Here is a 144,179-nt window from a genome sequence, read left to right as displayed (position 1 = left end):
GACTCCTAAGTTTGGGGGTCTCAGAAACTGGGGAGACAAGACACTGTTCATTGAGGTGAAGTGGGAGAAGAAAGCAATGGGCTGCAAAGCCCGTGAGGTGGAGCTACGCTTTCTGTCTGAAGGAGCCAGTAGGACTGACCACCAGGAAGCTGGGTGCTTGGGACCAAACATTTGCCCAGTAAGATAGATGGTTTGCACAGCGTTGCCCACTGTCTGCCCAGTGATGTCTCTGGAAGTGGCCAAATAGCCTCCTGGTTACAAAAATAGAATGAGATTCACACATGCACTGACAAAGGACATTCTCACTCCTTTAATTAACCTCACCCTCACGGAGTCAGCTAACAGACTACTCTGTCCGAAACAGTAAATCAGCCACAATTTAAATCAAGTGGTCTTGTGCTCCTGCTAAAAATCTTCTCCTGGGATCCCATGCCTTCAAAGGGGGAAAAAATGATCTCTACCTGGGTGTGTAGCTATTGACATGGCCCATCTCCAAATCTCAGTGGCCAAACCCAATAGAAGTTTACTTCTTGCATATATGCTTTGGACTGAATGTTTGTGTGCCCCCCAAAGTCATATGTTGAAGCTATAATCACCAGTGCAATGTTGGAAGGTAATTAGGATGAGGTCATGAGGATGGAACCCTCATTATGGGATAGGTTACTTCTAAGAAAAAGAGACTAGAGCTCTCTCTCTGCCACAAGAGGATCCAGCAAGAAGGCGGCTGTCTGCAAGACAGCTAGCACTTGACCTTGGACTTCCCAGCCTCCAGGACACTGAGAAATAAAAGTCTTTGTTACAAAGCCACACAGAAAGGTCTTCATTGTAGCATCCCAGACAGCCTAAGATAGCACCTGAAGTCCTAACGAGGATCCTGAGAAATGGGCAGCTGACACCCAAATAGTGATTCAAAGGTTCAGGCTCCTGCCAACTATGGCTCCACCTTCTCTAACTTCTAAGGTCACCATGCTGGAGAAAGAGCAGCAAGCCCTGGGCCACTGGAGGTGCCATTGGCTAGAACTCAGTCACATGACCACATCTGACTGCAAGGAAGGCTGGGAAATGTAGTCTAGCTGTGTGGCCAGGAAGGTGAGGAGGACCATGCCTACTGGGCTCTGGCCTCCATGCTTACAGAGTCCCTCACAGTCTGGACCTGCCTACATCTCCAACCTCATCTCCCACAGTTTTTCCCTCACCTGCCATGCCCAGCCTCTTTCTGTTTTATGAACACCAAAACCCACACCTTCCAATCTTTTTCCGGCCTCAGAACCTTTGCACTGCTGTTTGTTAGCCTCTCGCTGGCTGATTCTTCCCATCATCACCCTCACTCAGAGATCCCCTCCTCTGCCCCACAAGAGCCCAGCCTCCCCCTATAGTTCTTTGACTTTGATTTTCTTTATTTCATTTTGCAATATTCAAAACTATGTAATGTATTTGCTTATTTATTGTCTCTTTCTGATTAAAATGAAAACATCAAAGGTACAGGAATTTTGCTTTGTTCTCTATTGTATTCTCTGCCAGAACACAGAGTAGCAGCTCAGTAAATATGTGTTGAACAAAAGGATGACTACCACCAGGATTGCACCTGCCTCCGGTCCCCTCGGCAGTTTCAAGGCAGCCTGGAGCAGAGCTTAGCAACCACGCAGCCTGGATTCAACTCACATTGCCACATGATCTGGGATGATAAATTCACAAGCCTCTAAAGTCTTAGTTCCCTTAGCTCTAAATCATGATACTGACCTTGGTTGTGAAGATTAGAAGTAATGTCTATAAGATGCCCAAGACTTTGTAGGTGCTCAAATAAGTGATGACTGCCTGCAATGGCAAGTGTTGAAAGATATGAATTGCTATTTCAGTTAACTTTTATAGAGGTCCCACTCCATGCCAGCCACTGGGCTGGTGAATGCCATGAGTAATCATGGTGATCATATCACGATTATGAGAAAGGGGTTGCTGTTATTTCCTCTGTACAAATGAATAGGCTTGCCAAATTTAACACATAAAAACACAGGATACTTGGTTAAACTTGGGTTTCAGACAAATGAACGATTGTTCAGCATGAGTGTCCCGTGCAATATATACCTATTTATACACCTAATGAAACACAATAGTATAACTGTGTTTTACACTGAAATATGTATCACATATCTAATAGGTGCCAGGCATGGCCTAGGAAACAAAGATAATAAAACAGAACCCTGGTCCTAGAAGAATACTGTTGCCTCAGCTAAGACCATATGGGTCAGTCTTTTGAGTGGAAATTTTGCAACGAATATCAAAGGTCTTAAAAATATTCTTATTCCTTGACCTAGAAATCCCGCTGTATATGAATTTATGAAGTATCAGCTGATTTTCTATGTCCTTAGTATATTTCATAATTTTTTGGCACAGCAGGTTATAATTGTAACACATCACTAGTTTCATCAAGAAAAATAAAAAAGAAATGATTTGAAAACAAACAGGATTGCTGGAGTGGAGGTGGGGGCAAGGGATAGCTGGGTGATGGGCGTTAGGGAGGGCAGGAGATTGAATGAGCACCAGGTGTTATATGCAACTGATGAATCACTAAATCCTGCCTCTGAAACCAGCAAACAGACAAGTAAATAAACTTTTAAAAAAATTATCTGGACTAATGTCCTTATGGTGGTGATTGAGAACTGTTATGGATTGAAATAGTCTTTACAGAGGCAATCAAGGTAAAATGAGATCATCAGGGTGGACTCAATATAACTGAAGTCCTTATAAAAAGGGAGGTCCAGAGATGGACACAGGAAAGGGATGATGATAGGAAGAGACACAGGGAGAAGGTGGCCATCCACAAGCCAGGGAGAGTCTGGGGTTGGTCCTTCCCTCATGGCCCTCTGAAGGGCCAGCCCTGCTGACACCTTGATTTTGGATGTATGGCCTCCAGGACAGGGAGACAGCCAACGTCATTGTCTAAGCCATTCTCTGGGTGTTATCTTGTTAGGGCAGCCCTGGCAATCTAACACCAGGACATCTGAGCTCATTTTCAAATTTTGCAATGAAACAGATTGTGAGCTTCTTTTCCCTCCATTTTGTTTAATTTGGCAAAAGTTGAAACCTGTCTACCCCTTGGGTTAAATGAACTGCAGCACAGTAGAAAACTTTGTAGCCATAGCTATGAACAAAATATGAATATGGCAAGATATTCCCATCTCTTGTTAAATGAAAATATTCTGGGGTCAAGCTGGCAAGATTCAAATGCTGGCTCCATCCCTTATGGGCCACCTTATTAACTTTTCTGTGACTCAGTCTCCCCATCCCTAAATTGGGGATGATCATATTCATACCTCCCTCATAGATTTGAGGATTGAGCAAGCTCGAACATACAAAGACATTAGAATAATGCCTGCATGTGGAAGGTCCTCTGTAAATATTAGCGATTATAATTAGTAGTACAGCTTGATTCCATATTTGGAATCAAAGATCACTTGTATAAATTATATATAGGATGTCAGGGAGAATATATATATATATACTGGATAACAGCTACTCATTCGGGATGGTGGGCTTACAGGTGCTTTCTATTTTCTTCTTTTGCTTTATATTTATGGACTGTTCTACAAGAAGCACGTGTTACTTGTATAATTCATTTGGGAGAATATTTTTATTATTTTAGAAATATCGTGTCTTTCGACATTCCTAAAATTATATTGCAACACAGTGATATACAAGGAGTTGATCAACAGCCAGTTAACGAAAGAACATTTCCATCCCAGTGACCTGAGCTTGGGGTTTGGTGCAGGGAGAGAGACCTGCAAGTTTGCCATCAGCAGAGCTTAACTCTTCTTCCCATTCTCGGGCTGGAGGGAGGCCGCAGAGGGAGGCTGCAAGTTCAAAGCAGAAGGGCTCCTGGACCACAGCCCACAAATAGAAGGACACGCTAAGTATCCTCTGCCAGTAGGTGACCTGACTGTTGCTGATTGCTTCCCTTGTGTGTGGTGTGTGTGTCTACACTAGCAAGGCTTCAAGTGTTAACTCACTTATGTTTATTCTACATATGCATTAGAAATATTTATGAAATATTTATGAAGGACCTACACACCAGGTCCTGTGTTAAAGAGACCCAAGATGATTCAGATGTAGCCCCTGCCCTCAAAAACCTCACAGCAAAGCCAGGTGACAGAGGCTACACCACGGGTGGTGACAATATGTGCTGAGAGCATAAGCGATGACCCCGTGGGGATGCCAATGAGGCCACCGAAGCTGGGACCCTGCAGAGCCCATTTGGTTGATTCTGAATGGTTATGCCCCGTATCAGACGCTCTGTACCCCTAACCCGGGGGAAAGGTCCAACATTGCCCTTGACATTCTGTTTGTTGATGTTTCTACAACCAGCGGAAGAGATGAACCCAAACCTCTGAGAATGAAAAGCATTCCAGTCCCACAGAACGCAAATGTTCCATCTCCTGATGCAGGTAAACCCCTGCCAGGTTAGTAATAGCCAATAAAAAACATTTGTAAGGCTCTTTGCAAATTCGATAAAAGGCATTGTCAATGACCCTGGCCAATGTGGAAAGATACGTAAATGTTCAATAACAAGTAGTAATAACTGGAGAGCATTCTACAAATTCACTCCGGAGTCTCAGGCCTCAGGCCAAGCAAATGCCACTGCTTCACGTCATCATCTCCCAGGCCCTGCCTTCCTTCCAAGGGCTGAGCAGAAGGAGGCACCCTATGGGCCGGCACTCCCTGTTATCCTCAAGATGCCTGCAAGATCCAGGGAGAGGTTCTGAAGCTGAGATGGGTCAGAAAGGAAAAAAAAAACCTCTGAGCCTGGGAAGGAAGGAGGCGGTTAATGAGCCCTCTTCACCACCACCAATGTCACTGCCATTTTCAGCAGCAGCATCCTCTTCTGTAGATTTGATTGAGCACCGATGCTGTGCTCAGCACCACAAGAGCTGCAGCTTGAGTGGCACAGAGGAGCATTCTGCCCTAGTGGAACTCCCATGCTCATGAAAGAGGCCATAACGAGCTTTTAGAAAATTCCAGATGATGATAAACCCTAGAGAAGAGATAAAACAAGGTGATGTGCTAGAGAAGAGCTTGGTTGAGCTTGGTTATCTATTGCAGGGCTGGTGTCAGGACACCTATGAGTCCGCCTCAATGAGGAGAAGAGAGGATGTACCCTTGGAGGTAATAAGGGGCCATGGGGCCAAAAATCCATTAGGAGAGTTCCCAATGCAGAGGGAACAGCATATGCAAAGGCCCTGAGGTAGGAAGGGGCTTGGCATGTTCAAAGAGCCAAAAGAAGATTGGTGTGCTTGCAGAATGTGCAATAAACTGTTAGGAAAGGGGAAAAGATGGGATGGTGGACATACTAAGGGCCAGATTGTGTAGGAACACAATTTAATTGTGTAGGAACACAATTAAATCATTAAATTTAATAATGGATTCTAACGGATTCTCTTTGACAAAGACCTGAGCAGCCTGAGCATGGCTTGTAGACCATGACTGGATATTGGATTTTGCTCATAGCTTCATTGACCACCTATTGTGTTCTAGGCCTTTTACAGACAGCGTCTCTTTAAATCCTCATGCTAACCACCCAAAGTTGATGCACTGACTGCCACCACACTCGAGAGGACAACAATATGACCTAAGACATCACAGGGTGTGTTTTTTCTCCCACAGTAAATGGTAGAGCTAGAATTTAAATGCACGTGTTGGACTCCAAAGCCCATGTAGCTCACCACGACATCGTGCTTGGTCCAAGGACAGGATCTTAGTGGTGCCAGTGACCTGTGGGTTCCCCCTTGTCCCCTCTCCTCACCTCCCCAAGGGTCTGTCTCTCCTCATTTCCCTGTTCTTCCCTCACACATCCATGGTACATGAACAATCAGAGGGCCAGAGCAAGGCAGCCTCCCTAGAGCCTACTGACTCCCAGAACCCGGGACCCTGCACCAACAAGCAGCCCCAATGTATCCTTCCATTTCTGCAGGATTCCCCTAGGAACACTGTCAGCCTCCCTGGACCCCTGTCACTCCTCCCTTCAGGGCAGAAGGGGTGACAACATGCTTGGAGAGGTTGAAAGGCAGCCCCTTTCCCTTGCCTTCCCTCCTACTTCTTAGGGTCACATTGCTCAGATGCAACCTCTGTTCCATTCTCCTACCTCGTGGCAGGCTCTGACCTCACAGTGTGCGTGGCCCTGAGCTACCTAGGGCTAGTGGGTAAATTACCTATTGCAGGGCTGGTGTCAGGACACCTATGAGTCCACCATCTGACCCACAGCTAGCTCACCTCGTGCTGCTTTCTGAGGAACAAATAGCAAAGGGGCACAATTAATCTTGCAGAGTGTGATGCCATCACGAGGCAGCCACTGTTGCCACCGTCATCCGTGGACCTCTACTCAGGTCCCCGGTGCAGTGGCTGCCACAACAGTAACAGTCAGTAATCTTAGCTCTGCTTCCCTCCCTAAGCTACTGTGAAAACCTGGGGAAACACGGTAGTGAAGGGTAAGGTGGTCCATAGGCCAAGAAGCCCTATTAATAAGGGTAGGGGGAGAAGAATATGATTTGTACAAAGATACAGACATCCTAGAAATAAAAGGACCTCTAAGTCAGGAGTAGTCAAAGAGTGTGATGAGCAGAGAATACAAGGTGGCATGCCTCAGTTACATGTAGCAGAGGGGCGGGCACTTTGGGGTTCAAGATCTGGGTCAGAGGCTGGTGGCATTACTTACCAGCTGTAACTTAAGCAAGTGATTTAACCTGTTGGTCTAAACCTCAGTTTCCTCCTCTGTGAAATGAGTGAGGCATCTGTTCTGCCTCCCAGCATTTGTGCCCCTCTTCTAGAAAGAAGCTCCTGATTTTCCTCGCAAAACCACTCGCCCCCACTCTCAGGCTGTGTGCTAGAGCTGATCTCACCCTCAGGCCCAAGGTGGGCCTTTGACAGAGACCTGAATAGTCTGAGCATGAAATGGCGCTCATAGCCAAGGTGGGTTGCTCAGAAGCAGACACATGAATGTATTCTCATTCTGAGACTTTCATTAAAACTCTTAAGAAGTGGGAACATCTTCTGATTTTGAAGTGGGTGGATTATAAAACCAGAGCTGCTGGAAGACAGTTTGTCACAACAGGCAGCCTGATTGAGAAGCAGATCCAAGGGATGGAGAAAATAAGACCAGGACTTCATATAACATTTTCTGAACTCCTGGATCTAGCCATAATTGAAGCACAAGATTTTCCAATGCAAATAAATAAGTTATATTTATTTTGATGATGCCAGTTTAAGATGTCACCTCTTACTGAAGGTTTCAATTAATAAATCATTTAATTTAATAATGGATTCTAAGTGCTTGAAACCATGCCTGGCACACAGTAGCTACTCAGTATCTGAAAGCTCATAGGAATCCCACCTTGGTGACAAGGCCTGAACTGAAGGTCCTAAGGAGGCTTAAGTTAAGTCTGTGTCATAGAAAGCAAAGGGAGCACAGGTCCCTCTCTACAGCTCCTTGTCGCATAGAGCCTGTGAAGCATCTCTGATCCTGGAGCCTCTGGCTGCCGACCAAACACTATCTGCCACACTAAGGTCTGCCATCCTCGGGGCATTGAAGGAAAGGTCTCACCCCTTCCCAGGCCCCAGAGTAGATCCAATGACTTCTTTCCTTAGTCACATCTAAGTCAGGATTTCTTAACTTTGGCACAATTAACATTTGGGGCCAGATGATTCTTTATTATAGAGGCTTCCTGTGCATTGGATGTTTAGCATATCCCTGGCCTCCACCTCCTGGATATCAGAAGCTCCCCTAGAACGGTGACAACCAAAATGTCTCCAGACCTTGAAAAATGTCCCCTGGGGCAGAAACCATCCCTGTTGAAAATCACTGATCTAGACCAAAGCCATGAATGTTCATTCCACTTAGAGTAACCTTGGCAGTGAAATGTGTAACCCAAACACCCCGCAATTTTCAAAGACACAAATGGTGTGAGGTTTGGAAAGTTTAATGGACAGCTTAGAAATGCAAATTACATGATAGTGATGAGAACAGCAACACGGGTAAAAAAAATACAACAAAGCTTCTAAAGCATCGTCATTGTCCAACTAAGTAGGAACCAACCAAGCACATAGTGAGAAACAACTATCACAGGAAAGAAGACACATCTTAAGTATCAGCACAGAGATGTGGAAGCAAATAATAGGAATACTTGACACAGGGCCCCTGGGGGCTCAGTCAGTTAAGCATCTGCCTTCCACTCAGGTCACAATCTCAAGTCCTGGGATGGAGGCCTGCATTGGGCCCCCTCGTCAGTGGAGAGTCTGCTTCTTCCTCTGTCCCCCCGCCATTGCTCTCTCTCGCAAAGAAATAAATAAAATTTTTTTAAAAATTAATTAATGAGTTAATCTTTATTGAAAAAAAGGAATGCTAGATGCAATGTGTTAGATTGAACACTAAATAAGACTAAAAATGTCAATTGGGAATGTGCTCAGGGGCCAGACTTTATCCAGAGAGCCAGTAGTTCCCAAACTATTTTGCCTGCACACACTGTCAGTAACAAACTTTTATGCATGCCTCCACCCCATACATATACATATATATAGACACACACATTTGCGTATAAATTAAATTATGCTAACAGCTACTCTTCTAATATGCTATACTCTATAGGAAACAAACACAGAAAGAGAACTGTGTGGAAGATAAAAATGAAATAAGTGATATTTTCTCCCAATGGAATTATCTTTCATTAATTAATATCTATTAAATTAATGAGTACTGTGGGCCAGTTACTGATCAATAACTTATGTAACTTCCATAATCAATGAATGAGTATACTATGCTTCTATTGACAAAAACACGAAAAAAAATTTTAAAAAACGGATTGTCATTGTCACCATCACTATCATCATCATCACCATCATATATCATCATCAACATCAGTGTGTATTGGATGTTCCCAGGCACTTTTCACTTATTATCTTTTATAATCCTCACAACAGCCTTGTAAGAGGGAAAAAATATTAGACACAAATCACAGATGGTTAAACAGAGGTATAGAGAAGTCAAGTAACCTGGCAGAGGTCACACAGCCAGCGAGGGGCAAAGGATATGTCTGGGATTCAAACATAGGTAGTCTGACTTCACAGCCCAAACTTTTAACAATGATTCCATGCTTAGATTTTGTTTGAGATTTCATCAACGAAGTGCTGAATTTATTTGATAATAGTCATAGGTGACATCTAAGAAATTCCTGAGACATAAGCATAGATAGATAGATAGATAGATAGATAGATAGATAGATAGAATGAGAAATATGGAGCCAGAAAAGTGTTAGATGTCATTAAGGTCTGGGTGCCCCATATCTGGTGTCCTGGTATGCCAATAGCTTACCAGATGCTGAATAGAAGCCCTGTTTGGCTATCAGGGTCATCACAAGAATTTCTAAAAATGTGATTTAATTATATAATATTTATATAAATATAAGTATTTCTAAATCTGAATCATAGATAGCTGGAAAGAAAATTGATAACTACTTAACAAAGAGCCCAGAAGACAGTATCTTTCAAAACATGGGAGGGAAAGGAATCAGGAAAAAAAGAGCTCTGGCCCTAAAAAGTGTGAGACCTGCCTGCTCCAGTCTGATCTTGTTGCTTCTCATGAAGGTGGGAAATTATGTGAGTCAACTTGGATAAAACCATAAAATGAAAAATTCAATTGTCCTAAATGCATAGTCCTGAGAACACAGTCAGAGGAAGATGTGCGCATACGAATGTACTTCTTTTTTCTAATTGCATGTGGATTGAACTTTCCAATGAACTTCTTACTATGGCCAACCAGTTGGCCAACCTCTCTAGCAATGGAAACGTTCCCGTAGAACCTCATTAGATGATCACGTGACCAGCAGGTGGCTCTGGAAAAGGCAAAAGAGCAGAAACACAGCCTCCTACATCCTGACCAGACTCTGGCAAGGGTAGGAAGAAAGGCTGGATGTCCATTTCACCCAGACCATCCACAGGACATGATGTGCACATCTGTAGACAGGAACTATAAATCCTGACTGTTGGGGATCCCTGGGTGACTCAGTGGTTTAGTGCCTGCCTTTGGCCCAGGGTGTGATCCTGGAGTCCCGGGATCGAGTCCCATGTCAGGCTCCCTGCGTGGAGCCTGCTTCTCCCTCTGCCTGTGTCTCTGCCTCTCTCTCTCTCTCTCATGAATAAATAAATAAAATATTTTTTTAAAAAAAATCCTGACTGTTTTGCCTATTTACTGATCTCCCCTCTATGGGAAGACTATAACCTCCTTTTTATCTCCAGTGCCCAGCACATTTCTTGCCATGCAGTAAGCATTCCATAAACATTGGCTGAATTAATTCATTTGCATAGAAAAGTATATCACATTAGTCAACAATGATTAACATGGACGGAAAGGCCCAGGGTTCAAATCCTGACTCTTACTGGAAAACTTTGTGACCCTATCTAGGACTTGTTGCCTTATCTGTAAAATGAGTAAATCTGTAAAGGAAAACTCTATGGTGTGTTGGTGAAAAGGTAAAGGATTACGAACACTTCAGGGAGCAACCCACCAGTCCTCAGTGAAATGGAATGTGTGCAAGTCCCGCTGCAAACATATATCCCAGAGAAATTCTGGTTTATGGTAATGGGTGACACCAGGGGGAAAAAGCAAAATTAAATGTAATGAATACAATCTGTGGGAAGCAATGGTGCAAAAAGAAGCAAGAAACTAGACATCCCCAGAGCAATGTGAAGAGATTTCACCACAGTATTAACATGCAAAACAGGCAAGCAGCCAGAAATGCATGGGAAGACCCTATACAAATAAATAGAACGGAAGCAAATTACTTTTCCAACAACAGGAAACCAGTGGAAGAAACTTTCGTGCTTTGTCCCAGTGGAGCACCAGGCAACTGTAAAAAGAATGAAGAAGATCTCTATATACCAATTTGAAGTAACTCCAGGATATATCGTTAAGTGAAAGAAAAACAAGCCTAGAATGCTGTTTACACGTGCACTACATTTCATATAATAAATGAAATAAGAATATGCATACATATATATGTAGATGTGTCGCTTTTTGCCAAAAATGGTCACCACAAAGAAAACCAGAAATCAATATTAATAACAGTTACTCTTAATGGCTATGGGAGCCAGAAAATAGGATTGAGGGGGAGGGATGGAAGGAAGATATCTCCGGGTGGACTTTGTAATTTACTTTTGTCTTTTCAGTGATGTGTTTTACATAGTCAAGGAATGAACCAAAAAGGTGGAGGACACATACCTCGAAATTGAAAGCAAGTTTCTAAACACAATGTCCTGTTTATCCTGGGTGGGCTTTATTCTAAGAACCACAACAACAATCCAAAACAATTTTGCAAAGAAATCTTCAACTTCACTCAGCAGCTTTATTATTAGTAATAACATTTGTGTTTTTAAAAGCCATAGCATTGGGTGAGAAAATAAGGGAAGAATAAGATTTGTAGCATAATGCCGTTTGTGAAAATTAGGAACACATACGCCGGTACTATTGTACAAGGACACACCCCTATTTGAGGATGGAGTTAGAGGGAGTGCAGTGGTAGGAAGAGAGGAGGTCGTGGGTGTTAGGAAAAGCAGGGGAAACAAAGCAAGACAGTCTTTGCAGGCACTACCTGGGACAATATGCTGTGAGCCTAGAGGAATGACTTACAAGAGTCTCTGAGCTTGAATGGAAGGTAGGATGGACATGAAATCAAGTGAAATGAAGGCTGACTTGAGTAACTGGGTAGGGTAATTTTTCCTCATTCTTATCTAAATTTTAAATAAAGAAAAACTGAGAAGTCGTGAGCTTCATGATGTCATTCTTGTACTTCCAGAACCCAGCACAATGTTTGGCTTATAGGACAGAGCAGATGCACACCAGCAATGAAGTACAGGGACAGGCACACAGAAGATGTCTGGAGGTAGGCAGTCCAGGACAAGGATGGTGGATCCCTGGTCATGAGGAACACAGACATTTGTCTTTCTGCTCCACTGACCCCATCCTATGGCTTTTGTCCTCAAGGTTACTTCATGGTCTAATATGAATGTCAGAGTGCCAGTCATTTCATCGACCTTACGGACGAGATGAAGGAGGAAATGTGAAAGACCAGAAAGAAAGAGGTTTGTCCCCTCTGTTTTAAGGAAGCTGTGCAGAAACAGTAAACAATATTTGCCATTACATTTCATCTGCTATAACTTAATCACTTGGCCATCCCTAAGATATACGGGCCCAGTAAGGGAAGTTGTTCTGGATGATGTGCCCCACTGGAGATTGGAGTTTGTTACTGAGGAAGGACAGTGATAGTAAGAGAAGTTGGGTAGGCAGCCAATAGTCTCTGCCTCTGGAGAAGGAACCAAGACCTTTTGGGCGCTATGGGCTAGATGTTTAATAGAATTCGTACACCTATCACATGGCCATATTGCAGGAACACTTATACTAAAAAATTGTTGTTTATCTGAAATTCAGATTGAATTGGACATGCTGTATTTGGTTAGCAAAATCTGGCAATCCTATATCCTTAGGATGCAGTAAAGGTTAGCAGTCGATTGGGAGGCGTATGACTTAGCCATTAAAGCAAGCAAACCCCAGAGTCTGACTGCCGGGGTTCAAATCTGAACTTGAGTAATAATATGAACTTGAGTAATTTCTTAGCCTTTTCCTATGCTTCGGCTTCTTTCAATGTAAAACGAAGATAATGATAGTCTCTAACTCTTAGGGTGTGGTTGTTAGGATTGGATGAGCAACATGAGCAAAAGACCCAGGAGAGATGGATAGGAAGTGGGTCAACAGACCCCATTGGGACCACAGGTCCCATCCACCATCTTGTAGTCCCACTGCTCGGACACCCTACAGGCTGTGGTCTGGGTAACACCTGTTATCATTGACCCTCTACATTTCACAGTCATTCCTCTTGTAAAATCATGGTAATAATAGTCTCTATCTCTTAGGATGTGGTTGTTAGGTTTTTGGTTCTTTCTGATGTTGGCATGCTCAGAGCTACAGGGATATAGGGCAGAAGGAGAGAACTGTACTAAGGTTGCTAGATGGTGCCCAGAGCTCGGGACACACCAGGGGGAATCCCACACCCCTCGAACGCTGGGATATTGTGCTGTTGGGCCAGGCACAATCCTGGCTGAGTGGGATTCTCAGGACTCCATCTCACTTCCCTTGCAAGGCCAGGTGGAGAAGGACAGCGAGCGGGGGTGGAGGGCTGATATCCGGTGAGGTGGGCAGGACAGAGGAGGGTGAGCTCTCCCCATGGCGGTCTCACGAGGAGAGCCTCAGACATCCCTTGTAGGCATGTGAGGTGGACAGAGGGCAGGCCGCACCACAGGAAATAGCAACTTAAGGGCAGCGACCCAGAGCAGACGTTAGAAAGCATACCTCACCAAATCAAGTTCTGTCATGCCCGGGACCCCATTCCCTCCATCTCCCCACAGTCCCCTGAGCCGAGGACTAAACGGTGTCCACCTGATCCATCTTTCCTCAGAAGGGATCTGAACCGTGATGCTCACCCAGCTGAAGTCACAGCAGGGACATCCCGGGTGATGTGCTCAAGGCTCAGGTGGGCTGGGTTCGAGTAGCTTTACCTCTCTGGGGGGACTCAGTTTCCTCACCTGTTAAATGAAGAAAAGAAAAGCCCCCTGTTAGGTCATTAGGTGGATCTAACAAGATGACACGGGATGATTTATCACTCGTTGTGGGTCATCTTTTGGCTTCCCAGCATCTGAACCTTCGAAGCCTACGACCCGAGCCAGAGCAAGCAGCCACATCTGCCCAGGATTTCAGGTCCCCGAGTAAAGGGCCACGGAAGCAGGGAAGAGGAAGAGGTCGCTCTGGCACCTCTGACCCGACCGACTCCTGGCCCGGGGCGGCAGCGCTGTGTGGCCGAGGTCAGCCGCGGCTGCGGGAGCAGAGCAGCCCTGAACGTGGCAGTGCTGTCTCCCCAGCAGGCTGGCTCCAGGGTCTGATTTGGGCTGAGGGCTGGCCACTTGCTTCCTTCATATTCCCAAGCCTTCAGCTTGCCAAGCTTTGCTTCTCAGGCTTTCTGGACGTTCTGGGGGGTTGTCTCATATGCCTTCCTAAATTCCTTGCCAGCTGAGATCAGCCGGAGCTCCTTTCCTTTGCTTTCGGGGTCCAGGTTGGCCGAACAGTGGGAAGGACTGGCCACAGCGCCCCGGAGGCAGCAGGTGCGCTGGGCGTGCTCGGAGCCGGTGCCCGGTCTGTATGCTTTGCTAGGGCTGCCAAAGCACAGGGCCGCAAGGCTCGGGACTTAACACAACACCCATCCGCTCTCTCCCAGCTCTGCAGGTCGGAGGTCTGTCTTGACGGGACTGACCTCTGTGCTCAGGGGCTCATACGGCAATAAGCAAGGTGCTGACAGAGCTACATTCATTTCTGGAAGCTCTAGGGAAAACCCCACTTCCGAGCTCATTCGCAGTGTTGACAGAATGCAGTTCCTTGCAGCCATAGGCTTGGGATTCCCATGTCCTTGACCTGTGACTCCCTTCCTCCTCAAGCCAGCCATGCGGACCGCTGGATCCAGCTCAAACTTCCCATGTCTGAGGCTTGCCCTTCACCTTCCTCGGCTGCTATGAAGGGTTCATGTGACTGCACTGGACCCTCCTGGGTGGTCCGGGATCATCTGCGTATCCTAGGGTCAACTGATTCTCACCTAAAGTACGTGTGCCAGGTGCTTTCTGCCATCAGGGCTGGAATCTCATGGGGGCCCCTAGTGTGCCCACCATACCCTCTTCCCCAAAGCCACTCTGCAAGTGTCAAATTTCTCTCCCTGCTAAGACTGTTGATGTCACCTAGAAAATGTCTTATTTATTTTTTTAATGATAAACTTATTTTTTATTGGTGTTCAATTTGCCATACAGAATAACACCCAGTGCTCATGTTTTAAAGTGAGATCTGATCTGTGTTTTTGAAAGACAGCTCCTGAGGGAGCGTGCAGGAGACAGTGGAGAAGGGGCACAGCCGCTGGGGAAATCAGCTCCCTTGGAAGAAGATGAGGGTGAAAATGAAGGTGGAGCAGGCCAGGGGGAAGCAGAGGCAGCTAGAGACAGAGAGGGGAGGGGAGGGGACGAGAGGGGTGGCAGGAGCAAGGCTGGCTTCCCAGGTTTCTTTCCTGCACATCTGGTGCCATTTAAGCAACAAGGACGAGGAGCAGGTTTCCTGAGTGGGAAGAATTGATTTTGATTTGAATGCCCGGAATTGGAGAGGCCTGAAGTATATCAACGTGAACACGCCTCCCCTCACCCTGGGATGCTGCAGGTGAAACTTGCCAACACCAAAGTGAATGCAAAAGAAAAAAGAGAGTGGAAGCAAAGGAGGGACTGGGGAGGAAGCAAGAGAAACCGCAGTCGAGGCAAAAAGGAAGACAAGCGTCTCAAACATATGATGGGGCAGCTGGGGAGGCAGATGCTGCTCCATCTGCCGCCTATGGGTGCACGCAGGCCTCTTCCCCAGCACTGGAGCACTGGGCTCACGTGCTCCCCAGGAAGCTGCCCCTGCCTCAGCCTGCTCTCCGGATTCTGCAGGAATAACTGCTGCTCCAGAACTTGGTGGAACTCCAGGTGGCGCTCCGGGACTCCCACCCACCTGTCTGTTGCTTCCCGGGCCCAGGAGGGTCATCACTGCCCGGATTCCTATGACTCCTGTCCGTTCCCGACTACCTTCTCCAAACATCCTGCATCACAGCCACTTCGTCTCGCTCCCCTTCCCCCTTCCTCTCCCTCTTCACACCCCTGTCCTGGAGGAAAGGTCCTGGGCCTATCTTGATTAAGTCCCCATAGTTCATTTTTACTTTTATAGATGTATCTTGCAAGAAGTTGCCATGGCCAAGTTCAAAAAGGGTGTTGCCTATGTTCTTCTCCAGGATTTTGATGGAATCTTGTCTCACATTTAGATCTTACATCCATTTTGAGTTTATCTTTGTGTCTGGTGTAAGAGAGTGGTCTAGTTTCATTCTTCTGCACGTGGCTGTCCAATTTTCCCAGCACCATTTATTGAAGAAATTGTCCTTTTTCCAGGGGATATTCTTTCCTGCTTTGTCGAATATTAGTTGACCACAGCAAAAGAAACAGTCAACAAAACTAAAAGACAACTGACAGAATGGGAGAAGATATTTGCAAATGACCTATGAGATAAAGGGCTAGTTTCCAAGATCTATAAAGAACTTATTAAACTCAACAGCAAAGAAACAAACAATCCAATCATGAAATGGGCAAAAGACATGAACAGAAATCTCACAGAAGAAGATATAGACATGGCCAACAAGCACATGAGAAAATGCTCTGCATTACTGGCCATCAGGGAAATACAAATCAAAACCACAATGAAAAAAAAAAAACCACAATGAGATACCACCTCACACCAGTGAGAATGGTGAAAATAACAAAATAGGAAACAACAAATGCTGGAGAGGATGTGGAGAAAGGGGAACCCTCTGCACTGTTGGTGGGAATGTGAACTGGTACAGCCACTCTGGAAAACTGTGTGGAGGATCCTCAAAGAGCTAAAAATTGAGCTACCTTACAACTCAGCAATTGCACTGCTGGGGATTTAACCCAAAGATACAGATGCAGTGAAAGACTGAGACACCTGCACCCCAATGTTTATAGCAGCAATGTCCACAATAGCCAAACTGTGGAAGGAGCTTCGATGTCCATTGAAAGATGAATGGATAAAGATGTGGTCTATATATACAATGGGATATTACTCAGCCATTAGAAACAGCAAATACCCACCATTTGCTTCAATGTGGATAGAACTGGAGGGTATTATGCTGAGTGAAGTAAGTCAACCGGAGAAGGAAAATGATTATATGGTTTCACTCATATGGGGAATATAAAAAATAGCGAAAGGGATTATAGGGGAAAGGAGAGAAAATGAGTGGGAAAAATAAGAGAGGGTGACAAAACATGAGAGACTCCTAACTCTGGGAAACGAACAAGGGGTGGTGGAAAAGGAGGTGGGCGGGGGGATGGGGTGAAGGGTGAAGGGCACTGAGGGGGGAACTTGACTGGATGAGCACTGGGTGTTATAATATATGTTGGCAAATTGAACTCCAATAAAAAAATATACATTAAAAAAAAAAAGGAAAGGTCTTGGGCTGTGAGATCTCATGGACCAAGGTTAGTACCTGACTTACTGCTGTGTGGCTTTGAGCAAGTGACTTCACCTCTCTGAGGCTGAGATTCTTCAAACATAGAATGGAATCAGTAATACCTGCCTCAACAGGTCTGTTGCAATGCCAGTAATTGCCTAGGACTCTGGACACAGAGCAGAAACGCATCAATGTTAGGCCCCATCCTCCAGCCTGGCACACAGGCCTGCAGGTCTCTTGGCAGAGACAAGAAGGTGCAGCCAGAAGTCCCAGGGCCAGAATGACTGCTGAGTGCAAGCTTTATAGCAAGGGGATGCCATCTGTCTTTGCCACTTCTTACGGATGTAATCTTGGGCTTGTCATCTATCCAAACTCCATGAGCCTTGGTTTCCTGGCCTAGAAAACAGAAGCAATAATAGCATGTGCCTCTGCTGGGTTATTTCCCCTTTACACTCCACCCCCACCCCTGCCAAGATATACTCTCCACCTTGCTCCACCTGCACTGGGCTCACCTGTTCTAAGGTGACCCGCGGCCATGACGCCAACAGATATACCTGCCTTCTGGCTCCAGCTGAAGTTGAAGCGAGAGGCACACTGGCCGATCAGAGGAAGGGAGACAAGTGGACCAAGGTGGTCATTTTCAGGTATCCTCCCTGCAGGGTCGCTGTGGAGCAGGAGTCTGTGCACCAGCTCCAATCCCAGCAGGGACTTGAAACATTCCTACCCTCTGCATCTTGGTATGGAAGTTGCAAGAACACAACTGGCCAAGTGTCGGATGGAACAAGGCTATAAGTTTACAGAGAAGAGCCAGAGCAGGGTCAACTTCAATGGTGGGTGTGGATCCCTCAAGGCTAGTAGGTCTCTCCTCTATCAGTGACTGATAGAGGGAAACTGGCCTCCATGTACCCCTCTGTGCCACAGCAGAAAATTGTCCCCTTCCTGTGAAGGACAGATAATAATGGTGGGGTTGACCAAGTGCCACAGGATACACATGCCTTGGACAAAAGAATACATCCAACGTGCCTGAAACGGGAAGATACTCCCACACAAGGTGATAATCTGGCACAGGCTACAGAGGCTCCTTATCTCTCAGGAAGGAAGCATTACAGGCCCAAGAAGTCCCGTTTGTACATGGCATAGCAGGACTTGAAACACTACATAGGACACACCGCCTTTTCCCACAGTCACCTCTGGCCAGCCACTTTGCCTAATGACAGGTCCTGTCAAGGAGGCCTTCCTGACACAGCTGCGTCTCCTTCTGGAGCCCGGGACCTGCCCCATCCTCACACCTTCTTCACTATCCCTGAAGCTCCCCAGCATCTGCCCTACTCCTGCCCATACTTTTGGAAACTGTCCTTTTATTAAAATCTCCCCAAGTTATTCCATTTCATGCCATAACCCTGCCAGTGAGGAATGAATGAATAGATGCCAAGGGCTTAGAACATTTGCTGGCACAAATACTAAATAAGAGTTAGCTCTTACTATGTTATTTCATCAGGTTTTCATGAAAATTCAATGAGATCACTTTTATAAAGTGCTTAGTAGTGTGTCTTACACAGAGGAAGACCCCAATTAATGATGGTACCAGGAGAGCACTTACTGCTCCTGTTTTGACAAAGGGGAGAGAATGCCCTTCCTACTCAACAGAAGAGAATATTGGCAAGAGGGGCACATCTTGTCCTTCTCTTTTCTCCTCTCTCCTCTGGTGCACAGTGATTATCTGGCTGGTAAGACCAGAAAAGGGGTGTAGGGCAAGCTTGCCTGGAGCCATTTGGGGTGACTCTTTGGCTCACCATCTACCCACAGGAATTCCAGTTTCTTCCCTTGGTCCCAAATGAGACACCCTGCATGATGGAGGCTGTGTTTATCCAGATTTTCTGCCTCTCACTGCTTCACTTAAAGAGAAAAAGAGCAACAAGCCCTATATGGCCTGGGGTCCAAGCCAGGGTCTAAGTTTGCTTTCTCAGGAATAAAGCTAATAATAAAGCCGAAACATGGGTTGGTTTCTCAACAGACTCAGAGCCTCAAGTGGAAAAACTGAGATTATTCATTACTTTATCAGTCTTAAATGGAAGTTGATTTTTGCCTCATGTTTATTATTATGATCCTACTAAAAGATAATTTGCAAGCAAGAAAGAATGGGCATTGGTCATTGGCTTCATGGGGAAATTGGCCACATGGGCCTACTTTGCAAAGTTTGTCCAACCTGAGTCTTCCATGGCGCATACTTCATGGTTTTTGTAGTTGGGGCCAAAGATGGTGTGTGCTCAAACTTAACCTTCCCTAATATGGCCAATACTGTGGGTATTTGTCATCCTAGCTGGCTACCTAACATTTTTAAGGCATGTCCTATGTCCAAAGAAGTCCCCATTCTATGAGGTGTAATGTAAGGTAGAGGTTACTATAGAAACCAGATGGTCACCTCTCTTGCCACCAGAGCAAGGCATGCAACCCAGACCCCACCAATCAGACAAATCCATGCTTACCTTTGACCCAGAGGCCAACCCTGCAGGGGTTCTATTCTAGGAAGGGTGGTGGTGGCTCCCTCTAATTTTCAGAGGCAGCCAACGTGACAAATATTCTTATTAGTGACCTGTCCCCAACATCACCCTATAAGATGTTGGCAGTGCAGGGAGCCATGTCTGTGACCCTTGGGACTGGCTGGGGATGGGCGGGGGAGGGTCTCCACCTGACAAGTTCTACAGCAGAGTTTTGTTGCTGCACCTGTAGTCTCAAAGTCTGGCCCTCCTAAAATGTCTGTGCTTACTGGATCACCATCAATAATTTCCATTTCTGCAAAAGAGAACCAGAACTTGTACCTGAAGTGTCTGAAGCTGAAAACTCTGACTGATAAAGCCACTGCAATGACAGCCCCTTGGACTGTGAACAACCAGGGCAAAGGGCAACTTATCTTCATCACCGCCGTACTACTACAAGTTCCTTTTGGCTTTTTATTTCATGTTATGCTCAGAAACTGTATCAGTCAAGAATCCTTTGGCTTCAAGTGACAGAAACCCAAATCAAACTAATTAATCCAAAAAAACAACAACAAAAACCAAGGACTAAGTCTCAAAGTTGTAAAGTCTTGGGTTAGTGTTTGCTTTAGGGACAGTTGGACCCAGAAGTTCAAATGAAGCTATAACACACATTTAATTTATTTTCTTATAATTCTGTTTTGTTCTTTCTTGGGCTTCAGTCTCAGGCCTGCTGATAAAACCGCCCACCATTAGTATCTCTGGGTTTACTTCATTCTCATGGCAATTCCAGAAAGAAAAGACAGAAGGAAAAAACCTAATCCCCTCTCCCCCGACATCCACATCTAATCACCCAAATGACACCAATTGGCCATGTTCAGGTTTTGGAGTGAGCCAAGGACCAGTTGTTGAGGCCAGGAGAAAAAGAAATCCAACTAGTTAGGGTGGGTGAAGAGCTCATTCCTACAGGGTAAAAGGTTGTTACAGCAGGTGATGGCCTGCTAGAGCCACCCTGCACGGGGAGGTGTAGGCCCCCAAAAGAAGTGGTGTAGAACCAACAAAGCAGATTTCTACTACCAAACTCAAAGTGCCAGCGTGATTCTAGAAAAGCTGCTAGAATGGAAACTGTAAGGGTTCTCCTTCTAAGATTAATACCTTTCTCTTTCTCCTCTCTCTCTGTTTCTCTCTGTCTTTTCCTCTCTCTGTCTCTGTCTCTGTCTCATTTGCCCCATCTTACACATGCAGACAAGGAAGAGGTTTCTTTCTTTTTCTTTTTTAAAGAAATTTAAGCGATTTTTAAAAAAGATTTATTTATTTATTCATGAGAGAGAGAGAGAGAGGCAGAGACATAGGCAGAGAGAGAAGCAAGCTCCTCACAGGGACCCTGATGTGGGACTCGATCCCCAGACCCGGGATCATGCCATGAGCCAAAGGCAGACACTCAACCACTGAGCCACCCAGGGGTCCCAAGGAAGAGGTTTCAAGCAGTCCCTGTGGCACCCACAGGGAAATGCCATGAGGAGCAGTTCCAGTGTTACTCAGGGGATACAGCTGAAGTCTCTGGTTACGTCAAGAGGAAAAGAAAAATACTGAAGTAAAGTATTAGAAGGACCATGATCAGAGGGCAGAGAAAACCTCCTCATTCTCCAACAGGCAATCATCTTCAGGAAGCCTTCAGTAAAAAAAAACAAAAACAAAAACAAACAAACAAACAAAAAAAACGCCACTTTGACATGAACAAAGCGAGAAGAGGTGGGCTGTTCTGCCCCAGGAAAGGCTGACAGAGAGAAAAACAAAGCTTGTTTCTGGGGTCCCTTCATATCCTCCTCTGATCCAGACACTGAACTCAAGGCCCCACAATGAGCCAAGTATCAGATTCTTGAAAAATCTGCCAGACATTCCTGCCATTGCAGCTTTATTGAATTACTATGGAGTGCAGGCTTAGAAATATAAATCACAGGGAAGCAGGAAGCGCATTTATTTCATTAGCCCATGTAGCCTCCATCTGAAGCCTGCCCGTGCCTCTTCTAGAAACAGCCTTGCAACCTCGCCCTGCACATACTTCGTGTCTTGTTCTCCAGCAGCAGCAAGCCTGGGGCTAGGCTATCACTTTGTTCCTGCCTCTCCTCTAAAGTGCTTTCTGACCAATTGAGTTGCTCAGATGGAGTACAGAGCCTTAAGATGAGAATATCTTTGTGTCCTTTTGTTTGTCATCTCTTGGTCTCCCAGGCAGTCATTGGCCAGACCTGCTTTTCACTTCTATTCCAATAAACCAGCCACAAAGGGGAAGAACTCGTCCCCAAGATGAGCCACCAACATCTGGAGGACATGCAAGAACCCAGACAACCTTTGGCACAAAACGTTGTGCTCTGTAGAGGGGCTGCACAAGCAAAATGCTTCATGGATGGCAGGGGTAAGAAAGGCAGAGACAGGTCTGGTCAAAGGGAGCAACTGTGCATGCTGGGATGACAGCGTGACATTCGGATGGGAAGCCCCGAAGTCAGATGGATTGAGTTCAGATTCGGGCCACGCACTTAGCAGCTGCATGACTTGAGCTCATGATTCTCTCCTCCAAGCTCCCATTTCCTCAGTGGTATTAAGGTTTACTTCCAGGGACTATTGAGAGGTAACTGCAAGAACACAGAGAGTGTGAGGGACCTGTAACCTACAAAAGATCTCTCTCCTTTGTCACTATTATGACATCCAGACAGAAAAGGGTGAGAGTCAGATACCGAAGTGACTCAGCTTGAGGCAAAATTTCCATCTAGCCTTGCCACCTTTCTTGTGAGAATGCCGGTGCCTTCACCTCCTGTCCTGTTTCCTGAAGGGCCTGTGTTGTTCTCCATTCCTGCTCCCAGTGAGCACTTAATAAATAAATCTCTCCTGAAACGTTAACGGCTGCCTAAGGTTTAGCTGACAATGACTTCATGTGTGATTCCTCCCAAGTTTGCTGGCATTTATTCTGATAGGACAAAAGGCCTAACTTCTCTCTTAACCACTCAGAAGCTCCCCCGGAGTCCAGGGAGACATCCCTAAAATGTCACCATCTGGGCCCTTCTCACATGATCGTCACATTGACGGTTTGGGAAAGCGAGCAAGGAGAGGGAAAGGATAGCAAAAGAAAGTCTTCAGGAGTTCCTTCTGTCCTCCCAATGTGAACAGATGCCTAATGCCTGGAACACATTAGGTGTTCCATAAATAAGTTTGAATGGATGGATAAATGACAGAATTACTGAATGAGTCAGCAAATAAATGAAGATCTGTCCAATACTTTCTCCACTCACTCACAAGGAAAAAAATAAATGAAAGTTCACTTTGGCAGAGCACCTCTGCGAAGTAGCCCAACTATCACAGTGAACTCCTCTCAGCTAATCCTTTTTACTGAAATTGCCAGCAAGCAGAATAGCAATTTGGCTTTTCACTGATAGGATTTTTACCTGACATCTTTCTGGAATGTGAGATTTAAAAGAAGCTGGGGAGTGGGGGTGGGGAGAAAACAGGCTCTTAAGAATGAAAAGCATAGGCTTTGATACCCATCTCTGTGATTGGACAAAAATGGCTTAATTCCAACTTTTACTTCTATCCATGAAGGAGAGACTCCCATGAAATACTCCTTGCCCCATTGTTAGAACAAAATACAAAACATAGCAGATTATATTCAACAATTGCTGTTTTAGGTGAAAAGCAATATAGAACTATGATCCTTAGTAGAAAGGAAAAATAAGGTAAACCCTCCAATTGAATCAGCTTAACCTGGGGGAAGTTTCTGGTGAAAATCTTTTCACCAGAAGGAGGAACCCAAACAGAGACCAACGGCAGCTAGATTTGGGGGCATAGAATACTGGAAAGGAAGGTACTACATAATCAAAGAGCTCCAGAAATCTGCATAGGGTCACTCTGAGCCTCTAGCTAAATACTAATCTGCTCATGTATAGGGAGAAAGCCCATGAAGCTGGGCAAAGAAGAACAGGAAAAAACAAAGACAATGACTGGGGAGCTGCAAGCTGAACAATTCTCAGAGTTCACCTATGGCTGGAAATATTCAAGTTCCCACTAGCCAAAGTACAGAAACATTGCTGAATGCATATGTATACCAAATGGAATTTTTTAGGGGCGAAAAACACAAAATCTAAATACAATTTTACTGGACGGAATTGAGAGCATATTAAACACTACCAAAGAAAAGATTAATGAATTTGAAAACATACAGAAGAAAAAAATCCAAAACAAAGAACAAAGAGAAAAAAAGATTGAAAAGTGTCAACAGTCTTATTGTCAAAAATGTCCACAATCTCAAAGGGCATAACACATATGTAACTGGAGTTCCAGAAGGAAAAGGAGAGAAAATATTAAAATACACAAAGGCAATTTTAAAAATCCAAGTTTTTTGTTTGTTTGTTTTAACATTCTTAGTTTATTAATCCTTTCATGAAAAATCTGCACAATCAAAAAAAAAAAAAAAAAAAAAGAAAAGAAAAATCTGCACAATCACCACAGATAAAGCCACTGCAGAATCTTTACTCCTTCTGTTGTCCAATCTCCAGCTCACTTTTTGCCAGCACCAACGTTGGCTTTTGCAGTCCCCCTGACTTTCTTCATTCTGTTTTTGTGTTCTTTGTGCTGTTTTCTTAAAGTCTTTTTCTTCTCATATAGGCCATGTCTTGCAAGTCTATGTTTGGGTTCATTTTTCTTTGCATAATCCAAGGAATCATGAATCATGCCAAAGCCAGTTGTCTTGCCACCACCAAAATGGGTTCTGAATCCAAATACAAATATGACATCTGGTGTGGTCTTGTACATTTTGGCTAGTTTTTCCCGAATTTCTGTCTTAGGTACTGTTGCCTTCCCGGGGTGAAGAACATCAATGACCATCTGTTTCCACTGAAGCAGTCAGTTGGTCATGAACTTCCTGGTCCAGATAGTTACTGTGTCATTCATGATGGTGGCCTAGTTTCAAGCAGCTGGGGAGGAAAAGACTAAAAATCCAAGTTTTGATGGAATCTATAAAATTATAGATGTAAGAAGGCCAATGAACCCAAAAAGGATAAACACATAAAAAAAAGTATCAAGAGAAATCATAATCAGATTGCCAAAGGGTAAAATGATAAGCAGAAAATATTAGATGTTGCACAGAGAAAAAGAATGAGAACAAAGAGAAAAATTATCATGGACTTCTAATCAGAAATTATGCAAACCAGAAGATAGTAGAGTGGTAACTTCAAGGAATAAGAGATAAAAGCTATCACCTAAAATGTTACAACCAGAGAAAATATCTTTCCGAAATAAAGGTGAAACAAAGCTTTTTATTTCAAACAAACAAAAGCTGAAAAGAAGTTGTCGCCACCTGACCTTTACTACAAGAAATGTCAATGAAAGTTCTCCATGAAGTAGAAAGAAGATTGATACCAAAAGGCAGCTTGGAACACTTCTCTGTGAATGAAAGATATTGTCTGGTTTTTAATTTTTAAGATAATTCTATTTATTTACTTATTTATTTAAAAGATCATCTCAAGGTCATTTAAAACAAAAACAGTAATAATGTATAGTCTTCTCAACATATTGCACTCCAACAACTGAAGATCTGTATGCAAAAAAAAAAAAAAGAAAAGAAAAAGAAACTCAATACTTTTTCCACATGATAAAAAAAATTACCTCAAAATGCATCATACACCTAAGTGTAAAAAATAAAATGTAAATCTACTAAAAGAAAACAGAGAAAATCAGTACATTGGCATAAGCAATAGTTTCTTAGGACATGAAAAGCACAAACTATTAATATTTTATGAAATGGATTTTGTCAGAGTTCAAAACATCTGCTTTTCAACCCACTCTGTTAAGAAATAAAAAAGGCAAACCCACAGAATGAGAAACAATATTTGCAAATATATATCTCACAAAAGCTTGTGTCTAGTATATATAAAGAACTCTCACAATTCAATATGAAGATGATCAGCCCAATTTCTAAAATGGGCAAAATAGGGGTGCCTGGGTAGCTCAGTCGTTTTAAGCTTCTGCCTTTGGCTCAGGTCATGATTTCAGGGTTCTGGGATCGAGCCTTAGGACCCTGAGGGTCTCCCTTTTTCTCTGCCCCTCCACCTGCTTGTGTTCTCTCTCTCTCTCTCTCTATCTCTCTCTCAAATAAATAAATAAAATATTTTTTAAAAAATAAAATAATATGAGGGAAAATATTGGGAAGACACTTTGCAAAAGAAGATATTCAGCTCAGAAGCACATGTAAAGATAGAGATGCTTAATACCATTACCCATCAGGGAAATTCACATTAAAACTATAATTAAATTCTCCATACCCACTAAAATGACTAAAATTTAAAAGACCAAAAATGTCAAGTGTTAGAATGGATGTGAAGCAATTGGAGCTCTCTTTTTTTAAAAAAAAAAAATTTTTTTATTTATTCATGAAAGACACACACAGAGAGAGGCAGGGACACAGGCAGAGGGAGAAGCAGGCTCCATGCGGGGAGCCCGATGCAGGACTCGATCCCGAGTCTCCAGGATCATGTCCTGGGCTGAAGGCGGCACTAAACCGCTGAGCCACGCAGGCTGCCCAATTGGAGCTCTCTTATGTATGTTTTTGGTAGTAATGCCAAATGGTACAACCACTATGGAAAACTCTGTGGTTCTTTTAAAGTTAAGCATGCATGTACCATATAATCCAACAATTCTGCTCCTAGGTGTTTACTGAAAAAGATGCTAACATATGTCCACATAAGGATTTTTACACAAATGTTGAAAGAAGCTTTATTATAATAACAAGTTGTAGTATGTTCATACAATGGAACACTGCCTAGCAATAAAAAAGAGTGAACTACAACTACTTGCAACCAGACGGATAGATCTCAAAAGTACTGTGCTGAATTAAAGAAGCTGGACACAAAAGAGTATGTGCCATATGCTTTCATTTATATGAAATGGTGTCAGAAGGCAGGTTGGTAGTTTAGTGGAGACTAAAGGTAAGGAGGGAGGACAGACTGCAAAAGAGCACTAGAAAGACTTTGGGATGGTGAAAATGTTCTATATGTTCACTGTGGTGGTGGTCACAGGCACATGTGTATTTTTCAAAACTCCTCAAAACTAAACTCATGTATGTTTTATTGTATTTTAATTATATCTCAATAAAGTTTATTTTTAAAAAGACACCTTTTTCATACTTATATGGATAATGGGATAATAATAGCCTCTAGCCCTTTAGGTTGTGGTGATGAAGAGAGAGGGAAAAGGCATGCAAAATACAGTAAATGCCAGGATAGAAAGTGAGTTTTTTTCCCTACAAAAGTTTGCTCAGAAAAGAGATGATTGCCTATCGTGCTGTTCACCTGGCATTTCCACTTTCCCAGAATAGGATTGCATTTGTCTCTCCCCTCTTCAAAGATAGGATACATCTACGTGACGTGTGCTATCCACTGATGGGTGAACCCCACACCACGTATCACTTCCAGTGGAAACGTGAAGAGCCAGGATGCATTTCCCCACACTCCCTTTCCACTGGCACACCAGACATAGAAGCACATGTCCAGATGCGCTCTCATTAGCTCCAACTCAGCCTCAGGGGCAGCATCATCCCACAATTCGAGATCCCAAAAGGATCTGAGCATGTGATTATGAGTTGTTTTCTCTGAAAAGGGGAGTCGATGTTTCCCAAGCATCCATGACTCTTTACTTTGTCACCATGGTGCTCAGCTTTACATGTTTATGAGAAGCCAGTTGAAGCCTCTTCCACTGCCAGGAACCATCTGTACTTCATAGGGACTGAACCCACAAGCATGGCCTCTTAGGAGCTGACCAGCAGGCCTGGTTCAGAGGTCTACATCTGCCTTTCTGCTCTCTACACATATCCTTCTGTCTGGGTTCCAAAGCCTCATGGCTGAAGCTTCTGGAATGCCCCAGGAACTGCCACATCAGATGTTTCTCAGCTTCGGTGATTCACAAATTCCTATTTGAAGGACCTTCCCAGGACAGCTATATTTTTGGAGCCCCTTTTCTCCAGCTGCCTCCAAAATAAGCTCTTCTCCACCCTCAGTTTCAGCTGACGGTGAGATGTCTGATTTGAGGCCATGCCTGTATCATCACCCTGCTCTAGGCTTTGAAGATGTGGCGATGCTCTATTTTATGTGATGGAAGTTGTTGCAATGCCGGATGCCAGACAGGTCTGTGCCACTAGCCTGGCATCCTGTTTTTCCATATGGCTCCAAAGCAGTTGCTTTGAGCTCTCAGTCCCCAGAAGTGGGGCTCCCCTGAGGTATATCAGCACAAGAAAGAGCATGTAGAGCACAGTTGGGTGTGTATGAGTACACAGCTTTGGACAGAAGAAACCCAGCCACTGAAGGCCTACTGCACCCTCTACTGAGTTCGGAGCCACATCATGTGCTCAGGATGGAGAAAGGCTACTCCTCCATCTCATTTCACTCTAAGGGAGTTAAGAAACCCAAACCAATTCTATTAATTTTATCTTCTGAGACTGACTCTCCTAGAACCTGACACCATATTTCTTGGACAGTGCACTGACTGGGGCCAATGTCATCATTCCTGATGGGGTCCATTTAGCTTCTGCAGGAAAATGCCATTTACATGGACAAGGATGGTGACAAGATGGGGCTTATGATCAAGGGGTCTAACTTGAGGAAGGATCATCCTGAGGGTGCAATGGAACAGATAAGAGCTTGGGCTCAGAAGCTGGTCAGCCAGGCTTGTGTTTGAATCCAGCTCCACATTTAATAGTTGGGTGACTTCGGCAAGATACTGCACATTTCCAACATTGTTTCCTCACCTGTACAAATGGAGATCAGGGTATATCAAAACATTAAAGGAGCATTAACAGAGATGATGCAGGGTCACCCAGATGGCTCGGTCAGTTAAGTGTCTGCCTTGAGCTCAGGTCATGATCCTGGAGTCCCAGGATTGAGACCGAAGTCAGGCTCCCTGCTCAGCAGGGAGCAGGTTTCTCCCTCTTCCCCTACCCCTCTCCCTGATCCTGCTCTCTCTCTCTCTCGTTCTCTCTCTCTCTCAAGTAAAGAAATAAAATCTTTAAAAAGAGAGAGATGATGCCTACAAAGGGTAAGCACACTGTCTGCATGCAGCTCAGTAAATACTCAGTTAATATTTATTGATATTATGCTGGTCTTCCCTGTGGGAAGCAGACACAGGCTGACAGAGCCATCGTCCATCTGACTCCATTATATTTTCCACTTTTTAAATACTACACACTTGAAAACTACCCAGGAAGTTAGGTTGGGGTCAGGTGACTGAGTAATGGCCATGGGAGGAGGGTACACGTGATGTACCCACGTTTGGGCTTGACCCTTAAATGGTCTTCACCTGTACCTCATTTGCACAGCAAGAAAGGAGGACCCCAAAGATGGCAGCTCCACAGGATGGAGAAACTCAGAGCTCTGTGTGCCTGTGCAAAGACATGACAGAGAGTTGCCCAACACATACTGGACTTGGTAATAGTAAGAAATAATCATTTATCATTTGAGTCACTGACATTCCAGGGCTTGTTACTTTAGCATAATATAGCCTCTCCAGATTAATTCACAAATGAAAACTGGCATAGGGAGTGGATGGGGAAACTAGTAAGTCAAGACACAACACATAGTCCCCAGTCAGGTAGAGATGAGCACCATTAATTTTTGATCACTAGGACAATAATTGGCGCAATGTTTAAAAATTGATTGCTAATTTCCCCGACAATTCCCGACTGGAACTAGACAGTTGTGATAGCATGGGGCAGGTTTTATGACACGAAAACCTTAGTCTGCACTATCTGGTATCCATAGAGCACCACTGCTGCTCCACTTCCATGCCCAAGCTTTGCATGATTCTGTGGATTAAAAACATCTTTTCCATAAATTTCAATAAATTGGCAGTGAATTTTTGCTGTGGAAACATATTCTTATTTAAAATTGCATGCCATGGCATGTATCTCATCTGGGGACCACCTGTCAAAGGAAGCGGCTATATGTAATTAAGGGGACACAAAGTCATAAATGATCATAGCCAGTCCACGTTAGAACTCAGCCACATATGTTTAGCAAAACACCACACTCTCTGGACCATGATTGCCCTATGCCAATGGACCAGAAATTAACCCTATAAAGCTCTGTTTTGAAGACCGTAGGGCCTTTGTATGTACTATGTACTGTTCCCTTTGCCCAGAATACTCACTCTTCCAATAGCTAGTTTTTCAAATCTCTGTTCAAATATCATCTCTTCAGAGATGGTTTCCCTGACTACTCTTTCTATAAGAGGTAACTCCTCCCTTAATTTTCTATGTTTGCACCCATTTCCTTCATAGCTCTTATTATAATCTGTGATTTTGAGTGGTTTTATTTAATATCCATTTTTCCACTAGATCTAAGTAACCATGAAATCCATCTTCTTTCTAAAATTCAAGGTATATGAGTTAATTAAAACTTTTTCAGTGTTTAAACCAGTTTCTGCTGGATTTTCTCATAACTGATTTGACAGCAAATATCTTCCTAACAAATATATCACCTCTCTATAGTGTTATATTGCTGTCTTTCCTGACACTATCTGTATAAATTAGAAATTTTCTGATGTCAGGGTACCTGAGTGGCTCAGTAAGTTAAGCATCTGACTCTTGATCTCGGCTCAGGTCTTGATCTCAGGGTCATGAATCCAAGCCCTGTGTTGGGTTCTATGCTGGGCATGGAGCCTATCTTAAAAAAAAATCTATCTATCTATCTATCTATCTATCTATCTATCTATCTATCATCTATCTATATCTTCTATGTGTCAAGCCCTGTACTAGGTATCTTATTTTATTTAATTTTCACAATAACTCTGAAAGTGATGGATTATTTAATGCCATTTTATAGATGAGATATTGAGACCCAAAGGTGTAACTTTGTTTCATTAACTCTGTGTCCCTTCTTTTGGGGGAGCTGCCCTCCCCTGACCTCATGTGGTTCTGAAGGAGCTGTCATTCAAGGATATCACAAGGGTGGGCACATGATCCAGGTGGGCCAATCAGAGCATCTCTCCATCTAGACCCTTGAAGGGGGCAAGAGGGAGACACCTGACCCCAGCAAAGACAATCACACTCCTTCCTTGGCTCATAAATGCTAGAATAGTAACATCTCTCCTGACTCTGGGATCACACACTAAGAGGACCTCATAACACTGCCACTACCAGGAGGTAATTTGCTGCCATGTGGAGAGAGCCTGCCCAGGAATGAAAGCCACATCCAGGGAGAGTGAGTGAAAAAGAGGCCGATGGCATCTCTTGAACCCCTGGATCTAGCTGTGCCTGAGACATACCCTTAGACTTCTCAGCTACACAAAGCAATAAATTTGTCCTATTCCTTAACATGGTCTGAGCTGAGTTTCTGCCACTCTCCATGATAAGAATGAAGTGAGCACCCTATAGAAGCTCCATAAACGTTAGCTTTCTCAATGTTCCTCCTTAAAGTGACCACTTCGCATTAACCTCACCAACCTATCAGTTGCCATGTAAGCCATGCCACTCCAGCCACTCCTGCTTCCTCCCTTACCCTATAGGTCACATTTAGTGCAGTCTCTAGGCCATGCACATGCTATTCCCTCTATGTGGCCACTGAATCTTGTCTTACTTTTCCCCTTTGTTCCTTTAATAGTGGCAGGAACCACCACAAGAATTAACAACCAGGATGATTGCCTTGAAACGTCCTATTTTAAGAAGCAGTGAATGCTGCCCTGTGACGAAAGGACTATGGTTTTCTGTCATAGTGAGTTTTACACTCAAGGCAACTTCACGGAAATTTTCATTCCTTCTTCGCAGACCCATTAAAGTTGGGTAAATTCATATACCCACCAGATAAATGAGAAAACAGAAGCACAGAGACTCGAAGCAGTTTGTTTCATAGCAATCAGCAAGTCCAAATCAGAATGGGGATTCTTCCCACCGCAGCCCAGCTGGAGACCAGCACAGACATGTCCTAATTTGGCAGCCCGCGTCACAAACATCCATTCCCCAAACTTCTACCATACCAGATACCTGGTCATTTCAATTAAGCTCCCTCAAATTGGCTTGCCAGATAAAATACAGGAGGCCCAGTTAAATTTGAATTTCAGATAAAAAATTTTTTTAGTATAAGCATAACCCCAAAATTGCATGGGACATACTTATACTAAAAAATTATCCATTGCTTAACTGGAGGTCCTGTGGCCTTATTTCCTAAATGTGACAAGCTCTATCAGATGATCTCCCAGTAGACCAGATAAGAGATTCAAATTACAATTTCTTTGGAAAGTCAGACTTTTCTTGCATGGATCCTGAAACACAGCTATTCAGCAGAAGCATGTTTGATACTAGGGTACGGTTTGATGTCATTTGCTATTGAGACCGGGGATCCAGTCTTACACTATTATTCATTCCTCTTTCTAAGAGCTTCCTGGAGGGTCTGTTTGAGATAGGAATAATGCTAAAATGGGACTCAGGATGCCATTTTATCAGAGCAGTGGCCTTCCCCACGGAGAAATATGGCCCATTGATCTTGAACTCTGAGCCATCAGACTAGCAGTCTGGCTGCCCTGGGAACAGAGGGGGCTGCCCAAGAAGGGAAAGGTAGAGGAAGCTGAACCGTGAAGGGAAAGCATGACTGGTGTTAACCTCCGATGCTGTCTCTAGTCCAGATTGAAGGAACCCAGTCAATAGTGTCTTCTGAAACCCAGAACTAAGAGCATGTCAATCTGGGAGCTATGAGGTAAACCAAGGTGGGTCATAAAATCAGGGATAAAGTGAGGCTGCCAAAGGAGGAGAAGGATAAAGCTGCTGTGCAAAGAGGAGCAGAAAAAAAGGGTCTGTAGTTCTGTTGGCTCCTCCTCCTCCAGTTCGGGTTCCAGCTGCATGGCCAGCTACATCTCCCTTTTCAAAAACTTCAAATAAATTCCCATTTTGTGCTGAAGCTAGCTTGGGTGGGTTTCTGTTACTTATGGCCATTCTGTCACTTACTTAATTAACGAAGAGGAAAACAACCAAATAAAGATACAAGGGCCCGCTTCAGTTCATTGCAATTTATTTAATTTAAAAATAAAAATGGAAACAAAACAACAACAAAAAAAAGAAAAACAAAACAAAAATCAGTTTCCAATGAAAATACAAACACTTTGGGTGGTTATCCAGCTTTTCCCCCCCCCGTCGGCTGTTCTGGGCTCAAACCAATCAAATGACCGAAAACCAATTTTGACCAGAGCCATAAAGCATGTTGCACCAATTAAATTACACCAATATATTATTATAATACCTTTGAAATGCCTTTCAGACCAATAAATAAAAAAAGACAAATTCAAATAAAAAAGTCAACTTTTTATTACCAAAAAAAAAAAATAGAAATTAAATAAAAGTCACAACACGGATTTAAAAAAAAAAATGTGCAGTCAAGTTTCTCTCTCTCTCTTTTTTTTTTTTTCTTCTAGGAATGATACCATGCCAGTAAATCCCTACAGAACATTTCCAGTTTGGCAATAAGCAGTCGATCATTCACATTTGTACTCAAGACCAGGCCATGGCGACATTCCCCTGAATTTCCCCCTGAAAAGCGCTCCCCATCATCTGAAGAAGCAGCACCTTTTAACAGGGATGGAAAGTCAGGGAGCACTTAGATGTTTCATTTCACCCAGGGTCTTGAAGCACATCCTGAAAACTGATCATGCCTTAAAATTTACCAGTACAAAAGAAGTATAGTTCTACTCCTTTGGCAGATCTGTAAACTAAGACACAGAGAGGCCCTTGGAGGCCAGGAAAGGACCAGGAGAGCTAATGTGGAATCTCCTGCTTGGTCCACCGGGTCATAAGAGTGTCTCTCACTTGTAATTCCATGGAAATGAATTAAGCATGACTTTCTTGGTTGGGGATTGGCTGGTAGGGATGATAGGACTTAATCACGAAGCAGGGAAGCTGCATGTCAGGGCTTTTCTCTCTATTCCAGGCTTTTCCTTAAAAGGCCAGTCAACATGGCATCTAGAATCAGAGAATGTTAGCAGAATGTCAGAACCAGGCAGGGCCTGAGAGACGAGCTAGGCCACCCCTCCAGCCCTCAATAAAGGGAAACCTACGGCTCCAAGATACTGCAGGTGCCTCAGACCAGCAGCTGGTTAGCAGCGCACCAGGATTCAACTCAGAACTTCTGCCTCGAAGTGGAAGACTGTCTTTGCCACAGTCCACTGTCTGGGTTTATTGACAAAAGAGAACATGCATGTGTGGGGTATTCTGTGGAGAGAAAGATGAGAAGTAGAGTGATTTTCCTTAATAGTGTCATTTTAGAAGGATGGCAAGTATTAAACAGATAGGATCACTTGGCAAAAGGAAAAAAAAACACATCAACCAGTAGGTTGGTGTTATACCTTAGGCATATGCACAGCTACCAACTAGGCCAGCTACCACGCATGAGGGACCAGCAGTGTGGCAGGACAGTCTGTCCAGAACAAATTACATAAAAATGAGACAAGGCATGGGGAGCCCAGAGGTTGTGAGATGCCCCCCCCATGCACCCACATATTCCCCACACATAATTTGCTATCTAGATTTTTTTTTCCCTTTGAACCTATATTGGAGCTCAGGAAGAAGGTGGAATTGAAAGAAAACAGAGATGCTTCCCATAACACCCTGCGCAGCTCAACCTGAAAAAATGCACAAGCCACATCCCCAGAGCTGGTGGCAAGGGGGAGAAATGGAGCCACCTCCTTAAGGAAAGGGCAGTTTCACTCCAAGGATTGCCTTCAGGTGAATTCTTTCGCATCTCCCTATAAGCTACTGTCTGTTGGTTTACCCCAAAATACCCCCCAAAACTAGTCTTCCTTATCTATCTTTGTGGCTACCAGAGGTTGACCATCTTGAAACAAGGCTTTCAATTTGCCCAGGCCAGTAGGCTCTGAAGTCATCCCAAATTCCCCAATGAGATCATGAATTCTAAACCCAGTATCTGAAGATGTCCCATTGTGGGACTAACATCTTATCACCTATAATCTGGGTGTCTAGAAGTTAAATCCCTAGTTATGTTACTTTTTATGATAAGAAGTCCTGCTATACCTCTTTCCTGCCTACCTCCAGAACCATCTGGATAGCTTCTGAGGAAATGTTCCCTTTTCTGTACATTTCCTCCCAACCCACTCTCCTCTTTCAACACCTTATTCATTTAAATGGGTGGAACTTTCTTTTCCCCCAAAGCCTAGGACTTCAAACCCATGACAGAAAACCTAGATACAGGGGGAGCACCTTCTGCCTACCTTTCTTTTCCTCATCCAAATATCCCAGCTACACACTAACTCCCTAGAAGCAAACTCGCCTGCCCCTGCAGATTCTACACTTGGTGGATGGGAAACCGTCTGCTGTTAGTAAACAGGGTAAATGGTTGAGCCAGTTACTCTTTTGGAGACTGTGGACAGCATCACATCTGAATCATGCAGGTAAGAACCCAAGAGGCAGCATTCCAGTTAATGATGAGATGTTAAAGAAATCAACAAGTTGTCCCTTTGCTGGTGTGGATCGATTTCCATTCATCTGTGCAGAGACCACAGAGGGTCCCTAGCTCTGTTACACACCAGAGTTTTGACCTCTGACACCACCAGGTTTTTCCCTGTCCATCCTCGGGAGGTTGTGCTGAGGAGCAAGGCAGACATCAGGAAAGAAGAGGCAGACAGCAAGAAGCCCAAAAATCACCATGGGCCAACTCTTAAGTCCTTAGTGGTGTTCAGAGCACTCTCTCTCTGACCGAGGCCTTGTCTTCCATTCAAGGTAGAGTGGAAAATTAACAAAGGCTGCACTAGGGGCGTGAAAGACAAGCATAGATCCCACAGGATGCCTCGACCCAACACTTCCAAGGGCTTGGCCCTATCAAGGAGGGCAACCGCATGGCACGAGTGCTACTGCGCCCTTCCTGTGCCCAAGGCAGCCGCTGCTATTCAGTCACAGCACTCCTTCCCCCAGTGCCCAGGCCTCTCCCCCAGCACACCCAGCAGCCATTATCAGTCAATCACCCATTCAAGTTCACGTGGCTGAACTCTACTTGCCAACCCCATGCAGTCAGACCAAGCCTGCTAGTGCAAGGAGGGAAGCAGTGAAGTCTGAGCTCACCCAAGGCAGATGGCCCCAGCCTCTCTGTCCCTCCTCCAGAAGCGTTTGGATGACTTTTAGGGATCCGTTCCCTTTCCCATATGCTTCCTCCCCATCCTCTTCGTGCTGGCCAACACCACCTCCCCTGGACAGCTGGTCCTCTCGGAGGTGCCACAAAGTAAATGCCAATTAGGACCCCAATTCAGAATGGCAGTTGGCAGGGCTGGCGGAGCGCCCACTTCTCCCTTTTAGGTGCCGGCTCAAGCAGGCAAACTTGGCCGAGCATGACGGCACCGAGCCGTTTCTTCAGTCCATGGTCGCTGCCAGCAAAGAGGTACCCAGCCCGCTCGCACAGGGTCATGGGTCCCGCTCCTCCCCGAGCCCACCCACAACCCAGCCCCGCCCCGGGCAGCTAGTTAAGCTTGTTGCAGATCTCCAGCGCTTTCTTGTAGACCTGAGTCACATCGTCCATGTCCATGAGGAGGGAGAAGCTGCTGTCTCCCAGCCGGTTCCGGTACCGCTTCAGGTACTGGGGTCGCGGCCGGTTCTGGAGCCCCTCGAAGTCCTGGATCTGCAGGAAGTTCTCCGCGGACACGCAGCTGCGCAGGCGCTGGCGGGCCGGCCGGTTCTCCTGCAAATCCAGCAAGTCGAAGGAGTCGCTGGACAGGACGCTGTCATCGCTGATGACGCTGGAGGGCCGGCTGTAGCTCCGGGAGAGGCCCTCGGGGGGCGCGCCGGGCTCCAGCAAGGATTCCAGTGTGGGCACATCGGGGCTGGCGAGGGCCGGGTCCGTGCTCCCCGCCGAGTACTTGCTGCTGTGTTTCAAGATGCCCTTCCTGCGGCAGGAGAGGCCGAGGACGGGCCCCCGGGCGGGGTCTGGGGGGCTGGGGGAAGGGAGGCCGCTGCCCGGCCCGTCCTGACTGTCCAGCAGCTCCGAGGACTCGCTGCGCTCCGGCGACGAGTAGTAACCCGACTCTCGCTGCTGCGTCTTCTTGAGGATGCCCTTCTTGGGCATGGTGGCCGACTGCTTGGGGCTGAGCTTGCCGGGCACGTCGGCCTCGGGGGAGCTGGGGACGGCCACCCCGGTCCGGCACACGTCGGGCTCTATCTTGAAAGCAGACGGTAAGGCGGGGCTCACCACACCTTCGATGAAGCCCGTGCTGTGGGAGCGATGCTCGCTGTTGCTCCGCTTCTTCAGGATCCCTTTGGGCCTCTTGGAAGTCAGCTTATTCGGGCTCTCCGGCATCGGGTCCTGGCCAGACTGCGCGAAATCATTCTCTTTCTTGGACTTCTTCAGTGACCGCTGGCGCTCCAGCATGACCTCAGAGGCGCCGGGTTTGGCCAGGCCCTTGATTTTGGCATCGGCCTCAGCCTGCAGCCCCGTGGACCGGTGGTGCCAGTCAATGATGCGAGCCAAGAGCGGGGACTCAGAGTTGTGGAGGGCGTCGCAGTCACAGACGCTGCTCTTATAACCCCAGTTCACCCACCAGTGGTTGGCAATGTCCTCGATGGTGGCCCGGCGGTCGGGGTTCACCATCAGCATCCACCGAATGAGTCCTCGAGCGTCTGTGGCACGAGACAAAAAGAATGATGCATCACATGGAAGCCTTTGGCCTTGATGGGGGCTGACACTGCAGGAGTGATATGATATTTCATATGCATATGAAAAAATATATATGCATATACATATGTATTCTTATGCACAGAAATTGTGTTATAAATTCTCCTGCTCACTAAAATGTATTCGTAGCCCCAAAACCAATACCCGGCCACTCTCCCTATCATTCGCTTACATTCACAAAGTGGCAAATAATTGGAGTTACCCGCAGCATGTATGCATGTTCCCATGCTGAGGCGAAAGGAGGTGATAGGGCCCTGTCTTCTTGGTTCCACTCTCCTACTATAAACAAATGTACTTTTCACAGCCTGTCTGGTCCATGTTTTTCACATTTCTGTCCTTTCTGTTGGTGATTTTGCTGTGTAAAATGGCCCCCCAGCATAGTGCTAAAGTGCTATCTCTGGTTCCTGAGTTAAAGAAGGCTGTGATGTGCCTTTTGGAGAAAATGCCTGTGTTAGATAGGCTTCGTTCAGGTAGGAGTCATAGCGCTGTGGGCTGTGAGTTTGATGTGAATGAGTCAACAAGACATTTTAAATGAGGTGTCTTTCAACAGAAATATACATGAAATGAGGTCATATATTGATCAGCTGACACAAATATTGTGACCAGAGACAGAGCCCTGTATTTGCCCTGGGAGCAGTGCTGCTTCGTATTCACTAACTCAGTGTGCATAGCAACTTTGCAGGACATAACCGCCACAAAGGATGAGAATCAACTGTGTGTGCATCCGCATGTGTAGCATGTCTATATACAAACATCTGTGTTAACTATTTTCCAAAGAGGGCCACCTGGACATACATGCTCTCCATCCAGTTTCCTATCAAGAGATGGAGCTTATGATCTTGGTTGCTTTGACCCATAGAACATGGCAGGAATGGCATTATCTGGCTGCCCAGCACATACATTAAGAAGGCCTGGAAGCCTCTTCTTCCTCCACCGTAGAGCCCTGAGCTGCCATAGAAGATGTCCAGGACTCCTCCTGGAGAGACAGGCCTAGAGAGGCACCTCATGGAGAAGGAGCCCACATGGAGGAGCACGGAGCAGCTGTCCCACAGCCAGACCCAGCCCAGATGCCATCTGAATGCAACCGTAGGAGAAACACAAGTAAGGCCAGAGGAGCTCTAGCCAACCCAGGGAATGGAGAAATGTGGTACCTAGCTGTTTAAACCACAAGATTTATTCAGGGCGGTGGGCGATAGAGTTGTTATAGCAATAAATAATGCAACAGTGCCCACGTGCCATGCCCCTGGCTGGGAGCTTAGTAGTAAAAAAGAGCAGTTGCCACTCTCATGGCACTGAGTCTAGTGAAGGTGGTTTATACGACCACATGGACTAGGAAGGATTTCATGTGATATCTCTTCCAGTGGAGAAACTGAATCCAAATGGTAAGGGACTTGCCCGGGTTCACATGGCAAGCAAACAGGACTCCTAGCCTGCCTGTTGTAGAGAACATTTGTCCTTGAAATTCTATTCGGGAAGGTTTTGGCAAAGCACCCTAGCAAGCTAGCTTTGCCGGTAGGCAAAAATCTGGAGAGAAAAAGAAGAGGAAAAGCAGGAGACTCCTTACAGACCTTAAAAGGAAGCAGAACGAACCTGTGAGCTACAGCAGGTAAACCAACCACTCCCGCTCAACCTCTGACCCTCTAAGGGCACGCACCTGACGGCTGCGTGGGCTCCCGGTACTCTCCACTGCTGATCTGCCGAATGAGGTTTTTGTGATCAAAACCATCGAAGGGCATTGTTCCATAAACGAGAGTGTAAAGCAACACACCCAGGGCCCAGCTGTCCACCTGGAGCAGAGAGACAGGACACACAGGAGCTCAGAAGCAGGTTCCGGGAGGCCTTCTGGTCCATTAGCATCACAGCTTGTGGGCAGCCACCCCCAACGACACCAGGAACTGAATTTAGCACCTGGTAGACAGGATCCCAGCACAGCCTGACAACTGATATGTGGTGTAGCTGTGCGCTGCTTCAGTGCCTGACCTTCCCACTTCAGAGACCAAGAGTCTCAATCCACAGAAGAACTTTCTTAAAAAGATTATCTTCTTGGATCCTCAGTATGATGTTGTGAAACAGGTAGGGCCTGAATTATTTTCAACCCCATTTGACAGATGGGAATACTGAGGCATAAAAAAGCTAAATGATTTCTCCAGACCCCCTCCTTGCCTCCATGACGGGTGCAAGACTGGGACACGGGGCTCTTCACTCTGCGATTCCAGGCATCGGTTCCTTCTTGCACCTTATTCAAATAGATCCGGGGCTGCAAACCCAAATGCTAACAAGAGCCAGCCGTGCAACAGCCATGAACAAAGCAGGAGAGAATGTGGGATACACCCAGGAGTGCTGGGGACAGAGACAAACTGTAGGATGCGTGGACCCACCTCAAACAGGCAGCCTCGCCTTGGCTAACTGCTGCCACACAGCAACGTAGGCCAGGCCCAGCACTGCCAGATCCTTTTGAGAAGTCAGAAACCAGACTGTTATGTGGTATCTCCTAATTATTAAACGTTTAGTTCATTTGCCTTTAGAAAGACTAATGCGGCCAGATAAAGCAGGCCTGCTGGCCAGATCACAAGCCACCAGCTTAGAACCTCAGGGAGATCATCAAAGATCAAAGAAACATTCATTACCTACGATAAATGTACAATGTCAAGTTTCTAGAGTCTTGTAAATCGAATCCAATGCTCCTCCCTTACATTCTTATTTTAGAAAGACTTTCTCTTCACTGCAATTGGTAGAGGCACTTGGCACCCTTCTCTTCACCCTCCAGCCCTGCCTTCAAACACTCTTAGACAGATAAATATTTGGAGGGAAACATTTCAACTCACTGAGCGGCTGCTATTTAAAGGATAAGGAATGGATGAATTTCTCTGTAAAGAGAACCATCCTTTTAAAGAGAATAATCACTCACAACTCACCCATTTTCAAAATAACATTTTCACATACACATCTATTACAGTGGCCCTGAGAGATTTAGGCATATAAAGAAATGTATTTCTTGTGCACTAGAAGGTGTAATGAAAACTGTATTTCCTTAGAAGAGCCTGGTTTGAGTGTCTGCCTCTTGGTTTCTGCTCAGTCGTGATGTCATGGGGTCATGACAAGCCCATGTTGGGCTCTGCATTCGGCTTGAAGTCTGCTTGGCATTCTCTCTCTCCCTCTCCCTCTGCCCCTCCTGCTCATGCTCGCTCTCTCTCTCTCTCTCTCTCTCTCTCTCTCAAATAGATGTATAAGTCTTAAAAAAAAAAAACACTCTGTATTCCTTTAATCAAAGGTATATATTATCAAAAATGTATGCAAAAAATATTTATTGCATAGTTAGGGGTTTTGGGTTTGTTTTTTGGTTTGTTCCAACAGAGAAAAACTGAAAACAATCTGTCTAATTCTAGGGACATGATTAAATTATGGTATTCATACAATAAAATATTATGTCATCATCAGAAACCATGTTTTAGGTAATAACAAATTCCAAAAATGTCACAATATAATTTTAAGCCAATAAAAGGCCACGTACACATAGGTATACACGTATGTATAATGATTACAATTTTTTTTTAAATGCAGAGATCAACACTGGAAAAAGGTCTAAAAGAAAAGTCACAAAAATATTACATGGTTATCTCTTGAGGGGAGATTACAGGCTACTTTATTTTCTGGGTTTTTCAAATTTTCTTCCAGGTGTTTATATTATGGCTTTTACAATCATATAGTGAAAAGCTTTCTTTGCTTGCTTGCTTTTTTGTTTGTTTGAAGTATTTCTTAGATCCACTTCTTGCCCTCCTTCCTTCCTTTCCTCCTGCACCCCACCCCCATACATAACAGCAACATGCTCACCTCTGGCCCCCGGTAAGGTCTTCCATTGACAATCTCAGGAGAAGCATAGAGTGGGCTCCCACAAAATGTTTGCAAGAACTTGTCCTTCTGGTACAGGTTGGAAAGCCCAAAGTCAGCAATCTACAAAAGAGAAGCAAGACTCAGAGAGGCCCATTAGCGTTCTAGAGTGTGCCCACGGTAGATCATGTGAGCACCCGGGCACCGGGGTGTATGTGCTGGCTGGGTCACCATTTTTTCCTCCAGTCTTCAGTCTTTATAAAAGAACCAGTCCACAGGACAGGGCCAGTGACTCGCATCTGCAGTCCTGGGCATGCATAAGGTCAGCCATATCTGTGCAGTACACGCTCTCTTGCTTACTCAAAACTGCTCCTTGCATGGACTTGACTTTCACTTCAGTTTGGACCTGCCCTGAGAAATATCCACACAATCACAGGCTTGGCATTCCTGATGCATACAACAGTGCACAAGTAGTACCATCTGTAGCCCACCTAAAACCACACGGCACCCACAGGGACTTTGGAAAACCCTGAGCAGTGCCAATGATACCGCCTACCTTTTCATCCACCCCCACTCTAACCAGAACTCTAGTTTGCCAGTGCATGACCCTAGAGGAAGTGGACCCAGAGTCCTGGATTCTGAGTCACCATATACCAGCCCAAACTCTGCTACTAGCCATCTATGTGACAGGGAGCAGGCCCCTTAGCTACTCTGAGCCTCAGCATAGCCACCAGAAAATGGAAACCCAGGATCTTTTCCTGTTCTGGATCGCAGGATTATTGTGAGGGAGGATGGAGAATCAATCAATCAATCAATTAATCAAGATGAGACCATGAATGTAAACCTTTAAGTCTTCAAATTCCACACAAATGTTCTACCTAACTCTGCTTCTCTTATGCTGCATATCCCTTGGAATCACTCCTCTGTCTCCTGGTTTCTTGAAGCATTTTACTCCTTGTCCTTCATGGCAGCACTCTTCCCTGTGTATGTGTGCACATAAATATATATAATCACATATATACACATCACATATATATGTTATATATGTCCATATACACATATATAGAATATATAAACATATATACACGTATATATACATACATGTATACATAAATAATAAATTCTCCTTGCCCATTAGACTCTGAGTCCCGTGAGGCAAGTGGCATGTGCCACATTTTCCCTCATCTTTGTGTCATCCACTGCTTAGCACCTGCCCCCCCAATACTTTTCACGTAAATAGGCAAATACTTTGAAAAGCACAAGACGGTTAATAGAAAATGCAGAAGAAGGGCAGCCCCGGTGGCTCAGCAGTTTAGCGCCGCCTTCGGCCTAGGGTGTGATCCTAGAGACCTGGGATTGAGTCCCACGTTGGGCTCCCTGCATGGAACCTGCTTCTCCCTCTGCCTGTGTCTCTGCCTCTCTCTGTGTGTGTCTCTCATGAAGAAGAAAGAAAGAAAGAAAGAAAGAAAGAAAGAAAGAAAGAAAGAAAGAAAGAAAGAAAGAAAGAAAGAAAGAAAGGAAGGAAGGAAGGAAGGAAGAAAAAGAAAGAAAGAGAAAATACAGAAGAAGAAGAAACTTAGTCACCACGTCTTTACTGAACCACCTCCAAGTACTAGGCACTGTTCTGAGCACTTCACCCTCTCTAATCTAACCCCACCTAAAGCCCATTTACACAACAAAGCGAGTGTACTTCAAGCCACTGAACTGTACAGCTAAAAATGGTTAGGAGGGCAAATTTCATGTTACGGCTATTTTGCCACAATGTTTTAAGCCGATCAGGAAAGTGAGGTTTAGGGAGATGTGGTGACGCATGTCAGGAGAGCGGACTAGGAGGCGGCTATGTAAGGCCATGTAAGGCCGGGCCTGCAAAGCTCCCGTGCACCGGGCACACAGCACTGCCCCAGGTGACCTGCAAGCTTCCCTCCAGCCTTCCGAGCCACCGGGCTTCTGCCATTCCCCAAGCTGATTTCCATTTGCGGCTGAGCGATTCACATGCCCAGAGTGCAGCCCAGCCCCAATGGCGCTGAGGCTCTGTTTTGAATGCAGCCCCAGAATAAGCCTATTTTCTAAAAAGTCGCCCCTGAATGAATGAATGGAATGCCATTGAAAGCAGCTGGTGTATAACCGCCCTCAGAAAACGCATTCTCTGGACTCAGATTGCATTTAATTGCCCTGAATTCCACTTTCTTATCAAGGCCTCTCATTCGCTTGCAGGAAGTTGGTTGGAAGCTTATGAAGTGTGCCCTGTCCATCAGAAAAGGAAGGGAACGGCCACAGCCCCAGAGCATGTCCCGAAGTCCCAGGGCTTCATCCTCGGCAACCGCAGCCAAGGCGACGCCCAGACACTGCACAGTGTGCGTCCCGAGGAAAATAATCCCCTTCCCACCCCTCGATGTCTGCGGCTTCCAAATACACACACACACACACACACACACACACACACACACAGACACACACACACTCACGCGCGCATGCGGATCTACCGCCACAGCGTGCAGATCCCTGCATGCACACACGCACACACAGCGGAGTGCTCCCCGTCTGGGCGCCCTCGCTCTCCGTGCAGCCGGCCTGAGAAGTGTGTTTATGTTAAGGCCCACTCCCATCCCCACAGACTGATGTTTATCAGCCTCTCCCAGTAAAACTGTCATTGCAGCTGACAGAAGATTAATAGAAATGTAGATTAGTCCGTGTTCTTGGCACTTCAACGGAAAAGAAATATTAATCAACACACACACACACTCGCACACATGCACGCACGCATCACAGTTCTCAAACCTTGAACCACCTACACTGGAGCTGCAGCTCTTAGATTTCACACCCTATGGAAATTCTATCGACTATAAGAGCGGAAATGGCCACTGGTTATAAAACTTCTCAAAACCTCAGTTTCTTATCTGTAAAGTGGAAGTAAGAACAGCAGTGACCTCCACAGTGTTGCTGCAAAAAGTAAATGATGAGAAGTATGTCAAATGCTTACAACCGTCATTGGCACAGAGTTGGGCCTCAAGATATATTTGCTTCCCACCCTTAAATCCGTATAGTAGCTTTATCAACTTTCACGATACTTAAAGCAACACTGATTTTCCATTTCAGGTAATTACTTCAGGCTTCTTTCTCAAATAAATAGACTTTACAGAAGGAAACTGAACTACATAAAAATATTAAGTAAAAGATATGAGGCCAAAGGCAAAAGCCAAGAAAACAGTGAAAGAAAAAAAAATTGAAAAAGCTGAAATTTTGGGAAACAGTGATAACAAAACAAAAATAACAATTAAAATTGTACTTTGCTGACACATGGGTAACCTCTTCAGAAAGACAACTACTCTGCATTTTTGCTGGTGATGGGGTTGTCTACCTGCCCTGTACAGGCTCAAAATCATGTCCCCATGCTGGGCTGGTATCCCACATAGCTTGGGCTCTGGAAAGGAATGGGAGAAGCCAACATTCAGGTCCTTAATTTGGGGGAGTTTTTTGTCATCACCAAGCTGTTCTAGAGGCGTGCCCCGCTGGATAAAATTCAGAGTTAGAAAGATGAGGTAGGAAGTGATTATCTACATTTATAAACAGCCTCACTGCAACCTCCATGCACCATGAAGACGCTGAGCTGAGTGAAGCCAGGCAGGTGCGAAAGGGTAAATACTCCACAGGTGCACTTACACGAGGTACCTGCAAGGGGCGGGGAGGGGGTGGGTGGGGGGGTTAACCTCAGATCTCTGTGGATAATCACTGTGAGTTCGCCGATGAAAAAGGAAGTACCTGCTTACTGGTGGGTAAACGCTGAAAATACTGATGAGGTCGATAATATAAGCGATGGGCTGATGGTCATTTGCAGTGTCTGAGAGGAAGTGCCATGGACTGAACAGATTGGAAGACCGGGGGCTAGCCTTGGACCCGGCCCTCCTGGGTGATGGGCAGGCTCTGTAAGTGACTCAGTCTCCCCATCTGCCAAGTGGGAATAATAATAGAACCCACTTCAGGAAGCTGTGTGGGGACCAAAGAACAGGCACAAAAAGCCCTTGAAATAGTCCTAGTCCTGGCAACTCTAGAGTACAGCAGTCATGGCACAGCCGGCAATTGGTCTGCTGAACAATTGTCTGTTAAGAGCCAATGCCCACCAAAGCCCAGGGAAATTATCATCTCCCACTTCTGGAATAGGCATGCCCAGAGTGAGAGGCTGCCCTGCACAACGGGACAAGTAAAGGATGCCGGTTTGAGGGCTTGGGTTCAAATCCCAGCCCTATCTCTTACCAGCACTGAACTTAGGTGGTGACAGACCAGCAGCTTTAGCACCAGCTGGGAAATGACCGCCCCGAACAATCTGGGGAAGCTCTTAACTGAGGGCACCTCCAAAATGCAGCCTCTCAGGGGATGCTAACGAGCAATCCGTCACGACTCACCACACATTCGACACAGGCATCCCTATGTGGGTGCTCTGGCCACTGCGGCCCAAGCCGCCTGGCCATCAGCCACCATCAGCACTTGGAGAGTCCCTTCCAGGAACAGCTGTCTACAAGCTGCCTACAGCTTAGACTGAAGCAAGAACCAAAAAAGTGTCCTTGTGTGATGTTCTCTTAGGTTTGGGGCAAATGTGGATGGTAGGGGTAGAGGGTAGAATTGATAAGACACCTGGCCTTCTTAGTCGAATGGCCTTAGGTTTGCAGCCAGGCCTGTTGCTAATATTAGCTGCGGGAACCTCCCCATCCATAAAATGGGGATAATCAGACCCACCGCAGTGGGGAAATTCTGAGAGCCAAATGGTAGAAGGCATGGAGAAGGTCCGCATGGGGCTCAGGCTGTCTGCAGAGGCTCAGTGAGGGTTACTTCCTTTTTGCCTCCGTGTCCTATTCCCGTGCTTGCTGCTCCTTCCCTGTAGAAGGCTGTCAGCACATTTCTATCAAACTCCCACCCATCCTTCAAAACCTAGTTCAATCACCACTGCCTCAGCAAAGGCATTGTTGGTCCATTTATAGCTAACAGACCCACCGCTTCCAGAACACATAACACAGGGCACTATGAGGCACATAGCAGGGCCACTGGCCCCGCCAAGAAAGGAGGATCAGTGAAGGCTTCCTGGAAGAAGAAGCAGTCAAGCTGAGACTGAAAGGAGGGCCAGGCGAAGAGCAGTGGGAAGAGTGCACCAAGCACAGGGAACCATGTGTGCAAAAGCCACAAAGCCAGAGAGAGCTCCATGGGTTTGAGGACTGAGTCCTACACAAGTTGTCTTTCTCTGACCACCCTGGCTAAAACGGCACCTGCAGCCTCCCTCCATCCTCACTCTGCATGGATTGTCTTCACCACCAGACAATTATGTTCTGTATTTATTTGTTTGCTGCTTGTGTCCCCAACTGGAATTCAAAGTCCACCAGGGCAGGCACCTTGTCTTCTGCATTCACCTCTGTATCCCTTTCCTGGTTCCTTGTTACTGCCAGCACCACAACCGTGAGATTCCGAGTTCCAGAGGACAAGCACCTGGCCGTCTGGTTCGCTGTTAAGTCTCAGCATCCAGCACAGGGCCAGATGCACAGTGGGAACTTAGTAAACGTCCGTAGCCCAGTAGGTACTGCCCTCAGGAGACCGGGCTGCATAGGTGCAGAAATAGACAAGTGAGAGCAGGCGTGCAGAGGATACTCACGTATACACACACACAACCATAAATGGATGAACAAACAAACCAATGGATTAACTAATGCACGAATGCAGAGTTCTCACATTCATATAATCAAAGCCCAGAGGCCATATCCTCAAGCCGCCCCATTTGGCCTTGTTAAGCCTCAGAGATTTCTAGCTCATCTTAGCCCTGGGCATTCAAAGCTTCTTTTCTTGTCCGCAGCAGCAGCATTTCCATTGTCATCAGGGGCGACAGGCCATTTCCCCTATGCCCCTCTACTCTGAGCCCTGGGAGCTCACCAAATTCCCAGCCCTCTTTGAGGAGGCGAGCTGACCCTAGTGTTTGGACCTCTTCTTATTGTTAGACAATTTTACAGGACCCTTCTATGGGAATTGCCGGCATTCCATTCTCCCAGAGAGTGGGATGTGAATCTGGCCCATTTTTATTAATTGCAAATTAATGCTATGCTGGGTGTCTATTTTAGTAGACATAGGCTTACTCCACAGAGGCTTTAGCAGGCTTCTCCGAAGTACGGAATGCAACCCAAAGAAGCACATTGCTCTCATTTTTTCTGCCAGCAGACTATGTGAATATTTTTAGAAGCCACGCCCTCTCGCGCTGCCCAGATAAATAATTTCCAATGCCAGATGTGCTCTTTGCAAATCAACATCAGGCAGAGAAGAGGGGAGGAACGAGCTCCATGGCTCACACAGTGACATGTGACAAGTTTAAACCAGTAGCATTTTTATAGCCTTCCTGGGCAAAAGCCCCCCACCCTTGGGATACGGAAGATGGAATCACAGGTACCTAGGGAGGCACCAGAGGGGGCTCCAAGAGGGACCTGGCTGCTCATAATCCCTCAGCTTTCTCTCCCAGGGTCAGATGCTAATGCCATGCGCTTTTCTGGATATGGAGCCCAGCATGTGGCCATGTGTCTGCTGCCTTTGCCACCAGTGCCCTTTCTAAATATGTTTCCAGCAAAATGCTGAGTCAGGAAGAGCGCGGCAGATACAGTCGGAAGATAAATCAACATCAGCTGAAATGCATTTTTAAAAACTGTTGGAAGTGCATGTGAGATGATGAAAGAGAATTTGTCCAGAAGTCAGTCATGGGAGTTCTTATCCTGGCTGTCATCCCTTCACCCCAAACCCAAACAATTTAAGGGGACCTACTGTGTGGCGAGCACTGGGCCACACTCCAAGGAAACGGAGACATAGGAAGCCCACACTGATTTACCGCGTGTGATCTTGGGCACGTCACCTAGACCTATTGGGCCTTCATCATTCAAACAAGGGCGTTCGAAGATGACCCTCAATGTTTTTTACGCTCTAGGATTCTTAGATCCTAGCAGCATCCTGAACAAGCAGAAGGAAGAATGTGTCGGGGAAGGGAAAGGTTTGGTTTCTGTTCGGGTGTGTGTGGGCTTGTGCGCCTGCTTTTCACCCCAGGAAATGCCAGGAGGAGAGATTCTTAAGGAGAAGACAAGGAGAGAAAAAAGTGTGATGGAAAGTTCAATCTTTATAATGTTCTGCGTGTCTGCTATTTACCTATACAGTGGGTGGGAGTGCAGATCAAAGTGTGAGTCCCGGGAGCTACAAGCCCAACACCACAGTTCCATTGCTCATGCAAACGAGCCATTCCCCCAGGCTCCTGCCCCATTGTTCCCAGCACAATTGCTTTCAGAATTCTAACTATTCTTCTCCTCCATTGGGAAATTCTATGACTCCATAGGAAGCTATGTGCCTTATCACTTCTGGGACTACATCAGGGGACCAAGAGGTCACACTGTCCCACAGAACCCAATCCCAGGCCAGAGGCTCACATTCCAGGCCTTGTAAAGACTACATTTCATTCTGAGAGCTCCGGGGGCAGGTGGCAGGAAGAATCTGCAGAGAAAGTTACCAGGGTGGATGACACAAACCCTTAGAAATGTGCCCCTCACACCAGAACCCAGTTCTCTAGCCAGGGCCTGGCCACCACTCTCTAGGGCCCAGGCACCTGCACAGCAGCTGACTCCCTAATTCAGTGTCCTCTCCGATGACCAACTATGTGCGCAGGCGCCTTGGATGCTAAGAGTTGAGCGCTAAGTGCTCCCGGTATTGTCTAAAATCCTCCTGTTTGCCTTGACTCCCCAGGCACGGGGCACGGCACACAGTAACTGCTCAGGAAACGCTCGCTGAAAAGAATGAACAAAGAGACAACAACCCCCAGAGGCAGAACCAGCATCTCTACCGGACAGGCAGGAAAACTGAAGGTCAGGGGAATAATTTTTCCAAAATGCTGCCATTAGTCAGGGACAGGGTCGTCATTCAAATTCAAACTGCAGGCTACCCAGCTCCAAAGCCACCGCTCTTGACTCACTGCACAGTGCTCAGCAGTGTATGAAGCTAAACACGAGGTATCTTAGTCCTGAAAACAAGCCTGTGCGCATCACTGTTACCCCTGATTTATAGTCACAGAAACAAGATGAAGATGCTTTCCCAAAGGCAAGCAGCTGGAAAGCCACACAGGAGGGGATTTTCTGACTGCACAGCCAGTGCTTCCGCTAGAATAATCCAGAAAGGGAGAAACTTTGAGATCCTCCTTCCTGATTCTGGAAAGAACCACTTTGACCAATTGTTTCCTCCTCATCTTATGGCCTAACACAGAAATAAACAGCCACGGTCAACTACTGGCAAAAACGTGAGGTCATCCTGACATGACTTCAAGGATCCTCTCAAAGGACACTGGTAATTCACGGTTGTGCCATGATCTGCAAACAGAATGGGAACGCCAAGCAAGGAGGCAGTCCCTATGCTGCACCCCCACCGAGGACCACAGCAACCAGAAAAGGGGACAGTGAGAGGTCATTCCCATGCTTTGTCTGGGGACCAAGGATGAAGTGCTCACGTCACCAGCGGCCAATTAGAGGGATCCCCCGGTGTCGGGAGGACTGAGGCCATTTCATAATGAAACCCATGCGGCGAGCTCCGTTTATTTTGAAACCGTATTTGCTTATTTTGCAGACGTGATCAAAAGGACATTCAGAGCACTCCGCAGGAGGCACTTGAACCCTGAGGGCCAGGAGAGCTTGCTTCAACTCCAGCGGCAGCCAGCAAAAACACTGTATGGAAGTAAAGCCCGTCACTGGATGGCATGCTCCTTCCCAGCAGCTCAGGCCACCAGAGTCAGCCTCCCAGTTCCACGGCTGGTTTGGGGGACAGGAGGGCTGGGGGAGAAGTACGAGGCATGGCATGGCAGTGACAGAAGAGTGGCAGGGAGAAGGCTCCAACTCTTAACCCAACCTGGGGCCCTGCTGGCAACTCAGACACACAGGGGCTCAAACCCCAAGTCCACTACTTACCGTTGTGTTACCTCGGGTTGGTTACTTAACTTCTCTGTGCCTGGCTTTCCCTATCTGCAGAATGATGCAAATAACAGTGCCCACCTCACAGGGTGGTGAGGGTTCAATGTAAGTGATACCAGGCAGACGTGACATGAACTATACAGGCAGTATGTTATTGTTGTTAAGTATTTTTCTGGTGATCATTGTAGACTCCAGGCTTCCTGAGGACAGTATTTTAATCACCTTTTTATGCCAGCGTGAAGATCGATGTCCAGCACGTAACTGGAGGTCGATCAACACTGGTAAAACTTATGTGTTGGACCTAAACTGGGGTGACTCCCTGCACTGCCTGCCAGGGCAGGACGTGGCCACATGACTGGCAGCCCGAGGCTCCTGCAGCATGCCTCCCTCCCCCCTGGCCCCCAGCTGCGGTCCCCCAGGCCCTGTGCATCCATCAACCAGGCCAGAGCTTTACCTTAATATTGCAGTTGTCATCCAGCAGGATGTTTTCCAGCTTCAGATCCCGGTGGACCACACCATTCTGAAATGAGAAGACAGAAGGAGCGGGAGGGTGAGCAAAGGGAAGTATCTGACAGATTAAAGAAATGTGCCAGCCCGGTGGTCTCTGCCTCCATCCTTCAGGGCTTCTGTCACTGTCATGAAGCTCCCTGCCAGCCAGCGACCAGCGACAGGGGAGCATTAGTCACTTGCTGTGTGGTTGAGGGAAAAATGACTGGAATCCATTCTCCCCCAGAGCCTGTAAAACAGCAGGGGGATTCTTTGTCGGAATGTAATTCCACTGTGTGAACGCACTAGAGTCGCAGGCGGCGGCAAACAATGTCTGTCTGTGAGCTGTGCTTCCCAGGGAAGAAGCAGATTTCTCTGCTGGAGATTCAGAATGTGGGGCTCATAGGCCTCGCTTGTCTGTCTGCCTGACTGTCCCCTGCAAGGCTCACTCAATCTATTATTCAGACCCATGAAGTTAATCCAGATCTGTCCAGAAGGTAACAAGAAGCCCCATGGGCATTTGCTGAGCGGCTAGCTGGAAGGGAAGGTTCTGCAAGTCCTTCTCTGCTCAGCTGGACTCCCGGGGGGGGGGGGGGGGGGGGGAGGAAGGTGGAAGGGGCCAAAGAGACCTAGCCACTGGGCTGACCCCAGCCGGTGGCTGCCGACCCCTGTGACCTGTCCATTCAAGCAAACTCCAGCAAATCTGGGAGCTGACCTGCACTGACAGGCCAGCAGCCTGCTGCTGAGGCTGAAAAGGAGTCATGAACCAACAGGCTGTGAGGTCTATACCACAGGAACAACTGGTGTGCACCATTCTTTATAAAACCCAGTGATCTTTGCAGCGGGGGAGGTGGGGGTTGGACATGGACAGGGGTAGAACCCAAAGAACCAGCCACATTGAGCTGCGCAAACAGCAGGGAGTAAGTTTTCTTATCATTCCACATAAAGAACATTTGCAACAGAAGCTGCTCTTTTAAGCAAACCAACTGGTTAGAACATCCCTGTCTTTCAATCAAGATTTTTAGTTCAGAATCTGCGTGTTTATAGTTGGTGCTTTATTGTTTGTTTTCCTTTCCATGTGACAATTCCTACTATCTCCAAAAGCACCGGCTGAAGAAATGAAAGCTCTATTTCTGCTACTCTTTTTCTAACGCAAACCTTCAAGGATGTTTTTGAATTCAGAAAGACACAAACCAAGGCTCCCAGAAGAAAGATATAGAATCTAAGATCCCCAATTCCTTCTAGTTTTAAAGATTGGGGGCAGTTTTTAGTTTATGTTATTACATTCCTAGTTTTCAGAGTAAGATGGAATGAATCTGCTAAAGCCTTGCTCATACAAAATCTCAAGTATTCACACACCTCAAATAATGAAAATATGATCTGTAGTACTTTACGCTGATGCCTGATGATAAGGTACAAAATACTGCATTGACCTAAGTAATCAGTGCCTTTTGAGCCCGCAAAGGTAACTCCAAAAGTGTTCTCATGGATTAAGGATTTTAGATTTGAATATCTTCCAGTAACTTACGGAGCCACTCTCAATTAATCAGAATATTTAACAAACCAGGAGACTCCAGGCTGCAACCATTGAATGAAGAAGCTGACTCTATTTTGGATGCTATGTGGGATTCAAGTCACTCAAAGTGAAAGACACTTCCAGGTGTGACCATTCTGAGGGAAAGTACAAGTACAATGGGAATCATGACTAACATGATTAATGACAATGATGGCTGAAATACGTCTTGGAATTACCAGTGTACTTCATTTCCTTTTCCAGAGACAAAGGGCAGCCTATCAGGCTCTATTATGAGCACATCGTGTTAGGTGTGTTGCAATAAAATGTATGTGTAGGTATGTAACCTATGTGGATATAACCTATGCAAGGAAAGATACCAAGAGCATAGGAAAGTTCACAACCAGTAACTCCACTTCTGGAATTTCCCTCAGTCAATCATTCAAATGAGAGGAAAAGGTTAATATATAAAGATGTGGATCACCATATATATTAAACAGAAATAGGAACCAGCCTTAGTGTCCAACAATCACAATAATTACAGAGAATTTTTAGTACAGAGAATTTTACGGAGAAATTTTAGAATTTTTAGTAACACAGAAGCATGTTCTGATTAAAATACTAAGTGAAAAGGCAAGGCACAAATGTAAAAATACATGCACTGAGGTACTGTGGATCCTGAAATAGAGAAGGGTCATTGGTGGAGAAACAGGGGAAATCTAAATAAAATCTGGAGTTTTGTTAATAACAGTGCCCAAATGTTGGTGTCTCAGTTTCGAAAAACATACTACAGCAATGTAAGCTGTTCCTGTTAGGATACAGTGAGTGAGGGGCATATGGGAACTCTCTGTACTATCTTAGAAACTTTGCTGTACATCTAAAACTATTCAAAATAAGAAATCCAAATTTAAAAAAATAAATTAGGAGTGGGAGGAAGAAGATGGGAAAGAAACGAACAAAAATGTCCATCACAGGTCATGCCTGGATTCTGGAATTATAAGTGATGGTGATTTTCTATTTCATAAATTCTCCATGCACACGACATGAACGGACAGCACCTGTATACTATGAAAAGAATCACGTGGCACCATCAAAACCGTTAGTGACCAAAGCTCTGGCAGGGCTCGCCGTACCTTGTGACAATAGTGCACAGCGGAGACAATCTGCCGGAAGAAGTGTCTGGTCTCCCTCTCGCTGAGGCGTCTCCGCTCGCTGATGTAATCGTACAGCTCCCCCTTGCTTGCGTACTCCATGATGATCACAATCTTATCTTTGTTCTCAAACACTGTGGGGGGAACAGCAACACACAAACACCCTGTTTATCCAGAGCTCACTTATGACTACAGAGGGTGCGAGAGAGGACAGCGGAGATGTCACTGAGCAGGGGCCAAGAGCTGTGGGTCAGGAGGACCAGGTGGATGATGACATCACCGCTATTGTCACTGGACACACCTCTGCACCCTGAGGGGAAAAGTGCCTTTCTTTTCTGAGGGCCCCACACATCACCAGGATGGTTCTGCTAGGCCCTGCCCACCTGAGAAGCCCCGCCCACCAGAACAGCCTGGCCCCGCCCACCGGGGCAGCCCCCTATAGACAGGACCATGGGTGAGAACACCTGCCTTCTATTTTTTTTTTAAGATTTTATTTATTTATTCATGAGACACACAGAGAGAGAGAGAGAGAGAGGGGCAGAGACACAGGCAGAGGGAGAAGCAGGCTCCATGCAGGGAGCCCGACATGGGACTCAATCCTGGGTCTCTAAACCGCTGAGCCACCCGGGCTGCCCTACCTGCCTTCTATTAACCTCTCCATACAGACTACCTACCTGGACCTCGGACCTCATAAGCTACTCTGAACCCAAAGTGGGCGGCTGAACTTGTATTTGGTCAAAACCTTCTAGACTTTCCATCTCACCCGAAATAAAACCCAACATTCCAAATGTGGTCTAGCAGGTCCCATGTGATCCTGTGCCCTTCCTAGCCCTGTGTATTCTGTGTATTTAGTCAGTCAGTCTCCCCGACTAGAATGTAAGTGAGGGCTCAGCACTCAGACCACTGACAGAGGCACAATTATCAAATGAGCGAACCCAGAACTTCCTAAGTGCATTGCGGGCGATTGCAGTGAATGATTTACATTAACCCTTACTATGCGCCAGGCTCCTGTAAGGTTTTGAGTACCTGACATGTACTGACTCATTTAAATCTTACAACAAACTTTCAGGGAGATATGGGTAATTTTACCACTTGAAAATTCGGACACAGAGGCCTGGAGAAGTTAAAGAGACTTACACAGTTTGGCTGAGCTGCCAGACGGAATGGACGGAGCTCACCTCTGGCTTCCGGTGAGGATGGGGACCCATGATGCCACAGCCTGGTCTTGCCAGGACCACTGCAAACACCCCAAGCTGGGTCCCCTGCCACAGCCCCTTCCCACTCAACCCCCACACCTCCATGGAAATTGTTTTCCAAATGCTTATAAATGCGTTTCTCTCCCCAACTCTGATATTCCAGTGGTGATGTTCACACTCTGCTCGACTGTGTCCTTGGGAGGAAGCACTGGGCACATGCCCATAGGGGCAGGATAGGGGAGGCCACAGAGCACAGATCCTCAGCACCACCTCCATCAAAGCCGCCACTACACTGCTATCTGATTCCTACTTTGGGCTTTCACATAGATGCCCGTTGAGCAAAAACAGCATAAATAATAATTGTCTTGAAATCCATCACTCCCAAGGGACATGGTATAAAAACCTATGTAGGGTACCCAAGACCCTTCCTGAAGGACCCCTGCCTATGACCCTCCATCTCATCAGCTTGTACCATTCCCCATCAGGCCTCTGATGTCCACCAATGCTGGACCATATGGTCTCTCTCTCTCTCTCTCTCTCTCTCTCTCTCTCACACACACACACACACACACACACACACAGCTGTTTCCCACCTTACCTCTGTCTTTATTTCTTCTTGCCTTACCTGCCCAGGAAACTCCAACCCATCCATCAAGATTGAACTCAAATATGGTTTCTGTTTTGCCTCCCTCTGCCCCTCACTGTGCTCTTCAATACTTTTATCACAGTATTTTCAAACTGCATGGATTTATTTGCTGGTTTACATACCCATTTCCTCTGCCTGGACTTTTAGATATAAAAAGTCTGGTTTTAGAATCAGACACTCCTAAGTAGGATTTCTGGTTCAGCACAGCCTCTTACTTGCTGTGTGACTCTGGGGGAGTTGCTTGCCCTTTCTGTGCCTCAGTTTAGTCAACTGTAAAATGTAAATAATACTAGCAAGTACTTCTTAGAACTGTTGGGAGTGTTTATTGATATTGGGTATGTTAAATGCTTAGAACAAGGACTACACTCACAGCATGTACTCGGTGATATTAGCTATTATTGTCACCATTGATATTATTGGACCCCAGGGCCTTAGCACTGAGCCAGACTCCTAGACATACTCAATGAGAACGGAATTGAACTAGAACATGCCCCAGGCCTGGGTCCTCTGCCCTCCCACACCTTGTCACTGGCTGTTAGAAGCTCAAACCCCTCCAGTTCCTTCTTGGCTCCTTCAAGTCCAGCCAAACCTCTCTGATAAAATGAAGGGGGAAGGAGGAGGGCAGGGTGGAGGAGGAAGGAGAACAGCCAGATAAAATTGGCTGCTCCCGTGTCTGCTGGCCTCGGTGTACCCTGCAGCATTGGCTCCTGCCGGATTTCAGCCTGTTGCGCCCTTTTCATTAACAATCAACTCTGGAAACTGGAAAAGCTGCCTCGGAATGTGTGGCCTGTGCTCCAGAAATGATGGAGTAACGGCCCTGGAGAGGGCAGTGGGCCTTCTAATTTTAAAAAGTGGGGAAGGAAGAAAGAGGAAAAGTACTCTGACAGGGAAATAAACAAGAAGCCTAAAATCCCCTGAGAGTCTGCTGTGTCCCCAAAGGAGGCCAAAGTCACTGGTCCCATCAGTGACTATCAGAAAGTATAGCCCACTTTCTGCAGACAAAAGGACTTGTTTCGATGACAGGATTCCACCCTTTCCAGCTGGCCCACCTGATATCAAGCAGGGATAAGATGATTCATTTCAACACTGCTCACTGCACCAAATATTTCACTCCACAGCGAGGCCTACCTCGGTCCTCCTGTCTGACATCCCTATGCACCCCTTGCTCTGTGCACATCCTCGCTGCTTTTCCTGCCTTTCTCTCTCACTCCTCAGCTGACTTTCTGTTTTTAGAGGGGGCTGGGGAACAGTTCTAGATGCATGTGCCATGGAGCACTAGTCTTGAAAGATATTCTGGAGGAAAAAAGCACTCTGTGATTGAGTGTAGGCAACATATTTTGGAAAATACTAACACCTGATTGCCCTTGGGCGGGGGGGGGGGGGGGGGGGGGGTGTCTGGCTTCTTTGACTCTGAGTTTTGTAGATTGATTTGGCCATAGCAACATATCTACTGACCTCCAGAGGAACGAAGGAGGAGCCAATGTGGTAAACGACGGGTGAATGAGATGGTATCCAAGTTATAAAATCGGCCCGTTACTGTTACAGGTGGGAATTGTGTGTAGCCAGGTGAGAGAACTGTCCAAGTGGCCAGGCAGGGCTCCGGGACACCACGCTTACCCCTCTCACAGGCCCCGATTGTAACCCTAGATTAACTAAATGCAAATAGCTGTTCTATACTTGGTACATCAGTAATTCATCAAGGAGGCCCCATGGTGTTACATATGAAGCTTCTAGTCCTTTCTGATAACAGCGGCACTTACCAAAGGTCTACTAGGTGCAGGCAAAGCACTGAGCTTATTAATAAGTATTTTGCATGAATTATGTCATAGGGCTTTGGTCCTATGAGAATCCTCATCGTACACATGAGAAAAATCAGAGTACAGCCAGGTTAGTAACTGCCATAGCCACAGAGTGAGTCTGAGGCAGAGCCAGGCCTAGGCCTGTAGTCTGAGTGCACATGCCACTCCTAGCCACAACCCCATTTTACATATACATGAACTCCCTGAACCTAGGTCCCCTCATCAATCAAATGCAGGGCACTCAGTGAGCTCATGGGTCTTGCTCCCTTGGGGTGGCACCTGCCTCTTAGCTAGCTCCTGCAAAACAGAACCCTAAGCCTTTTCTCTCCCTGCTGCCATCACTAAAACATGTTGTGGCTGGCGCGCTTGGGTGGCTCAGTCAATTAAGTGTCTGACTCTAGCTTCAGCTTGGGTGGTGATCTCTGGGTCGTGGGATTAAGCCAGGCTCTGTGCTCAGCACGGAGTCTGCTTGGGTTTCTTGCTCTCTCTCCCTCTCCCTCTAACCCCTCCCCACCTGCCTCACATGTACACTCTCTCACAAAAACACATAAATAAATCTTAAAAAAAAAAAGAATGCCTACTTTTGAGAAACACTGGTACATCTAAAATATATATATAAATTAAAAAAAAATAAAACATGTAGTGGCTGCCACAGAATCATAAAATTTTCGAGCAGAAAGGGCCCTAGGGATCAACCATTCTTTTTCCAGAATAGCCCAGGATTTCTAATGTATAAGAGCAAGGCCTTGGGAATTTGTCCTGAAGAATGACCATCTTCTGCACTCTTGGCCCAAGGCTCCTTGCCCACGTTAAGGTCACTATCAGCGAGGTGATAGGAACACTCTCGGCCATTCTTCTGGCAAAAAGGGCCACTTCCCTTGGGCATTTTTACAACTGGTTATTTATAAGCCCAGAAATCTTGTCTGTGTTTATGTTATTAGTCACTAAGCAAAAGCTTATTTTCCACCAGTTGGGAAGGGTTTCCTTTCTGAAAAATGAAAGCCTGTGTCTCTTGGCCAGACAGTTTTACCCAGAAGCCCGGTGGCTCCAGAATGGTAAGGAAAACTATGGCCCTTGACATGCCAGGCCTACCAGGAAAATCAGAACCCTGAATAGAAACTTAGCTCAGCAGGAGTCAGCCCACAGCACTAGGGCCATGTCCATTTGCTGCAGATCCAGGCTTGAAGTACAACAATACACTTTTATAAAGTACTCGCTCTGGGACTGGCACTGGGGATACTGAGAGAAGATGTTACTGGGTTAAGAATGGGGAAGGCAGGCCAGGCAGAGGGAGCAGCATGAGTAAGGGCAGAAACAGGAGTAGAACCACCAGCAGCTGGCAGGTATTAGGGATTAAGAGACAAGAAAGGAGAGGCAGCCTAGGAACAAGCCATCGAGGCCTTGTGGACCATAGCTGCCCACAAGGAGCTCTGCAGGGAGGGAGTCAGATGTTCCTGAACATGCCAAGAACAGTAAGTAGATGGGACAAAGGCTAAGGCAGCACCCAGGATCCTGGCCTGTGAAATAGCAGCGCCCCTTTCTTCCTGAGAGCCTTCTGCCAGCTCTCCTTCCTCAGAAAGCTTTTTTGTGGTAAAAATAGATAATATTTATTGAACAATTACTGCATGCCATGGATTGTCACATTTAATCCTAACAATCCCGTGAGATAGGTATTAGCAGTACCCCTCCTTCATAAATAGGGAACCAGGACTCAGACAGAGAAACAACATGGACAGCACCCAGCAAGGCCTATCTCCCCTGGGTCCCCTTTCTTTCACTAACCATCTCCCTGAGGATATATATATATATATATATATATGCCAATACCATGAACATGGTGACTATAAGTCAATACCATGAATATGACAACTATGAGCCAATACCTCAAACATGACAACTGTAAGCCAATAGTATGAACATGGTGACTGTAAGTCAATACCATGAATATGACGACTATGAGCCAATACCACGAACATGACAACTGTAAGCCAATAGTATGAACATGGTGACTGTAAGTCAATACCATGAATATGATGACTATGAGCCAATACCACGAACATGACAACTGTAAGCCAATAGCATGAACATGGTGACTGTAAGTCAATACCATGAATATGATGACTATGAGCCAATACCATGAACATGATGCCTGTATGCCAATACCATGAACATGGTGACTATAAGTCAATACCATGAATATAACTATTAAAATCAATATCATAGTCAATATATAAAGTCAATACCAAAATTCTGCCCATTTTTTAAAAATGGAATTTTGCAGTATGTATTCTTTTGTGTCTGGCTTCATTAGCTCAACACTGTAAGAATAATCCAAGTCTGTTCCATATAATGGAAGACTGTTCACTTCCATTGCTGTAGAGTACTCCATTGAATGAAGGTATCAAGGCTGTATCCATTCTACTGTTGATGGATATTTGGGTTGTTTCCAGGTGATGGTCATTATGAATAATGCAGCTGTAAATATTCTTGCACATGTCTTTCGATGCTCATCAGTAGGCATTTCTGTTGGGCAGTTAGCTAATAAGGATTTGATCCCAAATGTTTGTGGCTCAAAAGCTTCTGTTCTTCCCACCACCTTCCTCCATCATCCAGTTACTTTCCTCAGGTAATACTCAAGTCTCTTTAGTGACCACCATCACTGCTTTTTCTGAAAGTGCTTTTCTATCAATCTGGAGCATGTTCTGCTTTGTGTTAAAGGGGATACAAATGCAACCTAAAGCACAGTCTTTGTCCTGGAGGCATTGCAACATAGCTGGATACAACTAGTAGTGCGCTTACAAAATAAATCAGTACTAACCTGTATGATACAGACTTTTAAGTACCTAGATGATCAGAGAGAAAAATCGGTGAGATAACCACATGCCTGAGAAAGTTCCTAGAAAAACAAGCATGGAACTGAACCACCTAAAATACCTTGGTTTTTGCTCTCATGAGATGGTTTTACCATTGTTTCTGCATCGACTAATATCCAAATTCTGTCCATTTTCTTCTACTGTCCCACAGAGACACCTTCTTCCCAGACATCAACTTGAATGATTTCTCTTGTTTTCTGTTTATTTTCCATTTCAAGGGAGAGTGGGGATTGGTTACCATAGCAACAGCTACTTCTCCAAATTAATTCTGAATTTCATCAGATGTTCAGTTTGACAGTCCAGCTCTGCCTTCTGATTGTCTGGCTTTCACAACCGTGCTAATTACCCAACTCCTAAAGACTCCCTCCTGCTGCCCCCAGGGTGAATAACACAACTTGCATAACTTGAGCAAATGGCTATTACCAAACAACACCCTGTCCTGGGAGAAACACTGATGAGTGAGGAGATCTTGGGATTTTAACCATCCTCCAGCCATTCTAGAACCAAATACAAGAGACCATTTGGAAGAAAATGGGCTTGGGAAGGAAGGGGATGGGAATCCCTTTACAGGATGCTCCATGGAGAACAGGTTACAAAAAAAGGAAGACGTCTGTCTGGTTTACATGTAACCTCAGAAGAGGAAGATAAGTTTGTTGGTTTCAAGCAAAAAGGCCAAGGGCCTAAAGTGGACCAATCAGTATTGTCCTCATGCCTTTGCCTTCAGTCAACTCTATTATCTTAAATTAGTTCACTCTTTCCATGAGATTGTCTCCCCACGTGACAGCATTTTTACTGCTTTTCTGAAACCTCTGACAGGTGTACCACTCTACTCCTCAAAGTCAGGGGTGCACTTTTGTCAAAAATTGTAGGATCCTCATGAAAAGTAGCTTTTTTTTTCATTTTGGAAATGAGTGATCTTTTCTTGTGCAAGAGCTGTCTGCAACCTCATTAGGTCCTTTAATCAATACAAGATCCATTCTTCAAGAGTTTCCTCCCCAGAACTAAATTTCAAGCACTTCATGGGCTCATGGCTTCACAAAATGGTCTTCTGATCCCTTAAGTCTGAAAGCTCATGGCAGTGAGAGTGAGGAAATTACAGCGGGCTGGCAGCTCTCCCACTGTCAATGAGTCGGTCAAAGTTGAATCAATGTGTTTCTTGGTTTGGACAGTGAAAGGCTCTTTTGTTCACTAGTTGTCTTTTCTTAAACCAAAACTCTCTCTAGATGTTGGCTGGCATGTGCCAGGAGAACCATAGCCAACCAGTCCAGCAGTGGACTCCACAGAAGGCAGAAGAAATGATAAGAAAGTATACAAGCTACCTATGGAAGAGGGGATGCAGAAGGCTTGTCAAGGACCATTCGTTCCTGCTAAGACCATCTGTGCTATTTGGAGGCCTAATAAATCCTGGGAGGGCAGGGGATGTGGCCAGGATAAAGGAAGGAGCTCCATGGGAGACAGAATCAATGGCACCATGTTGGAGCAGCCATTGGATTCCATCCTCCTTCCACAACCATTCCTGAGGTATTTCCATGGAAACAAGCGGGGCTATGAGGCAATGTGCTCCATCAACCATCACCACATACTCATCAGTCACACCTCACAGTCTCCCTGAGCATTTTCTTTATTGGTCCATCTGGGCCTTTTTGTCTCACACACACAGTCACATAATTCTGAGTCTGAGAGCACTGACAATTGGTCAGAACACCTCAGAACTACCAGAGGCTAATGCTAAAGCTCTTATACTTGACACAGTGAACTCCCAAGAAAAAAGCATGCTCCTCCAACTCAAGCAATGAATGTGGTAGAAATTCACCCTCTGTGAAGATAGCCTGGCTCTTCCTGGCTTTGCCACCATGGCTCATTCCATTCTTACCAGCAGCTAGGGTGGAGAAGTCAGCCCTGTGGTTATCACACCTCCGCTTCTAGCCATTGCGCGACCCACCATGTACAGCTCAGGACTATCCTGTCCACTCTAAATTCTGGTCCACCTCATTATGCAACATAGTGTCGTTGTTAAGGGACTGACTCCCAGAGCCAGACTACCTGGGTTCAAATCCAGGCTCTGCCACTTCCCAGCTCAGTGACCTTGGCAAGTTACCTAAACAATCTGAGCCTCAGTTTCTTCATGTGTTAAGGTGAAGTCCACCTACCCTCACCGTGAAGATTGGCACAGCATACATATATGTGTTAGGCTGTTGTTAGTAGGCAGAAGTCAAGCCTGAATCAAATCCAGGATTCTTAAGGATCTGTATTAGCAAAATCTGTGCCTGAGATCACATGTGTGCCCTTGAGGGATGAGAGGAAGGGGCGAGATCAGAGAAATAGTAAACTAAAACTCAGGGACATCAAAGGACTTGCAGCCAAGCCTAAGGTAAAGGCAAGCTTAGCTCTCATAATTAGGGCCTGTTCCTCAGACCCCAGTGGTTTTCCAAAGTATGGATCCCAACCTCAGAGCCACCCCTGACAGATGAACCCACTGTCACAAATCATCTGGGGAGTGGGCCTCCTCCATGCCTCACGAGTCTTCCCCAATGCACGCTGTTCATCACCGAGGCAAATTAACAGAGCCATCACACTTCAGTTCAAAAGATCCTACATCATACGACAACATAGTTCCATTTTTTTTTCTTTAAAAATTAACTTCAAGTACAAGTATTATTTGAGCACCAGACAATATTGAATTCCAGGAAATCTGAGAGGGCGAGGCAGGACAGCCAGGGAGTAGCACTGGTTTTTAGTTGTTTTATTTCTAATCTCCAGCCTCTAGAAAAACGACTTGGGTGTAATCAAATGAAAACAATGAAAATAATACACTTGAAGGTCAAACAGCTAACTTAATAGGAAACTCATTAGAAACGTGGCTGGACAGATTCACAGCTGAAGAGCCCATTCGTGTGATGAAAAGTGAAGGGAGAGCTGGTGCTGAGTTACAAACCAGGGCGAGTCCTTACCCTGGGCCCAGCCTGTAGAGCCTTCATGTGGAACTTGTGGATTTGGCCGCACAGGGAGTGTGTTAAAATACTCAGCGATTCGCCATGGGTTCAAAAGAGTAAACACAAGCATAACACACCACTTCGCCAAGTTCAACAAACTGTTTCATGGGGTTCTGAGTCCCTGATGAGGGCAGCAACCGAATGGCACAGTAAGTAAACCCAAGCCTGAAAGTATCACTCACTGCTCATGGGTGATCACGGCCAGACACACATTCTTCTCTGGAATTCACTAATGACAAATGATCAGACCAAGACAAGTTTTGAGAGTGGGGCTCATTTCCTCTTGGTTGCAGGATTAAGTCTGTATTTCTCAGTCTGGCCAATTAAATCTGAGTCTCTAGGGGTAAGGCTCGGCATCAGCATTTTCTACCTGTGTCCCACAAGATGTTAATGTGTGTCCAGCCCTGAGGCTCACCGATGTAGGCAATCTGGCCTCAACCTTCTCTTTTAACACCTCCCAAAAGGTGATAATCCAGCCATTAAGGACCTCTCAGAGCCCTAAAGGAATAATCCCATCAGGAATAATCAATACTATTTATTGATACTGTGCTTAACAATTTTATTCATTATCTGATTTAATCCTCACAACCTTATCTAGCAAGTAGTGAGCTGCTGGTCTCACTTTATAGGTAAGAGAACTGAGCCTCAGACAGGTTAAGTCACTTAGCCCAAGGTCATGGAAGAGCAACTGGCTCATTCAAATCGAAGCCTACTTGGGACAATAAAACACCTACTCACCCTACTAGAATAGTACCAGGGATCTAAGTACTTGCTACATTTTTATAAAAGCAATGAGTGATCAAACGAATCAGTGGGACCACTGGGTAGAATTAAGCACCATAAGCCTTATCAGTCAGATCAGTTCAGCCATTCCCTGCCTTCAAAAAGCCTTCCTCGGGAAGGAGGGCGGGGGGTGGGGGTGAATGGGTGACGGGCACTGAGAGGGGCACTTGACGGGATGAGCACTGGGTGTTATTTTGTATGTTGGCAAATTGAACACCAATAAAAAATAAATTTATTATTAAAAAAAGACAATTGCTTAGTTATGGTATATCCGTTCAATGGAATATCATAAGGTAATTAAAATTATATTTAACAACAACAACAAAAAAGCCTTCCTCAATCAGGATCTGCTTGCAGGATAGAAGGCTGGGTTAGGGCACTTGAATCTGAGAAGAAGAACTGTAGGTATCTCCAAATAACTGATGCTAGACACGAGCCCTGCCTTAGTTTCTGACCCAGTGAGCAGCTGTTTCTCTAACATGACGGTTCTCAAACTTGAGAGTGCATCAGAGTCACCCAGAGGGCTGGGTATTACACACTAGGATCTAGGGTGGCCCCAAGCAACACGGATGCCGCAGGTTGAGGGTCCTTCTGAGAACCATGGCTCCCATGCATTGTTGAGCAGTTAGTTAATCAGGGTCCTGCCATTCTCAAGGGGTCACTTTGCAGGGGCAGCCAGACTTTGCGACTCTGGAACCTCTGCTCTATCCTGTGAACATGTCTTGCACCAGCCCCACTGCCCCTGACCAGGGAGAGGAGAAGGCAGGAGGTAGAATGACCAGTCATCCAAGCCTGCAGCTCACAATACAGCCTACAGGCTCTCCCACAGACCCTGTCTCTTGGTTTCTCCTCTACATCTCTGGGTGGATTTTTAGAGCAGTGATTTTCGCCACCAGGCAAGAACCATATGCCCTTCCAGAAAAACCTAACAAATTCTCAGGGGGCTTAGGTAGCTTTAAAAAGCACAATGTAACATATACTTCTAGGAAGATGGAAGACCTTTTAACTAATAAAAAAAAAAAAAAAAAAACACCTCATCCAAAGTGCCTTTATAGTAGGAATTCAGAGAATTTTTTAGAATATAGACTCTTTTATGTCTTCTCCTAGGCAGCAGGTTTAAAGCTCACAAGATATACATGCTTATCAAGGGAGGCACATTTGCTTGTTCTATTTGGTTTTTTTAAGTTTCAGACACTCTTCCAAAGGTGAGAGATCCCAAGTGACCAAGGTCCAGTAGGCTTCCCACTTTGTTCCTGAAAGCCAAGACCATCCTTCCCTAGCACAGGGAACATGATGAAAGGGTTGGCCCGTTCTAGCATATTGCAATGTAAAGGCTGATGAAACAATGTCATCTTGCAGGGCCAGGAAGAGAATCTCCCTCACTCACTACCACCCCCTCCGCCCTCCCCTTTCATTCCTGGCCTGGCCTAGCGGGACTATTACCAGATGGGGTGCTAAGTTTCCCTAAAGTGTTGTGTGGCAAGATGTACATTCTCGTGGTTTTACAGATTGGGTCTCCTAGGCTTTCAAGGGGAAGCAAAGGCGAGACAACGTGCCTTTGATGTTTGCACTTGGGTCCTGAAATCAGAACCTCAGGCAAAAACTGTTTTTATCTCTTCCATCCTAGGCAGCCAAGTTGAAAGCTCTGGCGGGCACTTCCTTTTCAGCTGTTCTTTCCATATTGTCAATTCCCACCCTACTGAGAGAATGGAATTCCTTTGACTGGAAACAGGGGTCCATCTCAGAGATGGAGTCAGAGATTTCTTTCTTCCTTTTCTCTCTCCAGTTACGTTATTACCCTTAGTATCATACACTGGAAGGTACATGTCTATCCTCTTTTATTTACTTAGCATTAGAAACCAGTTATGGTTTGTGTTTACACAGAGTTGACAAATTTGAGGGTTAATCACCTTCACCCTTAGGTCAACAGGAGAGTAACCCCAGGGTCTGGTCTGAGGAAGAAACATTTGAAAGGAATTATTTTTGAGATTTGGTGAACAGCAGCATTAATTCAGCAAAGCCGCAGATTTTGTGAGCCTGTGGGTATTGTGAATAATGTACAGAAAACTTACATTTCCATGGACTGCAGTTTAGAAAACACTTGATCTCTGAGTTGACTAGATTTGGGCTCCAAGCTTCTTCCTGAGATGGATGCAGAAATATTTTCTAAAATACCCATGAAGCTGGCCTTTAATGCTCTCACGTAGTTCAGACAACAACCCCTGGGAACACCAAGATACAGACACCTGTCTGTATCTCAGGGTCCCGAATAATGCTCACCCCCAATTAGGGATCGCTGCACCACCAAACTGACCTGGCTTATATTAGGGGCACCAGCTTCAGAGTGACAAGGTTCAGTTCTCAGACCCACCACTTATTAGTTGGTGTAACCCTGGAAGATGTACTTATTAGCCTCTCAGACAAAATCACTTGGCCATAAATGAGGGATATTAGCAGTTTGCATTTCAAGAACATAAGAATTAACTGAGATAATACAAGCACACAACCTAAAACAGGGTAAAACTCAGTAACTTCTAGCTAAATAAAAGCTACTTTCTTCCTCAAAATCAGTGGCTTTGCCCTATTCCTGGTACAAAATCCACAGCCCTGCTGTGGTCAAAACCTGGCCTTCCCTGACCTCCTCTCTCCACCACTCCCTCGCTCCCTCAGCCTCACAGACCCTCTGTCACATCTGCCAGCATGAGCTCCTTCTCTCCTCTGAGCATCTTTTGTTCACACATTCTGTTGCCTTTGCCTGGAATGCCCAGGTCTCTGTGGGGCTCCCTTCCCGCTCCACTCAGGTACCAGCTCAATACCTAGGTCACCAGACTACTCATGGAATGTCAGCCCCATGAGACCAGGGCTTGTCCTGCTTGCTCTGTACCCCTGGTGCCTAGAATAGGGCCATGCATGTAATACACACTCAATATTTGTACTTTTTTTTGAATGAATGGATTGCTTTTCCTCTGGAACTTGTATTTCAGTATCACTGGATAGTATAGTCCACGATCATGTGTTCCCTTCAGGAAGGCCCAAAGTTCCTAAACACAGGGGGTCAGATACATTGCTTTGCCATGTTGCTGCTTTTGCTGCTGCTGCTGCTATGTGTGCATGTGTGTATTTTAAACCACCAAAGTCCTGGCTGAAGAAATGCTCAGAAGGTTCTTCCACAGTTCCATTCATTTGGCTGATGTCCACACAGCCCGATCAATGCCTAAGCACTGATTTTTCATTCAGCAGAATCTGTGCGTTGCTGCACCGGCCACGGCTCCTGATTGGCCAGTCACACAACCAATCAGCTGCCAGGAAGAAGGTTCCTTTTCACACTGGGGTTGGCAGAGAGACCACAGACTGCATCCCCCACCCCTGCTGCCACCACCCTGCCCCTACCACACCTCAGGGCCAAGGAGAGAAAAGGCCAGCCTGAGGAAGGTGCTGGGAGCACCCAGGTGGGCTGCAGAACATTACACAAGGTCGGAAATGCAGGGCGGAGGGAAAACTAATGAGGTCATGAGGCCTGTGTGCCAGGTACATGAGCTAGCCACAGTACCCAGTTTTGTGAACTGCATTGGGTCCCCCAAATTCATATGTTGAAGTCCCAATGCCCAGAACCTCAGAATGTGACCTTACTCAGAGGCAGGGCCTTTAAAAAAATAATTAAGGGTAAGTGAGGACATTAGGGTGGGCCCTAATCCAGTGGTCCTGGTATCCTCATTGAAAAGGGGAAATTTGGACACAGACATGGAGGGGACAGCATATGACGATGTGGGGAGAAGATGGCCATCTATAAGCCAAGGAAAGAGGCTTGGAAGAGAGCTACCCTGGATCTTGGACTTCTGGTCTCCAGAACTGAGAAATACCACACTTGTGTTGTACAAGCCACCCGGTCCATGGTGTTCTGTTGTGGCAGCCGTGGCAAATAATACACCAGGTGAGTCAATCTTCCAGGGCCTCAATCTCCACCACTGCAAAACCTGGCCTGCCCCTTGCACAGGTTTGCTGTAGGGATCAAATGAGGCTCGATGTCAGGGAGCCTGTAAACTGTACAGGATTCCATGGATGACATCCAGAGGTCTAATTTCACTCAGGGCTGGGTCCTGGGCTCCTGGACAGCAAAGTAGATAAAGTCAGAAGGCCCTGGAGACTGTGGGGTCCCAGTTTGAGGTGAAGGAGCTGGAAGGGTGCCTTGGCGATTCCCTACTCCAAACCTCGGGGGAAGGGAGGGGAGCTGCCCTCCTCCACAGTTATTCAGTGGACGTGGGAGAAACAGAACTTGCGTGGGAGAAGGGAAAGAGAACAGAACAGAAACCAGAGATTTCTAAGAAATTAAAAAGGAAAAAAAAAGCCACATTTAAGTCTCTGGGCGTTTTCTGGATAAAAACAATATGTTTTATTTGTATGATCCTCTGCAGGTCACAGAATAACTTGATGGCAGTAGAGGTATTTTTTAACCTATTTGAGGTCAGGAATCCCTTGGACAATCTCATGAAAGCTGTGCACCCTCTCTCTCCTCAGAAAAAATTAACCCATGCACTCAACATCTAAAGCATTAAATACCAGCATGGTCCTATCCTGCAATGATGAAAAAGTTCTGTATCTACACTGTCCAATATGGCAGCCACTAGCTGCATGAGCCCTTGAAATGTGACTAGTGGTACTAAAGAACTGATAAATTTTTAACTATTTTGTTTTATTAATTTGGATTTAAATATCCATCTATGGCTGTGGCTTCTATACTGGCACAGTATACAACTATATAGTTGTATATAGGCAACTATACAATATTCTAGAGGACTTACAAACACCCTGCAGTTTACCCATTGACCCAGGCCAATGGACCAAGTTAGGTACCATTTGTAATGACTATACTATCTTCACAATAATTCCCTTTTTTGAGCTTACCAGAACATGTATCATATAATTGAATCCTATCAACAACACTAAGAAAAAGATAGAATTGTTATCCTCATCTTATATGTGTAGCTATTGAGGCCTGGGAGTCCCCCAACTCACCCAAAGTCTCATGTCAAGGCCACAGTCAAGGATTTGGGACCAAAACCCAAGAGCCTGATGTGAGAACTCCAGCTCTTTCCTGATTCCCCAAAACCTGTTGATAGGGTTTTATGAATGGAGGCCCAAGCTCCCACCTGAGGCCTCGATGGAAATTATTTCTAGTCACTCAAAGAACTTTAAGTTTTGTGGTACCTATCTTTAAAATTACAAGCAAGGGCTTCTCTTCTTCTTGAAGTCTCCAGTGGGGGCTGAGCTGAGGCCAACTTGACCTTAATAATAGAGTGCTCTTCCATTCAAGTTCATCTCTGTCCTTTTCTTGGTATGAGTACAGATTCCTGTTCCCCATACAACCTGCAGGATTCCCAAGGCCAAAGCGAGCATGATGCTAGTCAAGGAGTCAGGCCTCTCTGTGCCAGACTTCAGTTACCACAGACCGTCTCCCAATTAAGAAGCCTGAAAACTCTGTCCCACCTTCCCAATAAAGAAGGCTCCTTCTCCACGCCAAGCAATCCCAAACACAGTGCTGCTCCACAGAACATGTGACCCACACTGGTTCACACTGGAGAGGACATCCTTCACTAGTGCCTTTGGATTTCCATGGTAACCATGGAAGCCACGAGGAGCAAAAACACTCCGAATTTTATAAAACTCACTCTCATCCTGCATTTTGCATCTCCACTCACTTGAACCTTTAGATGTTCCTCTCGTTTGCAGGCATATTCAGATTTGTTTTATCAACCTAGAATTCTACTTTCCCCAATTCTTCCTCAAAATAACTTTTCAAAGCCCAGCTTGACAGCCACAAAAACCTCTAAGCTCCAGGACTCCATTGTCCCAGAATATGTTGCTTTGCATATCTACATAATATTTTTCTTTTCTTTTTTTCTTTTTTAAAGATTTTATTTATTTATTCATGAGAGACACACAGAGACACAGAGACACAGGCAGAGGGAGAAGCAGGCTCCCTGCAAGGAGCCCGATGTGGGACTCGATCCCAGGACCCCGGGATCACGCCCTGAGCTAAAGGCAGATACCCAACTGCTGAGCCACCCAGGTGCCCCTACGTAATATTTTTCTGTCATGCCTGTATGATGCCTTGAATATAAGGTCCATAGCCTATTGTGTCTTTCGGTGTCTAACCACATATAATCCAGTGCTTAACCAGACTCGGTCACTCAGTAGACCAGTGGTTCCCACACTTGTGAAAACACAGACAGCCGAGCCTCACCCCCAGAGTTGCTGATTCAGCACATCCTTGTGAGGCCTTAGAATCTGCATTTCTAACAATCCCAATTCATATGATGTTACGGGTTCAGAGATTGCACTTTGAGACTCACTGCAAAAGATGTTTGTGAAATTCTGCAAATGAATAAATGATTGAATGAATTAAAATGTCCCTCAAGCACCCTCTCACCATGGGCTCCAAAACTGAGTTTTAGGAAAAATCAAGATAAAAACTGTTACCAACATTTACTTCTAGATGAGGAGCAAAAATAGAAGGCACAGTGGAAAAAATGGCCAGAAACAGCAGGGAATCAGAGGGAAAACTTGAGATAGGTATCAGAAAAACTTTCAGGCTACTGTCTGGTTTCCTCTTAGCCATTACTGTGCAACGTATTATGATCAGACCACAATTAAAAATACTATGATGAGACTAAATTAGAAACAGGTTCATTTTTCCGACTCAACTGTGTATATTAAAAAATATTCTGGGGAAAAACTTTGACTCAGTAAACCCAAGCCTAGAAAATTTTTCATAAGAAAAAAATAATCGTCAGAAATGAATATATAAATGATTATAAGGAAGGTCCCTAAAGCCCCGCTGATAACAAAAGGAATTAGACCCAATAAATTATGGTACATCCATAAATGGAATACTCTAAAGCCTTTTAAAATGTCCTTACAGGGGATACTTACTAGCATAGGAAGAGATATATGATATAATACGTGAAAAAAAAAATTAAGTCAAAAAAACATTATCAATAGTATGATCTAACTTTGAATAAAAGTCAGGTACAGATATAGAGAGGCAGATAAAAATATAAATATAGCTAGAGTGCTAATTTATCAAACTGAGGGTGAGAAATGAAATTATTTTGAAACTTTAATTTGTGCATTTCAGTCACTTCTGCAACAAATACATATTGCTTGAGTAGTATTTTTTACAGATTTAAGAGAAAAAAAAATAGGCTATAGGAAGTTCATACTTTCCATTTCTTCCCAGGAAGGAGCAACCAGTTGAAGCATGAGCATTTTTCTTTTTACTGACGCCGCTCTTGAATTCCATTCGTGAAGCATCTGCCCCACCAAGATATCCCTATTCTTTCTCGGACCCATTCAAAGATACTCCCAACTCAAACAGCCTCCACTTGGAATAACACGTGACTCCACCATGACCCTGGTCACCCAGCAAACTGCCATTTTTCAGAAACCATGGCTGTCTCGCATGCTGGCTTTTAATAAGGCCAGTTGCTTAGCAACCACCAAAGACCTGGCAAGGAGCTAGAAGAAGGCACTAGCCAGAGCTATTTTATGACCATAGTGAGCTGTGCTTCGTGTGTCTGGTTGCATTCAAAGTAACCAAATAAGAGATAACACCCAGCTATTTTTGCATCATGAGGAAAAATACTTGGCTCCTGCCCAGAAGGACAATTACCTAAAAATCTTGGCAGGCCTCGTGGTATGAGAAATGGTAACTGATACGCGAGTGAAAAAAAAAAAAAAATCACTGACCTTCATAAATACTGATGATATGAGGATGGTTGAGGGATGACATGATCTCAATCTCTCGTCTGATGTGAACCATGTCTTGTTCATCCTTAATTTTGTCCTTACGAATGGATTTTATAGCAACCTATAAAGTCAGGAAATGAAATGTTACCCAGAGAACTAAACAGATGCAAATCAGCCATTGGGGGAACTTGGGAAATAAATACAGATGTTACTTGTTGGCAGAACCGACAATAACCAAAATAAAGCTTCAAAATACCCCCTGTCACATCTTTCGTTTATAGCAAAAACACCCTTCTCCCAACAACAGAAAACATCAGGTTCCAACAGCCTGGGGTTTGGGATGCAGGGTTGGTTTTTTTTATTTTGGGCTTTTCTTTTTTCTATAAAGTGGACTGCTTCACGTGGCCAGATTCCTTTACTCCAGGAATCCTGATCCTTTTGAAAAAAGGAGAGCTCGGTTTACAGGGTATCAATGATTAAACATGGATGGTTGAAATCAGTATCACTCAGCTCCACCGGGCAGCTGCCGAAGGCTAGCGAAAGCTCTGCTGCATGGGGCTTCTCGAGGCCAGTTCTGCCCCTACATGGGGTCTTAGCACTGCAGCCTACGCTTTTTGTACAACTGCTCAGTGGCCAAATCCTTCCTTCATCCTTCCTTCTCCAAAGCACCTTCGTTTGGTACACGTGATGAGATAAAAAAGGCTCTGCTATAGAAAAGTCAGGATAAGACCATAAGGCAATGACTCCCTGCCCAGCCCCAGTTGATCTCCATGCCAACGTCTGCAAATGCAAACTGTAGAGCGCTGCCAGGGCCAGCGCACAGAGCAGTTACTCAAAAGAAACACATAAATAAAAAAGCATTAAATGACAATGGGAATCTAATAAGGAAAATCAGATTTGCCAAAGGATTCATCTTTGCTCATGAACAAGTTGCTTCGTCATTTAATCCTTGGCCCTGGCTCCAAGGGAGGCAAAAAGTACTTTGGATGGGGATGGCCACCAAGGAAGCCTGCCAACCAATGTGTGGCCAGTTCCCAAAGCCGGCTTCGTCCCCTCCGAAGTGGTCCTTCTGTGATGTCAGTTCCCACCTGGACCACTCTCTCTTAGATGAAAGGCACTTAACCCCAGGACCACAAAGGCAGGAAGTGCTCCAGAGACAGCATCCTGGTTACCAGCAGGACACCACCACAACTAAATTGAGATGGGGTGAAGCCCTGCCAGCCTCAGCAGGAACGTCCTCACACCTACGAACCATTGCTTCTTCTGGCTTCCACCAGGTCCCCACCAACCACGATACATGGAAACATTTCTAAAATGCAATCAGTCCATCTATAACTCAGTAAGAATTGGGCAGCTATCATTATTGTTGTTGCTGTTGTTGTTGTTGTTGCTGCTTACTGACCTCCCCACAAGTGAGGTAAATGGACAGGCAAGTCCCCATATTTCTGCTCTGCAGACTCCCCCCCCACCCAAGCTGTAATGAAATCAGTATTTGTGTCGTTACTTGCCTCTGTACTAGTGGGAATCTAACTGCTTTTTCTGCAGTGCTTAACTCCGGGTTGGCACGTGGCAGGCCTGAGAAAAACCTTAGTGTGGGAAGGCTGGCAGGTGCTAGGTGAACAGAAAGGAAAAGAGGAGGGAGGAGGCAAAGGAGGGGGGAGGCGAGGGTGATGAGAGTGTTAGGTTATGAGAACACGGATGGGAGAAGTGCTAATGAAACTAGAGCAAAAAAGGAAGGACCACCCCAGTCAGACATCACCACCAAGACAGGCACCCTGGGAAGATGCTTAGTTTTTCTTTGGCATCCTACCCATGAGAGCAATTGAGGAATGGACAAAACAGACCGGAAACACGGGTGCCTGCTGTAAACACAGGGACAGGCACCGCCCTCCCTGAGACTGGGGGCAGACCCCAGGCCGGATCAAAGGAAGTGGCCCAGAGATGAATGAGCTTCCAACCTCAAAGCCCCTTTTCACCAGGGTGCTGGGCTCAAAGCCACCCCAGGCCCTCCGACAGCCCTATTCAGTATGCAGCAAGAAAAGCCTCCCCATGCTGACGTCAAATGTAAAGATATGACTGGAAGGCTTTATTTTGTCTGAGCGGGGCCTGGCACCCGGGGAGCTGGTTCTTGGGGGAAGCAGTGAACACACACAGGCCGTGGAGGATGTGGGTGGCTGTTGGACCATCTCCTGCATTCCTCCATGAATTAGATGGGCCAGGGGGAGAAACCACCCCCTTTGATGATGCAGCAGGCTGAACTTGGCCTCCAGGAGGCTCTATTGTCAAATGACAATAGGCACAAATTCTTTCCCATCCAGGGTTGGGGGAGGGTAGGGACATTGTTGGGGGTAGAGTGGGCTTTAAGAAAATAAGGCCACTTGTCGGTTCCCCCCAACAGTGGAGCAGGAGGCTGATGGTCTCAGGGCATGTTTGCCAGGGGGAGGCTTCCAGCCCAATATGAAAAGGAAAATGCTCCCATTCTAATAAAGCCCCACTCTGCATTAAGGAAACTAAAAGGGCTCCATACTGTTAATAACCATGGTGGCTGTCCCTCCACAAAAGTTCCCCTCTTCCTGCAGTGAATCTTCTCTTGAAAATGCAAAAGGGGGCTCCATCCTGCCCCATCTTCCAAAGGGCTGTAGGGAAGTCAGTTTGAGACAAAGGCTACAAATCACTTAGAACCATGCAACTGTCAAGGCCAGGAGGAGACATCTCAGTTCAACTCCCAAGAGCCAAGAGCTGACTCACCCAAGGCTGCAGAGACAGTTCATGGCAAATCGCGGACGCAGAAGAACCACAGTAATAACAGCAGCCGGTGAGGAACACCTAACGGGGGCAGACCTGATGCAGACCTGGGCCGAAGTGCTCTTCAGGCCGCGGATCTTTATATTCTTATTCAGGTGTCAGCTCCAGGACCTTCTGGGGTGGCCCTCCCCAACCCCTGGAGCCCACAAGGCCTCTCCAGCCATGGCCACCTCCCTCTCTCCACACCTTCCCCCACCTTATCTTCTTAGAGACAAGTGGCACCTTCTGAAATTATCTTGTGCTTCTTTGTTTGCTGCATATTCAGCCTGTGACCAAATCCAGCTTGTGGCCTGTTTCTGTAGGACCTAGAAAGCTGAAAATGGTTGTCATATTTTTAAAGAGCTGTTTTATAAAAGGACAACGAGATCTGGAAATGCAACTCCTGTAACATAAGGTAGTGCCTGCTTCAGGAAGTCGGGGGGATAAACTAAGCCAGCACACGGGGAAGCACTGTTGCATAACGGTCAGGGACAGGGCTTTGAGGCCTGCCTGAAACCATTCACTAGCTGTGTGACCTCAGGCAGGTTGCATAACCCCTCTGTGCTCATCCATCAGGTAGGGATCCTGTAAGGATTAATGTCAGGAGGTTAAAACATGCCTGGCCCATGATAAGTGCTCAAAAACTGTCAGCATGTTTAACCTGAAGGGAGGCCCTTCCTGCCTTCCTGCCTTTCACTCTTGGAGCACACTAGGATTCCTCCTGGCTCCTCATGGGCCAGCAAGCCAAGGCCTAGGGAATGGAGACCACGTTTGTTCCCCAAAGTACATAAAGGCCAACGGAATCTGTCTCCTGGGTCTTTGCACTGTAGCTTCATCTGAAATGTCAGGAAGCTCCGAGCGGCTGAGACTCACCCACCATGACCATTCATGGCATCTGAGCCCGAGACCAGATGGAAGGATGAACAACCTGGAACCCCAAAAGCAACCTCAGGACTATATTCCTCCATCTTCTCCTCATGGTCACCTGTGCAGGTGAACAGGGGAAAAAATATTCTCACTTGAATCAAAAGCCTGCCTCAAGATCTCCACTGCAGCTTCTCTGAATCTGGACTGTTGGTTCACTTATTTTTTTGGAGCACCTAGCAGGTACCAGGCACAGTGCTGCCATGACAGAGAAGGGACCCAACAAGATTCTGTCCCAGCCCTCAAGGTTGGGGGGAGGATAGGGGATGGACAAAGACATTAGCACAATGACACAAATAATTACATACTTGTCCTAACAGGGTGGGGGCATTCTGGAGAAAATCTCCTCTCTGGCTTGCCTTAGTCCTCAGCCACATTGACAAAGAAAGAGAGAGGTAAGGAGAGGGCCCAGCAGGAAGAGATTACCAAATGTCTGAAATCATACACCCTCAAAAAAAAAAAAAAAAAAAGGCAATTTGTTGCTGCACAAGCCAGAGAGATGTCACTCCACCTTCAAAGTGACGGGAATTCCTGTGCAGTACAGCCACTTTCATAAACGTTCCCAAGTCTAGACAGCACTGTGTGCCTTATAAAATGGTCTGCCTTTAAATAAGGCCACCCTATAGTTTAATGTCTAAACCGTATGCAGCGGCACATCTGGCCGTGGACCCGGGATTCCGCCCCATGGTGCCGGCCTGTGTAAGAGGCATCAGCCCAGCCAGTCCCCATTCCTTGTTAACCATAACAGGGCCAGCCTCCTCTTGCATTCACGCAGTTTCTCCTTTTTGGGGTAATCATCACAAACCACCTATTCTGCAGCCTGCTGGGCGTCCTTTCCTGCCACGGCTGCTGTGAATGTTAAGAGCTTGGTGGCTGCGCAGGGCTCTAGAAGGCCGCGGGATAAAGCTCAGGCTACTGCCAGCAGGCCAACCTCAGATGAGCCCCAGCATTGCAAGTCTGTTTCCTCGTCTGTAAAATGGGCCTAGGATAGCCCCCCTCTTGGGGTAGTTGTAGGGTGTGGGAATAATGTGAGTAAAGTAACCAGCACACAGTAGGTGTCCACTGAATGGTGGTGACTATACATGAGGCCTGGCAGATACGGGGCCATGTTTTTGGGGTGACGAGCCCCCAGCAAATCCTCTTATAGGCCTCTCCCCACCCCATCACCCACACACATCCTCCCCTTCCCCACATTTGTGCTGAGGCAAGAGCAGGTTAAAATTCATACCCAGCCTGCCTGCCTGCAGAGTGGGGCAGCCAGTTGTCTTCCCGGCCTGCTCTGGGGAGTGGGGAAGGTTCTGGGCAGGTTGTGTGTCTGCCAGATTCAGACTGAGAGCGTCACTGCCCTCATCCCTCCAGAGCACCTCCCATGGATGTTCATTCACTGCCATATGTCAGCCTGCAGGGAGATCTTAGTGCTGTCTTTGTCTCTGACATATCAGCATTTAAAAATCAGTGACAATATTCTTCAAGATGGTCATAACCAGCATTTCTAAGGTGTTAACCATGTGCCAGTGAGCCTTATCTCCTTTAATCCTAACTAAGGCCCCATTTTACAGGGGAGGACACTGAGGTGCAGAAAAGACAAATACTTCTCAAACTCACCCAGTCTGTAAAAGATAGAGAGCTAAGGCTACAACTGAGACAGCCTGAGCCCCAGGATTCTGGCTCTAGAGGTTACAGGTAATGCTGGGGTGGACAGCAAACATGGCAGGTGACAGGATCCCTCCAAGGGTCTCAAACAGTCTCCACAACCTGGAGATAAAGCTCAGGCCCCTCCAAGTGGATAAAGTTTTATAGGGTCCTAGGTGAGGTGCCAGGGGGCAGCATTTGGGGTCTGAGAAGCAGGGAAGAAATAGGGCCTGCCCATCTGTAAACACAGCATTAGCATCACTTAGTAGGAGTAAGTTTGCATCCTAAGCCAAACAGCCCCTTGGGTCACTTGATGGCTTCTATTCGGACAGGCAGTGCATGGCCATCACCATAGGGATGCCACCCAAGAGGCCACCTTGCAGCCAAAGCCCCTCATTAATTAAATGACCCCCAGCTCTTGGTGAGGAGCATGGCCAACTCAGGACAACACTTGAGCAAGTTGCCATGATGCAACCGCCCCACAGGGACCTAAGCCAACTCCTCCATGGGGCCCAAGGGCCTCTTCCTCTCCGGCCTGTTGATTCATGTCACTACATGGATGTTTCTTCAGGCAGAAGCAGATTAGAAGCCAAGAATTGTATCAAGAGGCACTGAGGAGATGCACCCCCAATACCAGGAAGCACGGCACGGGTAAGAAAGAGCTTTTTCTTCAAAGAACAGCATCCACAGTGCACCACCAGCAACCTTTTAGTCTTGTGAAAGGTCCTGAAAATAAACTCCTCTGTAAGTTGGTTCTCCAGCCTCAATTTACCAAAACTCCCCATCAGAGATGACATGGCCTCAGGTGATGCTGACCCTTCTCCCACCATGAAAATGTGTTCTATTTCCAGGAGAGCCTGGGTGGCTCTGTCAATTCAGTGTCCTACTCTTGGTTCTGGCTCAGGCCATGATCTCAGGGTCATGAGATCCAGACCCACATCAGGCTCCGTGCTCAGTGAGCAGTCTGCTTGAGGTTCTCTCTCTCCCTCTCCCACCCCCTCTAACCTTCTGTACACTGTGCAAGTACCGGTCCACACTCTTTCTCTCTCTCTCTAAAATAAATAAAATTTTTTTACAAAAATGTGTTCTATTTCCAGAATTTGAATACCATATCAGATTCTTATCTGACAGGGCCAGGGCCTGCTCAGAAGGACCTCAGAGAGGCAGGGAGGTCTTTATCTACACGTGTGGGCTTCCCTGGCTCTCCACACCCCCTTTTCAAGGACTGGCCTAAGCATGTCATTATTGCACGGGGTAATGCCACAAGGGAGGTGGAATTCATGGCTTAGAAACTGTGGGCACATTCACACTCCCTGCACTGTGCCTGGGTTTGTAAACACTAGATAGTGGCCATGGCTGACCAGGCAGGAATCAAAGGAGCGGAAAAAAAATAAAAATAAAAAAAAGGCCCATGGAAAGTTAACAACAGTGACAATGCCAAAGCAAGCAATGAGCCAGCTCAGAGCACACAATCTGATTCTCTGGGTGAGCAGTTCCCCTCAGAGTGCTGAGCACACCACCTGCACCAGAGCCAGGGGCGGGGGCCTAACTGTAAAATGCAGCTTCCAGGCCCCACTCCAAATCTACTGAATTCCAGCATCAGCATTTTTTACAAGCTCCCCAGGTGATTCTGCGGCACTTTGACATTTGAGAACCGTTGGAGTAGATGTGGCCACCATGGCACTTCCTACTCCGAAACTTAGACACTATGCAGCCATGTTAAACATTAGGTGATGAATGAGAATTAATGAACTGCCCACCCATATAGAGGGGAATTAAACACAAGCTGCTTCCCTAAGGGGACTCTGTGACCCGAATTAATGTGCCCCTGGCAAATGGGAGGCTTGCTCCCAGCGGGGGGCAGTTTCTGGCTGCAGACCTGCGGATGCTGTAAGGCCCTAGAGGCTGGCTGGTAATGGGCCTGGGGCTCCCACACCTGGAACCATAAATGTCTCCAAAGGAAGAGACAAGAAGTGAGCCCTGGAGCCTCACGTTCGGCCCACTCGGTGACAGAGGGTCTGGCTGGGACTGCGAGGAGCTTTCTCCCACCAGGATCCTCCAGAAGTCTCTCCAGGCTCTCTGCCCCAGTGAGTGACCCCAAGACCCGCCACATGCAAAGGCCTCTGGTAGCACAAGACATGTGACACAGGCAACAGCAGAGCCACACAGGGAGACTAAATTCGCAAGGCTGTTTAGCTAGAACTCTAGTGGCCAGGCAGCTGTTTATTTTTGGACTTTCACGTTTCCGAAAACCAAGTGCAGCACCAACTCAGAACTCTAAAGCACAGCTGCTTTCTTCCAGGTTCCAACTGTCCTGGGGAGGGAGAGGAAGGGCCAGACCAGAGGGCTGTGGCTGGACAGCCTGGACCGGTAGCATCTGATCACTCTGACACTCTTCACAACCGGGCTTGGATAAGCTTAGGGTTGTGCAACCTTTATTTATCAACCTCTGAGTGCAGCAGAGCCCCCACCGGAATGGCTGAAAAACCACATCAGCACCTTGGCCTTGTCTTCAGTCACAACAACATGGCCAGGCGCCCCTGCAGAGAGGCAAGCACGCCATAGGCTCATTTCCCTCATCCGCGAAGGAGGATGCCAAGGGTGCCAGCTCCACGAGGTTGATGGAGGCCTGGAGCAGACAGTGTACAGGAAGGAGGACAGAGAAGGAAACCGGCACACAGCACAAGAAGTAGCGATCAGCCGATGGTAGACCTCAGGATGTTCTATGCCAACCCCCTCATTTTACAGGTGAGGAAACTGAGTCCCAGAGAGGTCAAAGCACAGGCCCTGGGTTCACAGAGTTAGTAGCAGAGTTAGTAGCAGCACTGGAGCTGCAGCGAGAGTCCCAGGTCTCCCTCAAGTCCGGGATTAATACTCTGGGCAAGTGCTAACCCACTTCCGAGCCACAGCTAGCAGGGGGACTAAGGTTGCCACCCAAAGATCTACAGTGCATACGCGAAGCATGCCCCAGCAGCCAGGCCCCGGACTAACAAGCTGAGATGGTGAGCAACAGCTACTCCTAAGCGTGCTGGCGAATTGTGACCTGTTCCTCAGCATGACACCTCCCTCTCGTGCCAGGGGGCTGTCCTCCCACAGACAGGCCAGAGATGCAGTCTGCTGTCCGAGTCAGTCCAAATCTTGGTCCAATTTCTGAAGCCTGATTTGGTAGCACACATGAGGGGCATGCGGGGCACGCGGGGAGGCTTTTATCCCATTATTTCTTAATTCACTGAAAACATTGCTTTTAAATATTAACTTGAGGCCACTACTGAATCGCTGACCTTGGGAACAATGCATAAGGGACACAAAAGACCGAAGAAACAAAATTGATTTTCCAAAGTGGAGGGAAAAAATTAGTCAATTGAATTTAACAGAATAAAGAGAAAAAGTTTTTTAATTTCTTAAGATGGTAAAATATATAGGACAAGCAAAAAAAATTATATTGCCTATTTCAAGCTTGAGTGATTCTATAAATAAGTGAAAGGGAAGATTCTTCAGGTGTTATTCTTATACCAACAAAACTCTTCCTCGGAAAGCTGATTCGTGGCAATCAGAGTGTGCAAAGCACTCTGGACAGGTAAGGAAGGACAGCGGGGCTGTAATCTGACTCCTGGAGGCCTCCGTTAGCATCTCCTCACAAACCAGAGTTTCTTGTCCTTCCAAAGGAAACTCTCACTGTCCGTTACCCAGAGAGAGTCAGCAGGCTGGGCCCTGCTGCAGAGCCCCTGCTGCAAAATCCACCCCCATGCTTATCAGCCCCCTAACCACCCCCCCACAAACCTGCCAGGGAAGCTCATCACGGCAGCGCCTCCGGCTACATGCACACAGCCTCAGGCGATGCCAGCCTGACCCCCGAGGAGCACGCTCAGTTCCCCTCGGGCATTTCCTGCCACCCGTCAGGCAGGAGAGCTCTGTAAGCTTCACCCAACACCCAACACTCAGTTCCTACCCTCAGGGAGATGGGGTGGAGGTCTGTGGCTCTTACAGGGATCCAAAGAACAGGCTGGACGGAGAATGTGATGCTCCTGGCCATTCGTGCTCCAAGACCCCTCCACACCGATCATCTCAACTACTGTCTTCAGCTGACCAGCTCCTCCCTCCATGCCCTCCCCCAAAGATGAGCCCCCATAATGCACCTAGAGGTCCACTTCCCTAACCTCAGTCCCATTCACACAGAGACCATTCCTGTGTTATTCACTGTAGCTTCAGTGCCTCCCCGGGGCCTGGCATATAGTATATGCCAAAAAGCTGTGGCTCATATGGTCTCCACGCATTAAAATGGAACCTTAACATTTTGCTAAGTGATAAATCTGACAGGGAGAGGCAAATACTGTGTAATCTCACTTATACATGGAATCTAATAAAGCCAACCTCATAGAAATAGAGAGTACGCTGGTGGGTGCCAGGGCCCAAGGGATAGGAGGGAAATAGAAGATGTTGGTTAAAGGGCACAAACTTAAAAAAAAAAAAAAAAAAAAAAAAAAACAAAGGACACAAACCTCCAGCTATAAGCTGAATAAATTCTGAGGATCTGATGGGCAGCACAGTGACTATAGTAAACAATACTGTCTTATGTACTTGCAAGTTGTTAAAAGAGTAGATCTGAAATGTTATCACCATGCACACACACACACACACACACACACGATGATTATGTGAGAGGACAAGAAGTGTTAATTAACTTTATAGTGGTAATCATTTTGCAACATGTACGTGTACACCTTAAACTTACATATGTTATATCAATAATATCGCAATAAAGCTAGGGGGAAGGACCCTTAAAAAAACAAAACCAAACCAAGACATGTTATCATTCTACAGCCACCTGCCATGCAGTCTTCTTTTACTTACTTGTCTCTCAAATGTTGAATCCCTACTTGTTCTGAAACCACTGAGCCTGAACTTGCTCACCCCTAAATTGGAGATAATATGATGGTATTTAGAAACAGGACCTTAAGGGGTTGATTAGGTCCTGAGAATGGAGCCCTCATGAATGGGATCAGTGCCCTTAGTGAAGAGACCCCAGAGAGCTCCCTTGTGCCTTCTGCCAAGTGAGGACATGGTCGTCGATGAACCAGGGAGGGGGCCATAGCCAGACACAGAATCTCCAGGCACCTGATCTTGGACTTCCACGCTTCGAAACTTTAAAAAATAAATTTATAAGCTAATAAAGAAAGAAAATGGAGATAATTATAGTGCCCACTCCAGAAGGGCTGAGAGATCATTCCCAACAATAGCTAACAGTAAGCCTAATAATTACCAGCTATCAAGCCCTGACAATGAGCCAGGCACTGGGCACCATCCTATTGCTCAACCTTTCACTCATTAAATTCTTGCAGAAACATTATTATTTCTACTTTCTCAGTGAATATAAACTGAGTCTCAGGGAGGTGAAGTAACTTGCCCTAGGGCACACAATTAATAAATAGAACAGATGGGTCTCGCAGAACCCAGTACCTGTACTCATAAGCTCTGTACCACACCCACAAGGCAAGTGCCATGGCACCTGGCACATAGCAGGTATCTGATAAATTTGAGCTGAATCAATCTCTGAAGACACTGCCCTGTCCCCACCCTAAGTCTTGTTCTTAGTTAGTATTTAAACTGCTTCCATCTTCAAAAGCACATCCCTTAGTATTCCTTGCTTTTCTCTGTGAGGCCAGCCAATGCAGTTGGACAAAAGGCAGAATTGGAGGGGGTGGGGGGAATCTGGGAGGTGTGTCCCTAAAAATGATGCAATCATGAGTCAATTCGCCAGCAAGCAATTTTGGCAAATCTGCTCTGGATAAGGCAGAGATCCAGGTCTTACAGAACATGATCCAGACATTCCCTTTAAGTTGCTTACAATCCTACTGGAAAGGACAGTGGACATAGGGGTTCCTCCCTGCCTGCACCCATTCACCCTTCAACTGATAGAAACACCCTGACTTTGCTCTGGGGATATCATTACATGCAGTTTTAAAGAGACTGTCAGTCAATGGGTAGACCCATTGCCAATGCCAATGGGTGGACCCATGATTCTAGGATTTGGCTAAGAAGATGTTCGTTCCCCAGAATTGAATTCTAAGTGGTCTGAAAATGGCTGGGACATTCATCCCAACAATAATATCCAAGAAGATATAGTTCCTTGGGGCTTCCTTGGGTTTTATCTTTTCCCCAGCCTGGTCCTGTGGGATACACCAGGCCTTACAAATTTGTTTTCTCCTCAATGAATCATGGAGTCCATTTCTGTCAGTAGTAACCAAAACCCCTAACTTCTACCGGGAGATACCAATGAGTCAGGGTAGGAAAGGAGAACAAGGTTACTAAGCAGGCAAGCACCTGCTGTATTTGGGTTTCGAGAAATCAAGGCGGGCTCCTCAGAGGAGGTGGGATGGGGCACTGGACCAGAAGATACACAGGCTTTGCACAGACAAGGAGAAGCGCAATTGAGATACTTCACCCTCCTCATGACCCTAGAGTCTGGCCAGGATGATGCTTTTTCTAGGACTGTAAGACCCTTCCCAGCAACATGTCTTTTTGTGCGATCACAGGCCAACTGATGTGTATGTGCAGAGGTGGGGCCTCTGAGAAATCCTTCCATGTGTCACCCCCCATATACACCATTTCTACCTCTGTCTCTCACTCACACTCCTAAATAAGACCAAAACTGAGTCTCATTTTGCTCATTCATTTCCCATCTCTAAAAAGGGCACATCACCACTGTCCCCTTTGCTCACACATACTGCATGCCCACACTCAGTCACATCCTCCACAAAATGGGCCATGTCTCACTTGACTGGTGTGAGTCAAAATGCCAATCTTCAGGAAGCATCCAGATGTAATTTTTACAATAATTTCCCCTCAGACTACAATAAAGCTGTACTAAATTGTTTGGAGTTTTGCCCTTTTTCCTGGCTAATTGGGGGTTCAGCAGGATAATTTTGACCTATCTTCAAAAGTGAAGAAAGTCTAGCCATATTCTCTGACAAATAATATTCATAATATTTTATAATAGTTACCAGTTGTTACAGGTGAATTGTATCCTCCTAAATTCATATATTGAGGCCCTAACCGCCAATGTGACTATAATTGAAGGCAGAACCTTTAGGAGGTAATTAAGGGTAAATGAAGGTGGGGGCCCTGATCCGAAAGGGCCAGTGTCCTTATAAGAAAGGCAGAGACACTGCCTCTCTCTCTCTCTCTGTGACTATCATAAATAAATAAAAGTTAAAAAAAAAAAAAAAAAAGGATTCTCTGCTAAAAAAAAAAAAAAAAAAAAGAAAGGCAGAGACACCAGGAGCATGCCCACACCCGTGTAAGAGCATGTGGGGACACAATGAAAAGGTGGCCATCTGCAGCTAGGAAGAGAGGCCTCCCTACAAATGAACCTGCTGGCACCCTGACCTTGGACTTCTAGCCTCCAGACCTGTGAGAAAATTAATTTCTGTTATTTATGCCCCTCAGTTTGGTGGAATTCTGTTATGGCAGCCTGAGCACACTGATACACTAGTCCTTGACAATGGTACCTAAATCACAGTCAACATAAAACCCAATAAAAGGGAGGGTCATTCATGGTCAACACCAAGCACAGCAAGCAGAGCCTACAGGACAGAAACCCTAACTACTTTGTTCATCCCTGTGCCCTCGATATCTGAGAAGAAGCCGGCACCATAGCAGACATTCAATAAACATTTGTTGAGTTGAATTTAATCAGACGTGACAAATATCATCTTAACTTTTGTAAGAATGAGAACACCCATCCACTCGTAACCACCAACCTGGCCCAGTAAACTGCAAGTTGCCAAAGCCAGACAACCTACCCAGATAATATCCGATTCCACTCTAGTCCACACCACTTCTATCCTTGTGGGTAAGACCACAAACCCCAGGATGCAAGACCAGGGTGTGTAAATGACCCACACACACCATGTATACAATGCCACCCCACTTTACCATACTCTCCCCTCTGCCCCCTGAGACAGGCTTCTCGTTTTGCAAGAGAGGAAATGTGAAACCAAGAAGGGACTCCCCAAGTCACAGGTCATAAGGGCTACACTCAAGTTTCAACCAGGTACCTGGATTTTTCTGGCCAATGTTGCCTCTGCGAGGCCACACCTGTTCCCACAATTTCATCAAATCGACAGAACCACAGGGTAAAAAAGAAGAAACACCCTGAGACCTGGCATCGTGATGCTTCCTTTCTTGGGAGGTTAGGCCTGGGGGGAGACCAGCTCAGATAGCAGACTGTTCAAATTCCGTGGACGATCTGGCTGGGGAGTTAATCAGAACAATTTGAGTGTGCAGCTAACCAAAGGCACCCCTTCCTGAATCAAGCCCTGCCTATATGGCAACACTTCATAAGAACCATTCCCTTACAACAAAACTGTCAAATCCAGCAACCACAGGCCAGAAACATCCCAGCTGAGCCCCACCAAGCTGCTTTCTGATGTACTGTACACACAAATACCAATAGTCCCCAGATGTTCTCTATGTAAAACATTTGGTTTGAGACACAGCCCTGCTTTCCCAAAAACCCTTACATTTGTTTAATGGACTCATACAGTTCAGCTAAAATGTCCTGGATCAGACATCTGAAGCCAGCCCGGCTCTGATGCAAGCATCCCATCTGCAGAAAAGACGATCAAGTAAATAAGACAGTCTTCCCCCAAGATTTATGCTCCCTGCATCTTTAAGCAGGTCATAAAATGTAAGCTATGTATGGCTAATAATGCAAGTTCCTTTCAAGTGTGTTTCTCAGTCCATCTCCGTACTAATCTAAGACTGATGTTCAAACAGAGTCGGCCCGGCATGCGGAACAGGAGACCACGTCCTCCTTCTTACTTCCACCGGAAAGAAGGTTAAAAATCTGTCATTTGAGCAAACTTAAGGTAAAGGTAGGTTTTTCCTGGTTTTAGTTATTCAAATATAGCAATATCCCCTTTGTCCCAATGCCACTTAGCCCTTAACCCAAACTCTAAAACCCAGGTAAGAGACGGTGAAATGGAAAATGTACTGGACCCAGCTGGGCCACCTACTCCCTGAGTGACCCGGCCAGCCCTCCTCCCCTCACATGGCTCATCCTGTCACATGAGAAAACAGAAGTTCACCAGATTCACTGTCAGGGCTCTTTCAGCTGTGAGGATTAAACGAGGATGGGAAATAAACCCTTAGAAAAGCCACCCAAGAAATGTCATTGAATCCATGTGCTGAGCCCCCACAGATGGCAACCTACAATTTTCCTACTAATATTTATAATAAGCTTGGTCACAGCATATCTTTGTGGAAATGGAAAAATGGATGTAGAAAGCCATCAGAGGGATCCTCACTGACAGAACCAGGACTGACACCTACCTCTACCTTTCATCTTGAACTTCTGTGTCTTGTGAGTTTTCAGTATTGGGCAGGCATTATTTTTGCTATAGGGAAAGAAAAATTCTATCACTTGAAAGATCACAGAGAGGAATGAAAGTTGATGAGGGAGAAAACAGACAAACAGCAGACATGAGAACTCCAAAATAAAGTTCTAAGGACCAGTTAGGAGAAGTTCCCCCAAAGGCATCAAGGAAAGGTCTAACAGGCACCTGAGTGGCTCAGTGACTGAGCGTCTACCTTTGGGTCAGGTTGTGATCCTTGGGTCCTGGGATCGAGTCCTGTATCAGGCTCCTCTTGGGAGCCTGCTTCTCCCGCTGCCTGTGTCTCTGCCTCTCTCTGTGTGTCTCTCATGAATAAATAAAATCTTTAAAAAAAAAAAAAAAAAGGTCTAACTTTCAAGTACTTTGTTGTAAGAAAGTATACGTACACTTGGAAAATATTTCCCTAATAAATGACTATCATTTTTTTAAAAAGGTTGGCTCTTAAATGGATAAGCTATAATTACCTAAAAAAACATACTTAGAATTTCTAAAACATAATTTAGAATTTCTGTTATAACTTAGCAGGTCCACTTACCCAGGGCATCACATTAAGCAGTATTCTCCATTTCTCTGACTGAAGCTCGTGGCAGGTTAAACACTCGGGGCTGCACAGCTACTCTCTGCTTTCCCTTGACCCTCTTGTTCAATCAGCCAACTACCCATCTAGCCATCGTCATCCCAGCCAGTCAACGGCCCCAATATTGCAGCCTCCACAGTCCATGGAATCCCTCATCCTCCAACATGGCCAGCGAGTCGTGACAAATCATAGGCCCTCCCGCCCCAAGGATGAAAAGCCTCAGCTTTCAGACTTGTCTTTACTCTCTCACCGCCAAGCAAAGGCAAAATGTAGTAAGATAACATGCAAAGAACACTCCGTAGAAGGCCCGACAATGCTGAATGCTCCGAAATGCTTTTACAATTATACTTAACAAAGTGCCCTTATGCAGGGATACATGTAAGTAAGAAAACGACTCCAATGAGACCTTCAAAATCTTGAGAGGTCGAGAGGACAGTGTCAGAGGGCAGAGCAAGAAGGGGTTGGGAGCAGGGGAGCAGCTGTGGCCTCTTCCGAGAGGACATTTCAGGTCACCCGACTAAAAGAAGTCCCTCCAAATGTACTTCAGCAGCCCCCAGGGAATTGATTTTGCAGGATGGAATTATTTCCCTGAAATAAACAGACACACAAAGGTCGCTACAACTGGGGCCTCAAAAGAAAACAAGCCAGCTGCCGATTTACGGGCAGCCTCTGATGCAACAGGAGCAAAAGGTCCCGGCCCAGGTCCAGGGGGATGGCTTTGGACGCACCAGTCTTCCCTGGAGAATGCAAGCATCCCAGGGGCAAGGCGGGGGAGAGGGGGCTGGCCTTCCCGAGGGTAAGGTCCCCACCTGGCCAGGCATCAATGGCATATTCAAGAGGGCAGACCCCACCAGCCAGGGGCTCTCAACTCAGGGCACAAAGGTGACACAGGGGACTGGTTAACAACACTGCTGCCTGGGGCCTAGCCCCAGAGAGTTTTTAAAAGGTTATTCTAATGCTCAACCAGAACCAAGAACCGGTGGTGTAGGAAAGTGCCCTCGGAAAGTGCCCTCGGCGGGGTCGGATGGACGGAAGGACCAGAGTCAGCGCAAGTGTGACCTTGACCCCGCAGGCAGATCAGCTGCTCTTTCTGAGCGCCAACTTCTTTAACTGCAAAGTGGTGGTTAATGGTCACCCCATCACAAAGCTGCTGTGAAATGAGAGGACAAGAGTCAGCTGCCTCCTTAAGTGTGTCTTGCAGAAGACACACTCGGAGTCCCCTGTAAGTGTGAACCTTTGTCCTTCTTTCAAAGCTTGCAAGTGGGTCGGGAATCCCCAGCCACTCCCAACCCTAAGGGGTTTCCTGAATTGCTAAGTGGTTAAAAAAGGTGGGGAGAAAGGCACATCTTTCCATATGTTGGAGCCCACCAAATTCACTTCACGTATCAAATTCACATTCTCATACACACACACACACACACACGCATGCACATGCCCACGCTCATGCACACAGAACCCCTACTGGGTGAAATGGGCATGTTCTACAGTAAACTGTACAAAATAGTCACAAGCAGCAAAATGAGGGAATGCCTGGTTTCTAAGATTTGCTTTGCTTTTTCTGTCCGGAAGAAAACCTATCGTGGGTTTGACACTCTCTCAGGAAGCCCCTGCCCATCCCTCATCGCCCCTATTAGGCCAAGTGCAAATCTCTTACACCTGGCGGCCCTGAACAGGACTGGCACAGACAGGGCCCGAGGGTATGTCTGCCAAACGAGTTAATTATGCTCCCTAAGGCCAGGACTCCTAATGTCCACCCGTGTTGATGCCTAACCCGGCATTTCATAAACACACCTGAACTTTGATTCCATGCAACTGGCAGAAAAATACATAAAGGTCCATCCAACATTCAAGAGGCAGCTGCTCGAAGCCTAGCAACCATAAGCAGCAGTGTCACCACATTTCAGGGTTTGAATTCCACCTATGAGTACTGCAGATGCGGGCAAGTGACTTAATCTTCTGTGCTTCAGTCTATCTAAGATGGGAATAGTTGTGGTGTGTACTTCTTAGGGTTACCACCAGGATCAATTTAGGCCACTGATTTAACATGCTTAGCCTATGACCAGGTATAACCACTGCTATGTAATTGTTTGCAATCATTATTACTCCTTGGGAAGGTATCAGGCAAAGAGACCTCAAGTGTCAGGTCCATTATAAGAACCCCAACATCTGAGGCCCCTCTTGTTATCACATGAGAAAGTGTAGAATGAAGAAAGTAGGGTGCTATATCCCCAGAAGAGTACAGCAACTGGCCTCCCATGGTCCAGAGCTCTGTTTTTCTTTTTTCTTTTTTTTTTAAGTTTACTTATTTGAGAAAGAGAGCACACATGGACGTAGGGGGCAAATGGAGAGGGACAGAGAATCTTAAGCAGACTCCCCACTGAGCATGGAGCCTGACAAAGGTCTCTATCTCATGACGTAAGCATCAGAAGCTTACCTGACTGCCACCCAGACGCCCCAGAGCTGTGTTTTTCAAAGTGCAGACCATGGACCAACCCCATTACATTTACATGAGTTGCTTGGTTAAAATGCTGCAGATTCCCAAGTCCCCTAAGTCCCACCCCAGCCCTGCTGGATCAGACTCTGGGATATATGCCAAAGATGATGCATTTTGACAGGCACACCCAGGAGAGTCACAGGTCCCCACAAATCTAAGAACCGTTGGCTTGGTTAAGCTAGGGGATCCGTGTCTGTATCCCCCAGAGCCTTGCACCATGCCTGACACACAGCAGGTGCTCAATGAACATCAGGTGAATCCATGCAATGGTTATAATTCTCTTAAGTGTTCATTTAATTTGTTGAAGGCCCACTCTCTATAAGGCATATGCAAAGCAATGCTGATCAGACTTCATTCATTCATTCTGAAAACCTTTATTGGGTGCTTACAACATGCCAGGCAGCATTTTAGACACAAGATACAGAAACAACGGTGGATGGTGTTGCTAATTACAGATAGTGACAAGTGCCGAATACGGAGCTAATAAAGCAAAGCAAAGGCACTACTCTTTAGCATGGCTATGATGCTAGAAAAGACCTTTCCGACACTGTCCAATGGTAGCCACCAGCCACAAAGAGTTACCAGGCACTTAAAATGCAGCTAGTGTAACCAAGGAACTGAAGTTTTCATTTTAATTGTAATTAATTTTAATAGCCGCACATGTCCTTATTAGACAGTGCAGGTCTAGAAGCAGAGTTAAGAAATGTAAACGGGAAATGATAACACAGGCAATATGTACTACGGGAGCAGGGGGTAGGGGTGCTTAGAGGACCATGTGTTATCAAATGCCTCTCACCCAATTACCAGATGCCCTGATGTGCTCTGACTCCAAAAATTGAAAGAACAAGGTCAGGTACAAGCATTGTACTTGGGCTGGAATTTTTATAGCCCATGATCAGTTGGAAGAGGTACGCAGCCCGGCCAAGCCTCAGAGCCTGCAGTTCGGGAACACACTGCTGCTCGCAGAGCCTGCCCACAGCTGCCTGAGGAGATCTCTTTCAGCCCCGTCACTCTGTGGATGGTTGGTCATTCTGTCCTTGGCTAGAACGTCCCCCTGGGCCCAAGACACTGCACGGATTTTATGAGATTTCTCTGCTTCAAGCATAAGTATGAATACAAGCCTTCTAAATTCCACTGGAAAATTGGTGGCTAATCCAAACATTTCATAAAATTAGAACTCATTGTGGGGCTGAAAGGAATTCAGACTGTGCCGCCACCAGAGAAATGCAAGATATTTGTTATAATTTTTTCCTTCATGAGCTGTTTTAAGAAGCAAGTGCTTTTTCTGCTTGGAATAAAGAAGGCATGAGCAGGGGAGGGGGGTGAGGGAGGAGAGGAAGAGAGAGTTTTTGTTTTTGTTTTGTTTTCTCTGTGGTTTGCAAAAAGCATCACCAGATGACAAATTGGAGGAATCTTGCCTGACTCCCTAATCCCACAGCTAGTGGGGATAATGAACCTTCCTACCCAATCCTGACTGCATCTTGCTTTTGTAAAGTCGGTTTTTTTCCTGGAAATTTGTCCTTTTGCTCCTTCATTTTCTTCTTGGATTTGAGCCCCAGGACTTTCACATCCAGAGACTTCATGAGCAAGAGGGATATCCGAGTCATTTGTCCAGGCATGCGGGCATTTGTGTCGCCAGCGTTTATTCACCAGACAGTGGACTAGGCATTCGGGATGCATCTGTAAGCAGAACTGATGAAAATCCCTGCCCTGGTGGAAGCATACATTCAGGTGAAAGGACACAAACAAGGGAAGATTCAGTGACTGGCACTTCAGAGCAATGTGAGGACAAGACATGAAGACTCGCCCATGCAGGTTCTGGTGAGGCTGGAGAAGGGGCTATGGGAGGGCAGGAAGCCCACCGTCTGACTGTCACTTGCCCCTTTTACCCAGAGCAGAGCAGTTTTGACACACAGCTGGCCCTCAACAAATATTTGTTGAGTGAATAATGAACCCTGACACAAAAGTCTGTCCCAGAGCTCTCATTTACAGATGAGTTTGGTGAAGCTCTAGAAGGGATGGATCTTGCCCCAGGTTCATGCAGCTCAAGTCGTGGCAATGATGGGACTGACCTCAAGTTTCCCGACACCATTATGTAACACATAATGCCCCAAGGCCATTCAGCAAGTATTGACTGTATTCTTATTGTGTTCTAGGCTCTGAACTAGGCACTGGAAGGACATATGAGTAAGATGCAGAATAACTGAGATTATGGAGCAAAGTTCTTCCAATTATCATTGTCACAAGCTTGGAGACAACTTCTCTGAGCTTTAAGTCAGGGTTCGGGGCGTATCTACCATCCAGTGTGCAGGTAAAAAAACCAAAGCAGGTGGCTGTGGAAGCTTCCAAGGTCCCGGATCCAAGAAAGGCTAGGGAACCCAGTGGTTATGACCGTGACCCTGAAGTCAGACAGCCCGGCCCTAAATTATACAGGAGAGGGAGAGAAGGTGTGTGCAGTACTCAGTACAGCACCGGGCATACACTCGTCACTCAATACATGTTTCCTGCCATGAAGACTGTTAGAGAAGGGACTTTCCCTCTGCTCTGGAGTCTCTTACACACGTAAGCAAGTGGACAGGACTCAGGGGAGATTTCCACTTAATTCCTCTGCTCTCCAGGATTTCTGCTACCAGCTGCTCGCACGCCCCTCCACACACCGGTTCCCTCCCTGAACATCCCCCTTGATTCTGCCTGGGAAACAGATATCATCTGACCATGAGGAAGATGCAAGATAAGGTTCTCCCTAGAGTGAGCACATCCCACCTCGCCTTTGCATCTGACACATTCACATGCTGGGCTTGGAGCCCACCGGATCCATGCAGGGCGAGCCTCTTCCCTCCCGCTACTCCTGCTAGTTGAAGGAAAAGTTCACTTTCAAATCTACCAAGAACCATTACAAGGTAATTAAGTGGCATCTGGGACCACTGAGAGTTCCTTAAAGTTTGTCGGCATCTTTGTAAATTGATGCTGAGAAAGTCAAGGCCGCATGATGGATGTACTTAAGGCCAAGGGATGGAATTCTGAGAGATTAAAGCAACACCTCCCCCGCCCCCCGCCCCCCGGCAGGGGACTGGTCTCCCAGCTAAGAAGGGTAAATGTGGACCACAAAAATCAGGATCCGAGGGGCGCCTAGGTGGCTTAGTCACTTAAGCACCTGCCTTTGGCTCGGGTCATGATCCAGGAATCCTGGGATTGAGCCTCGCATCAGACCAGGAGTGGAGATGCCCAGTGGAGAGCTTGCTTTGCCCTCTGCCCCTCATCCTACTCGTTCTCAGTCTCTCTCTCTCTCAAGTAAATAAATAAAATCTTTTTTAAAAAATCGGGATCTGAAATAACTATAAATTCTAGAACCAAGAGGTAGTTGAGCTCCCTCAGGACAGAGGCTGTATCTTTCTCCTTATCTCCTCCCCAGTGTCTAGCATGGTGCCTGGAACACAGGAGGAGCTTATCAACTATCTGAATGGTTTTCAATGTTACCTGGAAGAGGCAGAAGGAACACCTGCCACAAGAAAACATGACAGCAGGTACTTCTAGTCCTTCTTGGGAAGCTGTCTAGGCTCACAGTGGAGAGCTGGGACAGACACAAGGTTCATTCCTTCCATCTTCCCCAAGTGATAAAGAAGGTGGCCCTGGGCCTCAGTTCCCTCTGTAGTGAAGCAGGAAGAGCTTAGCATCACCTCATAGAATAGGTCTAAGGACCACAAGGACATCAGTGAGGCGATGCAGGCCCCCAAGGCCTGGCAGATATAAAGTGCTCCATGAAGAGGAGTGTGATTGATCGACTGATCAACTGACTTCATCTTTAAGGATAAAATAGTCGTAAACACATGAGTCAAGTCTTCCTTTTAAGTGAAGCTGCCGAAGACCTCTCTTACCCTGGGAAGAAGGCCTCCTGAGTCTTTTCCTCAACTCTTGAGTCCTGCCTCCACCCCACCTGTCCCACCAGGATGAAGAAGCCCTCCCTGGACAATGAATGTTCCCACCACTACCAAAGCCACAGGGAGAAAAAAAAAATGTTGTCTCTGGGGAAACCCACAGGCATAACCAAGAGCAGAGGCAGCCACAGGCTCCAGCCTCACCAGGACCAACCAAAAGCCCTACTAAACTCTAAATAGGGAGAAGCAATGATTCCTCCAAGCCACCCAACAGTATGAGATCTTGCCCTACTCCAAACCCCAAATGATAGCAGCTAACATTTATCGAGGGTTGGCTATGCATCAGGAGCTGCTCTCAGCACCATCCCTGAATCCACAGGACCACCCAGGACACACATTCTAGTATCACCATCCCATTTTACACATGAGAAAACCAATAGGTTCTTTGAAAGTGAGAATTTTCTATCTCACGCAGAATCTAGGGCAGAATCCACCTCACAGACATGCTTAAAGAAAGCTCTGCAGGCCCTGCGCTAAAGGGGAGTGGGGACCAGAGGGCACCGGAGAGTCAGGAAGGTAAGGCCTCCCCAGTGCGCGCTGACCCTCCAAACACTGGGAGACTCTACTTACACTTGTCAAACCTGCACAACACAATCTAAAATGAACTTATGCTTTTTTAAGATTTTATTTTTATTTATCCATGAGAGACACACACACACAGAGAAAGAGAGAGAGAGAGGCAGAGACACAGGCAGAGGGAGAAGCAGGCTCCATGCAGGGAGCCCAACATGGGACTCGATCCTGGGTCTCCAGGATAGCACCCTGGGCCTAAGGCAGGCACCGAACCGCTGAGCCACCCAGGCATCCCCCTAAAATGAGTTTAGAGAAATGAAGATAACTTCCCTTCCCCCACAAGAGCCCTTCTGCCAAAGACCAAGCAGCAGGAAATGAGACCTACATTTCACCGATTTCATTCAGTGAATCCCAGGATTCTCTTCTTGGAGCTTGAGGAACAGTCTGTGTCAGCCCGTAGATTTACAGGTGAAGAGAGGGGGCTTGACACTGGGTTCCCCCGACATATGAAGCCCAGCACCCAGGCTGCCTGTGGTATAAGTGTAGCCATGCTGCTGTCCTGCCCTTCCCAGGGGGGCTCCTTCCAACAATAACACTTAAGGAGCATTCACTGCGGACCACACACTTCTCTAAGACCTTGATACACACCTCATTTATCCTCACAGCCACTTCTATTTCACAGATGAAGAAACTGAGTCAGGCTGGTCATCTCAAGCTTATACAGGAGGTTCGAGGGCATTCTCAAACCCAGGGAGCCTGGCACAGAGGCCAGGCTCAGAACCCACCCTCATGCTCCATTTCAGATCCACAGGTTGGATCATCACTTCCCTTCCACCATCCTGCAAAGACGTGAGAGGATCCCTGTGAATCCTACCTGAGTGGAGCCCAATGCATGATGACATGACAAGAGCCAGCGAAGACACCTAACCTGCAGCCATCAGTTGTCTTTGCAGCTTTGGAGCCACAAGAATAATGAGGAGCTTCACAAAAGCAGAGGGAATGGGGAGGAGACAAGGCCCTAGGACATTCTAGGACAAAGAGGCAAGTCCCTCCTGTTCACTGGGAAATTGCCCTCTGCCCGGAGCCACTTGAACACTGCCGTTCCCCCCCCCCTCCCAGGGAAGGTTTCCCTGAAACCTCTCGCTGTCTCAGTATCTCTAATGAAAGTAAGCGATGCGAATTCTTCTCTTGAGTTTAAGAGGCAAGTCATGATGCTGTTTTTTCCAGACATACATTAATTCTGCACTCCAGCCGGTTTACAATTCTTAAAGTACTTGATTTACAACCCAGGGAGAAAATGTTTTGAAAATCTTGCAAACATACTTTGCATCTAAAGCTTGTCTACACTGCAGAGCTGATGGCCAGGGGGCCATCTTCTTCATGGGGGGCTGGGGTCTCCTAGGGAAGATGTCAAAGTATGGGAACAGCCCACAGAGGCCTCCGGGAGCAGCTGCCCAGGGTGGGAAACCAGTTCCCCCAACCTCTGGCAGGGGTGCAGAGTTGCAGCTAATAGTGGTGGGCTGTCGGGGCGCCTGGGCGGCTCAGTTGGTGAAGCGTCCGACTCTTGTCTTGGGTTCAGCTCAGGTATGATCCCGCGATTGTGGAAGTGAGCCCAGCGTTGGGAGTGCTTGGCACGGACGCGGATCTACTTCGGATTCTCTTTCTCCCTCTCCCTCCTGCTCACTCTCAAATAAATAAATGAAATCTTTTAAAAATTAAAAAAAAAAAAAAAAAAAAAAACAATGTTGGGCTCTCCACACCATCTACACAGTGGTGTGAAGTGGGGGGTATTCAGAAAGGGAAGGAGGTGGGGACTCAAGGGGTCTTTCCTGCAGCCTCCCCTAGTCACAGAGCTCCCCCTCTCAGGATTGCTGCTGCACTTCTCTCTCATTCATTCATTCACTCATTCATTCATACTTACTGAGCACCTACTATAGGCAGGCACCAGGCCACAGGTCAGAGAGCACTGAGGGATAGGACAGCACCCCTGCTTCCCTTCCAACAAGGGAAGAAAAGAGTGGGTATAGAGAGAAACCATCAAAGCTGCACAGTTGACATGTTCTGAAGGAAACGGACAAAGGGCTGAAACAGGGGAATAAGGAAGTGGGAGTTTAGACACTGGTAGAGGCCTTCAAGGACAGAGCAAATTCCGAATTTGGTTACCATGCAACCCATGGCAGGGTTTTAAGCTGGAAAGCCATGATTTGGGAGAAAAAGACCACTAAGTACTCTATGCTGGGGCTTCTCACCAAAATAAATAAGAATACCAACCCTGGTTTTCAAGAGCCTGCTAGTCACCAGGCTCTGTGTCAGAAGCTTCCAAATCCTGTTTCTCCTGGCAATCCTACCTGGTAGGAGGCTGGTAGCCGCACTTCCTAGATAAGGAAACAGAAGCTCAAAGAAAACATGCAGCTTGCCCAGGATCATCTAGCCGCCGAGTAGCAGGGATGAATTTGAACCCAAGTCCTTCTGATCCTACAGCCATGACTTCTTCCTCTACACCTAGTTTAGGTACTACCTTGCATTGTTCCCAGATTATTCCAGATGTATGACTCACATGTCCCAACTAAACTCTCAGTATCTTGGTGCAGGACTTGTCATATTCTCTGAAATTGCCAAGAGTCCTGAGCACTTAGGAAGCACTCATTCACTACATCTGGTTTACTGCTAGATTAAAAGGAAAAGATAGTATGCCAACCCTCAACATATGTTGTGTCTTTATCGTGTGTTTTTAGTATGTTGTGTCTGAATATCACTATTCAGCCACAGAGCAGTGATGAGTGCTAGCTGATAAGAATGATGAAGGCCCTGACCAGGGCTGCCAGGTAGGGGCCTGCAGACCATGTACACACAGGCACCCTGTGGAGAGACAAGTGAATGGAGACCAGTTCTCCCAAGGCCACCAGTCTGGGGGCTACTTCCAGCCAGGAGGGGAACCTTTTCAAATTCATCCACCTAGAGGGAAGCCGTTTACTCATTCAGACAAATGTACCTTTTATACAACAACAGCCCCAGAAGCACTGAATATGCATCTACTGTGTGTCAGGTACAGGGCTAAAGGCTCAGCCAAATCACATCGGCTCACTGAATCTTCTCAACAGTCTAGAAGATAAGAACTATTACAAGCCCCAGGTGAGAAAACCGGTTTAAATTGAGAAAACAGGTTTAAAGGGGATTAGGAAGTAGCCCAAGGTCCCACGATTGTCAAGCAGTGGGATGGAACATGCACTCGGGCCTTGTGGCTCCGGTGCTTTCCTGACCACGGCACACAGGACACTGCTTTCCACTTCGGACACAAAATGAGTGTGAGAGTTCTCCAGACTCACAGACTGGAATCTTCAGGGCCTGACAGATACAGCCTAACACTCCCATCCCCATTCTCCCCACTACCCCGAGCCCCGGTTTAGTTTTGTTGGGTTGGTTTGGGCTTGTTTGTTTGTTTTTGTTTTTTTTTAACTAATAGCTTTATTGAGATACAGTTCCTGTATCACAAAATTCACTCATTTAAAAATGTACAATTCAGGGACTTCCAGTATATTCACAGAGTTGTGCAACCATCACCACAATCAATTTTAGAACATTTTCATCACTCCAAAAAGAAACCCCACACCCATTAGCAGCTACTCCCCATTTACTTCCAACCCACTCGAGCCCTAGACAACCACTCATCCAGTTTCTGTCTCCACGGCTTTGCCTATTTTGGACATTTCACAGAAATGGGATCATACAATATATGATCTGTTGTGACTGGCTTCATTCACTTAGCATAATGTTTTCAAGACTCATCCATGTCGCAGCACGTGTCTGTTCTGCGTTCCTTTTTACCGCAGAATAATAACCCATAAATATTCCATAAATAAAATATGGGAAGGATCATATGTAATATTCCGTAAATAAAATGAACATACCACATTTTATTTATCCATTCGTCAGTTGATGGACATATGGGTTGCTCTTACTTAGGGGCTCTTAGGAACAATGGCACTAGGAACATCTGTGGGTCCATTTCCGTGTGGACGTGTGTTTGCCCTGCTCCTGGGCAGGCCTAGGAGTGGGACTGCCCATCCCCATTCTAAAGCGCCGGTTAAGAGTTTACCAAGAGCCCCAACCCCACCCCATCCCCCCGCACCGGGAAGTCAACATCTGGCTGCTCCTGGGCCGTTTCCAGAGAATTTTATCAATACAGCCAGACTCCACTCACGGGTGGGTCATCTGGCTGAGCCTCTCCTATGCTGGGGCCTGGGATCCTCTCATTCCTGGGCTGCTTGGTGTCCTCTGGGCCAGCGCGATGATAAATGCATTCTGCTTTAAAACAGATACTTCACAAATCATAACTCACAGATGCTCCGGGACTTTCATGTGGGAAACACAAATGAGACTTAGGCTGTCTGACTCCAGAGCCACTGAGGACAGGAAGCCACGGCCAGGAAGCCCACAGGCCCTGGACAGACAGACGGCTCGCCCCTCAGGAGAGCGTGAGCGCCGTAACAGGGAACCCGCGCCCGGAACCCTGTGCCTGGCTTTGCCAGCTTCGCCATGTAACCCGCCATTCATTTCCAGCCATGGCCTTTCAATCCCGAAAGGTCAGAGGGCCCCTGAGGTCGGAGGCCATGCATGACCTACACAGACAGCCTTTCCATCTCCTAAGATATCAACGTCGCAAAAAATATATATATATATATATCAACGGGGATCCCTGGGTGGCGCAGTGGTTTGGCACCTGCCTTTGGCCCAGGGCACGATCCTGGAGACCCGGGATCGAATCCCACGTCGGGCTCCCGGTGCATGGAGCCTGCTTCTCCCTCTGCCTGTGTCTCTGCCTCTCTCTCTCTCTGTGACTATCATAAATAAAAATAAAAATAAAAATAAAAAATTATATATATCAACGTCGCTCAGTTTATTCCCATCAGTTCCCGTCCTGGAAGCCTTTGCTGGGGACCTACGATGTGCTTGGCACCGTGCTGGGTGCTGATGAGAGGCTGGAAGACCAGACTGATGGACACACAAGACACCTTGTCCCCTGCCACTTCCCAGGAGGAAGTGAGATGTCCTGCGTGGCGTGGGTGCGCCAGGGAAGTGAACCGCCGACCTCTCCAGGCCTGCGAGGGATTCCAGAATCTGGGGCTACTCAAGGAACAAAAAAGTCAGTGTGTGTCCAGGCAGAGAGCTCCCTGACTTGCTTCATTAAAACAGACTCATGGCCCAACGAGCAGACAGTTTGCCAGAAGCAGACCTATTAACGCAGTTCCGATCCTTATCTTCTCATACCTCAACTCTTGCGTAAACCCACAGGCTAGCCTCCCTGCTCCCAGCCAGCACCCCAGACTGCTGGGCTCAGAGCCCCACTGTGACCAGAACCCAGCTCAGGCCACCTAGAGGAAGGTCTCTGTGTTCACGATGCCTGGGGCCGAACCCTGGCTCTGCTGCTGCGTGTGACCTTTTCCATCCGGAAAATGGGATGATAACAGGCTCATGAGGAGGATTAAGTCAGTTAATATGTACCTAGAGCTGCAGCTGGCCTGTGTTGTGTGATAAGCACTCAAAAAGCCTCCTCACCCTAGAATCCCCTTTTGCCTGAAATGCCCCGTATCTCAGTCTCGTGAAACCCAAATCAAGGATCATCTTCAACATCATCTGCCCTCCCTAATCCTCCAGAACGCCACCGCCACTTCTCTCGATCCCTTTCCTGAACAGTGCAAAGAAACCGCCCCCCCCCCCGCCCCCAGGAAAAGAATTACCCCATTGCTAGTCTTCCGGACCCTGTGAGCAAAGTACCCCGCCCAAATCCAGAGTTCACCTGTTGTGCAACATAAGGAAGGTTCTCCACTTCTCCAGCAGCAGTGAGTTTCAAAACAGACCATTTGACACTCTCCAGCTGTATGACCCTGGGCAAGTTACTGAACGCCCCCATGCATCATTCTGCCCACCTGTTAAATGGGTCTAACTTGAGTACACACCTCTCAGGGTTGTTGAGGGTGGTAAATGAAAGAAAATGTTAGCACAGCTTGACAACACCGCAGCCTTTCAAAAATGTCAGCTGGTAGTAATCACGGCAGCAGTGACCGTATGGGGAGGGAGGTATTCTTGTCCAGGATCAAACGCAACTGAAGGAACTCAGCTTCAGTGAGCGACATTCCAACCTGAAAATCACCTGGTACAATCCTGTCCTGTATAGCAGAGGCACTCAGATCAGTAACTGCTTACTGCCTCTTCCACCAGATGGGTCCCTCCATGGGCCTCAGCCACACCTGTGTCCCAGCATGTAAAGTGAAGGGCAGCATACAGGAGATGGTAATAAATCTTGGTGGGACTGCACAGAACGAGTTTGCTCTTTGTAAGTATGTTTTATCTTGACTACGAGACTGTGAGCCTCTTTAAGAGTGAGCATCCTATCTTGCTGTAGTCAAGATTTATTAAATGAGTGATGCAAAAATACCAAACCGAGAATCAGGTTGCTTACACCCAGCTGGGTCACTTACCAGCTGCTGTGCAGCCCCAGAGAGCTCACTTAACACTTCTGTGCTTTATTTTTCCCATCTCCAGGATGGGAAGTTTGGATCACATGTTCGCCATCGTGCCTTACGCCCCACAACTGGGTTTGGGCCTTAGCTGCAACATGGCATCTGAGGCACCACAGATGACGGCCCCATGACCCCGGCTCAGTAGGCCAGCTTGCTATGTGATAGCACCCCTCATTTGCAGTTTCCCAGAACCAGGCTGGGAGTAACTTCGGGCCAGTGCTTAAAAGACCCATTTTTGGTCAAATCAATGCCTTTGCTGAGTGAGGATGCCCCATTACCCAGGCTAGAGCTTTGGTTCCCAGGGTGACCATGGCAAAATGGGGGTACGCTCTACCCACTGGTCCTGTCACTCCCACGCAGACCCCTCCCAGAGCCCTCGCCTCCTGTTCCTGTCACACAACATACTGCTCACAAGAGATAACCTGGTGCAGAGGGAAAAGTTGAACTTGGCCCTTGACAGTGAGGTGATCACATGACCCCTCTCCTCAAAATGTTGTCTGTTTTGGGTTTGGGTTTTTTGACAATAGTTTGTGCAGCCTGAAGGTCCAAACAGCTTGGCTTGAAGAAAATGCACACCATATTATGCCACAGGGGCTCCACTTAACAGCCCTGCCCAATGCTATATCAAAACAAAAGTTGTGCAAGAAACAAAGCCCAAATTCAGGGCTTTAGAAACACATTCAGATGCTATCAGAATCTGGCTAATGGTCTTGGCTTCTTATGGGCTCACTTTTCTGTTCGCCTCACATTCATTAATTAACCTGAAAAGTTGATTGTTTCCCCTACCACTGTCTGAGAGATATGAGGTTAATTTGTCCCAGGCATCCTGGTCTTAAAATCTAAATGAAAAGTCCACGTGAGATGAGAAAAAAATTCGGTTGAAAGAAGAACTAAATTGGCTAATTTCACCTCTGGAGGCTTTCCACCCATTATTTTATTTAACTATTACACAAATGCATGCAACTGGTACTACTGGTAGCCCATTTGACAGATGAGGAAGCTGGGGTTTCAGAAAGTGACATAGCTTGCACAAGCTTGCACAAGCTCACAAAGCCAGGGAAAAGTCAGAATCTGAATGTCAGCCAGGGCTCTGCGCCCTTCTGCAAGAGGGCTTCATTGTTGGGTGTGTGAGGCTCTGGAATAAACCACTTGGAGTCCTTGTGTCATGGACACCCTCAGGCAGTGGCCACAAACCACATCTGGGAATTCAGAAGGGAGTCTGCCTGGATGAAGCCAGGTCGAGGGCCACTCCAAGCTCCTGATCCTGCAACATTCTTCGGAAGTGGCTTTCACAGAACACAGAAGACGATGTTGCGTGGTGCTCTGTTTGATTCAAAGGGCCCTTCCAGATGTGCAATTAAAAGCCACAACGTTTTCATTTTTAAACACTTCGCTGTCTCTGAGCTGCTTTCCACAAGGAGTGCTGATCCCACAGCCTCTCCTACCCGGGACACCACCAGCAGCGCTGGCAAAGTGGCTTAAAGGCCCTGCTCCTCTTGGACGGTGCCATAAAAGACATGGGTACAAGTGAAATCACCACGTCACTTCGGAACTCGACCGAACACTGAAAAGGCAGACCTGAGGCGGCGCCCTCCCCACTCACCTCTACCACACCCCAGAGTAAGTGGTAGATATTCGGAGAATCCTTAGAACCAGAAGGAAACCCCAAGTTCATACCTCACATAACAATTTCTTGCTGCTCTTGACAGATTCTGAGTCACCAAGTGCTGTGCCGGCAAGGACAATTTGCTGACCAATTTTTTGGCGTGTTTGTTTTATTTTCTGTTCAGCCAGGCACACAGAATTTTCCACCTGACAGTTCCTGTTTCTCACTTAAGTTCTGACACCATCTGTGGGCACTGTGCTCAGCAGGGGGAGGACTCAAGGCCAAGGAGGACGTCCCAGCACCAAACCTCAGTCATCCCATCTGGTTACTGCAAGCTTTTCTCCAGAAGATTCGCCAAAGGTTCTAAGTTTATCTATCAACTAGAAAGTGGTCTGAAGAAAACTAGCGTCTGGGCCTGGATCTACCGGATTCAGAACCTTTACATAATCATTGAGTAAAACAAGAGATTTTGCTGCAATTCATAGCACAATGGGAAACCAAGGAGCAGGGCTGGACAACAACAGAACAGGAACGGGACTGGAGTCTCTGGGCTGAGAAATGAGCCTCTCCCATTCTCAGCGCGCCCCCGAGCGGCCGTTTGACTAAATCCCGACAGAATGTTCAGAGTTTCTGCAAATAAAGGAAAGACACCCACCGAAAGAGAAAGGCAGGCTCCCGTCCACTGATGCAATCCCTTTCACTCCAGCCTCGTCTGCAGATCAGACGCGAGACCAACACCGGACAGGAAGCCCCGGTGAAGCTCAGAAAGGGGTCTGCCCTAAGACGCGACTTCATTCTCTCCAACAGGGGCGGCAGCGCCCGGGCTTCCAGGCAGCGGTGCCCCCCGCAGATCCCAGACACACCCTTACCACTCAACCCCTCGAAAGCTCACATCCCCAACCTGCAGCTCCAGCCGCGTCTGTTTTTCATTATTCCTCTTTCCAACTTCCCAGCGCGATTCTTCAACAGCTATTAAGACAACACGAGCAAGGAGCTGGGCTTAGTTCTTGCTTATTCAACACCCAGCCTGGGGAATATCACCTCAGAAGAAAAGCATGAATGAAGTGCACGTTTCTCAGCCTCTTCTTCCACAAACCTGAAAGTGTGTTCCTCAAAGGACATCTGTAATAACCATCTCCTCTTTAAAACTTTCAACCTACAAAAAAAAAAAAAAAAAAAAAAAAAAAGGCACCTGCCCAGAGTGAATTCTTAACTACTTGCTGCCTATAGGATTTGTTTACTGGAGACAGCTTTAAAAATACAATGTACAATGTTTCAAATTTCCAATTAACCTATAACAGACTTTTTTTTTAAGCTATAGAAGACAGCTGGAGCAACCCAAACAATGAACCTTAGGATGAGGGAGTTATTCCAGGTATCCAAATATCTGAGAATTTCAGAAGCTAAACCCTCTGATCGGCTCCTCATTTTTTCCCACAGAACTGTCCCTGCACAGATTGAAAAGAAAAACACCAATGTCAACCAACCACTTCATTCAACAGTTCGTTTTGCTTTCTTTCCCCTCTGGTCATTTGCTAAGTTTATGAGCAACCCCCGGGCCCCCCCAAAAGCGCACACGAGGAGTACCATAATGAGTTCCTGACTTTGGCCCCAAATCGATTAAAATACATCTGATAGGCTTCAAATCAAAGAACCATGTTAATTTTCTACCACACACCACACAAAATCTTTGCGAGTCAGTCACTTTGAACCCAACCCTCTGGCCACAAGCAGTGTGGATTTCAAGGGCCTGTTCCCCAAGCCAAGTTGGGAACAACGCAGAGACCCTGCGCTAGGCGCTAGCCACTCCAAATGGGGCCGGGACCCCCGCAGGGCTTCGGCTGTCACTAAGAGCAGGGCGACCGGCCAGTCCCCTGGAGCAATTCAGTAGCCGGGCAACCAGGACCTGAAAAGCAGTGGGGTCTGCGGGGATTCAGCATCTGTGTGGTTACGCCTGCCCTGGGCATTTCAGTCTTCCCGGGAGCGGGAGGCAAACTGTCAGAGCCCTCAGGCAGGCAGGCAGCCGCCTTTACTTTGGCTCCCTAAGGGGCAGGAGTCCACCCTCCCTTGCAGCTACAGCAGCACCAGGGTGATGAGGAGTAGGAGTGGGAGGGTGGAGGGTCGCCTTCGCCTAGAGGACACTGCTGGGGGAGCGGGGGGCACCCGCTCTCCGCCCAGGACGTGGGTCTGTTCAGAGTTAGAGCAACAAGGCATTCCAGGGCATTCCAGGGCTCGGTCTGAATGCGTGCCCGCGAGGGAGACCTCCACCGTCCCAACGTTGCAAAGTGTTTGCAAATCATAAACACTACTTTGCTGCTGGGAGAAAAACCCCCAAAATATGCGCAGACAGGATGTAACAAGTGTTTCGAGAGAGACACGCCTGAGTCACGGGGAGCTGGGGGGAGAGTGAGGCGTCTGTCTGGGGGTTCCAGAGAAGCCCCCTCGCGGACAGGCGAGTCTCGGTGCCCCCGCCCCCCGCCCCCCGCGCCCCGCGCCCCGCGCCCCCGGTCGGCAGCCGCGGCGGGCCCTCGCCCCGGGGAGGGGGGCTCCCCCACTCACCACTCGGCCCGAGAACCTCTCGGTGGCCCTCTTGACTTTGCCGTAGGTGCCTTTGCCCAGGGTCTCCTGCAGCTCGTAGCGGTGCTTCAAGTTGTGCTTGTGGTGATGCCGCTTCACCCCGTGCGGCTTCCTGGGCTCGGGGGCCGCCGCCGCCGGGGCTGCAGTCGCCCCCGCCACCACCTCCGGGGGAGAGCCCGGAGCCCCCGGCCGCAAGTCGGGGCCGTCCCGGGCCGCGGGAGCAGCGGCCCCCTCCATGTCGGAAGGCAGGGCGAGCCGGGCTGGAGAGGGCAGGACCGGGCACAGCGTTCGCGGGGTCGGGATCCCAGCCGAGGAAGCCGGGCGCGCTCAAGGTCGCCCCCGCAGCATCGGGGAGGCGGCCCGACCCCGCTCGGGCTGCGGCGCGGTCACTGGCGGCGGCGGGGACTGCACATCTGGCGCCCCCGGGCGCGCACGGTCCGCGCACCGCCCCCCGGCCGCGGCGAGCTGCGGCGCGTCGGGCGAGGTGGCGGCGGTGGCAGGGGAGGCGGCGGGGTTTGCAGGAGGGAGGGGAGAGGGGTGGCTCCGAGAGCAGGAGGGGGAGTGTTATGTGGGGCGCCGCACCCCCGACCCCTCCCCGGGAGGACGCGCAGACGGGGCGGGGGCGGGGCGGCGCGCTCGGCGGGTCCCGGGGGAGGGGAGGGGAGGGGAGGGGAGCGAGGGGCGGCGGAGCCGGGGCTTCCCCACCTCCCGCCGCCACCCGGGACCCGGGGCCACCCGAGCCGGGGGGGGGGGGGGGGGGGTGGCGCGTGGCGACTCGCCCTTTGTGCGGCGCGGCGTAGGCCGCGGCGGCGGCCGGGGGGCTTTGTCCTCGCTCGGCCGGGACCCGCGCCGGGGCGCTTCCAGGCCCGGGCGCCCCTCCCCGGACTCGCCCGCCGCGGCTACCGCGGGCCCGCCGCCGGCTCCCGCTCCCGCCGCTCGGCCTCCCTGCCTGCTGGCGCCCGGGCGGCGGCGGCTGCTCGCCGAGCCCCGGGGCGGGGGAAGCGGGCGCGCTCCGAGCCAGACGCAGCCGGGGCCCGCTCGCGACCCGGCCGGGGGCGCCACGGGCCCGCGCGCCCCTTCATTTTGTTTCAGGTGTCGCCGCGGCCGCCAGGCCGGAGACGCGGAGAGCGGGGGGAGGGGAGCGGGCAGGGTGTTGGGTTACAGGCGGTGAGTCACGGCCCCTCCGCCGCAGTGCGCACCCCTCCCGCCCCGCCGGGCTGGCACCCCGCCTCCGGGGCCCCCTCCTCCGGCAGGGGCGGCCGCGCGCCGCGGAGGACCCCGAGAGGGGCGCCGCGACCCCGGCCGGCCCCGCGCCCTGGCGCGGAAGGGCGGAGGCGGGAGGAAGGGAGGCCGGGAGGCTGCACCCGGGGCCGCCGCGGGACGCTCAGCGCTGCGACACCAGCCGGGCCTCAGGCCGCCTGGGAGGGGAGGTCAGCCGGGGCCGGGCCAGAGGTGGGGCGCGTGGGGTGCTAGGACGGAGCCGGGGCCGCCGGGCCCGCCGCGGCTGCCTTCGGAGGGGGGCGAACCGGGGACCTCAGAGGGAGCAGGGCCGGGAGCCTCCTGAGCAAAAGGAGGCCTCTCGGGCCCCTTGGGCCTTGCGAGTTTTCCTTGCACTGAAAGGGCCGGACCCTGGCGATGGTAACAGCGACTGCGCCCCACAAGTAGACGGTCGGGCAGCAAGGGCGTCCGACAGCGGGGAAGCTGCCTCCCCCCCGCCCCCCCCCCACCCCAAGCTGCAAGGCAAGAGAAAAAGAGGCCTTGGGGAATTTTTTTTATAATGGTGCCATACAGCAGACCCGGATAGGAAGAGTGAGGTATGAAGAATGTATGGTACGTTGTACACATCGCCTAGTTGTTCTTTACTTTTTCACCAGTGCACCCCTCTCGACCTTCCTCTGCAGCTCTCCGGTCTACGCCTTCTGCATTCCTGCTGTCTTCACTCCTGTCTCCCCTGATCACCTTACCCTGGACCCCTGCAACAGCCGGTCCTGCCCCGGAGCCCGCTCCCTGCTGCCAGAGAAATGGCCAAACACATCACCATACCCGTGCCCACGCCGTAGGTGTCCAAACTTATCTTCTACGGATGCTGACATAAGCCCTCTCTGCCCCTTCCTGCCTTCCCCAAGAGCGCACTGGTTATTGCATAATACCAAGACAAAGGCCCTGTCTCTTTAATTCCTGTGCTGTCCTCCACAATTGCAGGGCCTCCCTGCCCCCATCCTGAAAGTATGTTCTGTTTTATACAAAGTCTGTAGACATTGTGCATGTGAATTAAAGAGTCAGAGTGAGCAAAGTGCAGAGTGATCCCCAGTGGATGGCTGTGTGACCCTGGTCAAATGACTTAACCTCTCAGAGCTTCTGTTTCTCCTTCTTAAAATATGGGATCTGTTTTACAGGTAAACAGACTGTATCTGTAGTGCTAATTGAAACCGTTCACCAAATATTTCCTGGTTCTTAACCTCCTGAGGGATGTGCTAGGCATCCAGCACCCTATAGGACTCACTTAGGCCAATGGAATGAGACCAGAAGCGATATGCATTGTTTTCACATAGAAACTTTTAAGGGCCAATGGGCAAATCTGTGTGTCTTCTCAATCCCAAAAATTCCATCTTGGCAATCTCATGTTGACAACTATGGAAGTGCAGTGAGAGAGCCTACCCCAGGCACTGTGGCTCTCTATAGATGGCAGAGCAGGCCCAGCTAGCCTGCATTAGAAAGCTAGTGTGAGCAAATTTTAGACTTGTGTTGTATTAAACCAATGAGGTTTGGAGGTTGTTTGTTACAACAGCATAATGTAGTTTATTCTGGCTAACAGTGTTGCTCCCAAATGCCTGGACTTAATTGGTATTTGGTGAATGAATAGCCCTACCATAATCTGATACTATTTTATGATAGTAAACCCTCCTCTGTAGGATGGCTCTTATATTCCTTATTTTTAATTAAGGACACTTTACCCGAAAAAATAAGTAATTTGCCTGAGATTGCACAGGTCATAAATAGCAAGGCCAGGACTTAAACCCTACCTGTGCAGTTCCAAAGCTCTTGCTCTTCCTCTTCTACATATGCCATGCTACCTCTCCTTAAATGGGAAAGATGGAAACACCCAGTACAATGCCTGGCATACAGTCATACCCAAGCACTGGAAGTTCCTCTCCAGACTGAATTCCTATAGCAGTCATAATTTGAGCCACACTTCAGCACAATGTCATCATGCATTGTGCTCAAGTGTTTTCACATAGATAAAGCATTTCCTCTAACAAGAGCCCAGGCTGCCTGATTAAGAGCTTGAGATCTGGAGTTAAACTGCCTGAGTTCAAACCCCTATTCTGCCACTAGTAACTGACCATCTGGCCAGCTCTTTTCCCTCTCTATGCCTCCATTCTTTCATCTTCACAATGGTGGTAGCCATCACATAGGTGGTAGTGGGGTGCTAGCAATAATATGCATGTGGGCTCATGTGAGGATTAAGGAGTATAATATATGCACTCAATAAATCATGGCTATTAATATCATACTTGTTTTTATTATACTTATTCTTCATCTTGCATGACTCGTCCTGGCATTGAGGCAATTAGAAGCAGTTTAATCATATTACTTACTTGATTAAACTCTGATTTCTGGCTTCACTCTCATTACATGACAGAGGTAATAACATATGAAGTTGGAAGCATGACTTCCACACTGCCCTACAACTTATATTTACATAAGATTCATTACTTGTTCTTTATTACACTTTCTATTTTCAAAGCAATTTAAAAGAAAGTATGCTTGCTTTCTTGAGAAATATTTGTTCAGAAAACGTAGTAATACCAGTATCATTTATCCACCATCTACTGTCTGCCAGGACCTTTATATGTATTACCTCTAATCATCATAAAACTGTGAGGTGGACGTTATGATCCCCAATTGGCTGTGAAGAACAGGGAGCCTCCAGGAGGTTAGGATGCCTATGACCAGGCAGTACCTGCCCCGGTCAGAATTTGAACCCAGTTCTCCGACTCAGGTTTTGCTCCCACCCCTATTCTAAACTGCCCAACATCCCAGTTCATATCGATGAATGCCTATGCTTTGGTTGGCATTCATCTTCTATTTTTAAAGATTTTATTTTTTTAATTTTTATTTATTTATGATAGTCACAGAGAGAAAGAGAGAGAGAGAGGTAGAGACACAGGCAGAGGGAGAAGCAGGCTCCATGCACCGGGAGCCCGACGTGGGATTCGATCCCGGGTCTCCAGGATCGCGCCCTGGGCCAAAGGCAGGCGCCAAACCGCTGCGCCACCCAGGGATCCCTCATTTTCTATTTTTAGACGAGGTTTTGGAAAGTTACCTAAGAGTGTGACTTTTTATTTTTACTTATTTATTTATTTTTAGCGAGAGAGAGCATGTACACATGCAAGTGGTGGTTGGGGAACGGGAGAGAGAGAGAATCTTTAGCAGAGCACAGAGCCTGATGCAGGACTTGATCCCATGACCCTGAGATCATGACGTGAGCTGAAAACCAAGAGTCAGATGCTTAACCGACTGAGCCACCCAGGATTGTGACATTTCCTGCATGAGGATGTTGTCTGGTAGGCACCATACACTAACGAACAACCTGAGAAGGTATGTCTTCTTCACTGTGGCAGAAGACTGCTAGCTGACCACCAAACAGTCATGTGTGTCCTCCACAGGGTAGCTGAGAGACAGCTGTTCAGCTGGGGATATACCTCCTAGCCTCCCTTGCATCTGAGCCTGGCCACGTGAATAGTTCTCTCCAGTGGAATATGAGCCAAGTGATTTCACTTCTTCCTAGGCCGAGGTGTTTAGAAAATGCCTGGTTGGGAGCTGAAGACTCCCAAGTACCAGAGGATGGCAGAGTCAGTAGACAAAAGAAGCCTGTGTCCTTGAATCACTGTAAGGAATAAAGCCACCCTCAAAGCAGGACATTGGACTGGTACATGTGTGAGAAATAACCTTCTATTAATTCCCTGAAATTAGAGGGTTTATTTGTTACAACAGCTAGTCGTGCCCTAACTAATACACACGCTTACACTAAGTCTGTATTCATACAACAAAAGCCAAACGGAAGACCATAACAACCATCTGAAGAGGCGAAACCCAAAATGCCACTTTTATGTTTTCCGTCTACTTGCTTACTCCAGGAGAAAGCAGATTATTTTGGGCCCGAATTTTTCTTTTAGTTTTTCCTGGATTACATATACCAGAGATCAAATAAGGGCAATATCCAACAGCCATAAAACAGTAAGACAAATTGCCTCACTCCACAGTATCTCCTATTTTCCTACTATACACCAGGCATCTGTGGTTGAGGGTACACCAGGATGTGACAGGCACGATCTCATCTTTCTGAGCTCCCAACCTGTGGGTAACAAAAACAATTTACAGCATTCAGCTGTACTCAACCAACTGCTGGCCACCACACTTGTGGGGAGAACTCAGGCTATTTGAATGTGAAACAGATAACTGAAATAAAAACTAAAATGTACTCACAAGTCAAAACAGAAAGCTCTATTTCTTCCCCTGCTGAGCAGCTAGAGAAACGGTAAGAAGGGTGGTTAAGAGCTTCATCTCCAGAATCAAAACCGACTCAGGGGAATCTCTGGGTGGCTCAGCGGTTTAGCGCCTGCCTTTGGCCCAGGGCGTGATTCTGGAGTCCCGGGATCGAGTCCCACGTCAGGCTCCCTGCATGGAGCCTGCTTCTCCCTCCTCCTGTGTCTCTGCCTCTCTCTCTCTCTCTACATCTATCAAAAATAAATAAGTAAATCTTTAAAAAAAAAAAAAAACAACAACAACTCGGTTCAAATCCTGGCTCTACCATTTTCCAAGGTGTGTGATCTGGGGCAACTTGGTCTTGGTGTCTCCGTTGTCTCAACCTTTCAGAGGAGGACACTAATAATGCCCAGCTCAAAAGGTTTTTGTTAAGAATTGATTGAGTTCATGCAATAAAAAGCACTAAGGACAGCATGAAATGGTGGTAGCACCCAATAAGTGTCAGCTGTTCATATGATTTGCCACCTTCCCTATTATACATTATATTCTATTTTGTGCACAAAAGAGTACAAGAGAAGGCCAGGCACAGAATCATAAATAGAAGCAGTTACTCTTACAAGGGTTCCACTGAAATAATCCAGACCGAGTGTTCACTGGCAACATTTCTCATCCGTTCGGTGATTGAGAGGACAGAGGACCCCACTGGAAAGGAAGAACATCAGTGCGGGCATCCACCTTAATAAGGAGACAACCAACAGGGCAAGACAGGCTGTCTGGCCTCTGCTGTTGCCCCTGGGGGTGCCACCTCACGCAGGTGCCTTCATCTCTTTGTGGAATGAGATTACCAGGCGAGATGACCTCTGAGGACCCTCGGTGCTGACAACTCTCAATTGGGCAGCCCCGATGGCGAAGCGGTTTAGCGCCGCGCCGCCTGCAGCCCAGGGTGTGATCCTGGAGACCCGGGATCAAGTCCCACGTCGGGCTCTCTGCATGAAGCCTGCTTCTCCCTCTGCCTGTGTCTCTGCCTCTCTCTGTGTGTGTGTGTCTCTATGAATAAATAAATAAAATCTTTAAAAAAAATGAAGATTGCAGTTTCACACTCCTTGCATATTCCCTCTTCTCCTCCCTCCTTTGCATATGTGTGCAGACGATGGAGCAAGCAGACAACTGCTGGGAGTTCCATTTGCTTCGTTTTCTCTCTCCTGAACATTGCATTGAAAAATAAAACCCCTTCTCCCTGAGGGGATAAAACAGTAGGGATTCATTGGAAGGTTCCCTTCTAGAGAAAAGAAACTGAAATGTGATAAATTCCCCATCCGCAGGAGAAGCACTGGCAGGACTCCAGAACGGGGAAGCAACACCTTGCCACCCTGGAAAGGGTGGCTGCCGGAATGTCGGAATGTTGAGAGTAAATATGTCACATGCTGGGGTGGTGTGGGGGGAGAATAACTCTAATTGGCCATAATGGAAGAGACATTGGGTTTCGTTGAGGTTAAATGAGGGGTTCCAGGCAAGGAGTGGAGGGATATAAAGAGCTCATTTCTACATTTCTCTCCCTGGATGGGCAAATGCACTCACCCATGATAGCTAAGTGCCCACCATGGGCCCAGGACAATACTAGGTCCTGGGGATACAGTAGAACAAAAACAAAGTCTCTGCCTTCAGTTTACAGATAAGCAATGAGCCATGGACAAATCAATGTATTGTCTATCGGGTGGTGGTAAGGTCTACTAGAATAAGTCAAGAAAAAGAGGCAGAAAATGATGAGGGTGGTAAAGAGAAGATTTCTGACAAGGTGACATTTGAGCAGAAGCCCTAAGGAAGCGAGCGTGTGTACAATGTGGATATCTGAGGGATAATATGGATATCTGGGGGAAGAGCCTCCCCGGCATAGAGCCTCATGAGGGCAAAGGCTCTGAGGCAGGAATATCCTTGGCAGGTTCATGAAACAGTGAGGAGGTCATTGTGAGCCGAGTGAAATAGGGGAGAGTAGTAGGCATTGAGGCCAGAGTCCCCTGGACCAGATCCTGGAGGCTCTATGGAATGCTGAAAGAACTCTGGGTTTTATACTGAGTCAGGCAGGAAGCCATTGGTCGATTCTGATTAGAACAATGACATAATCAGACTTGGATTTGAAAAGTCTCCCTCCAGCCATTGTATTAAAAATAGACTTGGAGAGGGAGGGAAGTGATGGGGGCAGGGGGCTCTGAAAAAGGCTAAGGAAATTCTACTGATTCCTAGGATTCTATTGACCTGCAGCCTTCAGGACAAAGACCAAACTCCTTAGCCTGGTGCTCAGAGAAGCATCACAGGGTAATGAGAGAGTTGGCCTTGGCATCAAAAAGACCCGGATTAGGATCCTGGCCTAGCGCTCACCAGCTGTGTGATGTGTCTAAGTTGCTGGAGCTCTCTGACCTCAGTGTGTTCTCTTTCCACCTTGTCCTGGATGGTATCACCTGCGTGTCAGCCCCACAAGGACAGGGACTCTGTCTTATTTCTTGCTATATACTCAACCCCCAGAGCAATGCCGAGCACATGGGAGGCACTCAACAAATATGGGTGGAGTCAGCCAATGAGTTAATGTAGGAAAGAGTATCTGACACAGTGGCTGGTGCACAGGTGCCCATAAAATGTGCCTTTATCTTGCTGACAAATGCTCATTGCCCTTTCCCCATGTGGTCTGACCCAAATGGTACTCTCCTTATTTGGATCTGCACCACCTCCTCCCACCAAGCACCATGTCTGGTCCAGGGGCACCTCTGTCTCATGCTGCTCCACCTTTGCACATGCTGTGCCCAATGCCTGAGGTGCCTCCTTTCCTGTCCTCCAGATAACAAACTCCTACTCATTTTGGAGACCTAGCTGAAGACATCACCTCCCTTCTGATCCCATGCTAGACAGAACTAAAGGCTCAGTTCTCTGTCCCCAGGGCACTCAGTCCCTGAGTCTCTCAGAGCACCTACCTCATAGTATTATAATTATTCCGTTATGTGTTCATCTCTGCCCAGTTGCCTGAGAACTCCAGGATGGTCAGGGCTAGGACAACACTGTCCAATAGAAATAGAATGTGAGCCACAGATGGCATTTTAACTTTTCTTGCAGCCACATTAAAAAGAAGTTTTAAAAAAGGGAGAGGGAAATTAATCTTATTAATGTATTTTATTTAACCTAATATGCCCAAAATATGATCATTTCAATATGTAATCAATATAAAAGCCCACTGATGAGATATTTTACTTTCTCCCTTCTGGATGAAATCTTTGAAATCCATTCTCATATCTTACACTTACAGTAAACCTCCATTCAGAGCTAAATTTTCAATGGTTTAGCTGAAATATAGCCTAGCAAAACAGTAAGGTTGTATTTCACAGATAAATAGTTTACACAGATCTTGCTTTTTTTTTTTTTACAGCTCCTGTTTTTTAACTTAAATTTTAGTTAATTGCATAAAATTAAATTTTTAGTTCCCCATTACACAGCTCCATTTCAAGGGCCCATAGCCACATATGACTAGGGGATGCTGTTCCCAACAGTATAGATCTAGATCTTATTCTTTATTCTAATAGAAGTATAGATGTGGATTATGATATATAAACCCTAAAAGAATGGATGATGGATGGATGGATAGATGGATGGATGGATGGATGGATGGATGGATGGATGGATGGACAGATGAATCTTACTAACTTAATACCATCCCTAGTTCACCTTCTTATTTCTTACTCTGGAAATGCAGAACCCAGGAAAAAGAGAATGAACCTAAGGGAAAAGTGAATCCATAAAAATCTTCCTTGGACCTCAGTTTTTCCAATTTACCTCATGGAACAAAGTTTAAAGGCATGAAGTTCTACTCTCTGATCCATGCAGCTCAGACTCAGCATATTCAACTCTTTGCTTAGATGTCAGAGCAAAGGGAGGTCTTTTCTGGCCATCCTGTTTAAAATTGCAGCCCATCCTCTCCTCCTCCATCCCAACACTGATGCTCCTTACCCCCTTTACCTGTTTTATTCTTCACCATTGCATTTACCAGAATGTAATGTATTACATGATCTGCTTCTTTGTTGTGTTTTTCTGGATAAAGCAGGGATTTTTATCTATGTGATTCTCCCATAAATCCCCAGTACCTGGCAAATAATAGGTGTTCAATAATCATGCATGGAATGAATAAATGGCTAGATGAATGATTTGAGCTCCAGTTATTTCATCTGCTAGCTCTGTAAGTAATTAAAGATTAAACCATAGTTCCTTCATCTGTAAAACAGCTGTGTAGTAATATTTACCTTACAGAGTTAGTCTGATTTGATCCTACAGAGTTAATGCTCGTCTTCCAGGACTAAGATTATGTTTCTGAAACATTTAGCATAGTAGCTACATTGGCACTTACAAAATGTAGCTGTTATTATTCTGTTTAAATAATAATATTAGATTCATTCTATCAGATCTATAACAAACTGTGTAAAGCAATTACAATTTTCCAAGTAATTCTGTCAAAAAAAAAAAAAAAAAAAAAAAACTAGGTTAGGAATAAATAGTCCTGGGATCTAGATTGCCTACTCGATTGCCTATATTTACCTGTCCTGTTTGTATTTATATTGCTAACCATGGGATACAGGTCCCTCAGCCCTGCCCTGCCAAGACCCAGGGTTGCTCCGTGTCAGGCCCGCAGCCACAGTTTACTGTCACCAGGGACTTAGGCTCTAAAAGCAGGCACGAGAGGCAGGGCATTCCACGCGAGTCACTAGACTGCCTCTGACGGCAGAAGCTCTTGCCCCACCTGCTCTGGAACAGACACCCAGGCCTTAGATGGCCCAGGACCTGGCAGCTGGGCCCCAGTGAAGCCAGGCTGCCCAGGCAGCCAGCTGGTGAGAGATGCATTAGCTGCCTTCCTGGCAGAGGAGCCACAAGCCCTAAATTCCTTTCAAGTGCCTGCTTCTCCTGCTCCCTCTCTGGCCTCATCCTTTGAAATCCTTAATTTAACAGACACATTTCCAATCTGCCCTTCCCTTCATGACGCTCTGCATCCACCTGTCCATTCACGGTATTTGAGCATCCAGGACAATGTAGTCCTTGTGACTGGGCTGAGGATAAAGGGTAACATAAGATGGTCCTCTGTCCTCGGGGAGTGTCTAATACTCCCCACTGATGTGGTGCTTTACAGTTTACAAACATTAGCACACGGGTGGTCTCTTTTAAATCTCATAATGATATTTTACTTGGGATTAGATATTTTTATCCCCCCCACACACACACATACACACACACATTTTACTGGATGTACTAAGAGATGGCGTACCTTGCTCAAGGTCTCACAGTTCATAAACGAGGAGCCAGGACTCAAACTCAGGTCTTTTGCTTTCACCACAGGTAGTATCCAAGCAACATCACATCTCACAAACAGCAGTTCTATAAAAGTCACAAAAAGCTACTAAAATATAAAGGTCATTTAATTATATATTTAATGGCCCCCAAAAGAAATTGTTACACACGGGGAGGAGAGACTGGCTCCCTTCCCCAGCATGACAGAAGGGAACACCAGGAATTTGGAGGATGGGGAGCCTCACCAGCTCTGTCTGACCCTTGCTCCTCTGATGCGAGTGCCCCACTCTGGATTCCTGAAACTTCTGACCTCAGAACCCCAACTGCCCAAATTAACATGGTGTGGACAAATGCTGCACAAGTATGAACCACACCTCTTTCCCCCCAAGAGAACCATTTCTGGTGTCTGTATCTTTATTCCTGAGGTTTCCTCAGAAACATCCAGGTAGCTTTATGAGGGGGGAAAAAATCTTCCCACAGCACCACCAAGTGGCTGAGTCTCTCTGTCCATGAAAAACTCCATCAGAGTCTTAAACTTCAATGAGCCAAGGCACAACATATCTAACAACTAGGATGGAGAAAAAGAACTTGGCAAAACCAGCGCGGCGTTGAGAAATTCAGCGGGGATCCAAGAGTCATGGATGCCATCACGACAGGAAGAAGGCAAGCAGTCAAAGCTCTTCATCAAGAAGCAATCTGGCAGAAATGCATAGACCAGTATGGCTGCAAGTGGCCAACCGTTCCCTTTTTATAGATGGGAAAACTAAGGCCCAAAGAAGTTCATGCTCTTACAGGGTGACATAAGGGCGATGATGTCCTCTGTGCAAAGTTAATTACCTGAATGGTCTTATTTCATCCATATGAGTCTAAGAGAGAGGTATTACTGCACCCAGGTTCACAGATAAACATAGAACTGGGCCAGCACACTTATGGTCCACTGCCTGCTTTTGTGCCTTACACAAGCTAAGAATGGTTTTTATATTTTTTAGCAGTTGGAAAATCAAATAAGAACAATATTTTATGATATCTGAAAATTATATGAAATTCAGATTTCAGTGCTATAAATAGTTATTGGAACACAGTCCCGCCTATTTACCCATGGACATCTATGGCTGCTCCGAGCTATAAGAACAGAACTGAGTGTTTTGACAGAGACCATATGACTGTCAAAGCCTAAAAATATTTACTGCCCGGTACTTTAAAAAAAATTACCAGCTCCTGGGATAGAGATTCAAAGAACTTGAGGAACCCAAGGAGAATTGATATGATGGGGGGGAAAAAAATAGAAGATTAATTTAGAGGATCAGGTCTGTCACTGACTGTGTTGTGATCTGCAGAATGGAAGTTAATAATAAAAGTCCCTGTAGGGTTTGTTGTGTGCATGAGCTAAAAAGCTAGATGCAAAAACTCTCTGCACAGCAAAATGCTCCACATTTGTGTCCATTGTTGTTTATGAAATTAGAGCCAGTTTATGGTCCCGATCTTCCAACTCCTTGTCCTGTACACTCTCTGCTATATCACATAGTCTCTCTGGGCCTTGGTTTCCCCCATCTATTAAATGGGCATAATGATACCTTTCATCGTATGGACATGGTCGAAATGGAAAAAAAAAAAAAAAAGCACGTTTGTGAAAGCCACTCATAAAATACTTTGTATTTTATTTCTCACAGGGTCTCTTCTATCTCCTGTTTATAATGAAACAGAATGCCATGACTTTTCAGCATCCAGATTAGAGTACTGTGAGCCAAAATGAAGAGCCAGGAAAAGGACAGGGTGAGGAAATCCAGCCTGGCCTCAGCTTGGCCTCCTGCCCTTTTCAAAAGAGCAGCCACCTCAGTGTTCTTTTGAAAGGGCAGCTGATTAGATTCTCAGCACCTTTGTTATGGTGGGAGAGCATTCAGAAAAATTAATGTGTCCTTGCGGTGTTTCCACCCCGCAGTCCTCTCCAGCTGTACATTCTGCTCCTCGTTTCTGGCCTTCTTGGGCTACCAGCAGGCTTTCTCATCAGCTGCTGTACCAGCTGCTCAGAGCAGGTGCTGAGGGGACTCTGGCCCAAAAGACCAGTTCCCGACATGGACAGACTAGACCATGGCAGCCACCTGGGTAGTTGGGGAAGGGAAGCAGGATCTGCTGCTGAGGCAGGAGATGGCGCCCAGTGCACTCCATCCACACCTGGCCCCAGCAAGAATACAGCAACCGTCCAGAGTTTGGGCCCCCAAGACCTTCACCTAAAATATCCCAGCAGCTCTCACCAAATTACTTGGGTCATAGGCCCACCTGCTGACTCTGATTTCCATCTGACTGTGGCTCCTTACCATCGGCTGCATCTGTCTCAAACAGGCCCAGCCAAGGCAGAAGGGAATAAAGCAGGAGAGGCTCCAATACAGGAGAGGCCATGTATATTGAGAATGAAAGCCCCAGGGTCAGATATGGGTCACATCCCAGGCCCCTCCATTGCTAGCTGTGTGACCTTGGGCAAACTGCTTAACTTCTCTGAGCCTCAGTCTCCTCTGTATCTACAAAGTTGAAATAATACCTAACAAATGTAATTTAAAGAGGACTATATTAAAGTGTGCCTTATGTTCTGGCACATAATAAGGGCTCCAATCAAGGAGAGTATTGTCATGTTTGACTGCTGTGGCCCAGTTTCTCCTGAGGCATCCTGGTAGCCCTGTGTCCCTCAGGTCAGGACTGCAATGAATCACTTGGTAAATGTGAATGAATGAACTAACAAGGAGAAAGTAGTACGCCTCATTCTGTCTTTCTGGCAACATCCAGGAGAGATGTGCTATAGCATTCATGTGTCCAATTTACAGATGAGCAATGTGGGGCCCAGGAGCCTACATCATCCATAGAAATATGACCCCTTGAAAAATGGCAGTGATGGCCAGCACATGGGAGACCTGGTCCTCTGAGGGTGTCTTCCTGGATTCCTGTTAAGTTACATACATAACACTCCTTTGGGATAAAGGGCCTAATTAGTACCTTGATGTCCAGCATGGTACCTGTCAGAGCGGCTCACCTGTAGGAATGGATGTCCTCTCACACCTCAGCAGCTGCCTCAGCCATTACTCGGGGGTTGGACCCAGTGTAAGAGTTCTCTTGAGAGCATGATCCGGACCCCTGGCCACAGACCTTCAGGGTTACCTAAGACAGTGGGGAAGGGGTGTGGAGGCGCCGCATAGTCCCTGCAGGGCCAACAAGTGCAGTCTAACTGGAAACGCTGGGTTCCTGGGAGTGAGTGTGGAGCTCCTCTCCTGTGATTGGTTGCCCTGAGCCATTGCTGTCCACACTCATGCTCTGATTGGCTATATGCAAATTAGCAAACTAGAATATGTTGATTAGCTGTGCTCCCCGGCCCTGCTTTCTCCCCAACCCCCCACCTCTCTGTCCTGTATATATATATATATATATACCCGAGGATACACTAAGATGCTGCTGCTGGGAAGATACTGGTTCTTGCTGGGAGGAAGCAGCCCTCACATGATGACGTTGGATCTAGAACTGGGACTTCCAATTAAAAGCATATATACCCGTACACTCTACACTCCCACCCCGGAGATGTTCAATAAGTATTCTCTTCCCTGGTTTGATTTGCTCCCCTCTCCCTGCCCCGACCATGTGGCTTGTTCCCCTCCTTTGTACTCCCATACCACCACTGCCCTTTTCATGTTGTGGAATTATCTGTTTATCTATATTTGTTCTTCTCCCTAGCTGTGAGCATTTCGAAGGCAGGACCTTTCTTTCTGTCTTTTTTCTTTTTGCAAATTTTTAATTTAAATTCTAGTTAGTTAACATGCAGTGTAATATTGGTTTCAGGAGTAGAATTCAGTGGTTTATCACTTCCATAGAACACCCAGTGCTCATCACAACAAGTACATCACCTATCTAGCCCATCCTTCCTCCAACAGGCCCTTATAGGGTGATGTGTGGAAGTGTTGAGTCACTATATTGTACACCTGAAACTAACATAACACTTTATGTTATCTAACTGGAATCAAAATAAAAACTTAAAAATAAAAAAAAAGAACACAGGTTGTTTCTATTCTTTTTCTTTACCATTCTTACCTATTGGCTTTTCTTAATTATTACTTACCTCATGGTCACAATGTCTGCCATGGGTCCAGACATCGCATTCTCATACTACTGCTTTTAAAAGAAGTAAGAAGGGGTAGGGTGAGGGGTCAGCCAGGGCAAAGGGGAAGCTCCCTTCATGTCTTCTGTCCCTTTATGAGATTAAAATTTTTCCCAGAACAACCCATCAATCAACATTTGGCCCCATATTTACACTTAGCTGCAAAGCGGGCAAGGGAAGCAAATACCTGCCATATTCAGGCTCTCATTAGGAAGGAGAGAAGGAGAATGGAGGTTGGAGATGGTTGGAGGGAGGCAACCAACAAAGGTTCTCAGAGACTTGATTTCCTTTAGACATCAAAATTCAGTTGGAGTTCAACCCAAGGAATCAGATGGTTAACTTTAAGGATGGACTATAAATTCTAATAACCACTTGAACCCTATAGTAGTGTAGTAGTACAGAGCAGCTTAGTATTAAGGACTTGGTGTACATTATCTGATCTTCTTAACACCCTTGAGTGACCTTGAGGCCACTAGTATTAACCGCATTTTATCTTTGACAAAACTGAGGCCCAGAAAGTTTAAATTACTCACAAATTAATCACAATTTGTGTGATTGTATAAGTCACACAAAAAATAAATGATGAATTCCTGACTCAGAAGTTAAGCCTCCTCATCTTAACAGTGGACTACAAATAACTCATAAGAAGGTTTTCCTGTCATGGTTCATATTGTTACATTATGCTTTACAGTTTACAGACCTTTCCTACAGACCAGGTCATTTGATCCTCGGAACAACTTGTCAAAGTAAGAAATATTACAGTGTAGGAAGATGTTTAGTTGCTCCACACCATTCTACTCCTCTTTGTTTGTAGTGGTGGAACTGGTTACATGGCACTCCAGAATAAAGACAGTATTTTCTAGTCTTCTCTGCAGCCCGGTAGGCCATGTAGTTTCCAGAGAATGTGATGTGAGCAAAAGAGCAATGGGTAGCTTTGAGGTCATGCTTTTAGAGAGAATGGAATCTTACCCCTTCCACCATCTTGAAGGTGAATCTGATGATAAGCCACAATGACCACATGGAGGGTGAAACTCTATAGGAGGTAGACACCAAATCACAGCAGCCCAGCCAACTAATACTGCAGCTGTGATCTCTCTGCCCTGTACTGCTTAGCATTGAACTGTTGCATGAGAAATATCTATCTTCTATTTCTTTTAAGCACTGCTATTGAGGTCTCTGTGAAACAAGTGAATGTGTGTTCTGAAATATTCCCTAGATGAATTTTGATATAACTATCTTGCTTAGAGCAATGTGCTTGACCTCCCACTTCACCCAAAAGTATGATCTCTCCTTAATTGTGTTTATGCTCAATGACCCTGATTTCATGGCCATAGGAGTGGACAATAAACCCAAGACAGGTCAATCAAAGTCTCTCTTCTAGTTAGCTGAAATGAGTGCTAAGTTATTCTAGCTCAGCCTGGACTGATTACTTGAATACAGAAGAGGTAAACTCAAGAGCTATAGGGTATCCCTCTTCCACATGTTAAATGGACCAAAACACAAAAAATCAGTCTGTAGAAAACGAATGAAGCAGATGGACAGAAATAAGCTGTATGGTCCCAGATGAATTCCACACTCCTAGTCCTAATCTCCTCCTAAGGCCCAGCTCTATTTCTTTCTCAAGTTCTATAAAGCGTCTCCAGATCCTTACAATAATCCCTTCTTTTGCTTCCATAGTTCAAATGGGTTTTTGTTACAGAATTCTTTTTTTTAAGCTTTTATTTATTCATGAGAGACACAGAGAGAGAGAGTCAGAGACATAGGCAGAAAAGCAGGTTCCATGCAGGGAGCCCGATGTGGGACTCAATCCCAGGGCTCCAGGATCATGCCCTGAGCCAAAGGCAGACACTTCAACCACTGAACCACTCAGGCATCCCACTCGCCAACAGAATTCTAAAAAATGCCATGAGAACTGGGGCACCTGGGTGGCTCTGTCAGTTAAGCATCCGACTATTGATTGTGGCTCAAGTCATGATCTCAGGGCCCTGGGATCAAGTCCCACGTCAGGCACTGCACTCAGCAGGGAGTCTGCTTGAGGATTTGCTCTCTCTCCCTCTCCCTCTGCCCCTCTGGTAGTTCGTGCTTTCTCTCTCTCTCTCTCTCTCTCTCAAATAAATAAATAAATAAATAAATAAATAAATAAATCCTAAAAAAAGAAAGAATGCCATGAGACCAGTAACATTAAGCAAATGGTAGACCAGAAAAGTCACACTTACCTTCTCTAATTCTGTGTCCAGTGGTCTTCCCACAGCAAATCTATTTCATAGCATGACTTGGAAACCTGCTTTCACCTCTCCCTTTTCCTTTCCAATGGACACATCCAGGTAAGACAGGGTAAGTTCCGATCTGGACGTGCCCCCCCCTCCCCCGCCCAAGTTCTCCCACTACTTAAAGTAGGAGCTAGGTCTCAGCCCTCTCCCTTGTTTTCAGAGGCTCAAATGCATTTTAGGACCTTTTGTAATTATTCAGACAGATGACTTAAATCTCAAATTCTACTCACATCGCTGTCCTAAATAATCCTTCAATAACTCCCATTTCCTGCAGTCTAACCCCAAAGACCTTGACCGCTGAGGCCTATCCTCCTTGGGCTGCCCCTTGCCTGCTCTTCCAGCCTTGAATCCTACTGTGTTACTCCAGCATTCCTGGACTCCTCGGCTTCTTATCCCTGCTCATGCTCTTCTTCCTATTTAGTGATGGAGGGACATTGGCCAATTATGTACTTTTAGTAATCAGCTTTTCCCGCAGTAACAAACAACCCCCAAAATTTCAGGGTCTTACAACAAGATGTTTATTTCTCATGTCTGGGCTTACCTGTCTTCTGTGATTCTCCTGGGACCCACTGAGCTCAGCCCCAGGCCACAGGCCAGGTGCAAGTCTGTCCCACGTGGCTTCTCATCAGAGGACCCAGGCTGAAGACATACAAGGGGGACATTGGTTTCAGGACAGAAGCAGATGCTCAGGAGGCTAAGCCAAACAGGAGCACGTTTCAAGCCTCGGATCAGCTGTGATAGACACCACCCTGCTCCATTCTGTTGGCCAGGGCAAGTCACGCCGGGGAGCAAACATCCATGATGCAGGAGTGTAGGCTCCTCCCATGGAGAAGTAGAGGGACAGTGAATATCTGATCGATAAAGATACCACTGTGATAAACTCCCCATGGTGGAACTTAATGCCTGCAAAAGGGTGAGTAAGCCCGTCTACTAATGGAGCAAAGGAGCAGGACCACCACACCAGCCTCGAGTCCAAGCTGAGGTTTCCAGTTCTGACTTCTGGTTTCAGTTCAAGTCATGATCTCAGGGTCCTGGGATTGAGCCATGCGTTGGACTCCTTGCTTAGCAGGGAGTCTGAACAGCTTCCCTGCTGTGAAATTCATCTCATCTCCATCTGATTGCTGGGTTCACTCTCGGTTGGCACGTGATGCAAGGGGGAGAATTGAGCAGGCACTCAGCAAGCCCCCAACACCAGGAATGCTCCTACTTCTCCCAGGCCCCCATGTGACTAACACCTACTAATTATGAAAAATAGTTAATATTCATAGCTCATATTCATATAATGCTTATTATGTGCTTGTCACTGTTACAAGTGCTTTTCAAACATTAGTCATTTAGAACTCATGCAAACGCTATGAGATAGGCACTACTTTTAACATCCACATATTAAAGATGAGGGAACTGAGGCATAGAGAGGTTAAGTGACTTACCCAAAGTCACACAGCTAGATCAGCACTGGATTTCAACTTGGGCAAATGGCTGGAAACCATGACCTTCACCACTCCACTTTACTGCCTCCAGCCCCACTACACCCCACTCACTCCCAGGCTGGATGAGGGGAGCCTTTCTTATTGGTGTTTGCAACACCCCACACAAACTTCTATCATCACACTGACCATGTTGTATTAGAATGACCTGTTTACGAGTCTGTCTTCTCTCTTGGCTCTGAGGTTCTCGAGGGCAAGAATGATATCTTACTCTCACTTCTATATTCTCCACCTAATAAGATGCTTCTATGTATTTATTCAACATTTCCTGAGCATGACTAATGGCAAGCACTGTGCTGAGTGCTATTTCTCCCATTCACATGGTAGCCCAGATGATAGCAAACTCTAAGTAGCAAATAGTTACAATGGTAGATTGTTTACAAAAAAAAAATGCCTACAATCATCCCCCTCCTTAAATCTGGGCTGACCTTAAGATTTGCTTTGGCCAAGAAAATGCAATTGACCTTGGGAATGGCCACTAGTTCCAAGGTTGGACTTCAAGGGGTCCTGTCCACTTTTATTCTCTTGAGGCCTTGGGCAATTGCCACAAGAACAAGCCTGGGTTGGGCCAGCCTCTTGGAGGATTGCAGGTCATGTGGAGCAGACATGAGCTAACCCAACTGATGCCATTTTGGAACAGTCAGCCCTCAGGCCATCTTGGAGCTGACCACAGACAGGTAAGCCAACAGCCTGAAGTCCCACCTGCCAAGGAAGTGGAAACCACCAGTCAGTCATGCATAGTCTCATTAGCTAAATAAATGGCCATTATTTTAGCCACTAGGTTTCAGAGTCATTGTTACACAAATAAACTGGCCACTGGTGTGCACAGGATGAGTAGTGAAAGGTGTGGTCACTGCCCACAGACCCTGTTGAGGATAAAGTGGGGCAATGACCAGACCACTGGCTGCCCTTGTCAGTTAGGTCAGAGACCCCAGCTCTGCCTCTCCCATTTTCCTCTCACTCCAAAGACAGTCACAGGGTCTGTCTGCAAGATGAGAAAGGACCACCGGGGTTCCCAATGGTCTGTGAAAAAGAAGCCCCACAGGCAAACAGGTCTTCTGTTCCAGTCTCCCAGGATTTTAATGCACCAGCTCTCAAACTCTATGATGAACCCTGCTCTACCAAGAAGTGATTATTGTGTATCCCAGAATTAGAACATCTCAAAGGAATGTTCAATGAATAAAACCAAAGTGCCAGGAAAGCCTCTTATGTAATTCAAAGGGAACGAAGCCAGTCCCCCTGGAAGTGACTTGGATCTTGGAGAGGACACTTATCTGTTTTTCTGGTTAGTGATGAAGGACTCAGCACTTTGTAGAAAGGGATGAGAACTTTGCTGTTCTCTCATAAAGTCCTGGCTCCTCTGCTCCAAAGCTTTTGATTTTTCACCTACTGGGCTCTATCTCAAGAAACTTAGACCCCTCTGAGAGAGAGGAGCTGTCTTGTTTATTAGCTCCTCAATTGCTCTGCTGCATTTATGGAACCCACCAGTCACCTGAAGATGCATTTCTAGGAGTGTAAGCAGTAGGACAGAGACTAGCCTTTCCTACAAATAGCCTTTGTTGCTCATTCGTTGAAAAACACACAGGACCTGCCTTCCAAAAAAAGGAGATGGAGAAGGAAGGCAGAAAGGGAGTGAAGCTCCTATAACTACCATGTTCTTTGTTTCTTCAGTCAGTGTTTTTGGTTTGTCTGTTTGAGGCCTTCATGTATTGAGAGCCCAACATTATTGTGCTGGTTAAGGAGGACGAGAGTATTGAGGATATAAAATAAAATGAATAGTGAGTGTGGTCCATAATTATTATAACTTACTGGGTTTGGTTTCGTTAATTTTTTATAACAAAATATACATAAGATAAAATTTACCATTTTAATCATTTTTTAAAGATTTATTTATTTATTTGAGAGAGAGAGCATGCACACACAAGAAGGGGGAGGGCAGAAGGAGAGAATCCCAAGCAGACTCCCCACTGAGCACAAAGCCAGCTTGGGGCTTGATGCCAGGAATCCTGAAATCATGACTTGAGATGAAACCAAGAAATGGACACTTAACTAACTAGCCACCCAGGTACCCCCCATTTTAGTCACTTCTAAGCTGACTCACTTCATGTACCGTTCAGTGGCATGAAGTACATTCATGTTGCTGTGCAATCATCATCGCCAGAACTTTTTCATTTTCCTCACCTGAAATTCTGTTCCCATAAAATATGAATTCCCCATTCCCATCCCCTCCCCACCCCCATGCCTCCACTGGCCCTTGGCATCCACCATTCTGCTTTCTGCCTCCATGGATTTGACTCCTCTAGGAACCTCATAAACAGGGAACCAAACAATATGTCCTTTTGTTACTGGCTTCTTTCACTTAGCATGATGTCTTCAAGGGTCATCCGTGTTCTAGCTCCTGTCAGAATTCCACTCCTTTCTAAGGCTAATAGTCCATCATGCACATCTAACACATTTTGTTCAACCATTCATCCATCAGTGGATACTCGGTTGCTTCTACTTTGGGCTACTGTGAATAAGGCTACCCTGTGTCTTGTGTTTCTGCTTTCATTTCTTTGGGACATGCACTCAGAAATGGAATGGCTGCGTCACATGGTAATTCTGTGTTGAATTTTTTGAGGAGCCACAGTGAGTGCATCACTGTCCATGCCCGTCAACATTGCACAAGGGTTCCCTTTTCTCCACATCCTCACCAATACTGATTTGGGGGCTTTAGGTTTTTTTTTTTTTTCTAATGACTGTCATCCTACTACTGGGTGTGAGGTGATGTCTCATTGTGGTTTTGATTTGCATCTTTCCAGTGATGAGTGATGTTGAGCATCTTCTCATGTACTTATTGGCCTTTTATTTGTATTTCTTTGGAGAAATGTCTATTCAGGGCCCTTGGCTTTATTTTTCGTGACTATATGCTACAACTTTTGTGACCATATGTTTTGAGTCAGGCATTCTAGCAAGCTCCACAGGTATAGTATTATATTGCATTTAGCCTCACTATAAGCAAATTTGGGAATATTATCCCCATTTTCCAGGTGAATAAACAGGCTCTCTTAAGACCTACAACCTACAAAGTGGCAGAAAGCAATGTGAGGAAGCCTGGCTGACCTCACTGAGCCACTCTGTGTTTCTGGCAGTGCAGCAGCAGAGACCTATGGGAAGGCAGGGGCAGGGGGCTAGTGCCCACCTGGCCCTGGGAGCGCTGGTCTTTGTGTCTCACACACTCCCTGTACTCCTTTGTCACACTTCCCTCCTCCCCTTACTTCCTTTCTTTCTTTAGCCTCTCCTCTCTGATTCAGAGCCACTGAATGTCTCCTGCCTGCCAGCCAAGAGCTGAGAAATGCTTAGCACCTCAGTGAGAATAGCTCCCCTCCCAGGAGGATTTCCATTTTCAAAGGCATAAATTAGAAGAAAAAGTGCTCCGAAAGATCTTCTGGAGAGTCACCGCTGAGGACACCTGACTAAGAAAGTGGAATCTAACCTGGGGTGACCCAACCAGAGAAGGGGGGGTAAGCTGACTCCAGCCCCCACCCCATAAACTAGCACCTGACCCTTCTTTTCCCACAAGAAGATATGATCCAACTACTCCCTAGGTCATAATACAACGAATTGTTGGCATAGCTGTGAACTGAGCAACTACAGTGTACCTGGCACTGTTTTAAGCACCTAACACAGATTTGCTCATCTAAGTCTCCCAACCACCACTGGGCCCATTGAGAGATGGGGAAACTGAGCCTCAGAGAGGTGGACCAACCAGCTCCGACACCCAGCATGGTAAAGTGCTGCAGGCAGCTCTCCAGCTCACGAGCTCTGGTCCAAAGCCTGCACTTAGCCTCTACTTCGTACTGCCTACAGTTCTCTCCTAAGAGAATTTAGAGACAGATATACATGGGTGGGTAGATGGGTAGATAGACAGACAAGGAGCTGGGGAAGGCAGGGAAGAGGCTTCTTCTCCATCTCTGACTTCTACTTACTCAAAGAGTAGCTTCACCATCGAAATCAGCCTCCTCCAGTGCCTCACCAGCCCCTCTCCCCGAAAGGAAGCTCTTGTTGTGTTTGTTTGCACAACCCACCATCCGATCCATTGTGCTCTTTCTCTGGGAAAGAGAACCCCTGGGCTGACCCCTGTGGGCTGTATCACAGGGTGCCCTTGACCTCCAGCTTTCAGAGGCCCCAGGCAATGGAAGGATGACAGGGGGCCAGGGGGTGCCCTATTGCTGGCAGTTTCTCCAACCTTCTATGGCCATGAATCCTGCTCTGTGGTCCCCTCCATGGCTATAGCTTCTCCAGATCGAATCCTTCTGTTTTCCCAGCATCCTTAGGGGCCCTCATCCTCTAGCTGTTGCTCACCTTGAGGGCCACACACACATACTTGGTCCTTACCTCTGCCTTTCCCTCTGTGAAGTTCTCTTCTCTTCATTTAGATCATCCCTGTCAGCTCTACAGACTCTCTCAAGAGGTTCAGAGAGCAGATGGGGAAGGGTGCTGTATCGTTGGCCCCTACAAACATGTGCACACACACACACACATATACACACACACACTTATACATATACACACTTGTGCACATGCACACACATGTGTGCATATGCAATGCACATGCATATATGCACATGTACACATGTGTGTGCATACACAATACACATGCGCACACAATACACATGTACACATGTGTGCATGTACGTGTGTGCATAAACATAAGTACACACATATGCAGGTGCACACACACATACATACACGCATGAGTACACACACACACCCTCAAATACTGGGAGAACACAGTCACAATGCTCACACTGGCTTTCTCTGGACAGGAGGATTATAGGTGATTGTTTTTGTCTTTTGTTAATGCATTTCTAGATTTTCTATGATATTCACAACTTTAAAATATCTTTAGTATTCTTCCTGTTGTCAAAGAAATGCCAAGCCACAGGTGAAAAGGCAGAGCCAAAGGTGGGGGAGGCAGTTGTGAATATATTTGGGGGGTCAGGGCTCTCCTTGTTTCCCCTGAAACCGCACCAGGAAGGGGGCCTCTGCTGCCTTTGTGAAGACCCCTCCCTGAGACCTCCTGTGGCCATCATGGAGCTCTGAGCCAGCTCTGCTTTATCACCAGGCTACCTTGACACCTTGAGCTTAGGAAAGGCCTGTGGGAGCCCTCCTGTGCCTCTGAAATGACCAGAAGTGTCACCAGCCCTCTGCCTGGGCACTTGTCCCTAGGAGCCTCCCCAGCCCCCTGCTTTCCAACTGTGGGGGGAGGCCCTGGATTCCCCAGGCAGATGAAATGACAAGTCAGGACAAGAAAGGCAAATGCCCCTTACCTGGGAGGAGGCAGGCCTGCAACACCCACAAGCTCTCATCGGAGTTGTGCAGTGAGGAATGTATGTTCCACGAACAGGATTTTCATTTCCCTATTCTCCTTGTCACCCACCCCACCCTACCCCCACGTGGGCTCCCTCCAGTCCTCTCTCAGGACCTGCCCTGAGACCCAAGACACTCTCAGGGAACAATAGCAAGTCAGATGGACAAGTATTGCTGCTCCCGGGCTTACTAACATTTTAAATAGAGAATTCTAGAAAGGCAAGCCTTTCATGGAGGCGTCTCAAGCAATGGTTGGGGCAGTCTGCTCAGAAGCAGAGGGTGTCACGCTGCCCTTGCACCAGATCCTAACCAACTCTCCACTGCTTTCAAAGTGGGGCCCACCTCGGTCAGCCAGGTCACTGGCCATGGCTGCCTCAGGGAAGAAGCTAATATTAGCCACAGGGATCCAGCAGCACTGGAGGGGGGAACCAGTCCTTGAGATGTGAAATTGGGTTGAAGTCAGTGAGCCCCGTCCTCTGGCTGCACCCCCAGCCCTGCGGAACCTCTGAGGTAGCCATAGTCAATAGCTTCTGTGGGCATAAACAGACCTCAGCCCAGATGTTTAAGAATCCTATGGTCTAAAAATAATAAAAATAAAAAATAAAAAATAAAAATAAAAAATAAAAGAATCCTATGGTCTGCACCTAGCTGTCTCCCCATCTGCTATGTGTTCTTAGGCAAAATACTAAGCCTCTCTGAACCTTGTGTCGTGGTTAGCAACATGAAGAGGTTAGATTGGGGGGCTCTAATCCAATAGGCTCCGATTCCCTCTTCTTCCCCTTCCTGCTCCCTCACCCAGACACACACACCCCAGTCTCAAACAACACATACCCAGACAAAGGCAGAGTTTGGGTCAAGTCAGTCCAGAGGCTTCTGGGACCTGTAGTAAGCCCGCAGCTCACATCGGCCAACTATGGTCGACTATCTTAGGGACTGAAAGAGCTTCTCCTCCCGGGTCAACCAAAGGTCCAGGCCTTGATACAAGGCCTGCCCCACACTCAGCTAGTTGAGTTGCCGCGCCTGCGTCCAGGATTAACCCAGGCTCCTCACTGAGTCTCCGGTTTCAAAACAAAACTTTGAAAGAGAGCTGTGTTCAATGGAAAATCCTGCAGTAACAAGGCCCCTGGGAGCATTCTGGGAAAGCCATCTGTCAAGCATCATCCGCACAACCTGTGGCTGGAACAGCCTTGCAGTGTCAATACCAATCAGAATCATCAAATCTTGTGTATTTAGACAGTGGTACTGACCCTTCGAAGCCCTTCTTCTGGGCTCCATTTGGCCTCATACAACTCTCCGGAGTAGGCAAAGCAAGAGATTTTCAAACAACCTAGTCCTGTGTCAGAGATGAGGAAACTGGAGCCCCCCAAAAAAGTAACAGAGGTGAAAAGAGAGACATTCAGAGCAGGAACTAAGTCCCCTGAGCAAAGTTCAATGAGTTTCCCCGCACCAGTGCATCCCCGATGCCACCTGCAGGTGGCTGCCCGGCTGGAGGCCGCCTCACAGCCATCCGGGCCCCACCACGATGGGAGACCCCAGGCTGGGAGGAGCACCAGAGCTCACGGACACCTGCTTGGGCTGGCCATTCCCCTGCAGCGTCTGCAGCTGCTGATGCAGTGAGAGAGCAGCAGTAGCACAGGCCACATGAAGGAGCCGCGTCCTTCTCACAGGCATTCCAGGACTAGTATGGCCACTCTGTAGGGTTTAGGGACACAGGACCCCTCTGCTTGAATTTTTAGGGTGTGTGGCAGTTCGGGCACCCCCAGGAAGCAGACTCCACGCTGGAGTTAGCACACAGGGGCTGCACCTATGGAAAAGTACACACACGGCCTGAGGGAAGGGAGGAGCTGGGCTGTGACAGTCACAGCCAAGCCCTAGCCAACCCCTTGGGGGCCCCTGAAGCTGTGATGTCCTTTTGGGGTCTGTCCAAACAGGGGTGAGGGAGCCAGGCCTTTATACAAACGCAGAGACTCGTCATTGGGTACTGGCTGCCCCTGGGAAGGGCTGTGACCTTGGACCAGAAGACTCTAGGGCTAAGAGCAAGTGTCAGCAGGGGCTGATAGTAGAGGGTGGGCAGCAGTGGAAGTGAACCCTTAGGTCCTGACAGGTAATCTGAGTAGCACAGCAGCCCCTGTGAGGTGGGTGTGTTTTGAATTGTGCCCCTTCCTCCACACCAAAAATCCATATGTTGAAGTCCTAACCCCCAGCACCTAACCCCCAGCACCTAACCCCCAGCACCTAACCCCCAGCACCTCCAAACTTCTTTGGAAATAGAGCCATTGCAGATGTTCTGGTTCAGTTTCAATGAGGTAATACTAGATAGGGTGGGCTCCTAATCCCACATAGCAGGTGTCATATCACAAGAGGGGAGACTGAGACGTGGGAAGGCATACGGGGGACTCCGTGAGAACGATGGCTGGGTGATGCTTCCACAAGCCCAGGGCTGACAGCAATGGCCAGCAATGCACCAGCAACAGAGAGGAGGCACGGAATGGCTCCGGCCTCACGGCTCCGAAGGAACCATCCTGCCCACACCTTCATCTCGGGTCCCAGCCTCCAGGCTGTGAGACGATGCACTCTGTGGTTCCGCCGTGGCCTCTGTGGTACTTTGTTATGGGAAAGGAACACAGAGATGTGGCCTTTCATCCACATGGTTCACAATGGTTCACCCCCATGTCTGCCCCCCAGCCAGTGGAAAAGGGACTAAAAGGGGGGAAGGCACATACACCTCCTCCCTCACCTCCCGTCATGTCCCACTGGCCACACAACTTGACCACATGGCCACTTTTGCTGCAAGGGAGGCTGGGAGGTAGAGTCTTTATTGTGGACAACCATGTGACCAGGTGAAAATTCTATCACCAAAGAAGAACGAGATCATGAATAAAATGAAGGGAATCCCTTTGAGGAGCTCAAGTGAACTTGGGGATGGCAGGTGGGAGCTGGGGGGAGGCAGACATAAGAAAAGCACTTCACTTAGTACCTTGCCAAGGAAGTCTCCAAGCAGGAAAGCCTACAGGATAGTGAGAGCAGGAAAGACATTCAGTTTCATTTTGCCTGAGAGCTGGGGAGGCTTCCAGGAGGAGGTGACACAGGCACAGACCCTAGGGGACAGAGAAGACATTCCCAACGCATGTTCAGTGGGCAGTGGACAAGGAGCTGTTCAGCCATGATCTCCTTTCGCCTTCAGAACAACCCTGCAAAGTAGCCATTCTTCTCTCTGTCCCAAAGAGGAGGAATGGAGTGAAGTAGAGATTCAGTAACTGTGGCAGGTGTCTTGCCAAGGATCACGTGACTAGTAAGGGGCAGAGCAAAGACAAAAAAACTGGATTTTCTCATTGCAAGCAAAGGTTCTATTTGTAATCCAGATATGAGTTGGGAGCCCCAACCCTTGAGATCTACATAGGACTGCTGTTAGGAGGCTCAGACACAGTTAAGGACACAAATCCCATCCAATCTGCGGACACGTTCCCAGGACTCATCCATCCATGGTCTCCTGTCTCTGTTTCCAGGGTCCTGGGCCTTCTATATACTGTCTTGGTTCATTCTGGCGTCAAACTGGATTTAAACCCTTCACCTGCTTCCTACATCAGTAAGTGAAGTGTTTAGCTAGCAGAGATCGTGGGGAAGGTCAGGGATCTCCTGCATGGCCACTTCCTGACTGACCCATGGCTCCCTGGGCTCTCTCTAATACCCTCCTCACCGAGCTCTCTTTCAAGTTCCACCACTTTCTTGGAAACGTTGGTGATCCAGGAACCCTTGGTTCAAACACCCCCTGATAGCTAGGCCCATAATTTACTTGCTGATGCTCGGCCTTGCCGCTGCCTTTCTTGCCCTGGTTGTTCTGTACACCCAGAGCTAGGTGTCTGCAGACCACATTTCCCAGGCTCCCTTGCCAGGGGCTTCCAGGTTGGTTCCACCAATGGGTGGTGCTTGTGGGAGATGGGCAGGCAGGTGGGAGGAACCTGTGAAGTCTCCTCTGGGCCTCTGATGGGGAGCTGCTGGGACTTAGCATAGTGACAGCAGCAGGTGGGTGATTCTGGATGCCAGTCACCCTGATGGAAGCAGCTTTGTTTCGGCAACCAGGGCTGAGGAGGCCCCCAACCCCACTCTGTCAACTGACCCAGACCTCACTGCAACAACACCCCCAACAGGGAGCGGCTCCTGTCCCAGGTGCACTAGAAGCCCTGGTACTTGAGTGTCCTCCCTTTTGTTCATCCTGCCCTCTTCCTCCTTCCCATTTTTGTATTTGCAGCCCTTCTAACATCTCTATAACCATACCCGGAATTAAACTCCCTCTGTTAGAAATACCTAGTGTGTTCTTTTTTTTTTTTTTTTTCCTGACCAAGTGTCTTCAAACTCAACATACATTTTAAGATTTTTTTCACCTCTATTTTTCAGGAAAAGGGTGAAAACATATTCGGCTCTTTCCCTATGTCTCCAGTGAGTCACACTAAGATCTGTGTGCACGTTTCTCAGAAATATGTATTTTGTGTTATTGGTACAAATGGAACATATAGGACTTGGAATACTACCACAAATAATAATCATTCAATAACTGGGCCATTCTTGTGGTTTAATTTTAATTTTAAATTGCTAAGAAGGACCCATTAATGTCACTTTAATTGAAATTTTGGAGTTATGATCTAATATCATCCCTCTAATAATAGTTTGCCAAGGGCACTTTATAAAAATATCACCTCCCCCTTCAAAGTAGATATCCATTTGTAATCTGTCCCCACCCGAGCTGCGAGTCAGATCTTCAGTCAGATCAAAAAGGAATTCATGCTCCAAGGTGAGGACTGACAGTGGTCTGGCCATAGCCAAATGTTTGTCCAAGTTGATACAAAAGGGCAGGACAACAATCTTTGAGTGGTTGCTACATCTCCTCTTGTCCAGAAGCTTCTCCTTTGTCACTCATTCTAAATGATTCAAATTTGGGCCCAGCCTAGATAAAGAAAGCGCCCTAGATTTTGATGAGTTCCTAATGCCCTTGGCATGTGCCCCAAGGGGTTCACCCCAATCAGTCTCTTCAATGATTTCACAAATAAAGAAGTTCTTTCCCCAAATGGAATTCTCTTATCACCTATCAATTTTCCTCAAGGTCTCACTATTGCTTTACCCAGGTAGGCTCCACTGCCTCAAGCAAAGCTCTCTAAAGGGATCTGTAAATGGCTCAGTGGCTGAAACCATGAACATCATAATCAATTTGGATTGCCCTGTGGTCAGTAAACACACATCCCTACTCACCTCCAAGACTTTGATCATAGAGGCACAGCTCTGTTTGGATAAAGTTCTATTTTGTCAGTTATCTTGCAGAGAAGTTGGAAATTCAGTGCAGGCTGGAGGTCAGGGTACCTTTGATCAGGGGCCTGGTTGTCACTTGAGTTGGGTTGGAATTGAAGAGGAGAGGGTTGGAGAGCCAACAGACAAAGTCCCATGACGGGCTCAAAACATACTTTAAACTAGGACTCGGAGAGAGTCTGTATATAAATCAGAACCTACTGGCCCAAGGAAGCTTGAGAAGGAAACATGACCTTCTCCTGTTCTCATACATCTTTCAAATAATGGTGATTGAGTCTCTCATTCCTGAACACCCTGAGGAGCCTCCTGGATCTGGCTCTTATTACCTATGTGTATTGGGCAAATGGCATAATCTTTGGAGCCTTGGCTTCTTCATATGTTAAAAAAAAAAATGGGGGTAATAATGCCTCCCTCCAAAGGGCTGCTATAAGGATGATATGAAATCATGGATCAAGGCGCAGTGTCTCACTTATAGAAGCACTGGACTAACAGTAATTTTAAAAATTCAATCAGGTCTTGGCAATATGCACACTGCCTGGTACTTAAAGGTCCATTAAATGCTCATTGGCCCCTTGGTCTGCGTCCCTATGGCCCCTCTCCAAGACCCCCGACCCACACTGGGCCAACTAATGGGTCTTGTCCATCTAAAATTTGTAAGTGGTAGAAGAAACTCTGATCTTTTCCTGTCGGTGCCTGAACCAAGATAACAGGTAAGAGCTGATGCGGTCATTCTGTGCCCTGCGTCCTGAGAAGCACCGAAAGCCTGTAGGAGGAGGGAAAGAGGAAAACAGGTGGAGTGGGAAGCAGGGATGAGAGGCCATTGCAGGGGGAGTGCGGGCTGGGGAGACCTGAAGACGGAGGTGAGAGGGAACATGCATTTGCTTTTCAGGAGACATACTAGGATGCCTCCCACTAATTCCCCTTTGTGCTTAATGATGCTGAGCCCAACCTAAGGCCTCCATCTGTTACTTCGGGGCTCTGCTTGGCTCTCCCATTCCTTCCCCATCCCTCTGGTTATGGGAATCCTGGTTCTTCCTTCTGCAGATGACAAGGTGAGACATAGAGAGCTCTGGTGTCTTATCAAGGGCACACGTGTGGTGAGCATCCTAGTCAGGACTCAAACCTTGATCAGTGGAATGAGCATGGATCCGGGAGTCAGAAGCCCTGTGGGGAAGGGGTAGAGCTGCCACCCACCTGCCACCTGACCCAATCCAGTTGCTCCATCACTGAGCATCCCACCTGCCTGTTTTGCAAAACTGGGAATCACGGTGTATCCTCCACTATACCCTCCAATATGGATGAAACACCATACTGAAATCACTTTTAAACTGCAAGTCACTGTACGCATCCTAGCCATTATTTGTTCATCGATCTTCCTATATCTTTACCTGTCTCATTAGATCAGATTTTAGATGGGAACCTCGTCTACTTGAATGCCTCCCCGAGCACTTGGAAGTCTGTTGGCCCTTGATGATGTTAAATAACCCCAAGTTGAGAAATAGCAAACACATTTATTTTTCTAACACAGAGGATACAGATTTCATCGGGAAAATAAATATGTTAAGAAATTACTCAATGTCTTAACGCACGTTCCCAGCTGTTCTTTGGAAACACTGTGGATGGCATTTGGAGTGATTAACAAAGAAATAATTTATGTGAGTGTCTGTGGGTTGTTTCTTAAAGTAGCTATTAAAAACACAAGTGAATAGCATGTGTTTTTCCATTCTCTGGAAAGCAAGAAATATAGAGCTGTTTTTACCCAAACTTTTCCAAAGCAAAGCACCTTTTGTGATGGAAAATGTTGCCCTAAGGAGAGAATTTTTCAGAAAAATTCTGAGTAAAAGAAAACAGCACCAAACAGAAACCCTGTTGAATGAGAACTAGAGGCTTAGCAGGTCCGAGTCCATTTCCAGCCTGTGTCAATCAGCTGGCTCTCGCCAGCAGGAGCATTGAAGTCAGACAGACCCGGGTTCAAATCCAGTGGTGCTGCTGTTAGCTGAGCAGCCTGGGATATCTCATTACCTCTCGAAGCAGTAGTGTCCTCGTCTGTAAAGTAGGGATAAAGTACTTTCATCTCAGGCTTCTGGAAAGATTAAATGAGGTCACATCTTTAAAGTACCCACCATGTTGAAAACTGAATATTTTGTTATTTCTATAGATGTATAATCCCAATGAACAAATAACAGTACCCTGTAAGGCACCTCCTACGTCTAAAGACTATGCTCTTACTAGAATATTCTAGTCCTCAAAACTGAGATTTTAGGTCTCTCATCCTAGTATCTAACAGAATAGGGGTTGAGCATAGAAAAGTAAATTCTTTTTCTCATTTTTATGGTTCAGAATAACATCGGGTGCCTGGGTGGCTCAGTCAGCCGAGTGTTCGACTCTTGGTTTCAGCTCAGGTCATGATCTTGTAGTTGTGGGATCAAGTCCCACATTGGGCTTTGTGCTCAGTACTGAGTCTGCTTCAGATCCTCTGTCCCTGTCCCTCTCACTCTCTCTTTCTCAGATAAATAAATAAAATCTTAAAAAAAAAAATCAACATTGCCACATGTGAAAGAAAGATGGGGAGGAAACCCACCAACCCACTTGACACTGGCACCTACCATGCATGAGACAGGGAAGGTAGGGAGAAGGAGGAAGAAGAAGGGACTGAGAAAAAAGGAAAAAGAGACTCTCAGCTCTATCTGTAATCTTTACAATCTCATGCATATAAAGATACTTAAAGCAAATAAGATAAAGTGTTAGCACTAATTCAAGGTGGTAGGTACAGATGTTTGTTTTAATATTCTTTGTCCCCTTCTGTACTTTTCAGTATCAAAATAATTTCAACCTAAAAAAATTATCCACTATAATCCTAATAGGTTTTAATGTAAAGAATTTCACCTGTGTCCTGGCTGCCCTAACAGCTGAGGTCATTTATATCCTGGTGCTGCAGGTTTTTTGGTTTTTTTTTTTCTTGTCTTTACACATGGGCATAGATACTTTATGGAGCACAGTGTATAATCCATCTCCACTTATGGATCTGCAAGGAAAGCAGAGCAGCAGCCCCAGGGGAGATGTTTCATTGGGCAGGGGCAGAGAGCTGATTGTCCACGTTACAAGCAGTCAAGCACCTGCAGTCACAAGTGCAGGCAGCCTCGAGGAATTTTGGTGTTTTTACTAGCCTGGTCCTCAAATTTGCAAGTTCTGCACCCCAACCTACCATCACCCTGCTCTAGCTCATCATCACTTGCTTATCTGTCTGTTCAGGCCAGATGTCTGTAGTGAACCAACCTCTCTGTCCCTGGCCCTGAACTAGGCTCCAGGAAAGGGAAGGAGTCCAGCCAGGGGCTCCCCCTCCAATAACTCAGGGACAGATGTGAGAATCAGACAGGTAAGCAGCTCATAGGCAGTCCCACAGGATGATGGGCTGCAAGACAGAGAGGAGCAGGGTGGCAAGGGATGCCTCCCCAAGGGAAGTGATGACTGGAAGAAATCTTGAAGGAAAAGGGTTGGCTACCATTTCAAACCCTGGAGGTTACTTTACACTTTTAAGTCCAGATGTTTTGGCTTCTCCTTCAAAACTTCAAAGCTCTGACAGGTCTGGGGATGAGCCCCACAGGGCAAGCATCAACAGGGCCTGAGCAGGGAGAGCATGGGTTCTGGACCCCCACAGCTGGACCTCACTAGGCTCCTTGGACACGTCATGCAGGGGCCTTCACACTCCCCTCTGGCCCGTCACAAGTTTGAGAGAAAAGGGCACATTGGCTCCTCTGGGCAAGGAGACTTGATTGAGGGAGGCTCCGCTCCAGGAGCTTTCAGGGCAGAAAGAATTCAAACTGCACTTCCTGGTGAGAAGTCCAGGGCCCTTGCTTCCGGGCCTGCAGCCAGAGGCCTTCCCTAGGCCAGGGGCACCTCCCTGTCAGAGAAGACACTGGGCACCAGGACAGGCCCGTGGAGGAGAGAGTACCTCCAGGGACAGAGAAGCCGGCTCTCCTCAGACTATACCCCACAGCCCACTTCCTCCTCTATAGCCTCAGGAGACGTGTGCTGGGTAAATGAGGAGAGAGAAGAGGTTTAGATTGAGGAGGCCCAGGCCCGGAGTGAGCTAAAAAGAGGTGACAGCTGAGAAGAGTGATCATGAAGAGGCCCTGACCTATTACTGATAAAAAGCTAGAGAATGCCTGAAGTGTTCATAGACTCAAACTGAATAGTAGGATATCTGCTGTGGTGGTGGTGGCAGGGGTTCAGTGGTATGTACCACACCTCATTTCAGCACTTACCATCGGATACATACATTCTCGTGGCAGGAAGGAGCTCTACCCATATGTTAGAGATGAGAAAACAAAGCTCTGAGAGGGTATGTGACTTGTCCAGGGTCATCCATCCAGCTACTGACAGATGGAGCTGGGATGCAGGCCTAGTGGTCTGACTCAGAGGCCGGTGATTTTTACACTAACCATAGGCAGCTACCTCCAACTTCCAGGAACCTAGCCTAAGAAGATAATCTCAAACTTATGTATATAGCATTCACTCCAGGACTATATAAATTATTACAGAAATGGACACAACCTAAATGTCTAACAGTTCATGTAGAGCCTCGCCCAGCCCAGGCCCTCGACAATCAAGAGAAAATAGTTAAATTCTGAGTCACCAGTGTTGATTCAATGCCCTTTACCAGGTGCACTTAAGAGGAGTTTGTGATAGAGGAACCTGGTGGGTCAGTCGATTAAGCGTCTGACGCTTGGTTTCAGCTCAAGTGATGATCTCAAGGCCATCAAACCCCATCCCCAGTCCCACAGTGAGCCCCACATTGGGCTCCATGCTCAGCGCAGTCTGTCTCCCTCTGCCCTCCTCCTGCTCACACTCTCTTTCTCTAAATAAATAGATAAAAATCTTAAAAAGCTTGTGACAAGATCTTAAGTGCATGTTATAGGAAAAACCAGGATACACAACTATTTGTATATTCCAGTTATATTCAAACACATCTTGTATAGACAGAAAAGATGCAAGAAAATATGACGTAAGGGCTTCAGTCTCTGTACCTGGCTTCTTAGTTTTAGACTAATGAAGATTTCAGGTTTTTTCTTCTCTCCCTATTATCCAGAGCTTCAGTTGTAAGTGTGGATCACTTTTATAATAAAGAGGAAACAGTCTGTTCTATTTCAAAGAAATCCTGACTTCAAGAATTCCCATGTCAGACAATGAGGACGTGGAAATGGAGCCTGCTGGGAAAACTGGAACCCTGGCCAGCCCAACAGGCCGGCCCCAGGAGGAGGGCAGCCCCTCAGGGACCAGGGCTCTAAGGGGGAAAGCAGAGCAGACCACAGGGACATGAGCAAAGGACAAGGATGTGTTTTCAGGTGATGGATGTCGGCAGTGAGAAAGGGCACACGGGGTTGGGGAGGTGTGAACAGCTTCAGTAACACTGGCATGCACACACACGCACGCACATACACACAGCAGGTAGACAGGCACTCACAGACCGGCCACCCCATGCTCATCGTCTTTGCTCGAGCGTTTCCTGCAGACACAGCACTGGTCGCACGAGCTCACCTGCCCCTCAGAGTCTGCACATCTGAGTGTTTGAGCTCACAGGTTAGGAAGACAGCTGATAGGAGACCAGGTGGAGGTGGAGAGCAGCCGGGAGGCAGTACCGGGGACCCCAGACCCAACCACGCATCACAAACTCCAGGACGATGCTCTTTCAAGTATGTTGATGTCATTGTCCCTGTGATTCAGCCAGGCCAAGACGCAAACCTTCTTGTAGGCTCTGTGCCGCAGTCTTTGCAGGGTGTCGCACAGGGTCCAGCGCTTGCAAGGGGCACTGATCCTCCGAGGCTGCCGTCGTGAAGGAGACCCCCTGTAATCCCCAGATTCAGCACCCAAGCCCGACTCTGCCCACACTCCTGAGTTTTTATCACCTATTCACGTATCCTGTGCACGCACGACACACTCGGGGCTGTAGAATGTTCGAATGGGAAGGCATCGTGGAGACAACTTAAGTTCAGTCATCTCTCTGACGAACAAAGACACTGACCCCCAGGAAGGTAAAGGGACTTGCCCAAGGTCACGCAGCTGAGCCCTCCGCCGGCCTAGCTCTGCTATGGCTAGAGGGTGAATGCCCTGGCCCCAAGCCGCCGCCTGTTTTTCCCTCCCTGGACCAAACTCTCCCAAGTGCCACTTCAGTCTTCTGAGGGAATCAGTAGTCGCATGTGCAAGAGAAAGCAAGCTTTCATTGCTCCCTAAAGATTTCATTTCCAAAATTGAAGGGATTATTGTAAAAAAAAAACAGTAATATTAAGTTATTAAAGCAATCCCAAGCAAAATGAAAAAATCACTTCTCAGAAACTGGCTCCAAAGCCATTCTTTAGAAATTAGAAAAAAACAAAACTAAACTAAACAAAACGAAGATGAGAACAGGGAAGGAATATCACAGTTGATCCAAACTAAACATATGTAAGGTCTAGGGCTCAGCCAAAGGGAGGCCGAAACAGCCAATTTCTTTGAATTACCCCCATTTTCCATTCTTAATTTAAATGAAGAATGTCATTTTATTGGCTCATCAGCCTTTAGGAAACTTGACCCTGCTCATCTATTTGGTTGCTTCCCCCTCCCCAGCACCCCAGCCCGAGAAAAGCAGGTGGCCCAGCCGCCTTCCCACCCCAGGGTTCCTCAGTTCACATAGCTGCCAAGGAGCCTCATTGCTCTATTTGCTTACTTTTCATTTTCTGACATCCCTAAGCCCAGCTTCCACCCACCATTCCAAGGGCATAAACTCTTAAGTTTGAAACCCAGCGGGGCGTAAACCTACCTGGATAGCCCTGAATATTTGAGCTCTCTGAGCCCCTGCTTTCCGGTCCATAAAATGGGGATAATAAAATTATACATGACTTTGGTGAGAAAGAATTAAGATTATGTGTGTAAAGTAGCACATAGTAAGTGCTCATTCAATAAATGCCAGTTTATCCCACATGACACCTTGCATGACACACATATCAATCAGCCCTTTAGCTCAGGAAACCTTACTGGTTAATATTCAAAATACAGCAAAAGATGCCAGGTTCTTTAAGACTTAGAGGACACAAAGGGGAAATAGTTGTCAAAAAAAATAAATGGAAAAGTAAAGTTTCCCCTTAAAAAGAAATCAGAATTAGTAATCATAAGAGATGTGAACAGAAATGGAGTTGGGTAAGAGCCCAAATAAAGGCACTGAGAAGTCCTGCAGAAAGAAATTAATATCCCTTGCTTAACTAAGCATTTTCTAAACTTACTTTTGACAAGTAATATCTATTAATTTCCAAAGAACTTGCATTTTCTTAACATATGTTTGGAACTGGTGTTAATTATTTTAAGAGTATTAGTAGTTATCACTGGTCAAGTTGACTAAGGGAGATGTCCCCCCACACACGTACAAGAGCTGTTGTCTGTTTGGCAACACATTCTAGGAGCTGGCCATCATCTGCAGGAGAAGGCAGTCCATCCACAAGTCGGCCCAAGTCTGCAGCCCATGGCCATTCCCCATAGCCACACACCCTCCCAATGTCATCTAATTTCTACCCTCTTCTCCCCAAACTGAGTCACAGCTAGTTCTCTCTCCTTATGTTCCACTGACTCAAACATTTTAGCAAAACCCCACACTCAGACTGATGTAGAAAATTTGCCTTTACTGAGCGAATGCACACTGAGCTCTGCAAGACGCTGTCCAGACCGCAGCTGCCTCTAGACCCTGGTCTCACAGAGCATCTCATGGGCTGTGCTTCTAGAAATGCTTCCCTGGAGTCTCTCCCTCAGAAGTGATGGTGCAGGTGGAATCTGGATGGTTTTTAGCCCAGTGGGTTTCCTGTGAGTGAGGTCGAAGTCAGGGACCAGGTTCCTAAGCAGCCTCAACTCTGGTCACAGGTCCTGTGCGTCCTGAGCAAATCCTCAAAACTCCTCCTCCTGAGACCTTTGATGTGCCAGCTGTGAAATAAACAGGGTGTTCTAGAAGCTGATCTTTGGCATTCCCAACTAGAGCTTAAGCAATGATGTAATCCAAGGTTATTTCATAGAAACTTCAGTTCTAAAGTCTGTCTGGATTGGAATTCAGGCTCAAGCACGTATTGTGTGAACTTGGACAGGCTACTTAACCTCTCTGTTCCTCAGTTTCCTCATATGTCAAATGGGGTTAAAACCATAGGACCTAATTTAAAGGATGAAATAATTAGAGCAATGCCGGACACATTTAAGTGCTTGATAAATGTTATCACTATTGGCTTTAGCCTGGTCACAGAGTGATGCCCAAGAAGGTGCAAAGCCCCAAATGCCTTGGTTCTGGAGGGAGCTGACCTCTGGCCCACAAGTTTCTTTCCCCCCTCCCCTTCTCTCCTCCCTCTTCCACTCCATTCCTCCCCACCTCCAGGGGCCCCCCACCCAGGTCCCTCCCACGCCCCCAGTCTAAATCCCCTCAGGAGGGGTCTCAGAGGAGCCTAGATGGGAGCTACCTTGCCTGAGGGTGGAGAGGCCAGCTTCCCACACCTGGGTTGGCCTCACAGGGACCCGTTGGTTGACACCAAGTAGAGGGCGGCAGCAGGGTCACCGCAGGTTGAACAGTGGCCAGCCCGTTCATGGGCCCCCTCCCCCGCTGGACTGCAGCCTCCGCCCTGCACGCCCCCTAGGGAAGGCAGGGTCCTCCTGTTGCCCTGGGCCTGGCTGCCCACAACTGCCCCAGGCCGGCCTCACAGCTGTGACGGGGTGTGTGTGTGTGTGTGTGTGTGTGTGTGTGTGTGTGTGTGAAGGCAGGGGGAGAAGGGGTAAAGAGGGGGCTGAAGGCAAGGGGAGGAGGGGTGAGGGGGGCGCTGGTGGTGGTGAAGGCAGGGGTGAGGCTAGGGCTCCTGCCAGGCCCTTCCCAGATGCCAGAGCCAAGTGCTGGGGAGGGAGACAGGTGCGCTCAGACACGGCCACCCTGTGCCGTCTGTGCGGCCTGGGTCACCCAGCCCTCCGGGCCCCGCCCTCCCGGTCCCCCCAACCCTCCCGGGCACCCCAGTCTGGCCCTCCCAGGGCCCCGCCCTCCCAGCGCTCGTTGCGACCTGGAGACGAAATACGTGCAAAACCGTGAGGAGAACGTAAGCTGGTGCTAAGGCCGCACTGCTTCTCAGAGACTCGTATTCATCTTTTTATTTATTGGAGAAACGGAGAGCATGAGAGAGAGAGCGAGCGTGGGAGAGAGAGCGAGCATGGGACCGAGCAAGCATGAGAGACAGCAAGCGGAGGAGAGAGAGAGAGAGCCCGGGAGGGCAGAAGGGCCGAGGCAGAGGGAGCAGCAGATGCCCCGCTTAGCAGGTCGCCCAACGCGCGACTGGATCCCAGGACGCCAGGTCATGCCCAGAGCTGAAGGCAGACGCTTCACCGACGGAGCCCCCAGGTACCCTCATCTTTATTATTCTCACAGTAGCTCCTTGGTTGGGCACAACAACCCTCTGAGGTAGAATCCGGCTTGCATCCTGCCAGTGAGAGCCCCAGGGCCGGGAGCTCACAGGCCGAGGCTGGGGAGAGGCAGCTGCGCCCCGAAGCCCAGGCTGCTGCATGGTCCCCTCCAGGCCAGGCGGCCGCCAGGTCCTCTACTCGCCCATCTGGGGGTGCACAAGGGCTGCGGAGCTGGCAGCTCAGCCAGACTCTGGGGCACAGGGCCCCGGCCGCAGGGTCAGGGACACATTAGGAAGGGACCCACATCATGCGTGTCCCGGGCAGAGCAGGGCCTGTGCCCCAGGCAGGGACAGACCAAACCCACAGGAGCGAGGGGCCAGAAGTCCAAGGTGAGACGAACCCCGAGTGGTGCCCCAGGGGCAGTCAGGCCACAGGAGGCGGTGAAATTCCCCTGTGGCCTAATGAAGAGTGCACCAAATGAGTGATTCAGTTCTTCGGTCACACGGGCCTGGGGCCCAACGACCAGCGCAGCGGGCGGCTACCCTCCCGGGTGGCACAGACACACGGCATCCTCATCTCGCAGGATCTCCTGCTTGAGGGGACGGGGACCAACGCCGGGAGCTCTGGGCCTTCAGACACTGAGAGGCTTCCGGTACACGCGGCTTTGCAGCTGAGACAGAGGAAGAGGGGAAAGCTGGGGGTGAGGAAGGCTGGGGGAAGGGCAGAAAGTGCGCCGAAGTGGAGGGAAGAGCACCTGTAAAAAACCCATCCCATGCAGGGAGGGAACCGTGAGACCAGAAGGCAAAGACATGGAGTACAGGGTCTCCAGGGCCTGGTTCCCTGGGTTTGAATCCCAGCCCAAGTCTTCCCGCTGTGTGCTGTCAGACAAGTTCCTTGACTTCTCTGGGCCTTACTTTCCTCACCTGCAAAGCAAGGGAAATAATAGTACCTCCTTCCCAGGGTTATCCCAAGGATTGAAAGAGCCTGGCACACATTTAGCACTGTGTGTGTGTATTTGCCATTATTATTCCCAGCACAAGATGCGGGAAGTCAAGCCATGCAGGCCTGTGGGCCATGGGAAGAGTGTTGGTCCATGTCCTAACGGCAAAGGGAAGCCTGAAACGTGAGGGCAGAAGGTAACTGTGGGCAGTGAAGAATCATAGTCCATGTGAAGGGGGCGACAGCCACCACTCAACGCCTGCCTGGCACGGGAATGTCAGACAATATTGCCAGGCCTTAG

At 47.1% G+C, this 144,179-nt stretch overlaps 2 protein-coding genes, 1 long non-coding RNA gene and 1 pseudogene across 4 annotated transcripts in view; 1 reads left to right on the top strand and 3 right to left on the bottom strand.

The window, feature by feature from the left end:
* Positions 1–24,039: 24,039 nt before the first annotated feature.
* Positions 24,040–24,538, bottom strand: LOC144323863 (small ribosomal subunit protein eS24 pseudogene; annotated as a pseudogene).
* An 8,064-nt stretch (positions 24,539–32,602) lies between these two features.
* NUAK1 (NUAK family kinase 1) lies at positions 32,603–106,305 on the bottom strand. Of its 2 annotated transcripts, none has more exons than XM_077914787.1 (7): positions 106,248–106,305; positions 71,247–71,367; positions 53,193–53,344; positions 50,515–50,580; positions 41,107–41,226; positions 38,930–39,062; positions 32,603–37,220 (listed from the first exon to the last, which is right to left on the bottom strand). In XM_077914787.1, the coding sequence occupies exons 2-7, from the start codon at positions 71,317–71,319 to the stop codon at positions 36,067–36,069; spliced, it is 1,698 nt and encodes a 565-aa protein (XP_077770913.1). In that variant the 5' UTR covers positions 71,320–71,367; positions 106,248–106,305; the 3' UTR covers positions 32,603–36,066. The 2 variants fall into 2 exon arrangements, with proteins under 2 accessions (XP_077770913.1, XP_077770912.1); XM_077914786.1 differs by lacking the exon at positions 106,248–106,305 and adding an exon at positions 104,187–104,631.
* On the top strand, positions 104,440–107,716 carry LOC144324396 (uncharacterized). Its single transcript, XM_077915847.1, has 3 exons — positions 104,440–104,717; positions 105,005–105,634; positions 106,079–107,716. Exons 1-3 carry the CDS (start codon positions 104,440–104,442, stop codon positions 106,377–106,379), a joined length of 1,209 nt encoding a protein of 402 aa, XP_077771973.1. The 3' UTR covers positions 106,380–107,716.
* A 34,987-nt stretch (positions 107,717–142,703) lies between these two features.
* LOC144323018 (uncharacterized) overlaps positions 142,704–144,179 on the bottom strand; it is a 5,265-nt gene continuing 3,789 nt past the window's right edge. Inside the window, exon 3 of the long non-coding RNA XR_013388576.1 lies at positions 142,704–143,862. This is a non-coding gene — a long non-coding RNA (uncharacterized LOC144323018). The remainder of the gene's footprint in view (positions 143,863–144,179) is intronic.

This window comes from Canis aureus, chromosome 11, assembly GCF_053574225.1.
Source record: "Canis aureus isolate CA01 chromosome 11, VMU_Caureus_v.1.0, whole genome shotgun sequence".
Classification (NCBI taxonomy): domain Eukaryota; kingdom Metazoa; phylum Chordata; class Mammalia; order Carnivora; family Canidae; genus Canis; species Canis aureus.
The sequence above is the reverse complement of the archived record's forward strand: the minus strand, read 5'-3'. Positions and strand labels throughout refer to the sequence as shown.

Bases quoted from the DNA above. Each gene is read 5' to 3' on its own strand.
- LOC144324396 (XM_077915847.1), top strand. From the start codon at position 104,440: ATGTCGGAAGGCAGGGCGAGCCGGGCTGGAGAGGGCAGGACCGGGCAC. The intron at 104,718-105,004 runs GTTTGCAGGAGG...GGCGCGGCGTAG, and splicing joins GTGGCAGGGGAGGCGGCGGG to GCCGCGGCGGCGGCCGGGGG. The intron at 105,635-106,078 runs GTCAGCCGGGGC...CTTTTTCACCAG, and splicing joins CAGGCCGCCTGGGAGGGGAG to TGCACCCCTCTCGACCTTCC.
- NUAK1 (XM_077914786.1), bottom strand. From the start codon at position 104,441: ATGGAGGGGGCCGCTGCTCCCGCGGCCCGGGACGGCCCCGACTTGCGG. The intron at 71,368-104,186 runs GTGAGTGGGGGA...CTGACTTTATAG, and splicing joins AGAGGTTCTCGGGCCGAGTG to GTTGCTATAAAATCCATTCG. The intron at 50,581-53,192 runs GTACGGCGAGCC...TTCTCATTTCAG, and splicing joins CTGTGCACTATTGTCACAAG to AATGGTGTGGTCCACCGGGA.